Genomic DNA, 124502 nt, shown 5'->3' with positions numbered 1-124502 from the left:
TGGTTGGTGGCAATATAGTACTATACTAGAACTTGGAAGACGTAACTGTTAAGAAAAAATTGTATTCATGTTGTCTTGTATATTGATAAAAATTATGATTGAGTACTTGATTAAATTTGAGGGAAAAGTTCAAGGAAAAGACTAAAGTTTTGTGGCAAAAACCGATAATCCGAAAAGAATCATAGATCAGAGATGGAGGGAGTAAAAACAAAATATATAAAATAGAAACTGATTCATCTATCACAATAGAATGTTGTCTTAATCTTGCTCCGTTTATTGTTAAAAGGAATGGAAGTATTTCTAGAAAACTTACAATTTTATTGATTTCAAATGTCGACTACAAGGAGGAATTTACAAGTGCTAATAGATAACTCTATACACACTTGCAGGAGCTTCCTTAATACACACTTCTAGATACATTCCACACTTTTCTAGAGTAAGTACTTTTAGATTATTCTAACTTTTAAATTATAATTAAGAAGCTCCCAATACTCCTTTGTATTCCTTATGAACCCTAATAGGACTTGGTTGAGGCGGTGGAAAAAGGCTTCAAACATTTTAACCTCTGATAAGAAATGGTTCTCGTTTGCCTCAATAGTCTCAACTCTATTGCCTACGAAATATGAGCCTTCAGTGTAGAGTATGAAGGCTTACCGTCCATGACAAAGAAGGCAGATTTCACTTCCTTTTGTCCCACCACAACATCGGCTATAAGAACTCCATAGGGCATTAGATTTTTCACCCGTGAAGCTAGCCATTTTCATATTGGTTGGGATCAAGTCTTCCATGTTCTTTCCCGGCTTCTTTGAAGTTAGAAACGACATAACATTTACAACTACACCGCCATTAATGGAGACTCGGCTAGACATTTTTCCATTGACAGAAGTTATGATGAACTAAGGCTTAAGATGTTTTACCATGTCTCGGACGGCCTTTTCAAATAACATACCTTCAGTTTCCTTTCTTTCAGCTAAGGCGGCCCATTTAGTGTCTTCAACGAAAACATCACCTTCTAGTTCTCTTAGCTGAATATTGCCTCCTCATATTCCAAAGGGATCAAGTTGATGGTGTCTATTTCTACCATGACGATGTTGGTGTCATTATTGATCATGATATTTAATAATGAATATTTCTTCAATTTTAAGTAATTATCATATTCTTCATCACCCCACTTTAGAAAGTCAATCGGTGCAACTATATTTTCGTACTTGTCTATCTCTAAAGAGGTTGGTAAATGAAGGGTATCCTTGCCTGATTGTTCTAGCTCATGAACGTCTAACTATGGGGGTATTAGAGATACCCTCAATAGGTGATGTCTGGTTTATAAAGGGCCATGTCTTCTTCAGCGGTTGGATCACCAATCTTAGTATGATGAAATGTCATGTTGAGAGCTTCCAATACCTTGGAAGATGATATTTCTTTTGTGTGGTACCTTTACTATTAGATGTAGAGTTTGTGTCATCTTTTGTAAGAATCTTCTTTTGTGCCTCCTCTTCTGAGTTCCAGTGAGATTCATCATGCTTAGTGTTAGTGTTAGTGTTGTCTTTATAGCCTTTCGATTTACCATTCATGGAGAAGGATTTGTTCGATGGACCACCCGTTCTCATAGTCAATATTTGTTAAAGAGAAGTTGTTGGCTGAAAGTTCATAAGTTTCAATTGTAGAAGAGAATGAAAGGAAATGAAGCCTGGAACCCATTTGATCGATTTTTTATTTTATTTTATTTTTATTATTTTTCACTTTTTTCGATTTTTTATTTTTTATTTTCACTCTAGGCTTGCTCATCACCTCTTTCCCGATTACTCTCTTTCTTTCTTATTCCAATATTCTTGGATTAGGGCTTTCTTTTTTACAGGTTATGTTATGTGAAATTGAGTGTCTTTTTATGATCACACTTATTTTGATTTGTTGCTTTTTCAATTATATTGTTATCAAATTTTGGGGGATCAGCCCAAAATTTAAACAGAACCCATGAAGCAATATGGGTGGAGGAAGATCAGCCCTTTTTGTGTTCATAAGGCAAGTTATTCCTGAAACTCAACAAAGTTAATGTGGCCTTTATCATTGCTTTTGATACAAGTTTCACAAATTTATCTTGTGCATATTTCAATTCTTCAATATCAATTTCCAAACCCACAGGAATTGGTTATCAATGGTCATCTGTTGCATCCATATTGCATGCTCTCGCTTGTGCCCAAGAAGAAGGCTTTACAGGTGAATATTGATAAAGACATGGCTACTGATAATGGACCCATGTGCTGATGAAATAAGTGGGAACAAGAATGGGATGGCCTAGGTAGAAGAGAAAGAAGAGCAATAAGAGTAGTTATTAATATAGCAGCAGTTAATCGAGGACTCTCATTTACAGCAGTTAATTGTGTGTTAATGGGTTATTCTTATGTTGTTTGCCTGAGTGTATGTATAATGACTCTACTTCTTTATGCATTTTTGTTACGACTTCTTCTTTATGCATGTTTGTTATCACTAAGTTTCTGTAATATAACTAGATTATAGTTTGCATCCCAATTATTCTAATCTACTTGAACCATATGATTGTCGATTTGCACGACAATCATTTTACACGGGGAGCCTTCATAGTAGTAGTAGATGTTTTCTTTCCTTTATTTGTTTTTTTTCTTCCCAATGCACTCAGCAGGAGAAGCTACTTCTTTATGCATGTTTATTATTAATAATCTTCTGTAATATAAACTAAGATTATGATTTGCATCCCAATCATTCTAATCTTCTTTAACCATATCACTGTTAATAATCTTCTCTAATATAAACTAGATTATGATTTGCATCCCAATCATAAGTTTTGTGTTTGTACCGGATCCTTTTAAGTTTTAGAAATTTTAAGTAGGCACTTTTAGTTTTTAAATGTTTGCAACCTTGCCCTTACGTGTCTGTTAATATAATGATGATGTGGCCGTAAACTTGGTGACTGGGTATGAAACATGGACTGACAGTAAGGGCAAGGTTGCAAACATTCAGAAACTAAAAATATATTTGAAACTTTAAAAACTTAAAACTAATCTGGTACAAACACAAAACTTAAAGACCCTTTTTTTTTAACAAGAAAACTTAAAGACCCTTGAATGTATTTTGCCTAAAATTAACAAATATCAGGTGTTTGATCCATTCGCTATGACCCCTAATGTCAAACAAATGTATTATGTTCTTTATTCATCCACGCTATGTGTTGCAATAAAGATAAAACCAAGGGGTCAAATTGAAAAGGACGAATATGGCTTCAGGAAGAACCCAGACCACCAACTAATAATATGAAGAAGCTGGAATTACGTCGAAACAGGATTACTCGTATTGTTCATAACTCTTTTTTATGCCTACGGAATCATAATAAATTACAAGATTGTTCATAACTCATCTTTTCCTCTCAAGTAATTATGTCCTCAGCTTTTTGTTCTTTGAATAGTTTTTGCTAGATTTGTAAAATTTATTTCTTCTAGTTTTGGTTGAAGGAGAATAATAATGTTAGTATGTTTCAATGCTATGTGGATTTTTTGTGGAACTAATGTTATATTTGTGTATGGCAAAAAGACTAGGGGTGACTTGAAGGTGGACGGGATTGGCGGCAATTCAGGATACCATTTTAGGATGGTCAATGCTATATAGCACGAAAAATGAAGCCACGAAATCCACGATACCACACAAGCATCTGACAATTTTTATTTAATTAAATATTAATTTGGTTTTTGGTGGAAAACATGGGTGGTGGTAAGTGTAATTCTTGGTTTTTGTGGTTCGTGCGAAAAAGCATTTTCCTTTTAGGATACCATTACTATAGTATTTTTTTAACTCGTTTTGATTAATTATATCAAAAAATGTTATTAGAGAACTTTGATTACTATTGGTATCATGATCATCACTATAGTCTATATTATACTATGATTTTCATTTTTAGGTATAACAAATTTCTTTAAAACTTAGAGATTAATTAGAATAGACTGACAATGTAAAATAACTTTACACTATCAACCAATTATAATTATCTCATTAGACACATCATCTTAAGTGTTAAAAATAGAAAAAATCAAATAAAAATTTTTCCAATAAATTTCTTCTACCCATGTTTCTTAATTTGGTCATTTGATTTAACATTTTCAATCTGCATTGTAATAGTGTATCATGTCACACTAAAATCAATAAAACATCATGTAAAAAAAATAAAATTGAGCATGGTATCTCGTGTGTGGATCTCCATTTGTAATTGGAAGGGTCGGTTTTTCTATATTGAGAGGGCCTGAATTTTCTGCACAATTGTTCTTGTTTTATCTTGGTATAAGTCAGAAAGGATCTCACTTGGAGTCATGAGGACTAAGTTTTGCTTCATCTCATTCCTTTTTTATATGGGTGTGTTGTTTTAAGTGTATTTTTTTTAGGGATGGCAATGGGTATCCAATGGGTAGGGTACTATAGTGCCCATCCTCATACCCACATTTGTAAGAAATACTCATACACGTGTCTGTACCCTCATGAGAAACAACTTTAGTGCCCTTTCCCATACCCCTAAACAATTGTACATCAGCAAGATGAAGTTGTTATTGTATTAAGTAGTTTTTTATTTAGGTTTGAGTTTAGGCTTAAATAACTAAATTAATTAATTAATTATACACAAAAAAATAAATAATTATTTAAAATATTGTATAAATATGTATATGCGGGGTTGCGGGAATGGGTAGTATAGTACCCTTACCCGTGTCTAGACCCATAACAATTTGTGGGTATTACGGACCCGTGCCCATACCCATGAAAGCAGAGTTTTACACTATCCATTGTAGATTTTTTTAGCAGGTATCCATTGAATCTGGGTCCAATTGCCATCCCTAATTTTTTTATATGTATAGTGTACTAGTCTTGGATTTATAAAGACCATATCCATAAGGCTTGTAAATTTTCTTCATCGTCTTCAAGAAAAAAGTTTCAAGGACATGCTTTAAACGAGAAAGAGACGCGCCAAAAAAAATTGAAGATCATAACCAAACAAACCTATAATAATGATAAAATAAATTTCGTTTATTAAGCTAAATTGAAACAAAATTGTTCGAGAATATAAAATAAGAAATTGAAGATCATAGAAATTATTACCATTTTGTAATGGATTGTTAATAACTAGACAAAGATAGGAGAAGGTTAGGGAAAGCGAAAGAGATTTATGGCCCGATTGAATTGGCTTATTTTAAGTTTATGTAAGTTTATCTACTGACATAAGCATTTACAAAATTGTTTGGGTAAATCAATTGAAAGAGTTTATCACAATTTCATAAGCTGTTTATTCTATAGTTTAATAAGCTCATATACTGGGCTTAACACGGAGCTTTTCTGAAATTGCTCTATCGATTCTCACTGAACCTTCTTTTTCCAAACTCCCAATTATATTTGTTTTTTAATACACAGAATCGTTTCTTTCTTTCTTTCTTTTTTATTTTTCTATTTTTTAACAAAGTTATCTTATAGTTTTATACGCTTCTTTTTATATTTTATGCCAACCTATATTCTTCTTCTTCTTTTTTTTTTTTTTTTTTGAAAGAGCCAAACCTATATTATTCTATTTATCGATATATTAGTTCTTATTCTATTTATATTATTATACTTGTTAGGATCAAAAATATTATTATACTTGGGAATAATGATATTTTGATTGTTTATTTATCTCATTTTAAAATTGTAATGTTTATATCACTAATTTGATTCTTAAATTACTACTTTCAGATAATAATTTTATTCCTATACAAATATTCATGTTTTTTTGACAGATTTTTAATAATGATTTGATTCTTTAATTTTCTAAATTAAAATCATATTGATATTTTATAAATGCTTATATCATGACACATTCAAACACTTCAATTTGTGTAAGTACTTTTTAATGTACTTATCCAAACGAAAAAAGCTTATTGAGTATAAGAGCTTATGATGTAAGTTCTTGTTCAATAAGCTCTAATGTTATAAGCATGTGTGTAAGCTGTTTATCCAAACATCTTAAAAATTGTCCCCAAAATAGAGTGAAGGATGAAAAGTCATAATAAAAATAATAATAAAAAAAAAACATGTAGGGACAAAAAAGTTGATTTATAATATAGGGGATAAAAACTTAAATTTTTTGAAATCAAAGGACCAAAAATGCATTTAGACCCTTACATTTTATTACTCTAGCCGACAAAACAAATATGACACGAAATTACTCTAGCCGACAAAACAAATATGACACGAAATTAACTCAGTCACTTTAGTTCATTTAGGCCCCGTTAGTTATAGGTTTTTTTTATAGGTAAAAATCATTTTTTTTAAGAAAAGTAGACTTTCCACCCGTGCTGCCGCACGGGTCATATACATTGTAGATGTAGTAGACAAAAACAAATCTCAATGCATATCAAAGAGAATAAAATATGTGGTCCCAAATATATGCAGATGTTGGAATTGGAACCTCAGACACCACACTTATTCACCTTAAAAATATTAATTTTTATCAATCGTATCTTACTTCATTCTTTTGTTAAAATTATATGTCAATGTTATATTATTGGTATGTTACTTCATCTTTTTTTTTTCTTGACAAAATGTTACTTCATTATTTTGTAAAAATTATATGTTAATGTCATATTATGTACCTAAAAATAGCTCATTCTTAACCTCAACATGTAAAATGTTTTATTTAAATAATTTTCCTTTTATCGAATATTTGACATTTAGCGTAAATGATATCCTTTAACTGTTTGTTGAAATGTTTCTTCACCCTGTTTGTAATATTAACAAAAAAAAAATGTTGTTATAATCTTTCAAAACCCTTTTATTCCAAAATGGCGATTTGTTTTGTTGAAGAAATAGAGCGATTTGTTTTGAAGAAATAGGGGAAATAAAGCGATGCCGATTTGCTTTGTTCATGAAAATAGGAGATTAGGTGTGAACAATAGGGTTAAAACAGTAAAATTATGCAATAGAGTTTAGGTTAAAATTAGGGCTTACGGGTTAACTTTAATATATAAGAAGATTAGGTGTGAGCATTAGGGTTGTTCATGAAAATAGGAGATTATGTGTGAGGGTTAAAACAGTAAAATTATCCAATAGGATTTAGGTTAAAATTAGGGCTTACAGGTTAACTTTAATATATAAGAAGATAATCACTTTTAAGAATATTGCATATATTTGCTACAAATTTTAAAAAAAATTCAGAATCTGAAAACAGTTTTAAATGAGATTGAGAGCGGCTTGTCAAAAAATAATTTTTTTTTTGAGGAGAGAGAAATTATGGATCTAAAGATTAAACTAAAATTTTGTAACAAAAAGATCACTTTTATATAGTTGTATTCAAACAAACTAAATTATGTTTTTTTTTTTAAGAAAAACTAAATTATGTTTTTAAAAAGGTGATTTTTATTACCGTAAACAAACACAAAATAGATTCTGATTTTTCATATAATCTCTAAATTATTTTATGAAAATTACTTTTATTTTAATCCGTAAAAAACCGTCCTTAATATCTATCGATAAATCCAAACAAATTCCAGATGAACTATGTCAAAATTTCCCAACTTTATAATTCTACTCCCCGTAAAAAAAAAATAAAAAAAATAAAAAAGGAAAAAAATTAAAAAACTTTTGCGTTTGATCAAAGGTATAAACACATAACACTACTCAGATAACTACTGGAAAAAAGTGAATATAGAATGTGACAGCAATAAAATATTAATAAGAAAAAAAATAACAAGATAATAGAATATCCTTAGATAGATGAAGATTCACAACGTTGTAACTCTAACTACTCCATATATGTACACACCCACCAGTACTGGAATCAAAATTTATGCTTCACATGATGCGCCAAACTGAGTTCTGCTTTCATTGAATTCAACATATCCATCCACATGAATTTGATACCATATCCTTTAACCATCGCCCATAAATTCTCTTGCAAGCTGGACACAACCTTTTAAGAGTAACTTTATTGACCTATAAACAGTACCTTTTTAACGAGAATTGTTGTTCCCACTTTTAGTTTGGCTGTGCCACACAAGTAAATTATTCAAATATCTCTCGGTAGTTAACTGCCGAAGTTTTAGAAATACGGCTGCAGTTAACTGCCGAGGAAAACTTCGGCAGTAAACTACCGAGGAAAACTGAAAACTTCGGCAGTTAACTGCCGAGGAAACCTCAAACCTGTTTTTTTTTTTTTGACAAAATCCATAAATTGTCATTAATAACAAACCTTTTTTTTTTTTGACAAAAACCATAAATTGTCTTTAATTATATTTATTGATTTTGAATGTTTCAATCATTATTTTGGTACGTTTTAAACAATTGCAGTATTATACTTATGTGTATATATCTTAATAAGAATAACATTTAAATCAGTGTAAAAATTAAGCATTTGAATATTGTTTTGCACATTACTTAAATACAACTAACAATAAAAAAAATCGTTAAAATAATTGTGCACAACGATTTTTTTTAAGGTATAATATGTTGTTATATTTTCTACATTAAAATAATTGTGTACAAAGATTTTTTTTTATTTAAGTAATTTGCAAAACAATATTCAAATACTTAATTTTTACACTTATTGAAATGTTTTTTGAGGACTTAAATGTTAAGCCTAAAACAAAGAAAAAGGAAATAAAAGAAGAAAATTTCGTGAAAGTTCTTTGAAAATAAAATAGGCAAAAAAAGAAGAAGATCAAATGAGTAATACAATTAAAATAATTGTGAATATTTCCGTAAAAAGGAAATAAAAGAAGAAAATTCCGTGAAAGTTCTTTGGAAATAAAATATTCACTATTGTATTGTTGAAGATCAAAGGAGTTATAACAAAAAAAAAAGATTTAAAGGAGTAATACAATTAAAATAAATAAGGAAGGCAAATCAATAAAATTAAAAACGAATTATTAAGAAAAATCAATCAAAAATGATAAAGACCGCGGAATATTCTCAAAGAATAAAAAAATAAAAAATAAAACAGATTTGAGGTTTCCTCAGTAGTAACTGCCGAAGTTTTCAGTTTTCCTCGGTAGTTCACTGCCGAAGTTTTCCTCGGCAGTTAACTGCAGCCGGTTTCATAATTCGGCAGTTAACTGCCGATGGGCATTTGAGTAATTTACTCGTGTGGCACAACCAAACTATATGTGGGAACAGTAATTCTCCTTTTTAACTAGCTTTACACTGACTTAATACTCATGGTTAGAAATTTTACATAGTAAAAATCACATATTTTTTCAAATTGACATCTTTCAAAAATAATTTTTAAGAAAAGCTATTTTGGAGATGAAGAAGAAAAAATAGAGGGAGAAGAATGAACAAAATGTACGTTTTTTTTAATTCCATCCCTCTGCAATTTTGTATTTTTGGTTTTGATCCCTCCTTTCTAACCACTCATCATCTCTCTTGACACATAAGCAAGCTTTTGCCAACTCACACTTCGCCGCGTGTGTCTCCGTCTGCCACCACAACATTTTTGTAACGGGAGGGACGAATTGCAAACAGCTAGTAACTTACAAGGATGATTTTGAAATAAAAAAAGATACAGAGACTATTTGCAAAAATATGCGAAATTATAGGGACGTTTGACATATTTAAACCTCTTTTTTTATTCCAATTATACCATAGAGCAAATTTGATCATAAAAATATTTTTTTTTAAAGATCATAAGAATGTTATTTTGTTTTTATCATTTGAAAGATATGAATTTATATTATATTTTTTAAAAGATATTATATTTGTTATATTTTGGTATCAATGGAAAAAGATAAGTATAATTGGTTACAATATAAAAATGCAAAATATATATTCTATGCCTATAATTTTCAAGATGGCAAAATTGATCACTGTGTTGTCAATATTTCTAATTGTATTGATATCCAAATGCAATTCCTTGATGCCATTTTCAACTATACATTGTAAATCAATTATAACTGATATGATGGGGGAGTGTAAACCATATTACATGGACCACAATTCACAACCATATGATTCATGTTGTTCTGCTGTTGAATATATTATAACTACTTCTTACGGTTGCATTTGTGATATTTAATTGAAAATCCACAATTTGCCATTTGATGTCACAAACACAGCCAACTTGCTTACTCTTTGTGGAGTATCCCTCTCCTGTCAAGGTAAATAATTAACTCTAACTCTTTTATCTTTTCTTGTTTTATGTATTGATAATTATGTTTACATTGTTTGATGCTAATAAGGTTATTTCATGTTCATGATGCAGTGCATGTTAGTACCACTGCTCCATCCCTCGGTACGTAAATTATGCTTTTCTTTTATTAGGTATAGGGAGACATCAACCATTTATCTCTTGTCACTTATATGAACATTTTCAATTGTATTTTTATTTGTTGTCACGCCAAAAGTTAAAAGTTAAACTTTTTTGGTAATTAAAAAAAAGTTATTATTTGTACCAAAAAAATAAATAAATTCAAAAATTTATGGGTACCCATGAATTCCTCTAGGGGTGTTCAAATCCAAACCGATCCAAAATAAAACCGCAAACCGATCAAAAAAATCGAAAACTGCAAAAAACCGAATATTTTTGGATGTGTTTGGATGTTGTTTTGGAAAAGCCGCTATGATTGGTTCGGATTTCGGATCACCTTTTCAAAACCGAACCGAACCGCAAAAGTAGATTTTAATTCTTATTTATTATTTTATTAGTATTATATATTGCATTAATTTAATCTATATTATTACTACTTCATCTATTTCAAATATAATCAATCATTTTCATTGTGTAAAGTTAATTTTTTTAATACATTTCTTGTCAAAAAAAACTTTTTTAATACATTTGTGTTATATTTTGTATCAAACTTATTATTTTTCTATGCATGTGTCATATTACTTAAGATAAAATAAGAATTAAATGTTGCACTTTGGATGTCCAAAAACCGATCCAAAATAAACCGCATATATTTGGATCGGATCGGATCGGATTTTTTTAGAATAACCATCCAAACCGAACCGAACCGCGCATGATTTTTATTTTGGATCGGTTCACTTTTTCTCTCAAAACCGATCCAAACCGGACCGTGAACACCCCTATTTTCCTCAATACTCGCGGGTACCCGCATAGTGGGTACCCACAAGGGTACGAGGCGGGCACGTGTATCATATTTATCCAACAAGGCGGGGACGAATATCATACTATCAATATCCATGGGTACCCATTGACATCCCTAAACAAAACTCACTATGATTATATATTTCAACAACACCAACGATATAACAAAAATATATAATCTAAATATTTTTTAATGATACCAAGAACAATCTTTATTATAGAAAAAGTTGTTTAACGGTATAATTGAAATAATGAAACTGTAAGTATAAATATACTCATTTAGTTTGTTACACTCTTTAAATGATAAAGGAAAAAACCATACATATATATTCATATCGTGTTTGTTACATTTTATTAATATTTAAATTTAAATTCTTTGAATTTAAATTTATCTGTATTGAAATTGATAACATTTTTGGAAAGAGAAAAAGTCAATTCAAAAGAGCTGAAAGAGATTATTTTCTTTATATATAAGTATAGATAAAAAAAATAGACTATTTTGAGCTGACATTCTTTCCATTTCAATTATACCCTTAAACAAATTTGATCATAAGAATGTTATTTTGTTGATGTAATTCAAAGAGAAAAGAATTTATATTATATTTGTTTAGAAGATATTATATTTGTTATATTGTTGGTATCATTGAAAAAGATAAGTATAATTTGTTACAATATAAATGTGGAAAATATATATTATATATACCTATAATTTTAATTAAAATCAAATTAATTTTATTTTAATCAAAATTTCATAAAAGTTAATGGTAATAATTTATAAGCGTTGGCGCAATAAGAAGAGTGGAACGGGGCTCTTCTAGCTTAACCAAGTAGGTCCTAGGTTCGAATCCAGTCTTGGGCATGCAGCAGTGTTAAAACTCTTATGGAAAGCCTGCCGCCCATTTGGGTCCCACGATGCTCGAAGAATTAGTCTCCGCGGTTGTGCGTGGAGGATAACCGGATTACACCAAAAAAAAAAGAAAAAAGAGTGGAACACTCCGCACCCGTACGCTAATCTATACACCTTATGTTCTTTTTCCTTTTTAAGTATCGTTTTGCAATATTAACATTGTATTTTTGTACCTTTACTTTCTATTATACTCTTATTTTAATCCACCAATATATTCATATTTTTTTCACACACTTTCTCTTTCCAATAAATTGAGTATATTATCTTTTTTTCGTAAGAAACAATTGTTAATACTATCTTTTTCTCCAACAAATCCTTTTTTTTTTTTTTTTTTGCATAAAAGTCTCTCTCATAACAAACAATTGTCAATTTTGAGATAACAAGAAACAAATTTTGTTTTTTAAAAAAAACTTTAGTTTACCATATATATATATATATATATATATATATATATATATATATATATATATATATATATATATATATATAGTTTTAATTAGTTTGATTGAAAAAGATAAGAGTAATTAACAAATAATGTAATCGACAAATCGTACTTTTAAAATGCCAAAATGATATTTAAATAGAAAAGTTAAATTCGCATTCAAACGACACTTAAAAAAGAACGGACGTAAACATAATTATCAATATTTGAAAGAAGCAAAATTTCATGAAATAGCAAATTTTTTCTATGACGATGCTATATTGATGGTGTTTTAAAATCAATAACAAAAATAAGAATTTTTTGTTATACTTGTTATATTATTATTGTAAAAGATAAATATAATTAGTTGAGTTTGTTACATTTTTTTTTTTTAGCAATTTGTTACATTTTTTTGAAAGTTACAAATATCTATTCTTATAATTTTAATCTATATAAAAAAATTTATTTAAAATGTATTCCATTATTTTCTCCAGCAGCCGATCGAATTGTTTTCTGTTGCAAACATAAATTATTCAGATTGCATAGTTTTCGGAAACTATAACATTTGTTACAAAAACAAATTTACATATAAGAAATTAAAATAGATTTACGGTACCTAAAAAAATCAATTTAGGTTTGCTCTCTTCCCTTCCCATCCCAGTTCGTTTGAGTGTAGCAAGATGGCAAAATTGATCACTGTGTTATCAATATTTCTAATTGTATTGATATCCAAATGCAATTCCTTGATGCCATTTTCAACTATACATTGTAAATCAATTATAACTGATATGATGGGGGAGTGTAAACCATATTACATGGACCACAATTCACCACCATATGATTCATGTTGTTCTGCTGTTGAATATATTATAACTACTTCTTACGGTTGCATTTGTGATATTAAATTGGAAGAAATCGACAATTTACCTTTCGATGCCACAAACACGGCCAACTTGCTTACTCTTTGTGGAGTATCCCTCCCCTGTCAAGGTAAATAATTAACTCTAACTCTTTTATCTTTTCTTGTTTTATGTATTGATAATTATGTTTACATTGTTTGATGCTAATAAGGTTATTTCATGTTCATGATGCAGTGCATGTTAGTACCACTGCTCCATCCCTCGGTACGTAAACTATGCTTTTCTTTTATTAGGTATAGGGAGACACCAACCATTTATCTCTCGTCATTTATATGAACATTTTCAATTGTATTTTTATTTGTTGTCACGCCAACATTAATATTTTGCTTATATTTGAATTAATCACATCAAAAGAAATCAATCAATATAGTATTGAAAAAGTTGACAGCACGACTCTCCATTAAAGGAAAGGAACTTGAGTTTGATTCCTAGAGTCACCTATTTAAGAGATAGTCTACTTGCGAAAAAAGAGTTAGCCAATATTAACTTAGTATTAGATGATCCGTTTGGACCTTAGGAGATGATTGATTGACTGAGATCTGTTGTGAAGAGCGGTTGAGCTTTAGTTCGTTTGATGCGAGTCCTTCTCCCCTGATCTTGGTGTACCTACATGTTCTCCGACGCCCAAATCAATAAGGAGTTCAAGAAAGTATGTGACTATATCATGGGTAAGAAATATCATACTTGACCCAAGGGTTGAGCAAGGATATATATATATATATATATATAGTGGATAATTATGATTTTAACTCATAGTCCTTTATCTATATAGCTGTCCTTAAGGGAATGTGAGTGACAATCAGAGTGGTCTGCTGCATAAGATTCAGAATAGGAGGTGAGGAACTCTCGATTTAGACCATAATCCAATAGGATTTAGGGCATGTCCATCGTATTGTGTCACTTGCTATTGGGGCTCGGGTCGGAACCGATCCCAATCGAATTGAATCTTGGGTCACCCCAAAACATTAGTCTTATAAAGGATCCAAAAGTCTAAGCTCCAAACAAATTTCATCTTTCTTGAAAGCATGTAAATCACTTTAAAACTGATCATGATTTCAACAGAGTCAAAGTTGGAAATAGTTGTTGTATTCAATTAATAGTTTTAATGAATTTATGTTTGTTATGTGATATTGTAGTTGATGCTCCTAAACTATATGCTTTAGAGAGTTTGGTTTCCAGTTTGGCTCCTAAAAGTGCAAGTTCATCACAGCCCCCTCCACAACAGAGTTCAAAGTCACTTTCAAGTTATGCTCCAAATTCTCCATTGTTACTGACAGCACCAGCACCAATGCAAGAGGCAAATGACAATGATGTGCCAGCTCCTCCATCACCAAATCAAGCGCCAATACACGTGCCAGATGACGGTTCAATCCATTTTTTTCTATTGTTAATTTTCTTGGCGTCGGTTTTTGTGATATTTAGCTTGATTAAAGTTAATGCAGATGCTTATGCACAACGAACAAATACGACATAGAGACGGACATGTCGACACCAAATGGTTGTGAAGGCTTTCAATCATGCTGTTGGTATTCCTTGGAGAATGCAAGCTAGATGGCAAAATTGTTTGCAAATTTGCACCCATATCACTTGTAAATGCACTCACATTCTTAGAGAGGGAAACTTAGTAGCTGATTCCTTAGCTAAAAATGCACAAAATCATGCTATGTTCTCCTCTCAGTGGTGGGAGCTTCCTCCCACTTTTGTGCAGTCTTTGCTTTTTAGAGATAGTTTAAGTTTGCCTTTTTCTAGAATTTCTATGGACTAATCTTTGTTATAGGTTCAGGCCTCTCCTGTTTTTTTAATAAATTTTCTTGCTTGATCAAAAGGCATGTGACAGTATAAACATTTAGTAGCACAATGGAAAGTGATGGTGTAAAAATGGAAGAGTATGTTTCAATTGATTTAATTGAACTTATCTACCAGCATAAACACTTGTGAGATTGTCTGAGAGATCTTATGAAAAGAACTTATGACATGTTGATAAGTTGTCTTCAACTTATATTCTTAAGCTCTTCAGGATAACTTATAATTTATATAAAAACAGTTTGACTTTATTTTATCTTTTGTTCCAGAAATAGTTTACACATAAACACTTATTTAATTATCACTTATACTATAAGTGCTTATCTAAATGAATTAAGCAAACCTTAGCAGCTGTTTGGGTATCAAGACCAGAGCTCTGAAGTGCTTCTTGAGCCTTCTTGGAAGCCTCAGAGAAGGCTGGGGAAGCAATTTTCAAAGCCTCTTGTCCAGCCTGCTGCACAATCGGCAACGCCGTATCGAAGCCAGGCTTCAAAGCACTCCCTACAGCTTCAGCAACACGTTGTGCTGAGTCCAAAAAACCAGAACCAACCACCTGAACCTGATCAATAGTCTGCTCCACCTAAATAAAATAAAAAATGCATTTCTAGTTAAAGGGCATGAATGTAAAATTGAAGGAAGTTGGTAAAGTTTGAAACTTTGGAAGAAAAACTTTACTTGGGTGAGAGAAGAAACAATTTGGTCCTTGGAGATGTTAACAGCAGCTCTAGCTTCATTTGGAGGGGTGAAGAGAGTAAGTAGTGAAATGGTGGTTGATGTTGGTAATGATATGCGTCTAAGTTGAGGTTTTGAGAAAGTGGTGATTGTGTGAGGTAAGGTAGAAGGAGATGGAAGAGAAGGTTTTGGTGTTGGTAGTGAAGACATGGCTGTAATCTCCATCGCCATTGTTAGAAGAGTGAAGTGGAGTAGTGTTTGTGTTTGTGTTTGTGTTTGTAGTGTGATTAGAGATGTGTTGTCAATTTTGTTCTTTCACATCAGTTGCGGCCTCTGTTTGAAGTTTGAATTACGAGCGTTTCCAGCAGCAGTTGCATCTAACAAGCAAAAATGGGTAAGTCAATTACCTTTTTTCATCTTGGTTAACATGCACTTAATCCATCTGTTATGATTTACCTTATAAGTTTAAAACCTTGTGAAGATACAATTCTTTTTTTTTCCTTTTTTATGAAAATGCAACCTCTTGATTGAATGTTAATATGCACATAAATCTTGGTATTGCGGCCATACTTTGGAAAGGTTATGCTTATCTTGGTATTGTTTCCATACTTTAGAAATTCAGCTCATTTAATTGCTCCATCCATTCCAATGATAAGTTGTTTCCATACTTTAGAAATTCAGCTCATTTAAATGCAATTAATGTTCTATAGAAAAATGAAAGTATATAGGAAAGAGAAATTTGAAATATTGAAATAAGAGAGAATATTAAAAAGTGAAGGGTATAATAGGAAATGACTTATAATTTGGGACGGGAGGAGCAATTAAATGAAATGATGTCTTCTATTTTGTTTTTGGTTATTATGCCTCATCTTTTTCTTTTTTCAAGTTTCAGCCATATGAAATTATCTCACCCTTACATTTCTTATTTTTTGAAAACATTTAACAGATGGATACCTATTCCTCATACGTGTGAATGTGATTGCTACAAGATGCATCTTAAGGCAAGTTCTTCTGGAAATCTTAACTATGTTTATGAGGCCTTTAGCATTGCTTTTGAAATAAGTTTTAGAAAAATAGTTTCTTTGTGCATACTTGAATTCCATAATATCAATTTCCAAACCAACATTTGGACTCTGTCAATGAAGATTTTTACTCATTTGGATTCGGATGATGAACAGTTTCGTGAGTTGATGAAAGCAGTAAGAGTACTTTCTGCATGTTTGTTGTTATTCTAATTTTGTTGAACTGTATTGCTGTTTGTCTGTTTGAAAGACAAACATCAATTTTAGTGGATGGTCATTGAATTACATGTGATGTGAATGATGTAAACTAGTCTTACACCCGATCGATTTTTTTTTTCCTTCAATTAAATAATTATAAACTGTTTTAAATTTATCATAAGAGTTTAAGAGTAAACAAAATAAAATCACACATAAAAGTACAAATTTTAATAATAATCATAGTTTAAGATGGTCTTAAAATAAGAATAACAGTAAAAAAGAGTACATTGTGGCCAAAACATTCCATCTCAATCATAAATCATAATTGACCTACGTCTCTCGTTTTCTTTTACTGTAGATATTCGTCTCTACTCTAGACATTTTTGATATGCAAAGGACTCGTAATTCTATGATAAACTTACTCCAAAGCCTTGCAATAAACATCATTCATAATGTATTAGGTGTACCAAAATTAATTACTCCAAACCTTGCCTAAAGTTGCACATTACATAAATTTACACCTCACATAAATACCAAATAATACTGGTATTCTTATAGTCATATGATATCTACAAATTTTTCCCACAATCTGTCTATGTCTAAATTTTTATTGATATCATTCATGTCGTCCTGTCTTAAAAGAGAGACCAAATAATTCAAATTTAACACATAATAAAATACAAATAACAATTGATTTGACACATAATTCAAATTGTCACTATTTTCTCATGGCCTTTGGAAAAAAAATACAAATAAAACCACGTCCGCGTGATTTAACTGTCATAAATATACACACTTGTTGTCCAAAAAAAAAAAAAAAACTCATAATATGCCCACTTAAAAACATAAAAGAAATGTATCACTTCAATTTGGTGCTAACAACCCTAACATTACCTTAAATATTTATCTTCTAATTCTTCAAGGAGCTGTCATGAATTCTTCTTGAATCCTCACAATGAGTTCCTTCAAATCCAGATCTATTCTACCTGTTTACACCTCTTTATTCAACCTGTTTTGTCTTGGTTCTAATTCTAAAGAGAAAAGGAACACGTAATTAAATAATCAAAATCATGGTGGATGCATACAAAAAGCACAGATCATAGGATTCTAATACGGATTGTGAGATCCCACCAAATACAAAATTATAAAATAACTAAGAAATAGAACCTTAACATAAATTTTTTATTAATTTTAATCATTGGTCATCTAAAAACATGAATTTGTTTAACATCATCTAAAGAAACAGTTGCATAGATGAATTGCAAAGGTGACAAGAGTTTCTTTGGTTTGAGAATAGTTGCCGAAAATAGAAGAGCTCAAGAGATGAGAAGTTATAGAAGAAATGAAAGAAAGGAATAGTTTGGATCATGGTTGAATGATTACAAAAAATTCCCAAATGATTAATCAATTAACACTCACGGAGTCCCAAGTTCAATGAATCACTATCACTAATTTTCGATGCAAAATGATTCAATTCAGAGTTGAAACGATAAGTTTCTACGTGGTAAAGGTGCGATTTGGATTTCAGTCAAAATAGGTCAAATAGGTCAACTAGGTAAAAGAGGTATGAGACAAAACCACAATCCCACAATTTTGTAATCTTCCTTTGCGCTCTCACCGCTCAAGCCTCTCCGACACAGTGGGTTGAGAAAAAAGATCATGTTGAAAAAAACGCGTAAGATCATGCAAACTCTTACGGTCATAATTTAACATTCGCACTTTACAACCATGAGAATAAGTGGGAGAACTAACAAGATCATGCTTTTTTTTTGCTTTTGCTTTCTCTAATAATTTTTTTTAAGATGAGTCTGAACTGCATTTTTTTATTTTCTCTGATAAGTAAAACATAAGTACTACAAACCGAAGAAAATAAACTTACATACCTTATGTTTTTTCTCTATGATACTTATTAGAGAAAACAAAAGCAAACAGAAGCTCTTTTTGGTTGCTCGAAAAATTGTATATTGTCCTACTTTGTAAATAAATTATTTCTAGAACAACCAAATTTATCTTCATCTAATTATACATAATAATAAAATAAAAAAATTCATATTCAGAGTAACAACAACAAACAGTAAATTGTATATATATTTATATCACTAACATTTTAATTTGCTAATATAACAATATTAGATTTCCTTCGTATAAAAAAAATAATGTTACTAAAAAAATCTTATTTTGTTTTAAAACAATATACAAATGTGATAGATCATTTTGGGCTAGCTTCTTATCCTTACAATTTTACTCTTCCTTTGAATCATTTAATTTATTATTTTATCATTTTTAATAGTTTAAACTTATGGTAAAATTGCATGCATAAAAAAGCTAACCCCCTTTATATATTGTTATTAAAAAAAAAAAAAAAAACTCTCATTTTTATATATTGTTATCAAAAACTAAAGTGTGTTTGGATGGGGGAATGTTTTGAGAGAATTCAAATATTTGAGGTAATTCCATTGTTTGGATAATAATTTAAAGAATTTTCAAAATGATGGAAATTTAAGAAGTATTTTATTCAAGTTAAATTTAGAGAATTTAAAATGACATCTAAAAGCTAATAATTTCAAAATTCTTCATTGTTATATTTTTTCAATTTTTGCATTTTGATCCCTAAATTTTCCAAAATTTTCAATTTGACCCCAACAAATTATCATGAAATTGCAAATCGACCCATCAAATTTTCAAAAATTATAATTTGACCCCTCAATTTTTTTAAAAATACAAATTTGCCCCTAATTTATATTTTCAAATTCGGCCCAAAAAAATTAAAATTTATAAAAGTTCCCAAAATGATGACAATGAAATTTTTTTATTACTCCATCCAAACAAAAATATTGAAAAATGAAAGTAATTTAATTCAATCATTTAAATTGCTTAGAATTATAAATTCTTTAAAATTTCCCAATTACCTCATCCAAACACACTCTAAAACTAATGTGTTTTGATGAGACAATGTTTTGAGGAAATATAATGTTTTGAAGGAATCAAAATACTTTGAGGTGAATTCCATTGTTTGGAGAATAATTTGAAGAATTTTCAAAATGATGGAAATTTATGAAGTATTTTGTTCAAGTTAAATTTATAGAATTTCAAATGACACCTTCAAAATTCTTCATTGTTATAATTTTTCAAATTTTGTATTTTGGTCCTCAAAGTTTCCAAAATTTTCAAAAAATTGTAAATTGACCCTAATTTCAATTTTCAAATTTGTCCCAAAAAACTAAAATTTATACAAGTTGCCCAAAAATGACGACGATGAATTTTTTTATTACTTCATCCAAACAAAAGTATTGAGAAGTGAAAGCAATTTAATTGAATCATTTAAATTATCTAGAATTCTAAATTCTTCAAAATTCCTAATTACTTCATCCAAACACACTTATCCTCACTCAATTTAACCCAAAAGAACGTACGTGCGACAAAAAAAAATGTTATCAACACTCACTTTTTAACACTCTCTAGAACTCACACTTTTATGGGATGAAATCATTGTATGTCCCACCATTTTGTGTAGGTTCAATTTTCAAAATATAGACCCACAATGATTTATTTATTTTTTGACAAAAGACTCACAGATTTAAACCAATATTAGTTAGGGTGTCCAAAAGAAAGTTACTAGCAGTACTAAAAAAATTAACACTGCATGGTTACGACATGGTCACGAATTAATCTCCCATTTCTCTTCAGAAACGCATAACCCCCAATCCCCATGGTTACGAATTCCAGCACTTCTCTCTTACGTACAAGGCACTCCTCTCTCTCTTTCTCCTTCGATTTCTTTCTCCTATTCCTAATTACCTCAATTTTTATTCTTTATTTTTTATGCAAACAAAGTGTTCGACAAAATTCCTCACAGAATTGTTTTTCCTATTACAAAGTATAACTTTCTTGAATACAATTTTGTTGTGTTGATAAATTCCTCAAAATTGTTTTTACTCTTAATATGTATAATTTTATTGAATACGAGTTTGTGTTGATAAATTCATCCTATGATGATTATATCAACATAAACCGGTAGAAAGATGCAGTAAGTTTTGGTATGAAGATTAAAGAGAGATGGATTACATTTGCTTTATTTAAAACCAAATTTAAGTAATTCAGCCTTTAGTCTTTCAAACCACGCTATGCAGAGCCTGTTTGAGCCTATTGAGAGCTTTGTGTAGCGTACAAACAAGTGAATTATTACTTGATTCAAAGCCGTGGCTGAATCATATAAACTTCATTAAGCATTGTTGATGTTTTAGTTGTTGAATTGCCCAATTCTTCGTCACTGTAAGAGTGAGAACAATCCTCACAGTTACTAGTTTCACAACTTTTTATGGAACCTCTTTGCAACCAGACATGCTTTATACTTATTAATACTCCCATAAGGATTCTCCTTGACCCCGAAAACCAACTTGCAATCTATAGCTTGCCTATTAGGAGACTAGAGACCAAGTATTATTTGCTAGTAAGGTATCATATTCAGTATTCATTGCAAGATGCCATTTTGGGTCCTTGAGTATTCATTGCTAGATATAGGAGGACTGGAAATAGGACTCATTCTTCTGGTACCTGTGGAGTGTGAGAATCAGTATTGGTTGTTCACGGTGCTTCGGTGTGGCGTAGGCGGAGTCTTTGCAGCGGTGGAGAAAAGCACCTGCAAGCAAGTTAGATGAATATTGCAATAGAAATTTTTGAGTTTGTTATTGTGAAATCTGAAGTGGTTACAAAAATTTATATAAATGCTAAGAGTTGTGACAGCTGTAAATATCTGACAGTTGTTATCTAATCTAACTATAATTTGCTATACAAGTATCATTAAGGAGTCTAAGATAACTTACAAATATGACAAGATGATGCATATGATATATACGCACCATCATGAGGGGGGAATGTTGCGATATTTAAAAGTTGTGACTGTTAAGTTTCATATTCACTATTTATTATATTGATTAATCTTTCCTATATAAATGTACATTCTCCTCACATAATATGGTATATTAAACATATTTTCAATCTTAAAAATGTTTGAGTTATATTTTTTCATTTCTTTTGATTTTTGGGTTGTTTTGTTGAATATAAGAGATCGGTTGAGATATTTTATGTTTTTATTTTTATTATACTCAATCTTCAATTTGACTAAAAAATTTCTCATGTGATCAATTAGGTGACTGAATCCGTGTTGACAAAAAAAAGGTAGAAATGTCATCGATCGCAAATAATAACAGGTTTACTATATCTCACAATGACTTCTACTTTAGGTATTTTCATTCACTTTCTCTTTGCAAAATTTCTATTATTTTGTTGATTCTCGTGTAACCTTTTCCTTATTCAACGCTAATACACATTTTGTCTCAATCTTTTACAGAATTTGGACAAACTTTTACAGAATATGGACAGTGACTTTGGCCTTTATATCAACTATCAGTATTTTCATCTCTACCATCTATATGGCTTTCTTCAAGGAGTCGTCTGTGCTTTTAGTAATAGATACCACCATGAATGGAATTTTTATGATGGACTGGGTTCTTGGCTTTTTTGTTGCTTACAAATATGATGTGACTCATTCACAAATAGCATGGAATTATCTTGTGAGGAACTATTCGGTCTCGATCTTAGACTTAATTTCTTCAGTTCCGGTACAAGTTTTCAAATTGCTACCATATCAGAACAAGGTGGTATACGCCGTACTCTTGATTCGCTTTTGGCGTCTAAAGAAACTTCTAGCCTGGACTTCAAAGTAAGTGTTGTGACTTATATAATTTTATAATTATTAGCAATTATTGAGTTTAATAATTATGACTAGTATTTCACAAGTGATAGAGGACAACCTAGAAAAACTAATAGAGATTTTATAATTATCTCTAACAATGATGATGGGACTTGGAAGAAAATAAGGAACATGTGGAATATGCATGGCAAGAAACATGCAAGTCTATGAGAACTCAGACATACCGGAGGAGATGACAATACACCAAGCAGATCTCAGCATCACTAACTTCAAAAAGGCTACCAATCAGATCTCGAATCTGCACCAAAACCACAGTAATGCTCGTTTACTTAATAACCCTGGCACAAAAAGGCAGCATAATAGAGATCAGCGGGGTAAATGGAAAAAACCTCAGTCTGGAACTATTAAAATGAATACAGATGCAAGCTTACACGAAGATGGTACCTGGGGTATGGGGGCTGTTGCTCGTTTGATGATGACGGTGAGATCCTGGCATCGGCGACATGGAAGTCTAACGGGCGGAAGCAGTGGCTCTCTATAAGTGAACCTCGCGGTGGAATGACGCTTTCAGAGAGTGGAATTTGAAGGAGATAGTGAAACTTTGATGAAAATCATGAGAGGAACCCTTGATATTCCCAAAACATATGTTGGTAACATCGTGTTTGGCATTAAATGTAGATTATCCTTGTTTGAAATGGCCACTTTTAGTCATACAGGTAGGTTTAGCAACAAACTGGCCCATGTTTTGTCGGGTAAAGATCCTCTCCATTTATAACTTTTTCCATTTGTTGCAATTTGAAGAGAGATAGACACAAAAAAATAAGTGGTGGGTCCTATCACTAAGTGGATCCCACCATCATTATTTTATATGTGTCTATCTCTCTCCAAATTGCAACAAATGGAAAAAGTTATAAATGGAGAGGATCTTGACCCTGTTTTGTCTCAACATGCTTATGTTGAACCTGATAGAATTTGGATAGAGGATTTACCAACGGCTGCCAAGGCCCAATTAGTATCTGACCTTAACAACTAATCCAATTCTTTTCTTTCAAAAAAATAAATAAATAAGTTTCCAAGAGAGAATTAGAGATAAGTAAATAACCTTTTTTTTTACAAAAAGTGTACAGTTATCACAGCTTAGTTATAGTATTTTACAATGATGTTATGTATACAAGTTTACCCAACATCATTGTGTATGAGGGATGTTATGTATTTTACAAAACTGACATGTGTCGGTCACCGTACATAGTTGGGATACACTAATAACTAAGCTAAGCTAACTAGACACTTTTAGTCAAAAAAAAGTTTAAAAAATATTATTTTTCAAAAGAAAAAAACTGACAGGGCACCGGTGAAAGCTGGAGCACCGATGACTCATGGCGGCAGACCGACGGTGGTCTGATATCTAGACAGTGCTGTGATAAATTTATAATTTTAATTAATCATAAAAAAATTTAAAACAATTGCTTTATGTTTTTTTTCTTTCAATAATAATACATAAGTGGGCCTCAAAGCCTTTCACACTAATCCTGCAAATAAGTAGAAAAATAGTGGGTTAGGGCTTAAAATATTATCTCCACAAGGAGGTCTAAAATATAGTGTTCTTGGTGGGGGCTTATAAAGTTGAGCTTTATAATTTGGGGTTTTATTGCTATATAAAGCTACTTGTAAATGTTTCTATTCATTCAGTGAGAATCAGATATTGATAAAAAAAAAGGTGGTTAGAAATCTTCTATGAACTTTATGAATTTTACATTGTGAAATACAAAGTCATTCTAAACTGTTGAACATTGTATCCAGAGCAAGGCTCAAAGTCCTTTTTTTATGGGCAGTTCAGCCGTCGTCAAGTCTTACCCCAGTTAATTTTTCAGTATGTTACTCATACAAAAGAAAGAGAGAGAATTGTATCTTATGTGGTCATCACCAAATGAGATACGCACCACACCATCGTGACCAAACAATGTCGGTCTCCCCTCTTCTGAAACCACGACGATAAATACTCCTTAAAGACTCTTGATTATGATTTGTGTCACAAACATGTTAAGAGTGTATTTTCCAATACTGCCAATAAAAGATCCAAGTCTTAATTTAATACTGTGGACTTTGATATTTAAGGTCTTAGATGTGTATCTACAAATTTAGGATATCAGTACACTATGAGAGTGTTTCCATTTTTTATGAATATTTTATTTTTGTTTATTTTATGATAAAATTTTCTTTTTTGTACAGGATGGAAGAAACCCCAAACCCAATATGTTTCTTTTGGATTCGGTGTGTGAAGCTTATGAGTGTAAGTATTTGGCATATTATGTTTATCAAATTTTAAAATAGAATAAGATTTATTGACAGAAAATAGACTAACAGTATATCTATATTTATATAGCTTGTCCTTCTTCATATACACGCGTGGGCATGCATATTTTACCTACTTGCTTCAGCAGACGTTGACGCGCAGCTGTCGTGGACCAATGGAAGGGAAAAAATTTTTAAGCTAGAGTTATGGAGGAGATATGTCACTTCCGTGTATTTCGTCACAACGATATACACAACTGTTGGCTTCGGCGACTTTCATCCATCGACTGAAGAGGAGATGATTGCTTGTCTAGTCTATATGGCTCTAAACATGAGTTTTGGAGCTGCTTTGTTTGAACAGTTCATCAGTTTGGTAGTCAAAACGACTAGGCCTACAGGCAAAGATGTGAGTAATATTTTCACCAATTTGGTATGTAGGGGCTGTGGGTGAAGTTTTTTTTATCGTTTTCATATCCTCTCTTTCCTATTATCTTTTCTACCACAAATTTATTGTGTTGATTTCACCTTTAATGCAATAAAATCAGTGTACATCAAAGGCAGGAAAAGGAAGGCGGCGCTTTAGGTTGTATGCCAAGAGAAAAGGTACATACTTGTCATGTTTGTTTCTAGTTAAACTATAAGTATCATTATCAAGTAAATTACAATTTAATCAATGAATATTTATTCTATAAAAAAAAGTATATAGATTCAAGTCAATATTTTGACATTTATTCATTTGGTATAGTTTGAATATGGGAGAAATTAAATAAATACAACAACCACCAAGCCTTATCCTACTAAGTGGGGTCGGCTACATGGATCAAAGTACGCCATAGCCCATAGTGTTCTATCATAAACCATATTTGGATCAAATAACTTGGTTTATAATGTTATATTATTCAAAACCAAGTGATTGAACACAAGTAGTTAATGAGCTCGCCCTATAACAAATCTTAAAGAGAACCTGAATTTGAGTTCGATTACTAGGGATTAATAGGGCCTGGCTGAACTCCGGATTACTAGGGCCCGTCGCAACATCTAGAACTAGGGCAAGGTATACTAAAACGTCCTCGGACAAAGACCTGGATAGTTTGGTTTGGGTTAAAGATACAAAGCAATTCAGATAAATTGATAGCCTTGGTATCAAAATAGAAATTTTATGGCTATCAAGGACAGGAAAAGAATAAACAATAAATCAGAAAAAATGAAATTCTTAAGAGAAAGATATGGTCTATTACCTGGTGAGAGAATTTCAATCTACATATTTGACCACTGACTGACATCGGAGTTGAAATGCATCGCCGGCCATTTCAACCACCGGAGCTTTGCGCTTTCATAAACAAAAATGATTTTAGAATGTCAAAATGAAATCTCAAATTGAAAATTCAAAAGAAAACACAAAGGTATGACAATCGAATTGGAAAACATAAAGGGTATGACAATCAAATTGAAAATTCATACGAAAACCCAAAGGAACATCGATGTACTTACTCCAATCCAAAACCCAACTAAGGATATTAACAGATCTGGAAGATGGAGGAAGCGTGCGATCTGGTTTGTTTCAAAGTTTGTTGTGTTTCAACCACGCGTGCGTGTTGTACTCACAGCCAGTTATGTCTTTCTTGTGTTTTTTTAACTTAGTTTGTACGCGTGTGACCAATGGAAAATTAGGATTAGAACAAATTTTATTTTATTTTTGAAAGGAGGATTAGAACAAATTGAAAATTAATTTTAATTTATTTGAATAAAAATGATAAAATTGAATTTGTCCACCTTCACTTCGAAAGACTAAACTACCCTTATTTTTTTATTTTTATGTTTGCTTTTGTGTTTAATTTGCAGTAGAAAGTAAAAATTTTGATCTGTGCGTTTCAATTTGTTGACGAAATTTTTTAGACTAAAACTGAATATCATGGAAATGGGAAATATTTTTTTCTCAACCTTATAACAAACGCTAACCATGCATTTTCGAAAATGTTGTTCTTAACCTTGAAAAAACACTTATGTAAGTGCAGGTGGTTCTCTCTCTACTAGTAACGCAAGTTCATCAAAAAAGAAGAGTTCCCTTGAAAGCCAACCCAAAAAAGATAAGGACTTTGATGTCTTGGTCCCGGTAATCCTTTTATTTCAATACATTCATCTCTTTCAATTTAAGAAAATAAGATTTGATTTTTAAATTCTGTCAAACAAAAAAGGTTTGATTTTTAAATTGTGTTTTTCATTTTACAGTGTGCTGGACTCAGGAATATAAACAATACTTGTTTTATGAATGCAGTTTTACAAGCTTTTACTCACATTTTGCCACTGCATAGGGGTCTTCTACTTCTTGATTTAAAGTTACATAGTAGTTGTCCCCGTAAGTATTTTTATTTATTAATTTTTTACTTTATTTTTTAACATCAAGATTTTGATTTTTGGAAATGGGAATTGTTTGATTTGATTTTCAGGTGCTGATGAAAACAAATTCTGCATTCTTTGTGCCTTGCGAAACCACTTGACCGAAGCTGGACATCCTTCTAGGGACACAGTCAATCCTTCTGAGCTTTATAATGGATTGCAATGTATCCTTTTATTTCTTCTTTCTAGTGTTGTTAATTGTGAAAACTTATTTATCTATTAATTAAATGTATTGTGAATTGTGATTCATGACACATATGCAATAGCTTTCATGCCTGAGTATACAACGGGTAAGCATCAGGATCCACACGAGTTCATGATTAAGGCCTTGACTGCACTGAAAGGATGCTTGCTTGAGTACAATAATCTAATTGATCTAACATTTAGGGGTGCTGTTGTTAAACAGGTATGCACATTAATACTATTCTTTCCCTTGTAGTTTAATTTTAAATTATGTTTCAGAAAAAAATATATGATCAGTATTTACATTGTACAGCATTTAAAGGAATGGATACAACTATAATTACAATTAAGATTCTAAACTATTACCATGACATTGTTGATACTGAAAGTATGTTGATTGTGATAAGTTTGGCTGAGCATGCTACAATTGTAATTGTGATAAGAAAACCATGTTTCTTTGTGCTTTTGTTATTCTCAGATTATTTTAATTATATACTTTTTTTATGTTTATTTTTTTCAGCTTCGATGTTGCTCTTGTAAAGCGTCTGATGAACCAGTACACCTGGAAGTGTTTGATCTGACTTTAAACATAGACAATGCAAGTGACACTCAGACGGCACTTGACATTTACTTCAATATCTCAAAGATTGATGGTGCAGCTTGTAGTTTCTGCAACAAGGTTGGATTCTGTGAGGAAAAGCGTTGGCTTCTAGAAGCTCCTTCTGTCGTCGTAATTCATTTAAATAGGCTTGTGTTTGAGTTTGACCCTCATAGTCGAAAAGGTCATACTCGAAAAGAAAACAAGAATGTTGGCTTCAAGATGGATATAGATTTAGAGCCATATGCCTTAAGCCCGACTGAGAAAGAAGTAAGTTTGGAATTTATTTTACACTTTCATACATTTTTTCAAGTTTTGGGCTTGTAGGTAAATCAATTCTGTTCCAATCATGGTTTTTAATTGTGGTTTTTATGTTGCAGCCGCAATTTAAAACCACTGTTCCGATTTCTCCATTTCAATTCCATATTGTTTGACTCGTTTTTTATTTAACAGGGATATTGGAAATATGATCTGTATGCCATTGTTGAACACGTGGGAGCTTCAGTTAATTCAGGGCATTACATATGCTATGTTCGTTGTGTTGGAGATCAATGGTATTCGATGAGCGACACTGTGGTAATGGAAAATTCTTTCTATAGGCTAGTTTAACCCTTTTTACCTGGTTATATGGTTTTTGTTTGAAATTAAAAAGTAATAGTATTTGATCAATGCCTGCCACTTTTTCAAAATTTTAATTTTGTCAGAGGTTTCTTTTTCAGATAGATGATTGTGCTTATTTAAGTTCAAATGTGAATTATTCTTAGGTGACTAAAGTTTCTGAGGAAGCAGTGATGTCCAAAGAAGCCTACCTTTTGTTTTATTTACGGAAAGGTACACCCTGGTTCTCTAGTCAGGAGGTGCAAGCTACTGCTTCAAAGAAAAGGGTAATAATATTGGTTTATACCACCTAATTTCAATGGTTTTTTTTAAGCAATTACTTCCAATGGATGACATTATATATATTGTGTATGACAATGAAAAAGCAGTTGAACATGTCAATTATTGACATTAACTAGCTGAGTAGATGCTTGGGAATCAGAAAGGAAGAATAACCTAAGGTATGCAGTTTTTAAGGTTTAGTTTTTTTACTATCACTATGGTGTCAATTAAAAGTTCTCTCTTCTTTTTCAAATTCTGTTGAAATAAAATAACCCAAACTTTTATTAGAGAGAAACTTAGGAGAGTGCAAGTAATTTGAAAAAATTGAAATATTTTTATTTTCTTGGTCTTTCTTTTTTATGCAGTTTTCTTTTTCATGATATATAACATTATAAGAATATTGAATTTCCTTTCTAGGGGTTTCTACTACAACAAGAACAAAAGATAAAATTTGTATTTCCTAATTTAGCTCACCACTTTTATGAATCAAATGTTGTACAGTGTTTGGGAGTAAGGTTGTGAAAAAAGGGAAAATCAGAAAAGAAAATTTATGTCTGTATTGTCATGAGTTGAATTTGGTAGAATGGCTGCAAATATTTGAGCTTATTTATAAGTCTAAGTTGCAGGATATTTTACTAGTGGCACGTTGGGATCGGATGAGGAGGCGGTAGCTAACAATGAACAAGGAGGGAATGATCAATGATTTAGGCATATTGAACTTGTGTAGGTTTGGTATATGGAATATTGAACTTTGGTCCCATCTTCATAAGTCGAGATCATAAAGTTGGGTCGTGTACGTATACTTTGTTGGATTTGACATGTTGATTGATCATATGTATTTTAAGTGTACGTAGAGCAATTTTTGAGGATGCACTCTATTATGCAGCTAGGTTATTAGCAAAATTTGATAAGTTGAAGCGTTCCCACCATGATCTACTATAGGTCATTGGTTTACATAAAAAAAATTATGTGTTTTCTCTCATTTCTACTACTTTGACCCTTCTATTCTAACTCCTTCTATTCTTACATATATAAGTTTCACAAATAATCAAAACCAATGTAACACTTTAAGTTGATCGAACCTGAAAATACATTATTCTGACATTTGCTATAAAATAAAAATTACATATTTGAATATCGTAATTTCATGCTGAATTCAAATGATCCCCACAAACCATCTAAAGGAAGCCCCCCTTGGACTCATTAAAGGGTCGTAGTCAGACAAGTTTCATTTTTCCTTTGTTTTGTTGCTATAAAAATCTTATCTTATAATCTTATAATAATATAAATGTAAAGAAATTTTGCATTCAAACCCTAGCAAAACCCTAATGCAGCCCTGCCCATTTTTACAGATTTGCCCTTTGTTTGGAGCCAAAATCATGTCTTTCTAAAATGACAATTTAACCCTTGATCTAAAACCAGGAGCAGCCCATGGTATTATGGTATTAGAAACCACTTTTGCAGCTTTTTTCTCAGCACATGATATTAGAAATCAATTTTGAGCTTTTTTCTCACACCCTCTTCTCTTCCCTCTTCCAATCGATCACTTCTTCTTCATCCCTCCCTCCCTCCCTCGTCCTTCTTCTTCCTTTATTCTCCATCTAAGGCTGATTCTCCTTCCATTTCACTCAACCAACAGGTTTTATTCTTTCTCAATTAATTTATTTTTTCGCTTTACCACCATTATAGCTTCTTCTTCATCTTTGCTTATTCTGTAAATGCATGTATTTGTTATTTCTTCTCAATCGATTTTGTCTGGTTTGAGGGTTAAGTGCTATCGTAACGTATCAACTTGATTGTTCTCCCTCTCTCATTTTGATTTTGATTTACAATTCCATTGTTTTTTTTTTTGTTGAGAGATTGATGATTCCATTGTTAGTTATACTATTTCAATTTGATTTCGGTTGATGATTCCATTGATATTTCTACTTTTGATTCGTTTCTATTTTAGGTTTCAGATCGCATCGCGCATTGCAATGGATGGGAGGATGGATTCTGGAAGTTAATCTTGTGAGTTTTTTTTGTTAATTTGTGCAAAAATTGAATTATTATTATTATTATCTCATTCTTGGTGTTTAATCATCTTCCTTTTGTTTTTTCTCTTTATTGGGGATCTCCAAGTTATCCTATACATAAATTGGCATGCTTTGCTGCATAATGAGAAATAGAATCAATCAAATAGTATTTGCAATGCTCTCTCTGGATTTATGGTTTAAAATGAAATATAAAATTAATCAATATGTTTTTTTTTTTTGTTGATATGATTTAAGTTTGAGGTTTAGTTTGATATCCCTGTTTACAGAGCCTTTGGATTCTTATACACCTCAAGAATCATTTTGGTGATGATTCGGCATCGTTGAGGTAATTCTTAGATGTGCTTATCATATGGTATCAGATCATTCTTTGTGAATTCGAAAGAAAGTAAATAGTATATTTTTCTTTCATTTTGACATTGTGAATTTATATGATATCAAATTTGATTGCTTTATGGTGTTGTTTACCTGCAGTGAAAGTGAGTATGAGAGAGAGAGATTCACCAAGAAATGATGAAAGCTACTTTGCACTCTAAGTGTTTGATAAAAGGATCACTATACCTTACACGAGGCTTTCTTGCTGGTAAGTCCCATTCTTATTTTCTTCTTTATGCATTTCATAAATTTACATCTCTTGAAATTTTGAAATGAATTTATATATTTCTTATAGATTGTTCAAAAGAAGATATTGGCATTTGGTCAATTTATCTTTTAGTATCTGATTATAATTGTGAGTTTTTGGAAAATCGTTATCATAACATTACTTACTGCCCAAGCGCAGGCACAGGTAGAACAAAAACAACTAGGTGGAATGGCTGACCTAGAAAGCTTTATGTAGATTTGGACGATTTTGACGTGGAAAAATGAGAAGGGGTTGTCAAGGCTGCAAGGCACATGCTGAGTAGTTGGAATCAGACCAATTTTCTGCTGGAACTTCACCATATTCAGGTCACAAATCTACAACAATCACTTGAAGAAAGTGTGATGTTGGGTCATAAAATGCAGCGTAGATGCAGGTGCACCTCTATTTTATCAACAAAATATGTATGGAATTGGGATATGCATCAACAATGACAGTGGTGAATTCATCTAAGCAAAAACCAAACACAAGAAACAACTCCTTTCTCCAAAATAGGCAGAAGCTATGAGACTTTCACAATATATTATTCGGTTTGTTCTCTTTCATTTTGATTTAGATTTACAATTCCATTGTTTTTTTTTTTGTTGAGAGATTGATGATTCCATTGTTAGTTATACTATTTCAATTCGATTTCGGTTGATGATTTCATTGACGGTTAAAATATATTTCAACACATTGAATTGAGATTGATGATTCCATTGTTAGTTATACTATTCTAATTTCATTGACGCTTCATTTTTGCTGCTAAGTGATATGCCACATGCTACTACTGTGTGCAGTACTAGGTGCTTAGTTTGTGTTTTCTACCATACCTTTTTGCGATACATGAGGGAAAGAGTGCGGGAGGGGATTGTGTGCAACGTGTGACGAAAAATAGGATACATACAAATGACAATTGGAAAGTGACGTTGACTCCAAATATGCATTTTCCATTATGGCACAAAGAAGCCGAGACAGTTACGCGACCGATTTCAGTCATGTTCACTATTGTTTGTCCATTAGTATCTCCAGACAAGTTTTTTATGCCTCTTCATATAATATGCATAGTTTAGCTTTTTGCTACTTTGATATTTGTCTATGTACTTGGTTTGGATACGAAACACAAGATGATACTTGACTATTAGAAAGATGTAAACAACTATAGAAGTATTTTATTTATATAGGCAGAATATGGATTCTTTTTTGCAGTCATTTTTTGTTGCGGCATTTATATTGGTTTAAATACAAGTTTTATTTTTCTGTTACCAAGCATTCCCGGTCTTGAAATATTGGTTTAAGGAGAATTTTCTACATGGTAATGAAGTCTTCCTCTACAGACGAGGTTACAAATTCTGATGCAACTAATTTTTTAAATAAAGGAACACATCTTTTTCTCTGTAATTGCTTTAATATTGATATATGATGTGGTCTTTAATAATGGAGTCCATGCTGCAGAATTTCATTATGGCAAGGAGTACACAAGAAGTTGCCGAGGGATTACTTAAATTAAAGGGTTGGTTAGTTTGTCTTCGCTTATTCATAACAAATCTGCAAAAAAAAATTCTTTTCTTAAGAAAACTCAATATAAAATTATTTTTTATTGTTATATGCTTCTTGCTGTTTTTTTTTATTGATAAACATGTGATATTACCTTTGCCTTTCTCAGCTTAATAGGTCTGATCGATGGTGATGACGAGTCTGATCTGTTGCTTCGAACTAACCTTTTGAAACTACGCACTTGCCTCATAGAATTCAATACAACCAATGTAAGTCATATTGCCTTATTGTGAAACATCGAAACTTTCTTTTTGATTGGTTATTGATCTCCGTTTTTCTAAGGAAAATTATACATATAAAATAAATTGCAGTTAACAAATTAGCAATGTACTTGGTAAAAATTCATAATCTATAAGAAACATTTTAGCTGAAAAAAAACTAAAAATGCAATCAGGCCTAAAGGTGATATTTCTATTTTGCGAGTTTTGTTTCTGTTGCTACCTGTGATCAGCAGTTTCTTCTCCGTTTTTTTTTTGGTGAACGATGCTCTTCTTTTTTCTGTTAAAAAAAATTGGTGTTGTATAGTTTACTAAAAATTCATAATGCAACAAATACATTTAAATGGTACAAAAAAAATAAATATGAATGCATACTCACATAGACATTGCAACTCAGGCTAACACTGATAGTGTATTTTTCGAGTTTTGTTTCTGTTGCTACCTATCATCAATACTTTTTTTTTTTTTTTCATTTTTAGTGAATGATGCTCTTCTTTTTCCTGTTAAAAAAAACTGGTGTTGTACATGGTTAAGGAAGATTCATAATGCCACAAATCACAAATACATTTAAATGAAAACTGCAAAGTTAGAAATGCAAACTCACATAGCCATTGTAACTCAAGGTAACAGTGATGGTGCTATTTTACAGCAGAAAGGAAAATTGTCAGCGTGATTTGTGAAGAAGGAATTTAAACTCACAAGTGGAATATATGTAATGTTGTGACATCCAAATAACAATGACTATATTGGTTGGATGATGATTATTTAGTAGTGGAAACATTTTGTTTTGCAACTTCCTAAACTTAATCACTGCTTCTAGATTGGACAATGTGTCAGAATCTAATTTTAATTTTGAATGTATATTATAAAGTATTAATATACACTTAACTTGGTGATTATAATTGTGTGAAGGGGGAGTGATCAATGGCTTGATGGGCTGGTTTTTGTTGCTGCAAGGGATGCTAGCTGTTGTTTGCAGCCTGCCTGCAGCAGGTGTTTTTGACCCCCTGCGTGTTTGGTTCTTTGGGACCCTGCTATTATGTGACTTTTCCTGGCTTTGTTTTTTGGAGTTTTTTCCTGGCATTAGTGGAGTGCAGCAGCTGCTGGTGTGTCTGGCATCAGCTGGTATGGCGGGAATGCCGCAGTTTTGCGGTTTTGGGAGTTTTTAGATAGGTCTGTTATGCCTTAGTAACCGTTGGTTTGCCTGAGTTTTGTTTATGTTCCACTTCTCAGTTGGAGTTAGGAATCTTAGGGGTTTTTTTTAATTGAGTTTTCCTTTTGGGGTTGAGGTGCCTACTGTTATATGGCGCCTTATTGCACTCTTTTTCCTCCTTTGCGGGACAATGTACAAAGAAGTGTTCCAGAATGTTCGATAGCCTATTTTATTATTCCATGTTTGTTGTTGTCAGAGTTGTTTGCTTCATCTATATTTTGCTTTAATTTGTTTTATTTTCTTTTAGAACATTTCACGTCATTGGTTTTTCATGTCTATTCATTCACATGTATTATTCCTCCATTGCTAATGAAATGTGTCCATTACTGTCCCGTGCGATAGCACGGGTCGACCGTCTAGTTATTATTAATATCCTCTACTAGGCATGAATTGAAGCTCGCAATGTATCGCATGATTAATTGTGAAGTGTCAACACACAAGTTGGTGGGGCCAATATGGATGAGAAACGTGTTGAGATTGGTTTATAAGTTGATAGTGGGTCCAAGTCCAACATTAGACCCACATAAGTTTCCCACTAGGCACAGTGACTCCAGGTGTTGCAAAAGTTAATTAATTAAGACTTGGCCTTTGCCATTGTCTATGAATCAACTGAGTATAGTGCTCCTTCCAACATAGTTGACTAAACCATTTGTTTCACATTTGTGGCTGAGATCATGATAGGTGTAATTCATGATCTGATGCTCACCCACTCTTACATTAATTTATCATCTATGCAAATAATAATAAATTCAATTATATAGTATGATCGAAATCACATTTTATAGAAGAAGAGATAAAAAGAAAGATAGATTAAAATCACATTTACAAGTACCAATGAAGTGTAAGACCATGTTTTAGTTAAAAGGTCTAAGTTGAACCAACGAAAAAAAAACATTCTACTCAAAGAAAACACATGCATTCTTCCCTCTAATAATTTCTTGCCTACAATTTTATTTTGTCATCCAAACAAAACCTTAGTGTATTTTTCTTTGTTATCATCGGTCATAATAAAGGTTTTTGTTGCTAGTTGCTACTCTTGTACACTACAACAATACCTCATATCGGTTGACGTCACCTTTTCAGGTCTGCTCCATTTTTAGAGTCGAACACGATGACCTTGGAACCCTTTTAAAAATTTCATCTTGAACCTCTTCTGGATGGTATTACTGGTCTGCCTACAATTGTTCCTTCTGAACCTCGCGAGTCTATCCCACTAGATTAACCTACAATTGATCTCTTAATCTCATGCCCACTACAATCCGATAACCATCGTCAACCACCCTATAATATGATTGTTCCTAATTAAATGTATAATATCTTCTATAATAGATCTTTCGTTGTGCTATTCAGTCACATAGTTTTCAGCATGTCTCTTTTTTTTTTTTCTTATACAACAATCAAGTTTTATCCCAATAAGTGAGGTCAACTACATGAATTAAATTTCGTCATAGTATTTTATCATAAACCATATTTATATCTAACTCATTAAGGGTTGTCAACCACATAGCATTCAACATGTCTCTTGTAACACCCCGTTTTCCCAACTTGAATTTTTTTGCATAAACATTAAAGTAAACAACTAAAACAGGATGTCACACTTCCTTAAAAGATAAATAGAGTATAATTACTATTTATTCAAAACATCTCAGGTTATCAATTCAAATCTCATTGCAGCGGAAAACATTAATTAAACAACGTAATTGCACAACGGCCTCAACATAAACAACTTATTAAAATTCCATTATATGTAGTTCATCAACATAATTCATAATAATACGTAACAAATGGAAAACAACACAAATATCCCCCATCTTGTTACGTATCAGAGCGACCCTAAGACGATGCGTGACAGAGTCAACTCACTTCAACAGCTAATCTTGGTTATCTGCACATTACCCACGTAGATGCAACATTCAAACAGAAAGGGTGAGATTTCACATTCAATAACAATAAGAGCATAATTCTTTAAAAGAATTTAACGACACATAACAACACCTATTCATCTTTAGTAAAACTAATAAACAATAATTTAAGTAAGAGAATTTATCAACATAAACAACAACAATTAAACAATATTGATACTTCACATAATTCCAAATATAAATCATTAATTATTTCGACAACTTGACAACACGACGACAACACCGACAATACAACGACAATAACATCAACTTGACAAATGCAATATTCATGTGGTACCAATCAGGGCATCAAGCCCCCAACGTATAGAGCAAATAGGCTCACAGGGCATCAAACCCTCAACTTAATGAGTATGCATGGACTCAGCAACCAACAACTTTAATAACTTAGATAGCTTTGACAACTTCAACAACTTAGAACAACAACTTACAACTTTAACGACATTGACGATAACAGCGGCAACGACAACAACAATGACTTTGCATCATAATTCATCAATCAAGAATATCCATATAATAATTCTTCAATCATGAACAACATCATAAATCATCATATTCATCAACATATACATTCATATAATAATTCATTAATCATTAACAACATCAATTACATCATTAAATAACAAACATATTCAATTTATCTTCTAATTAAATTCATTAATTAAGTAGCCGATGCATACAGGATGAACCTTTCAACAAGTAAATTCCATCAAACAAATAAAGAAATGTTCACAAACTTAAATTAAACAAACAAGTGGAACACTTCCATAATTTTAAGAGAACACCTAAATTTTACAAGCAGAGAACAACTGAACTTCTATAATTTTAAGAACAAAGTCATATATTCAGAGATGCATAATCAAATAACTCACAAATACACATTGTCAAATAATTAATCTTTATACAATCACTTGGAAAAGAAGTATATTATTTTGAGCACGGTTCTTCAATGATCATTATATATACACACACGCATATATACATGGTTCTTTCAAAAGAACACAAATTATGTATATACAACATGCATAAACTTTGATACAAGATAGCTACATCAATGTAGGGGTGAGTCACCGATAGAAACTCTAAACAAATAGCTATAGGATTAATTTATGCATCTCTTAACGTGATCTATAATCTTCGATACCTAATCAACGAATGTCCAATTATAATCATATAAATTAATTCATAGGAACAAGGCAGTACATCGAAGAATGTTTTGTATATATGTATATAAGAGCAGTAACACATTTGGTATCACAGAACCATTCAAAACAAATTCATAGCACATCATCTGAATAAGGTAATTCGGCATAACAATTGACTTTCATAAAATCACAGTTTAATAAAATTAGGTTTTCATTAAAGTCACTTGTGCTAAATAAATTATTTTTCTAATTCAAAATTAATATAACAATCAAGAACACGAAGTTAACAAACAATTATCACAAAAAAACAAGAAAACTACGAAAATTAACAACCCTTCACTACCCACATGAGTAAACAAACCTATAATGAATAAAACTCCCCCTTTTTAGAATCATAATTTTCAAACGTTAATGCAGTAAAAAGAACGGAAAGATGGCTTTTCGCTAGTGTTAATAGTGTTTTTGGAGGAGAATATTGTTTTAATGTTGATTTTATTTTCAAATTTAATTTGTATTTATTGTCATTTCAACCATAAAATAAACACTACTAGTCTAAATACCCGGCGTTTTCTGGATTAATTATTATACACAAAGTTTTGTATTTAGGTACACATATAAGTATATATCCGATTGAAATAATTTAAATTTATAAATAAAATTCATCAAACAACCTAACATATTAATAGTTAAAATCCTTTAATCAATAAATATTGACTTTTGTTTTGCACTTAAATAACGTTTGAATCCACTATCTCATGAAGGTGAACACATTCATTTGGGTTTAGACGACCGACAATTTTATGACCTTTCAACACATCAGTCATGTCATGGTTGTGTCTAACATCACAAACTTTGTGGCTTCAATCACCAGTAGTCAACAAGTAACCTGTCACTCAAAACGGACACTCGCATTTACTAGAACCAGCTATCTCGCCCCGACTCTTTCTCTTGTACTCGGTGTATGAACCCCCTCTTTCACATATCAAAGTAACAAATGTGCTTCTTCCATTGCTACCGTTATCGGATTTACCAATAACAGTGGAAAAACCGAGCTTCCTAACTTTCTCTCGAATCCACTCCAACAAATCATTTTGTGTTGCAATACTCACAACAAAATATATTATCACTCAGTATGCAATTTTTATAAGGAAATCCTCAAATGCTATTGAAAATTTTGTCAACTGCATTATTTATTCACATGAAAAGACTCGTAAACTTTTTCATAACACACAGGTAACCAATCTATCTATACTACATAAAGAAAAACTAAAGTTCTTGTCGTGGGGAAAACTCAACTAATTCTACATATTTATTATAATTTTCTATTTGTTTTTTCTTAACATTACTCGATATGGAACATTGGAACTTATGAATAGCCACTCACACAATAGAGACATATACATAGAGGTATACAAGTGTGCATATTACTGAATAAATTAAGATATCTTCATGAAAATGATTTTTGGTTAGGATAAATAAACAATGGACAAGTAACTTCTTTCTATAATGGAGTGGGGCCATAACTTCTCTCTCCTTGTCTCTCGATGAGCGATGCTACGAGCTCTTGTTAGTTGGGTAATGGGTTTTAAACTAATTTTTTTTAAGTTGTTGATTCTTGTATGTTGCACTCTTTATTTATATTGGGTTAATTTCAGTACCTTAACTTGTACTTTTTTAATACTACTTCTCTTAATATAAAATAAAATAAATAATCTTCAAATCTGTTCTATGTAATTATCATAAAGTTAGCCTCTTATTTTAATAATTTTATAAATATAAAATATGAACTGAATTGATATGTGTCCCGTGACTAACAAAATGCATTATTATATGCAGGAGTTGGAGTTCGAACTCCAGATACCCTATTTATTCACTTTAAAAGTGAATTTCAACCACTAGACAACCTTGACAAAAAAATCAAAGAAATTGTGAAAGATATAAAGTGGTTTGGTGGTTGGGGCAGAGGTAGTTAAGAAGTAGAAGGATAAAAGAGGTTGTAGATTCCTTCAACAAAAAAAAATTGTAGGTTCAACCCCATCACAATAAAATTCTAATATTAACAACCAACATATTAATATTGTCATTTTCCTAAAAAAGATAATATTAATATTGCTATTAAAAAAGTGTATACACACATGTTTCTGTGAGTTTAACTCAATTGATAAGGATATTGTTCTACATATATAAGGATCAAAGTTAGAATTTCAAATTTTCTATTTACTCAATTTAAAAAGGTGAATTTCTAGTAAGAATGTTTGACAAAACTCTCAATAAAATGGTCGTAATATTTAGAGTCAGATATTATTTGGAGTCTGATATTATGATTGTAATAGATGTGAAAATTTTCAATAGATTTAAATCCATCGACAATATTATAAGGCAAATTCTATGGTACACCCAATAAATTTGGGTGTATCGGTACACCAAGTCGTAAAATTAATAATAAATGAGTTGTTTTTTTTTGAAGAAAAACAATTATTTTCTATCATTGACAACTAAGATAATTTAATTTTATATACTAAAAGTTTCGACGAAATAAAATTTAATTTTTAAGAATTTTTATTACTCATAACAATGAATATTTGATTATTTTTATGACAAAATGTAAATTTTGTAATATGATCCTTATAAACAATGAAATGATGGTTTTTCTTATGAAATGATATTTTCTAAAATATAAATATTGACAAATACCTTTTTATTTCATTAAAGTGATCTTTAATTTATATATTTTGTGAAAGAAGAGTACCGGTATACTCAAAATTGTGAGTGTACCATAAAGTTCCCATATTATAATAGTAAAGTTTTAATTTTTCTAGAACGAATAAAAAATTCCTCAATTTTTTTCTTCTTTTCCACAAATGAATAAATTTAATTTTTTCAAAAAAAAAAAGAAAGAATTAATAATAATGACGTCTAATAACAAACTTCCCTAACAAATCGTAAAATTAAAAAAAGAAAGAAAAAGAAAAAAGGATTGAGTCAACAAAATAACCGTGGACTAAATACTCTTCCACCTATATATATTGCCTTCAACTTTTCAAATTTCACAAAGAGAAGACTCAGCCACCAAACGAAACTAACTCATCGCTGAAACAGAGAAATAGAGAAATGGTGAAAATCACTTCGCCGGAGTCGCCAAACCGCCACCACTCCAACGGCGGCTTCTTCGTAACAATATCAGCGATCCTGGCTCTACTCTCACGAAAAGCTAACCGATTAAAAGAAAAAGCAAAATCATCATCGACGACGAAACCGATCAGAGACGAGGAGTGGAGGTTCGATCTTAAGACACCGCCGAAATCACCGATGGCGAAACCGAAGAAGTTGCTGAGCAATATAAGCAACAAAGCACTGTCGCAATTCGGGAAGAAGAAGCAGAGAGAGGAGAGAGAGAAGGAAGGTTGGGGAAACGGCGGCGTTTGGCAGAAGGAGATTTTGATGGGAGGAAAGTGTGAGCCGTTGGATTTCTCCGGTGTGATTTACTACGATATTAACGGGAAACAGACGCGTGAAGTTCCGATCAGGTCTCCACGCGCTAGTCCTTTGCCTGGATATCTCACGCGCGGTTGAATTCAATCGCTAAATTCTAGGTTTGTTAGGGAGTTGATGAAATTACTAGATTGATATGCACGTGATCTGTGATCGATCGCACGTGTATTTTTAGATTTACTTCGTGTTTTTGCTTATAAGAATTGAAAATTTAGAATTAATAGAGTGTGTTTGTTTGTTAGTTGATGATGAAAACTATACAATTTGTATAAAGTTAATGCGATTTAAGTGAAAGATCTTTGAATTTTTCTAATTGGGAAGTTTGAGTGTAATTAAGTGTCATTCATTGAGCATGTTTGGGATTACGCGTTGAGCAATTCACTTGCGTTTACATTCAATTTGGTAAAAGAATATTTGCTTCCTGGTGGCCACTAATTAAACGTGGTAGTAAATTCATAAGTCTTATCACATTTGGTAAAACACTTGAAAACTATACAATTTAACACTATAAATACTAATATTCCTTCAACAAAAAAACTAGTATAAATACTAGAATGAGTTAAGTTTTGATGTAATCTTGATATAGTAAAAAAATCTAGAATAAGTTAAACAAACTTTGAGAATATGAAGAATGTTTATATCACTATTATATGACAATATTGAGACTTATTATTTTCTATGATCGTAAGATCAAATGAACAGTAATTGGACATTAACATGAAGAGATTTTGTTTAATAAAAAATGATTTAATATATTGAAGATAAATATATTTATATGTATATAAGCACTATTCATTTTGGCTGTGTAATCAACTAACCATAGAACTGGCAATAATTCTTACCGTAATTTTTGAATTATTTAATTAATCAACATGGGAATTGACCAGATTAACTAAGCTTTGGCAACCAAGTAATGGCAGTAGTGTCTTAAAAAAATTAATACATTTCTACCGTATTTTTCTACTATTTAATTAAAAAATAAGTGAGAAGGTAAATGCATCTAATATCTTAAAATATTAAAAACAAAAATGATATATGTATCATTTATTAAGAATAAATAATGGGAGAATATTGTCTTCATGAAGCTTAAGTCAATCAATATAGACAATGTATTATAATATGTAGGATGATCACGATTCAAACATCAAATACATCATTTATTCACTTTTAAAAATTATTTTTTTGCTGTTTGATAACAACAAAAATAATTGAAGAATATCTTGCGATTATTCTTTGCATTGAGCCCAATTTTCAATCTAGTGAATCATTATTAAATCAAGCTTTGATAACTTCACTTAATTATGTGTCGTATATGTTGATTGCGTTCTCATCCTAAATTTGTGGTTGTTAATTTGTATGTGTCATTCTGAATGGTTGCTCTGCTGCTTTTGAAGGTATTGTAGTCGTAGCAGTGGGAGATGAAAATGAAATATTTCTCTTTGTTTAAGCTGATAAATTCATTTTTTTTTTTTAGGAGTTGGAAGCGATCAATGGAGTATTTTCGACCCGTTTTTCACCGTGTAAATTAACAACCTTTCAGTCATTGTTTTTTTACCCTTTTTTTCTTTCTTTCTGAGAAGTTTTTTGTTGGAAAAAGAGGGCTACAAGCCCTGGAGGAGTTTTTTTACTAGTGTTGATAATATACATTTTTAAGAAAAGAATTTAGTATACTTTTTTCAATATATTCTCTCTTACAAAAAAAAAAAAAACCATTTAAGTCTTATTTTTTATTTTTTTAACAAACTAAAATGGTATATGATGTTAACAACTGTGATTTACCCTGCACAAGACGTGCAAACAGCAAGCCACCCAAGAGTATGTACAAGAACAAGGTGCAAAACAAAGAAAAGCACCACCAAAACAACAAAACAGAGAAAAAAAAGATTACAAGTGGATGCCCATACAAAGAAGGGGATGATTCCACCACTCATGGTAACTGTAGCTAAATAATCTCGGTTTTGATTTCAACCATAAGAAAGAGTTTAGTTTAACTTTTGCAATTAGAGTTGAAGTATTACAAGTCGTGTTTTGGAAAACACAGTCATTCCTTTCCTTCCAAAGGACCCAAACATAGGCAAACCAAATGATTCTGAAGTACAGATGAGTTGATCTAAGCAGTCCCGCCATATTAGTAAACTGAATGAAATGTTGACGAAGATCACCTGAAGATACCAAATCAATACCCAACCAGAGCTAAACATGGGACCAAAGAGAGCTAAATATGTCACAAGCTAAAAATAAATGTGCTGTTGTTTCCAAATTCCCACATCTTGACACACAAGTTGTGCCATCATGATGGAGAACATGTCGTCTCACCAAATTGTTCTTGGTGGGAAGTCTGTTGCGAAAAAGTCGCCACACGAACAAAGACACCTTTGAGGAAATATGTTGATGCCAAATGTCATCGACTAGAGACCTATCCACCAACTCTCCGGAATTAGTGAGAAAGCGATACGCTCCCCACACTAAATAACCATGAGAAGGATCTAACAACCACTGCCAAACATCATTGACATTTTCCTGCAAAACAATGTTATGTAATAACACAGAACACTCCCTCACATTCTCCTCCTCCCAAGCCAGTAAACGACGACGCCACAAGCTCTCCCACCCACCAACCGCCCCCAACACCCTCACCATCTCCTCCATCGAACGCTCCTTGTTAATAGACAACGCAAAGAGTCGGGGAAATTTAAGATTCAATGGAATTTCCCCCACCCAAATATCATACCAAAATAAAGTACCCTTTCCGTCACCAATCACCCTACGAGTGTTATTTTCAAACCAACTCCTTACACCCTCACCAATCCCTTCTCTAATCCAACTCAGAGACCGCCTCCAGGCCGAACAATACCTGCCACCCTCTTTCAACCACCCCCCAGCTCCCCATAACGAGCTTTCAAGTCTCGGTACCACATGTCCTCCTTATCAACCAACAACCTCCAACACCACTTACCCAACAAAGATAAATTAAAGGCACCTACCCTCCTAACCCCCAACCATTTAAGTCTTATTAAATCACATAAGTTTCGTTGTGTTTGATTAGAGTAATTGATAATCCTACTAATAGTCTATTTTTCTCATGCTTTTCAAGGAATTTTATTAATTAAACAGATTTTTATAACATTGTTTATCTCAAAAAAGTGTTACCTTGTTAAGAAATCACCGTGGCTTAAATGAATGTGCGAATACATTTGTTATTTTTCACCAAGAGTTAATACATTTGGTAAGTATTGTCGCGCAAAAAAAAATACATTTGCTATTAAGTGTTGTTGCTTAAAGGTGATAATTTTGAGCAAAAATCAAACTCAACATATTTTTGGTTTCTCTTCAAACATATACACCATCCGGTCATTATTATAAACGAAACTTTACATTTTAAATTCATTCAATTATTTATAAAAAAAAAATAAAAAATTCATTCAATTAATAATGTATATAGTCGTTATAATAGATCGCATATATCATTTAATGAATAAATCAAAAATATTTATTTTTGTTTATAATTGTTACCGAAATGAGTATTATCGTATCTCAGTTTTAGTAACCAAACAACTGAATTAAGGTGGTTAATGAATGTCACCGAAACAAATTATTCAAGAGAATTAAGTTGGATTGAAAAGTTTGAGTGTACTAATTAAGTGTCATTCCTTGAGCCGTTGAGCGTTAGTGTCCACTAATTAAACAAATTGGGAAGTTTGAGTGTAAATTCATTCATTGAGCGTTAGTGATACTAATGTTTGGGATTACGTGTTCAGCAATTCACTTGCATTTGCATTCGATTTGAGTAAAAGAATATTTCCTTCCTAGTGTCCACTAATTAAACGTGGTAGTAATTCCATATGCCTTATTTGGAGTGGAGGTGAGTATGACAAACTTTTGGATGAAAGTTTTAAATTGTATTTATTAGGTCTCCTCTCAAGTCTTATCATATTTGGTAAACAATTGAAAATTATAAATGCTAATATTGGGATAATAGTCAATTTAGTCTTTGAATACGTAAGGAGTAGTCACATTAATATCTCAATGCATCAAAATTATAAAATAGTCATTGATTGTGTATTTCGTTAGTCAAAATAGTCTTTAACGTCAAAATAATCTCTCAATGCTGACATTAACTCTTTTCATATAAGGACTTATATGACAGTAAGAAAATACTTATGAGAATTGATATGATAATAAATAAATATATTGAGGGACTAATATGACAATACTAACACATCATTTTAGTGTAAAAAGGACTATTTGAATACCAAAGTGCACAATCATGAACTATTTTAAAATTTTGATACATTGAGAGACTATTGTTACTATTCCTTACACATCCACGAACTAAATTTTGATTTAATTTTGATATATCACTAATTTCTATAGTCATAAGATCAAATAAACAACGATTGGACATACACACGAAGATATTTTTTGAATACCCCTAAATAAATTGATGAAAAATGATTTAATATTTTTGAGATAAATATATTTATGTGTATTCTAAACACTATTCATTTGGTATTTAAATACTATTCTATTTTAGCTTGGCGGTTACTTCGGGACATGTTGCCAACAAAAAACAATTTCCTTAGTCGCGACATTATATCTAGCGCAAACTCTTTTTGCTTGGCAGGTTGCGATCAAGTGAAAACTGTGCAGCATTTGTTTCTTCATTGTAATTACCTGTCTAGTTCTCTTTGGCAGCAGGTACGGTACTGGATTGACGTTTCAGGTGTAGATCATCAAAGTATACAGGCTCACTTTGTCCAGTTTACTAATTACTTAGGTGGTTTAAGGGAACGTCAATCTTTTTAACAGTTACTTTGGCTTCTTTGTATTTGGCTAGTATGGAATGACCGTAACAATAGATTGTATAATAATTCTCATAGTTCCACAATGAAACTTACGGAGAAGGTTAAATTTCATTCCTACTGGTGGTTAAGGGCTAATAATGCCACATTTGTTCATGGTAGTTAGCAGTGGTGGTCGAACCCTTTGATTTGTTTGGGTATCGACTAACTGCTTGGTCTGTATTATTTTGACAGTCACTCTGTTTCTTTGAGAGTCCTCTCTGGTACGCCTTGTGCCAAAATGTGTCTCTATTTGTGTGAATATATAGGCAAATTCTATTGTACACCCAAAAATTTGAGTGTATTGGTACACCCAATCAACAAATTAATAATTAAATGTGTTATTTTTTGAAGAGAAAAATTGTTTTCTATCACCTATAATTATAATAATTAAATCTTATTAACCAAAAACGTCGACAAAATAAAATTTAATTTTTCTGAGTTTTTAGTACTCATAATAGAGAATTTTGATTATTTTTTACGATAAAATGTAAAAAAATTAATATGATTTTTATAAACAATGAAATGACGTTTTTTTCCTTATAAAATGACATTTTTTAAAATATAAATATCAACAAATAGCTTTTTATTCCATAAAAATAATAGTTAATTTAAAGATTTTTGAAGTAGGAGTACCGGTACACATTAATTTGCGAGTGTACCGTAGAAGTTCCCGAATATATATACCATTTTTGTTTCTTCAAAAAAAATATCAAATGCCTAACTTATTCACCTTTAAAATATGTATTTTTAGCTACTCAACAACAACAACGAAAAACCAATGGGAGAATCTGTTGATTGCGTTCTCATCTTGAATTTGTGGTTCATAATTTGGATGTGTCGATCTGAATGGTCGTTATTTGCTTTTGGAGGTATTGTAGTCATGGGAGATGAAGATGAAATATTCTCTTTGCTTATGCTGCTAAATTCATTTTTCAGTTTTCTTTGGTGATGAAAGCGAAACAATGGAGTATTTTCGACCCGTTTTCACTGTGTAAACTAACAAACTCATTCATCCATTGTCTTTTCACCAGTTTTTTTAGAGTAGTTTTTGTTACCTGTGTTAATAATAAACTTTTTTAAGAAAAAAACATTGGTAATAGTAGCATACTACTTTTTTCAATTTATTCTCCGTTACATGAAAAGAAAATAAAAATTATCCAAGTCTTATTAAATCACATAGGTTTCGTTTTGTGGTTGATCTAAATATTGATAATCCTGTTAATGTTCTATTTTTCTTATGTTTTTCAAGGAATTTTATCAATCAAACACATTTTTATAACATTGACACATTGTTTTTCTCAAAAAAGTGTTGCCTAGCGAATAAATTATAGTGGCTTAAATGAATGTGTTAATACATTTGTTTTTTTTTTTTTTCCACCCAGAGTTAATACATATGGTAAGTATTGTCGCACAAAAAATTATATTTGCTTTATTAAAAAAAAAAATACTTTTGCAATTAACTTTGGGTGAAAATGACCATAATCTTGTATCACAATTTTAATAACCAAGCAATTGAGTTCAGATGGTTAATAAGTTTCACAAATGATAAGTTGTTCAATAGAATTTGAGTTCAATTTTTGGATGAAGCAATTATTGATCACACATCAATACAAGTGTAGCATATATGAAGGGGATATCAAATTACACACGAAAATGTATACTAACAATTTCATTCATTTAACAACATCCTACCGGATAAATATTTTCAAAATTAATTGTTGAATTGAAAGTATCTTATTATTATTTTTTTGAAAAATGTTGAATTGAAAGTATATTTTTTGAGGGAAAGTCATTATCATATAATAATCTATACCTAGATAATTTTTTTAACATTAAACTATAATGATTTTCATTTCCTATTTGTGTTTAATCTTAATATCAAAATATTAAGCCCTTCAAAACTCTTCCAACCAAAGCTCTTCATCTAAACATATCCTTAGGTGCATTCTTGAAGACTTAAAAAAAGTTCAAATTTCTTCGATGAAGTTATAAAATGAAAATAAAAGAATGAAGGATTTGATCAAGTCCGTACCAAATTTTATTCTCCTCGACCTTGAGTGGCACCCAGTCATTTTTACTTTAAAAAATGGGAAACAAGTTGCAAACGGAAGATTCTAAAATTTATCAAAACTACTCTTTGGTCAAGTACCTAACCATCACTAGAACGAGACAAACTATTTTATTCTTTCCTTACAGTTTTTTAAACATACGTAATGCTATAAATTAAGCATTGAAACTCATTTGACTTTAAATAATAAATACATTTGTACATCACTATTTTGTTTTATTCAAATATTGTATCGCTCTATTTTTAAATTAGTGAATTTGGTCGTCGATTTTTTTTTTTTAAGTGTCTACATTTTTCATAGCTATGCATTTGAAGTTGAGTTTTGTTTTATCTTAACATAATTTAAGTAAATTCAAATTTTTGTTTTGATTGAAGAATAAGGCACTCATTCATTCAAATTTGAAAATTACATTGAAAACAACACAAGTTCCGCGTTGCTAAATTGAAAACAAATTTATACCATCCAAGTTAACAACTTAAAATAACATAATATGTATAAAAGTGACAAATTTAAGGTGATCGAATTTGCAACGTTGATACTTAAATCATCATTAGTTGAATATGTAATCCGTCGAAATTGATATGTCATTTAAACAGAACAAAGATGCAACAAAACATGAAAATTAAATCATGCCGCACTCAGACGATGAAATAAAAAAAAAAAAAAATCTATATGAATAACATTTATTCAGATAAAATAAGAGAAAAACAATGAAAGTGAGTGATTCATGATTAAAAGGAGAATTAGAGAGAATTGAAGTTTATGTCATCAAAAAAAACTAAGGCCAACTAGAAAAAGGAGAGGGTATTGTTACTCGTAAATTGTAATTTGACGACTCATTTCTATGTTATCATAAGAAGTTAAAAACTATAGATAAGAGGTTATAACCCAACTTGAAAATCCTTCATCATGCTCCTTGCGTCCTCGTGGCTTAGGGTTGCACTCACTATAATGTTTAACGTCATATAACATTTTTCCATTTTGATCTCTAATCTTTGGTATTTGCTTATATATAAAACTTGAGGAAGTATGTATGTATGTATAATGAAGACGAAGAATGCCCCAAATCACAATCAACTCACTCTTTATTTTAACATTTGATTGAAGCTTATTTAGTTGTAAAAAGTAAATAACAAAAAAAAAAAAAATCGTTAAATCAATTTCAATGGTAGACTTATGTGTATAGAATATCTTTGTTAGGAGTAGATGTCATTCCTAAATGAGTTGTGTTATTTGAAAATCCATATATGTGAAAACTTTTGTAACAACCAAAATTTTACAAAGGAAATGAGGTAGTTGCACAAAAACCAAAGCAACAGAGAGAAAAAGTAAAAAGATAATGTGAGTACGAGAGAAAAAGTTGTCACAAAAATTATAAAAAATAGTTGTTCAAATATCATTTCTCTTCCTATATATATATATATATATATATATATATTGACAAAACCATTAAAAAAAATATCGTCTCTTCACATTTTTAGATCCATATATTACTCGTTTTCAAATATATCTTTTATTAATACTACAAGAGAAAAGATATTTGTTGTTTCAAAAAAAAGAAGAGAGAAATGATATTTCTACAATTATCTTGACAATTTTTAAATAATTTTTCTATCGTACTTACATCATTTCTTAATCTCTCTCTTTCTTTTGTCTCTCTTTATTATTTTTGACCAATAAAAAAAAGAAAAATAAGGTAGTCATATCCTTACTCAATTTAATAATAATCACAAATTTTTAAAACATGCTTATTTCTTCAATAATACTCCCTCCGTCCCTAAATAAATGACCTAGTTGACTCTGACACACATACCAATGCATATGTTTTATCTTTGATATCTTCAATTCTCTACTAAAAAAAATTATAAAAATTTAATATTTTAAAAATACTCATCGAGACGAATCCAACAACATCTTACATGATATTATTTATCTTTATGAATTAGTATAAAAGTATGGTCAAAGTATGTCAAGTCAATAATGTATATTGTCAACTGAGTCATTTATTAAGGGATGGAGGGAGTAATAATCACAAACCTTATAGGGTTAATAATGATTCGGGTCAAAAGTAAGTCGGTGGTTGACTTCACATATCCCATGTAGTTTGAAACAACTTGTGACTGCTACTCTGACCTATTCAAAACGCAAAAATTGTCCTTCACATCAAGTTGTCTCTACTCTCTCTAGTACATTGATTTTTTTTTTTGTCAAACTCTACTTTTAGGTTGAACAATGAAGGAGTCAAATATCCGAAGTCCAAAAGAGATAACTTTTCCCTCATCTAGTCATGTACGATACAGACATAACCAATCAACCGTTATATTGCTACTTCAGTGGCTAGAGAGGGTATACTTCGTTTTTATGATTTTCATTATTATTACCATCCTTTAATAGGAAATTGCTTCTCCTAGACACAAACCAACCACTTTTGTATCTTCAAGTAATTAGATAGTTTAGAGAGAGAAATGTAAATGTTTTGAGACAACAAAAATTGATGTAGTTGATCTTTATTATGAACCAAATATATTAGTAGCTTTTATTGACTAATTTATCTTTTTGTAAAAAAGATCGAGAGTAATAGTTATGCATTTTATACGAGAGTAAGTAAAGCAATCTTGGTTTATGAATGATAAGACTAAAGCAAAAAATCGACCATTCGATAACTTCATTCTTGATCCCACATATGAATATTTTAGGTTAAAGATTTAGTTTTCTTACGATTTATATAGAAAAATGAGAGTTTTTGAGATATTTGTAAAGGAAACAAATATAAATATAATGTATTGAAAAATGTTGAATTGAACTTTATAAATTTTTTAAATGGATGTTTCTAATGTAAAATTATTACTTTAAGCTTCCTTAACTAGTGTATCAAAAATACTTTTTATCACGACCCTTATTTTTAAAGCAAGTACCAATACTAGTTACATCTGTAAATTAAATTGACTCTATACAAGATTGATAATCAAATCTGGTTGCTATACAAAGAGTCAAAGGGACGTTCTTCCTTTGTGTCACAAGGCAGACCCGTTCATTCTATTATTTTATTTTTTATTTTTTTTGAAGCATCTATTATTTATTTATTGATCATATGTCATTTTACAAAAATAATAATAATAATAATAATATATAGTTGAGTATTTCTTCTTTTCGTTTGCTTTGCATTTTGGGTCAGAAAGTTTTCCTTGTACGTGTATTCTTTTTCTTTGTGAGAACGATACTATAACCTCTATTTTATCAGCGTGACTTTGATAAAATGCTTTCTGTGAAATCTTTATCGTGAAAAAGAAGAACGAGCAGTGAGATATATTTTTTGTCAAGAAAGAGCAGTGACATAATTATGCTATTTGAAGTAATTTTCATATAATTACACAATAATTCATCACGCTCAATTTTTGTTAAGGAAACTCAATTTATTTTATTATCAATAACGGTTCAAATACATGATGGTGCATCATTGTAAAGGTTAGAGCTTGTAAGACATAGGGCCACCTTTGTTGATTAATAAGCGATCTCATTAGCTTGTCTCCGACTAAACTTGATAAGAGAGTTTTGAAGACTATTTTAAAACATATGTTTACATGCATACATTATATAACCAAACTCAATGTTATCATCTATATATGTCCTAAAATAATCGACAACCTTCTTAGAATCTAAAACAAAATCAACATTATCGAAATGAAGGTTTGCTGCCCAAGTGTCGTATACAAACCCATCGCTTCACTTTCATTGACGGCACAAAATGGGGAGAACCAGACAGTTTTTGCAAGCATGAAATTACCTTATCCGTCTCTTAGACACGTTAAGTCATACCTTATTTAGCGACAAGGAAAATGATGCATCTATATTACACTTATACCTGCTAGGAGCAGATTTTACACAATGGTGCTCAGCTGCACTACTCATTCCTCACTTCTCGGTGTTGGATAGGGTTGCACTGCTTGAGCGAATATTTTATGCAAGTCTCCATTCTTCCATCAAGTGCGTTGCACACTCTATGGCCTGCATATTAGTTCCATCACTTTGTTGCCAAAGCTTCAAGTTCCTCCGTTTGCACACAATCCAAAGAATGGCTACAAATTGTTCGCTTTGCACCGGAGTAATTTGGTGCAATATAGTGAAAACAACAGTATCCATACGATACGATAGTCCTGACGAAGCACTCTATCTATTTTATCTGATAAATTTATTGCACAATTCATCTGGGAGTTGTCAATTAAGCAACTTGTAAGAGAAATTTTGCAGAATTAAGCCCAATGTTTGCTAAAGCATTCGGTTTGAGAAATGGTCTTACTGTGGCAAAAGAAGTGAATTTAAACAAGGTCATTGAGGAATCTGATGCAGGTGTACTACATTAATTTAATGACTGAGCTGACATGGCTGCAGTTAAACCAATACTCCAAGATTGTAGCACATCAATATCTCGTGATTTAGTTTCTTTGTAGGGATATGATAATCATTTAGCTCTCAAGTGGTGGCTTCTAGAATTCATGTTCTAATACTAAATTAAACCCCCTCTGTACAAAAGCTGTTTTGCTCTCAAGTGGTAGCGCAAACCAACCAATCACTTGCTTACCATTCTATTGTCTCGATGATTGTCATATTTTTATTTTATTTATGCTTGATGTAAAGTTCTTGTTATATTATGCAGCTCTACCTAACTATGTGATAAAGATATGAATAATATGGCATAAAAGTTTATATGTTTTGATAACAGGTCTTTTTGCAGGATATCGACAGAGAGACAAAGATTTCTCGTGGGTTTTATTGAGTCATAGTGGATAGCATAACAATAGGGGTTGTATAAGTATAAGTTTAATTGTTTTGTGCTTCAAAAGAAGAGTCATTGTTTTGTTTAGTGCTTATGTTGAGTTTGTGTTGATGTTTATTGCAGCAAAGACAACAACAAAACAAGGAAAACAAGCATGGAAGCAAAGTGTGAAGTTAGAAGGCTTCACATAATCTGCTTATTTAGCTACATGGGTGGTTTTGCAGAACATTATCGTCTCATTAGTGTTCTTCGTCTAGCTCAAAACGATGTTTATCTCAGGTGAAACTCATTTATGTTACATGTTTAGTAATTCTAGTTTTTTTTTTTTTTTTTTTGCAGCTCATAATGGTATTCATAAATACATCATGATTATTATCTGTCACACATAGTTCTAAATTTTGATTTTGCAATATAAAAGTTTTAGAGGTCTTTGCAACAACATCACACCAGCAATTGCAGCCTCATTTGCCTGCATTTTTCCATAATATCTAAGACAACAACTGCAATTGGGAACCATGTTGTCACAACATGTTGAGTCTAAAATAACACTGCACTTTTCTTTCTTGAAAAGATGTTAAGAGGTGGCTTGGTGAATTGAAAAGAGTTTCCTGCTGGTCCATTTTCTCCACCTCATTTTCTTTACAAGTTATTGAACAATTGGAAGTACAAGAGTGGACGCATTTCTGATAACAAATGCGTCCTCAAAGGGTTGCAACTTCACACTACCCCTTTCGATTCACGTTAATATTTGGGTATGGCCATCCATAACTTTCTATCTTTACACACTATAACCTTATTGTATAACTTTTCTAAGAATCTTCAAGAAAAATCATTAAGTTGTAAACTTTTTTTGGACTAATGCAGAAACTCATCGACTTCATGAAAAGAAAACAGTTACTGATATAGTTGCTCAGAAGAAATATTTGCAAGCACAGGTTGAATAGGACAAACAAAACATGAACCTCAAATTCAGCAAGAAACTGATTGAAAAAAAGGAGTATTTGCTAAATCATGTGTCATCAGAAGTCAGCCAAGATTCATTGTTTTGCCGCTCAGATGACAGGTTTAAGTAAATATAATACAGTTTTATACCAAATCATCCATGAAAAGCAAGATAAATTATTTTCAGCCATCTTATAATCCAAAAAAGTTGATATTATAAAGTGACACAATAGTAAGATATAATTAAATGAAAGTGAACAACCTTATTTTTTAATTCACTTTTCACTTTCATTACAGATTCATCGCATGGATATTTGAATCTATTTTTATGGAATTCTATTTTTATTTTAATGACTAAATCAAGATAAACATAAAATATTAGTAAGTATCCTTCAAAGATCAGTTGGAAACAAAAAACATATCAAAATACAAAAAATTTAGAAAGCAAAACAAACTATAAATAAGTAAATAAAGAACTGAGTTTGGTTATCAAAACTGGATGTTTAGGGCAAATATGGGTTTGATGATTTTGGAGAGGGTCTGTGGTACTACAATTTATCTCCCAGACAAGGTACGGAATTTAAGAATAAATTTTGCAAAGGGACACCTTAAACTTTATATGCTTATTGATAAGAAAATCACACTTGCATGTCCTATAAATCTGCAAAGAAGTTGTTTGAATCACCTACAGCATGCCCGTTACTTGCATTCTTTCTCTTGTTCCCTGCAAAGGTATCAATAAAAAGTGAGTTAGAGAAAGCACGTAGCCTTCCAATAACCATACCATGTGTTTAGCAACAAGCAAGCTTTAACATTTATATTTGCTATCTTTTTTCTCTAAATAATAAGTCGCTTTTAAAAAAAATTTGCTAAATATTATAAACTCTATTTCAAATTACAAATATATTCATTATTATTATTATTATTATTTTCAAATATACTTCTATTTAATTCTACTAAGTAGTAAGTATCTTCTTTCTTTGTGACCAAATACTACCAAGTAATTTCGGAGATAAAAAGTAAGCTGAACGCATCCATATGCAAAAGGGTATTTTACAAATATCTTGACACAAAATAGACACCTTATATTCAATACTTGTTTTTCTTAACATATAAAAAAATTGTAAAATGAACTTATAATAAGATATAGTATCTGTGCCAATCATATCCAACCTTTAGAAAACTTAGAAGCACTGTTATCTACATCCATCTCATCTCCGTCGTCACTGTCGCCGTCATTGGCAACCACCCCAGTTTCATTTCTCTGTGTGCTTCTCGAACCTTGCAGTATATTATCTAAATCCCATAGCTGCACAAAAAGAAAAATGTTGTTGGATGTTCAGACAACTAAACTTATAGTGTAGAAAATAGTAAAGTACAGACATATACACAAGCAACCAAAGATTTTTTTTCATATTTTTAACAGTGATACACCCTCCATGGTTATGATGAAGGTCCTTATGACGGTCTGATGAACTAATATTACTATCTTACTAATATGACATCCAAACACAGTAAAATACAAAAAGAGATAACTAACGTGATAATATGTGTGTCATCATTATAAGCAAACATTCTGTGTCTTTCGCCCAGCTCGTGTATAATTTGCATTTGTCCGTATTTGCATGCCATTTCAGGATTTAGTAAGTAATTGTATGCCATTATTTGTCCCCATTTCAGTTAGAGAAGAAATTACTTAATTCTACACAAAATTCTAACCCATTAGATTAAGGAACTGGAAAATTTAGTGGGACGCAAATATATAACCTATAGTGTGTTGTATACGCTGGACAGCTAATATATGTTCGTGTGTGTGTAAAATATCAAGAAAGATCGAAATCCTGGTGGGAGGAAATGCCCCCAATGTCTAACACATGAAGATCCATCCTTACTTTTAGCCATCTTTCTGTTAAAGGCAATTGTATTTTAGAACAGTATTTTATTTATTTTTATCAAGTAGCATAGTGGCTAGAAATTCACCTCTTAAGGTGAATAAGTGGGGTGTCCGACTGTCCGGGGTTCGAATCCCGACCCCTGCATATATAATGCAATGTCCCTACCAACTGAGCTAAGCTCACATGGACATATTTTAGAACAATATTATGAAGCCCTAATGTCGTAATTGTATTAATCCTGTTATGCGACTAAAAGGTCACATATTCAAGTCCAAAGATCAGCAATTTGCAAGGTAAGGCTTGAATTTAATCTCTTACTGGCCAACTGTTGCTTGTTCTTACAAACACAAGGAAATTTTGTGTGTGAAAAGGTTCTTAGCAAGAGTCTAGGTGTGGCTCGTGTACTTGCTGACACAGTGACGATCTTACAAAGCCTCTAACCAAACTTTGGTTCTACACTCTTGGAGAGAAACCAAGTCAGACAATGACCGACATTTTTCGAATCACACTCATGTAGCTAGTCGCTTAGGCTGCAAACATAGCTCCATAACTAATATCGGTACATGTCAAAATACTTTTTACTTGGTGGTATTTGTTATCAACAGAATCTGTTGTGCTCTTAAGTGCAAGTTAAAAAAACAGAAACTTGGTGACTATTATTCAGTTGCTTAGACCTAACAGTGTCCACTATAATAAAGCTCATATGTCTACTGAATCTCAGAATATCATATTATATTTTCAGATCACTCCCTGAACTCTATTCTTCTTCTTCTTCTTCTTCAATATCTAGCTTACTTCTCTCATTTTCTGCCCAGCACTTTTCTTACAAGCCACACTAAAATGACCAGATAGTGGCTTACAATATAAAAATTAGTGCCTAGTATAAATGTTGCAAAAGTTAAGACAGCAGCAGAGTCAACTCCTATCATTTTTAGGAAAATTAAGAAAAATACCTTTAGCATTTGATCATGTCCAATACTTCCAAGAAACTTTCTATCATGAGAGAATGCTACAAGACCAAAGAAAAACATAAGTCAAACTTATTGGAAGCCACAAACAAGAAAAAAACTTGAAAACATACAAAAACATATGCTAGCGTGCAACACAATAATGAGGCTAAACACAGTAATATCTTAAATAACCACGTCAAATTCTGAGAAAAGAGCAAGAGAAAGTTACCAAGACGCTCAACAGGATATTCAGAGTGTTCTGCAATTGGCTCAATGATTCTGTTTGGCAATATCCCAACCAAGCTGAACATAAAAGGAAAGTGTGTATAGATGAGACAGAACAAATGAAATGAAGTAAAAGTTCAAAATAAGATTCAAACAAGAGATACAATGCTCTAAAACTGATAAAGACTCACTTGATCATCCCATTCTCTGATCCAGTAATAATCCTATCTTCATCAAGCTAATATAATAAAAAACAAATTAAAATACGGATGTTGGTAAGAAAAACAACAGTTAAACTGAAATAATCAAGTTACGCTATCCACTCACCTTTAACATGGTATCAATAGAGTTTGAAGCAAGATCAACGAATCGATCACTGGAATTTAACCATTTGTAAGAATATATCAGTCAAAGAGGCAGAATAAGTATAATTGAAAGACAACATACAACCAGTGCCTTTACTTCATACAAGTAAAATGACTTTCACCATGCAATAATGACATAATCCACACCATGTACCTGCAATCCTTGAAGCATCCCCATGAATACAATAGCAGGATTCCAGTTTGTGATCCGCAAACAACTTTCCTGCCATTCTGATCTCCCAACCCAAAATTGTGAACATTAGACGACACTTGTCCCAACCACAGTGTACCATTCAATACAAAGGTAACAAATAAAGACATTAACAAATTGCATGCTTGGTGATGAAGTAAAATAATTAAAAGTTGCTTTTTAGTATAAAAAATACCTCTTTAATATTTTGAGGTATTTGGAAAATGTATAAAGTACTTTGAGTGACAGCAGAAATAGAAAATATAATGTTAATAAAAAGTATGAAATTAGGATAACAATAAATATCACCTAGTTTATTATTTTGGCTTTTTTACTTACAAAAATATCACCTAGTTTAACTTTGTTATTTTTTTTCAGTGTTGTACAGAAAACAACAGAAACAATAGTTATATAAAACTTTGATAACAGTAAATAAAATAAAATAAAAAAATGTGTCATTTTTGTAATTGAATATGTAATCAGAAAATGAATATAAAAAATGTTTTCTCAAACTGCTCAAAGTTAGGACTTCTACCATGAAGCAAGAACAGAGCACAAAAAACCTTTTATAAATGTAGTTCCGTAATTGTACTTTTCCGAAGTAACATTTTTTTATAAAATCCCTAAAAAGCATAAAAATTCACAGCAGAATCTATGATACCTTCATTAAAACCACAGACAACAGCTCATCTTCAGAAAATTCAGATTGGGCTTGGACCTGTTAGTAAACCAGGAAAGTGTGGGTCAAAATTCAAATGCCGATAAAGAGCATTTATTGGTTTATGTTTTAAAAGGAAACACAACATAAATATGCAACTTACTTTATTTCGTCGAAGATTGCAAACAGAAAGAGTCCCGTCTCCACTTAATAACAAAAGGAAATCGAGAAAAAAAATTATTTAGACTACAGGGTAAGTCAAAAAAAGTAGAATTTGAAACAACATATTGTTATCATGAAGCACATGCAAGGATTTCTTGACTGTGATACATACTATATAGCAAGTACCACATAAGTAATATTTTTGCAAATTACAGTCCCACATAGTCACACCCTCTGTTGTCAATGTGGAAATGCGGCGCGGCCAACCCAACAATTGGCGCGGGGCGCGGTGCGGGCGCTATTTCGGTGGTGCGGCCACTAATAAATTTAATACTAGATACCATACTATTCAAAAAGAAATACTAAAATAACTTAAACGTTACTCAAAATTACATGAAGTATTCATCATATGAAATAAAAGGGATAGCAAAATCGAAAATGGCTAATACCAATTATATACAACTTGTACAAGTTATTGTTTTACTATTTATAGGTCTGCTTTGGCCTCTTTCCACTTTTGACACGCGCCGACGCGGCCTGGTGCGGTGATCCTGATTTTTCCGCTATAGCGCCGGGCGCAGCCGCTATTGACAACAGATCACACCTTTCCACAAATAAAGTGTACCTGGGATATGCTTTACTTAAATATAACTAAGATAAAAAAGATTGATCACTACCTTTGGACATGCTAATACAAATAACTGGTTTGTTCTAATATACACCAGCTTATGCTAATAGCTTTTTGACTGGACCAGTAGCCAGCTAGTCAGTCACAACCACTAGAACTAGCCAAACATAATCTTAATACAGAAGTTGTTATCAACATTGAGCTGCAACTGCGAGAAGTTTTTCTTTAATTTCTATTTGGCAAAATCAGTTCGAAAATAAGACAATATCTTGCTGGTATTGTTTCTTTTAAATGCAACACTGACTATGTATGGGTACACCAACAAGAAGATTTTGCAATTATGAATCAAATTATCAATAGAGCATCCCCTTCACCAGGTCCAAAATGTTGAAAAACATCTTTACGGTCAGTACCTAGAGCCAACTAGGGTAATTGGTTCTATCCATTCATTTCATGTAGGTGAAGAAGTTACGGAACTGCCTACCTTGTGGCCAATATTTTCATTGCGTCAGATGCAAAAGTAATGTCTGAAATGTAATCCTCGTGGGCTTCAAATGAATTGCAACAAGAACGTTCTCTGGTATCCCAAACCTAACACCAAACGAAAACAAATGAGGAAACAACTATTGCCTGATCTCTTTCATAATTAAATTAAAAGGTTGCTTGTGTGTAGAGGTTGCGAAGGTTGAAAACCATTGAGTAAGTTATTGTCTAAAAGTGGATAAATAACAATGCCAAATGTTATCAATGAACCCCGCAACATAATCTAGACTTCAGAGCAAAAGCTAATGCTACAAATGTGAAATGAAATTAACAAGTTACCTTAATACAACCATCATCGTCTCCTGAAGCAACGGTTGACTCAGTCAAGTTTATCAATCGATTGACTGCAGCCCTAAATAAAATAAAAACAGAAATTACAAAGCTATCTGCACATACGTAATTATTTAAGCCAAATCATGGCAAATGAGTCATAGAAGCAAATCTACTCACTCATGAGCATTATCAAGTCGTGCAATGGTAGATCCAGTTTCCACATCTGTAGCCAGTATCGAGAAATCGGGAGAACCCGTCAACACCGCTAAACCACAGACATTACAATAAGCATTTCAAATTCAAAGCAGTCCAAATGAAATCATCAGTAACAAAAACAGAATAATGATAAAATATAAAACAAAATGAAGACGAGGACCAAGAGCTATAAAGTGCATTACCACGTCCACCGTTGATGAATCGAGCAGCTCTGCAAGACTCGGTGTGAGCATGAACTTCCAACACCCTGGAATTTAGACAAATAAAAAATTATTGCAATGTTGGGTTAAAGGCACTAGCTATTGCATTAATGTAGTGATGACAATAACAGACCGGAAGCAACATGAAGCTGATATTCACGAGCGTTTCAGTATCCAATAAATATTAAAGAAAAGGAAGTTGTAATTTATACCTCACTGGGTCGCTATTAGTGTTATCCGAGCTATAACGATACCTGCAAGACACATGATTCACAAAAACCATTACTATAAATGCAGCAGTAATGTAAACAACTCTTAGAAAGTGTGGTTGGGCTCATATTTGTCCCCACTTATAAACACATGTTCAGGCAATATTTGTCCAAGTGGGACTCTTTAACAACAACAACAACAACAAAAACGATAACAATGTTGCTTCATGGAAGACTACGTGGAAAACAACTTACAAGTGAAGGTCTCCGTCTATGAGTCCTGAAGCAACGAGATTTTCAGACGGATGAAAATCAATGTCAAATGCAAGTTTCCCCAAATTGATTTCCATTTCTGCAAACAACACACGGGAAGAGAAAAATCAGATAAAATATAGTGTATGTACCAAATAAATTTCTTCATTCTGATATCATGTGAACGCAACAAAGAACATGCCTGAAAGACACACACTTCAGGTTCTTAAACACTAACTAAACCCTTGAAAAAAAAAAAACAGTGCAACTGTATAACCCAATTTGACACTTTCACGTTTATTATTATAACATGAACACTTATATGATCGTAAACATATTGATTTTTTTTATCTTTTGTAATAGAGGTGAATTATATGATAAATGTATTTCCTAATGCCAATAATGACTTAGGGCCTGTTTGGATTGGCTAGTTTGAGCTTATCTGGTGACGTGAGACTGATTGGCATAACTTATGACATGTTCATAGGTTGTTTTCAGCTTATTTCTATAGGCTGTAGCTTATAGAAATAAGCTATAGCTTTATACAAAAACAATTGACTTTGTTTATCTTGTGTAGTAGAAATAGCTGCAAATTAAGGTGTTTATCCAAACAGGGCCTTGATTAAGCTATAAGCACTTGTTAATTAAACTTGATTGAATAGATGAATGTAGAATTTTAAATTCCGTATTGAAACTTGATGGAATAGCTATGAAAACACACTAACAGTGAAATCCACTCAATTATTGAACTTGAAGAAGGAAGAAAAAACTGAAATTGAAGGAGTAGCTGTGACTGACCAATGAGAAGAGAGGCGGAGAACAGTGAATGACGGATGCCGGAGAGAGCACGACTGCCGGAGGTTTCTCTGGTATGAAAACGCGGCAGAAAGATACTACGAGAGGAGCATCCCTAATGTTTTTATTATTTTATTTTTCAATTACCAGATTCCTATATTACCCTCGACAACTCAATTTTAAATTTTCTATTTTATTTTCTTCTAATAGAGTGTTTTTTGAGAGGGCTAAATTGCATTTTTGGTCTCTTAACTATTTAGGTAGTAACGCTTTGGTCCCTTAATTAAAATTCAATTTATTTTGGTCTCTTAACTTCTTTTCGTTACGCATTTTGGTTCTTTTCGTTAGTTTTAATTCAAAAGCGTTAGGTTTTCTTCATTTTCTTCTGAAATTTTTTTGGGATTCTTGTTGTTGAAGGTTGATGAAGATGATATGAAGATGAAAAAGAGGAGAAGAAGATGAAAAAAATATAACGTTTTTAAATAAAAAACTAACGGAAAGGACCAAAATGTGTAACAGAGAGAAGTTAAGGGACCAAAATAAATCGAATTTTAATTAAGGGACCAAAATGATACTACCTAAATAGTTAAGGGACCAAAAATGCAATTTAGCCTTTTGAGAGAGTATTGAACGGTTAAGAACCATGAACTTTGATCAACACATCTTGTTCCTCTAGAAGGGGTGATGTATCTACGCATACTTCGGCTATCAGAGTAAGAATGTGAATGTTATGTGAGGTTTTTAGGGTAGAAAAGTGTGTATCTCAGTAAAGGCTATGAGGTAGCCTTTAAAGTATGGCAATTAGGGTTTCAAAACGCTATAGCCCTAGTTGGGACAAATGTCTCCTTGGACACTTGTGATTATATTAGATGAGGACAACATAAGATCTGAAATGGATGGTACATATCCCTTTGGCGGTCCTACTTCGGTGTATTTAGGATGAGTCAATGTGATGATGCGCATATTAGCTAGTGTCTTGGGATAATCTGGTTCATTTAGTCATAGCCAAAACAATTTTTTCTAGAACCTTCGGTTAACATAATCAGTCTTTAGCCCTTATTTTGTATCACAATTTCCTTTCTTCCACCTCTATGGAAGCCTCTCTTGAAGTGAATTTTGTTGTATTAACGAGGTTTTGGAGAATGAGTCGTTATCATAGTATTTATTTTTGTTTTTCGGCCCCCTTCAGTTGGTTTAAACAATGAACGATCTTTGAAATATATCCTCTTGAAAAATATATGCATACTTTTGTTTTTGAGAGAGTCCCTTTCTATAAGTTGAGAAGTTTTATGTGAGAGATTATTCAAATTCTACTGATCATAACAACTAATAAAAAATTGGCAAGTTCAATTTTGTAAATTGATAAAATAAGGGAACTAAAATTGCTCATTTAGAAATAGAATGATCAGAATACAAAAATTGTTAAATTAAAGGGACCAAAATTGCAAATTTATAAATAGGTCGATCAAAATCCATAAATTGTTAAAGTTAAAGGAATCAAAATTGCAATTAAACCAAAAATAATCTAATGGCTAATGGCTTGCATGTTTGCCACGTAACCTAAGCCTAAAAATGTTGTTCTTCAGCACTTGATTTTGATTGGTTGCGCTTTCCTAGCCATATTATTGTCGAGCAAAATTCCTTATTTTGTCAGTCATAATCAAGATCAGGAGTAACCAGCACAAAAATAAACATAAATAACAATGCAAAAGCTTTAAAGAGATTATATTTGGTGTCATCATCTGGCTCTTGTATTGGCGCTGGTGCTGACGCAAGCAATGGAGAATTTGGAGTATAACTTGGTAGTGCCTTTGAACTTTCACTTTTTGGAGCCAGATTGGAAACCGAATTTTCTAAAGCATTTGGTTTAGCAGCATCAACTACCATATCACATAACAAACATGAATTCAGACTAACTACATATAGAATACAACAGTTCATTATTTCGTAAGGTTTTGTTTGGATTGATGGAACATAATAGAGCGGAGCAGAAATGAACATAACAGAATGGAACGGAATGAAATAGTCCATTCCATTATTTGGATATTTTATGATGGAGTGAAAAAAAAAAATTCCGTTCCATTATTTGAATTGTCGACTGAATGGAATGAATTATAACTTTCTACTTTAATTCAACCCTTCTTCAAAAATACCATTACATAAAATTACATAATAGAGCGGAGCAGAAATGAACATAACGGAATGGAACGGAATGAAATAGTTCATTCCATTATTTGGATATTTTATGATGGAGTGAAAAAAAAAATTCCGTTCCATTATTTGAATTGTCGACTGAATGGAATGAATTATAACTTTCTACTTTAATTCAACCCTTCTTCGAAAATACCATTACATAAAATTAAAGCATATATCTTCCATTAAAATGATTACAAAATATATAATTATAATATAATATTTTTTGGTTACTAACATAATATAATATGACATGATGAAACAGAAAAAGCAAATGAACAATGATGATTAATTATTAATAATAGGTGTTAAAATCGAGAGTGACACGATACGATGGACATGCCCTAAACTAAATCCTATTGGATTATGGTCTAAGTCAAGAGTTCCTCACCTCCTAGTCCGGATCTTATGCAGCATAGCAGACCACTCTGATTGTCACTCACGTCCCCTTAAGGACAACTATCTAGCTAAAGGACTATGAGTTAAAATCATAATTATCCACTATATATATATATATATATATATATATCCTTGCTCAACCCTTGGGTCAAGTATGATATTTCTTACCCATGATATAGTCACATACTTTCTTAAACTCCTTATTGATTTGGGCGTCGGAGAACATGTAGGTACACCGAGATCAGGGGAGAAGGACTCGCATCAAACGAACTAAAGCTCAACCGCTCTGCTCTTCACAACAGTTCTCAGTCAATAAATCATCTCCTAAGGTCCAAACGGATCAACTAATACTAAGTTAATATTGGCTAACTCTTTTTTCACAAGTAGACTATCTCTTAAATAGGTGACTCTAGGAATCAAACTCAGGTTCCTCCTCTAATGGAGAGTCGTGCTGTCAACTTTTTCAACACTATATTGATTGATTTCTTTTGATGTGATTAATTCAAATATAAGCTAAATATTAATGTTGGCGTGACAACAAATAAAAATACAATTGAAAATGTTCATATAAGTGACGAGAGATAAATGGTTGGTGTCTCCCTATACCTAATAAAAGAAAAGCATAGTTTACGTACCGAGGGATGGAGCAGTGGTACTAACCTTATTAGCATCAAACAATGTAAACATAATTATCAATACATAAAACAAGAAAAGATAAAAGAGTTAAGAGTTAATTATTTACCTTGACAGGAGAGGGATACTCCACTAAGAGTAAGCAAGTTGGCCGTGTTTGTGGCATCGAAAGGTAAATTGTCGATTTCTTCCAATTTAATATCACAAATGCAACCGTAAGAAATGCAGAACAACATGAATCATATGGTTGTGAATTGTGGTCCATGTAATATGGTTTACACTCCCCCATCATATCAGTTATAATTGATTTACAATGTATAGTTGAAAATGGCATCAAGGAATTGCATTTGAATATCAATACAATTAAAAATATTGACAACACAGTGATCAATTTTGCCATCTTGCTACACTCAAACGAACTGGGATGGGAAGGGAAGAGAGCAAACCTAAATTGATTTTTTAGGTACCGTAAACCTATTTTAATTTCTTATATGTAAATTTGTTTTTGTAACAAATGTTATAGTTTCCGAAAACTATGCAATCTGAATAACTTATGTTTGCAACAGAAATAATGGAATCTGTATATACTGGAGAAAATAATGGAATATATGATATCGTTGGAGAAAATAACGGAATATATTTTAAATAGTTTTTTTATATATAGATTAAAATTATAAGCATTGATATTTTATTTGTGACTTTCAAAAAATGTAACAAACTCAACGAATCATATTTATCTTTTTTTAATGACAATAATAATAATATACAAATATAACAAGAATTCTTATTTTTGTTATTGATTTTAAAACACCAACAATATAACATCGTCTAAGATTTTTTTTTAAGGGTATAATTGTAATAACAAAAAAGTCATGCCAAAATTCCCAAATTTTCCTTTTATATAGTACAACATATGTTCCTTTTTAAGTGTCGTTTGAATGCGATTTAGCGTTTCTATTTAATTGTCGCTTTAGTATTTTAAAAGTATGATTTGTCAATTACACTATTTGTCAATTACTCTTATATTTTTTCAATAAAACTAATTAATGTTATACAGTATTATTTTAATGATATCAACAACAATCTTTATTATAGAATAAGTTGTTTAAAGGCATAATTGGGATAATGAAAAAGTAAGTATAAAATATACTCATCTAGTTTGTTACACGTTTTAAATGATAAAGAAAAAAATTGAACATATATATACTCATATCGGGTTTGTTACACTTTTATTTTAATATTTAAATTTATTCTTATATGTTTGATACTCCATCCCTTTGAAGTGTCTTTTTATAAAATTAACACCAAAATAGCGAGGTGTATTTTTGCATATTTTCTTCCTATTATACCTCTCATAACAAATAATTGTCAATTTTTTAAATATGGTGCATATCTTTCTAAGGTTAAATTACACATTGGGTCCTTTAAGTTTGACGTTTATAACAGATAAGTCATGTAAGTTATTTTTGTCATACATAAGTCCTTTAAGTTTGAGGTTTGTAACAGATTGGACCATTAAGTTATTTTAGGCGCAAATAAGTATTTTAAGTTTGCAAACATTTTCAATTTAGTCCTTCTGTTAACAATTGTTACAAAATTAAAAGGACTTATTTGGGATCCTTGAAAACGTTTACAAATTTAAAGGACTTATTTGAGCTCCAAATATCTTAAAGGACCAATTTGTTACAAACGTCAAACTTAAAGGACTTATTTGTGACCAAAATAACTTAAAGGACATATCTATTACAAACGTGAAACTTAAAAGATCCGATGTGTAATTTAGCCTCTTTTTAATTATTGTAAGTCAATATAAAATTATTTCATCAAAAGTTAAGAAAAAATTAACTTTCTTCCAACTCCTTTAATCTAAGTTAAGACTTCAACTAATGCTAGAGTCACACTTGAAATTTTTAACAATTGTCACTCATATAATTTATAGAATTTTAACTCTTCTTGAAACCATTGTTTGGAACAAAATTTTGTTTAAATTTGAAGATAACAAGAAACAAAATTGGTTTTAAAAAACAAACAAACTTTGTTTAAAAAAACAAACTTTAATTTTTCAAATTGATAACATTAATTAGTTTTACTGAAAAAGATAAAAGTAATTGACAAAGGGTATAATTGACAAATTGTACCCTTCAAAAACCAAAAAGACAGTTAAATAGGAACAAAAAATTCACCCTAAAAAGACACTTGAAAAGGAACAGAGGGAGTACGTGTTATTTGTATTAAAAATTAAGAGTAATTTTGAAAAGATAAAAAGTCAGCCCAAAAGATCCGAAACATGCTATTTTCTCTATAAATTGTATAAATCATTAGGTAATGATGTTCTTTTCGGGATATAGTTTAACGGCGATGTTGTTCTCTTTGTAGGATATACTCCATCCGAAATGAAATATAAACAAAAGTGAAAGTTGAAAAGTCAATTTATGTGGTTAAAAAGTTAGTCCACATGCATCAACTCTTCACCTGTCTTTTTTCCTTATATTTCATTTTGGAGTATGTAATTGATTAAATAATGATTTTTCTTTCTTTCTCGGATATAAATAATTGACTAAATATCACTTTATTTATTATCAAAATTACTTATTTATATATTGTGCATTTAGATATTTAATTTTAAATTTAATATTTTAATAAAGTATCCCAACGGTATCATATATCAAACTAGTTTAGAGTCGGGCGTTGCCCGGGTTAGATATTAAATAAATTTGTGTGTACGAATATATTAAATTGAATTTATTTAAATATATAATTATAATAATATCTTAAAAATAAATATAAATGGTGACATGAATATCCAATGCAAAAATAAAAGATGTAACAAAATCAATAATGAATTAGTCCAAGTAGTAAGAGTTTTGGGTCCCTTTTAACATGTGATCATGAGTTTGTTTCGCGGCTCATGCGTATGAGAAAAAAAAATCGATTGAAAGAGAAGAACTCATCTTTTGTGCCCCACCGATTCTTCACGAAGATTAATCATCTCTAGCTATGGAAAAATTTGTGAACCTATATCATGGTACCAAGAAAGAAAAGTATAATAAATAGACAAAAGAAATATATATTAACTTCTTAAAAAAATTACACGGCTTCACAATAGTTATAGTTTATGAAATATTGGAAGTTGGTTTAAATTTATGGTTGTTATTAAAAATTAAGATACTTTTCATCTCATAATATATTACATCAATCAACGTAGGTTGATATTATTTTTTTATAATAACATAGATTGATATTTCGTAACATTGCCGCTATACACAATGCATTGAATTTTGATCCCCTTCAATATCACCAGCAAAATTAAATAAATATTAGCATAGAAAAAAAATTAAGTTAATGTGAAACCATGTTAGTAAAAGTTCAAGAAGAAAAAAAATTTATGCATGCTCTATCATCCATAAAAATCACATCGATTAAATATTTGTGATCTCTTTAAAATTCAGCATTATTTACATTTTAATGATCCTAATCTTGAGTCTTCATTTTTTATTTGGTAGATAGACGAAATGACAAAGTCATTATAAAACTCACACACAAGTGGAGTTACCGGAGTTCGAACCCTGATCATGACATCCGACCTAACAATTTTGACATTTTGCCAGTTGAGCTAGGACTTTTAGATCTCCATTTTATATTTAGAGTGTGAATAATTTTAATAAAGTTTGTGCAAAAAAAAAAATCAATAATATATGAAAAAGTGTATGATTTTTTTTTTATAGAAGTGATATTTGTCAAACCTGAAGAATGAGAAAGGTTGATTTCAAAAGTTTAATTCTACTTGTGCTAAAATTATGCGAGTAGTTGTTTAGCAAAAATCCCTTAATTTTATAGGCCTAAAAATATGTGAGTAGTTAAAATTTTAAATGGCATATGATGCTAAAAGATAATGAAATAACAATAAATTTAAGCAATTTAAAAAGACTTAATTACACTTTTGGTCCTCGTGTTTTGGCCTACTCACGAAATTGGTCCTGCCCTTTTAAAACAGAACAAAACGGTCCTTCAATTATCATTTTTATTGCATTTTTCGTCCTACCCCCCATTTTATTCTCCAAAAACGTAGAGAATTGACAGTTTTAGACCTACCCCCTATGCTCAACCATGAAATAAACAAGGAATAAAGCATGTGGGTACAAAGAATCCACTTTATTCAACACACTAACAAAAAAAAACCTAATTTCTAAGATATGTTTCAAATTAGGGTTTTCTTGGTTAGTGTGCTGAATAGAATAGATTCCTTGTGCCTACATGTTTTATTCCTTGTTGATTTCATGGTTGAGCATAGGGGTAGATCTAAAACCGTCTAAAACTGTCATTTCTCTGCGTTTCTGGAGTTTGAAAATAGGAGGTAGGACGAAAAATGCAACAAAAATGATAATTGAAGGACCTTTTTGTTCTGTTTTAAAAGGGCAGGACCAATTTCGTGAGTAGGCCAAAACACGAGGACCAAAAGTGTAATTAAGCCATTTTAAAAAATTAGGTTTTAAAGATAAAATATAACAAAAACCTTTAAAAGAAATAAAAAGATATAATATATGTAGTTTGTTGAGATAATACGTAAAATAAAAAATAAAAAATACTAAAAATGTGAAAAATAATAAATTTATTAAAATAAACTACGATAAAGTAAAATAAAACAACATTAAAAAAATGGAAATAAAACAAAAGGAACCTAGATTTATAGTTAAAGTTTGAATTGGAATATGATGCTTAAAGATAAATAAAAAGAAGTAACGAATAATTTAAGCGAGTATAAAAATTAGGTTTTAAAAGATAAGATATAACAAAAAAAAATATGTATAATATATTTAGTTTCTTAAGATATTTATGCTACATAAAAAATAATGAATAAAATATTTAGAAAAAAAAAACATAAAAAAATGCACATTGGTATATTTATATCAAATTAAAATATTATTATTCAAAAATGAAAAAATATTCAAAACAAATGTGAAAGTGACAAAAATATTGAAAATGAAAAGAAAATAAAGAAAAAAAATACACTATTGAAATAAATTATGATTAAATTAAGTTATACTTTTAATAATTGTAGGAAAAAATTATTAGTTAATCAGATAATGAAGTAACACATTTATTGGAAAAAAGAACAAAATCTTTTTGTTGAAAAGAAATTTTTTTGTTGAGATATATATGCCAAATTAAAATTTCACGTAAAAATAGAAGATTAATAAAAAAAATTAGAATAAATGTGGAGTCGAAACGTGACATAACTTTTGGAAAAGAAAAATAAAAAATAGAATGATGAAATTGATGATATGGTTAGTTGGGATCAAAATTGAATCAAGGTATTGTAAGAGGGAAAAAGATAGGTAGACACCCTTTTTTGATACACCTCTTATGTACACCCCATGTACCAGGGGTATTTTAATCATTTCACATCACATTATCACCCCTTTTTATCTCTTCTTTCAATGTTTTTGCCACATGTCACAAATGTGTGTGGGTGTAAAAGGGTGTATGCCACCTAAGGTGATTCATGTATAAGAGCTCTTGTAAGAGAGTGTGTGTATACATCAATAGAAGTGTTTATGATCTTTGAAAAGTTGTCTTCAAAAATCAAAAAATAAAAATAACAAAAAGATGAAAATATGTTATATTAAAAAGTACTCTACTACATTAGAAAATGGATGAAATATATATATATATATATATATATATCAAATTGTAAGAGAAATAATAGAAGGCAAATCTGATGAAGGAAAAAGGTTAGATGCAAAGAAGGTTTGAGGTTTTCGTTTGTGCTCAAAATGCGTGAATATGTAATTTTTTTTAAAAATTGCTTGGGTTCAATGGGATTCTATTTGTTTACCTGTGGATCATGGTGGATTGGGGGTTAAGAGGTTACAGAAATTTAATGTTACTTTAATAGGTAAATGGTGTTGGCGGTTGTTGGTTGAAAAGGAGGGGGGATATGTTTGATGACAATACAAGGCGGGTGGTAGGTAATGGTAACGATACTTTTTATGGACCGATAATTGGTTGGTGGAGTTCCATTAAAGCTCCAGTTGAGCCGTTTCTTTGAGTTATCAATGCATAAGGAGTACTTGGTGGAGGATATGGAGACTATGGGGTGGGCGGAAGGAGGTGGTGCTTGAAGTTGGCGAAGACGATTGTTGGCGTGGGAGGATGAGAGTGTGAGGGAGTGTGCTGCTTTGTTGAATAACGTTATTTTGTAGGTTAATATTCAGGATACTTGGAGGTGGCTTATAGACCCTTCTCATGGTTACGCGGTTCGTGGGACTTATAGATTTCTCACATCAGCTGATGAACCAGTGAATGGAGCAGTATACAACAATGTTTGGCATAAGCCAGTTCCTTCAAAAGTTTCAATCTTTGCTTGGCGTCTTCTTCAAAACAGAGTTCCAACAAGACTTGATTTGGTGCGCATACATGTACTTCAACCTGATAACAACTTATGTGTAAGCGGGTGCGGTATCATTGAGACGACTGATCACTTTTGATTTTCATGATTGGTGAAGACACCCTCTTTTGTGTATGGGTGTCATGTAATTTTGGTTTTATTTTTTGGTGGTGGCATCCTTTGGTTTGGTGCCTTTTTCTTGTAACAGATATTCAGTGAGTCATCATTTTTAGCACACATTGTGCGGGGTGAATCACTTTTCGTTTGAGCAATATATTCCATTTTGATTTGTTAAAAAAAAAAAAATTCAAAAATTCCTTTTATTTAACATTTAAGGTTTGAGGTTTGGAATCATTGACAGTGAAGTCTTTTCGTCGATCAGTAGTAACTGTACCTGGTGAGGAAATAATGGAAGTAGTGGAACAATTGCTTCAAAACACTATTTCAATGCCTAAAGTTGAAATCAAAAGATATAACTATATACATGATATTCTTGCTTGACTCTGAAATATTTTGTCAATCAACTCATTGGTTTTAGGCTTTTTTGGTTATTGTGCTCAATCCTGACTTTTATGGTATGTGTGTATCTTTTGTTTACTGTGACTCATATCACTCTAAAATTTCATTTATTGAATTATAGATTTTTATAATTATTTTTAAATTGGAGTATCTATTTTTTGAGAGGATGTGTATATATCTTTTGTTGAGATTGTTTTTATTTTTCTTCGTAATTTGATTGCAAATGTTAAAAGTGTTGCATATATTGATCAATCGATCAGTTATAAATGGGAAAAATGGTCAGATAGCTACACAAAAGTTCACTATACTGAGGCTACACAAAAGCCAGTATCCTTTGAAGGCCATAAAAGAAAAGGACACATAGTCTATCATCTTCCTACTCAAAATCTCACACCATCTTGATTCTTTTACTGCTTGAAGTAGAATTACGTATCCCCCTAGAAGTCACAGAGTATGGTGCTGAAGCTGATTTAAGAGAAGGAGACTTGTCAATGTATGCATGTCTTTCATCGCCATTCCAATATAAGATGATCCGGTTCGTGCACGAATGCGACCAGCTATCACCTGTTCAGCATTATCAAAAGTATTGGTTTTGCAATGACAAAAATTGATTCTGACTATATTGATTTTGTAAACTTGACTTGTGATAAAAGCGAGTTCATTTGAATAGTAAATTCGGGACTAAAAATCAGCTATAGAGGGAAATACGTAAAATTTAAGCTTCAAGATAGAAACAATTCTAGAGGCAAAATCATGTTAAAATCATTTATACGCCTCTCTGTCTCCTCTAAATATGAAACCGAAGTAAGATGCGAAAGCTAAAATAAAAGTTACCTAGGGCAAGGGTCAATTGAAATGAACCTTCAATATGCTTAGTTGTAACTTGATTCAACATAACAACCTGCAATAAAATTTAACATAACCTTCAAAGTTTAGAATTGTAAACTAAGGGGGCAGAAATGTACACAATACAGAAAAGCAAAGGAAGTGCGATTTGACAGCGATAGAGACTAGAGAGTCCACTTGGCCGAACCTAGTATGCTATACAAAGCAAAGGCAGCTGGACATACAATTTAATTAAGTATTTAGAGCATAAGGACTATTTCTATAACAAAAGATAAAATGAAGTCAATTTGTTTCACATAAACTATAAATTGTGTTCATGAGCTATTGTCTCAAGAAGTATCACAAGTACTTATGTTAAACTAAGTCAATCCAAATAGACTTAAAAGTATTCATTTGGCATGTGGCATTGCTTAGGTGGATGACGGAATCACAGATTCCACAACCACCAGGTCAAGATGTGGAAGTACAGGTCCTCATCCCTCTATATATACACTAGTTACAATTTCATTTTTTATTTTTTAAGTTCTCTTTATTTATATGCTCTGTTTTGACCTATTCACTAACTTAGAGTTAGAGTGGCTATGCAGGTATCCAATTCCTAATATATAGAGTTCTAGTTTAATGCACCCAATAGACGGAATCAGCGGTACGGACAAAAGCTTTCTGATAAAGCAAAAACTTGATAGCGATCAACACAAATTTCAAATTCCTCATGTCACTGCTATCAAAGATCAATTCAATAAAAAAGCACATGTCTTGCAAGCAAAATGAAATGAATCTTACAGCCAAAGATAAGTTCTTTGCAAGCTTCATCAACTTCAATGACATTTCACCAAGTAATCGAGTCCGGAGAGCCATATCATCAAAGTCTTGGCGGAAGTGGAAAGTAACACTATCAATAATGATGATCTTCACCTATAACAATGCATTAAAAGAATATCATGATGGAAAAATTAAGTTTTACTAAAACAATTGCCTGAATGCAGAAGAAAATAAAGCATAATCAGAGTACTTTTAACTAGTTACAGCCCAAGGCATTGTACAGTGAGAAGGATTACGTCAAATTAAAATGAAGAATCAACTTTACAATGTTTCCAAAAGAAATATCAATTGAATAGATGAAAACTATACTCACATCTTTATGCTCCGTTACGAATTTGTCCAAGTAATTTACCAACGCAATTTGTTCAGTATAGCTGCAAACACGAAAATAGAATATATTTTCCAAGATACTATTCGGGTGCATTTTAACTCCAAAAGCTTGATTATCCTTGTGAAAGTGGTGGCTATATTCTGACATGTCTTCTATGCATGCTTCAGCAATTTGAAGAACACGTTCAACCATAAAGCTTCCTTCAGTATCTGAGTATCATGCATGCACACGTGAAATCAAAGACTTGCATCAAATGGTGAATGAGTATTAGAATATCGTATAATTAAGACTCTTACCGATGTATATTGCCTTCCCACCTAGGCCACCATAGTCTAAGGGAATCTGAACATTTACTGCAAGTTGAATCCTGCAGAAGCAAACACTACGCATTACTATAACTAACCAAAATATTTCACAACTCAAGATGAAAAAATAGAAACATGAAATAGAAATCGGAATGACAGCATACATACCCTATTTGTGTTTTACCGATGCCCGGGACTCCACCTAAATAAATAAATAAACTAAGAATTATATTGCAACGCAGAATAGAGAAGAAAACTGTTAAGGCTCAAAAACATATAATTTAATTGGAAGTTATGATTGTGTTCCAACAAACAGTCACTCACCAATTTCAGTCACTTCTTTGCAATTAATCCCTCCACCAAGGATGTTATCTAGATCAAGACAAGAAGTGGTAATGAGAGAAGAAAATCTTTCCTCATTGAGCATATCCCAAGCAGTCTGACCACCTACACAACAAAAAAAAAATGGAGAAAACGCAAAACAGAAAGAATTTTATTTTTTTTGCATACACAAGGGAATATACATATTTCAGTTGAATAAAGAGCTTTCACAAAACTACATATGTATTCCAATGGTAAGAGACCCTGTTTCGATAAACAACTTAACTACCTCTTATCATATTGGTGCTTGTGTATAAGCTATTTCAGTAACAAAACAAAAAAGTGAAAATGTTTTTGTATAAGCTATAAGCTGACTTCACAAAATATCCTGGAAATCGTATGGAGTCAAGCTAAAACAAGGTTATAGACATATCATAAATTGTTTCCATAAACCCTCTTAAACAGTCTCATAAGTGTTTATGCCAGTAGATAAGCTCAAATAAGATCATCCAAACATGTCCACCAAACAGAATGTCTATTAATTTTGTCATTGAGCATACACATAGTGCACTTGATAGTTATTTAACTTTCCTCAATCGGTAATCTTCACATACTTAACAAAGGGAGTATTTCTAGGAATGAAATTCTATATCTACATCCCATCTAAGGTTAAGCACGAGAATCAATTGGCTCAAGATGTTGCTAAACTTTTGAGCAAGATCACCTCCATTAGCATTATTCACATAGGGTATGTTTGGATAATAATTGGATTGAATTTATCTACTGACATTAGAACTATTTATACATGGCATTAAACCTAAAAACTCTGATAACTGCATAAGTGAAAAGCTAACTTTTTACGTAGAAATGGAAATTGAAGTTGATATACATCATTGGAATCAACACATACCATCAATAACATTAGTGTTACTCCCACTTGATTTGTCCAAATCATTACTTCTGGTTGCAAAATTCAGAATCTCCAAAGCTTCACTCTCAGAAACTTCTATATCTGTTCAAATCAAATCATGGGTATGTGTGAAAAAATTGAAGAAAAAACGTAACTTTTTAAGAGCAAATACCCAATTTGATCCTCAAAATTGAAGTACTGTATCAACTTAGTCCTTCATATTATCAATATTGCAAAACAATCCCTAAAATTGCAAAAAGACATATATGACAGTATTCACTTGGTTGTCAAAATTATAAAACGGTATCAATTTAGTCCCTATTATAAACAATATTGCAAAACAAGCCTAAAATTCCAAAAAGGCATATCTGACCATATTCATTTAGTTTCAAATACAACCTCGACATTACTAACTAATATCAGTATGGTCCCTGTAAATTCCAATGAAGAAACGAACCTAATTAACATTTTGATCCAAAATTGTAAGACTGTATATTTAGTCCCTCATATTACTAAAATTGCCTAAAAGTATTCATATAGTTTCAAATATAACCATGACATTGCTATTTTATACAATTTTGGGGATCATTATGAAATATTGTGAATATGAGGGACTAAATTGATAAAATGCTACAATTTGAAAAACAAAATACTTTTTAACATTTAAAAGGGGGGTTTGAAAATGACACCTCGAACAAGATGAGTGGTGGAAGTGCGAAGAATGGAGTGGAGTGTTGTGTAACCAGCTGCTAAGAGCTTTCCTCTCTTTGATGCCGAGATTGGTAGCATTCCGATTTCCATGTCGACCACTCTCTTTCGTTACTTTTCCACACTCTTCTTCATTTTCCTTTTCTTGTGTGCTTTTTTTAAAAAAAACATCAAATTCAATAGACCACTTTGTAGACAAAATGTATTCTGATAAGTTATTTGGCTAAATAAATCAAATATGTTATTTGGCTAGATAAATCAAAACATGTTAATTTCCCTTTTCGCTATTGTGTATATGTTTTGTCAACATAATCAAACATTCATAAATCTATTCAGACTATGGATGTGATACAATCCCTCACCATGAATTCGTGCACAGTACCGGCGATATTGCAATTTGATTTATCTAATATCATGTAAATATTTTTTAAATATATTTCTCAACGTTTAAAACCACAAATTAAATTGTTTAAATATTTTAGATTCATAATAGAAAATGAAGAAGAAATTGATGTAAATAATCAAATTCAGAGTGTGGGACAAAAGATGTAGTATAAATTAGGCGTAAAAGAGAAGATTTTGTAGTGTTAGAATATGATAAAATTATAAATAACAAACATTAAAGAGAGTTGGAGTAACACGTACAGTGGAAAAGATGGTTGAAATCCAACTTAAGTGGTTTGAATATATAGAAAAGACATTTAAATTATGTGGTAAAGATATATTAAATAGAGGGTAATCACATTGCTATTTGCAGAGGATGATCAAGATAAACTATAAACTATAGGATGATCAAGAACCACATGGTACATGTGTTGGGAGTCTGCGAGCATCAGAGACAAGTACAAGAAAAAGACATCACATTCACACCATAAGACATGAATTAAGCATATGATTTATCTCTATTGTGAATCAAATATTTTACCCATTTATAAATAGATGCGAGACGAATCGATCACAATTGAATCCAAGTCCAACACACATAAGCATCTACATTGCCACGTTGGTTCTAGCTATAAATGTGTGTGTAGAAAAAAGACAATTACAATTGAGCGAGTTCGGGTTGAGTTTTAAAGTGGTTTGCCATAGGGATTTAGATGATTATGACTCACCAAAAATGAGGAAAGATCCCAATTTTGGTATTAACATTTGAATTGCTCTATTAATTAATAGCACAGTAAAATCATATTACAAACTCTCTACTAGAGTTTTTCTTTTAATTTCTCATTTCCTTGCAATTTTAATTAACATAACTAATTATAACGAAGACAACTAGGATAGAATAACAAACCGAATATGCTAGACAATATTATAAAAAAAAAAAAAATTATATTCGTGATTCTTCTCGTGCCCATATCAAACAGTAAGACATAGACAGACACGATTGCAAAGCATCACACACCAAAAAAGTAACAAAAGAATATAAAGATGACATAACTTAATTCCACTAACAATTATGATTACGTACACACACCTTAACTTAATATTGAACCATACATATATAAAAATAAACAAAACAAAACAAAACAAAAAAACCCGGTTGAATATAAATATATGATAGTATAAGCTAGTGAACCAACCAACCAACCGAACCGGTTTGGTTCAATCAAGCACCAGGAGCTGCATCCTTAACCTTACTCTGCAAATAACCACCATATTCTCTTGCATAATCTTTAACATGAGAAGCAGTATCATAAAGGCGGTTCCTTGCATAATCAACCCGGTCCGAACCGGGAGGATGAAGACCTCTAAAGTAACGATAGAACCAAGAGGAAGCAGCTACAGCAACAACACCAAATCCACACATGGACAAGAATCCAGCAGCAAGGAGGAAGAGAAAGGTACCAGCTGGGACCCATATTGGGCTTGAAACGATGATCAATGGGGAGAAGAAGATGAGGGAGACGACGGTGGCGGCGACAGTTAGACCGGTAAGGAGGAGGAAAATGGATCCAGTGACGAGTAGGGTTAAGAGACCTGCAAGCTGGGTTGAGTTTGGGGAGTGGAGATTGTCTTGAAGCTTTCTTAGAAATGTGGGTGAGGTTTGGTTATGATCAGCCATTGGAAAGGAAATGTGATTTGTTTGAGAGAGAATGAAATGAAAAAGTGAATAATGAATGAAGAGTGAAATTTAATAATAAAGGGACAGGTGTGGGGTTGTTTTGGTGACATGCAAGTTGTGTACGTGGAAGGAATAGAGGTGGGAAATGGGGTTTTGTTTTGTTTAGGTTCCCTCATATCAGGTGGATCAATGCTATAACACTGACTTTTTCATGTATTGGCATCAATAGGAACCGTGAAAAAAAATAAGGCAAGAGCATTTATTTTTAGTTTTGCAATCAGACATTTCTGGCAGGACCAGTTAGTTTGTCTTATAGCATGTCATTCGGTTCATTGTTTTTTTTCTAAGCGAAATCAAGCTTCGTTTTACTCAAACCAATATTATCTTATTGTGAAAGCAATATATATTCTTATAATACAACAAAACGTCATACCTTAATAATAGCGTGAAACTAGTTTAATTTGCATATGTGCATTAATAAGTTCATCAACGAAGATTAGTCCTCGGTAATCGACGATAAATACTTCGCTTTTATTGAATGAAATTATGAGTGTGTGTTATTTAACATATTGTGGCATGAAATGTTGACAAGTTTACACTCGAGTTTTAACTAATAGATTGTCTTTCAATTCTCTACTTTTGATAACTTTCACTATATATCTCTTGACCTACTCATTTAAACTATTTATTTTAATCATTATCATTTTTCCAAATCACAAAGTTAGAGAACCCATTTCCAAGTTTTGATGGTACAGCTATGTGGGACTGAGTCATCAATTATCCCTTGTTACACAATATTTCGTTTAATTCTCTATTTTTTTTCTACTTATAATTGTCTTTTGAATAGTGAAATATCAAGTTAAGCTTGTTTTAAGCAACCTTGGTGGTTCAAATATCTCAACAAACATCTGCATAATGATGGGATTGTACGACAGTAAATACCTTTTAAACTCAGTATATGTTTGTATTGGTGTTCACACAAATATCATACAGGTGCACAGAGAGTTCCATCATCAAGGAGCATATATTTGATATTTCTCTAGGTTAGTAATTTGCAGAATTCAGAACTGTACAGCATAATGCATTATATTAATATAATACATCAATAAGTTTTTTTTTTTTGTTAAGAAAAAAACAGTTTACTTATCTAAGTTGTGAAAATGAGCCAAAGTCAAGATATAACTAGAAATGACAAGTAATGTTGCATGTTAGTAGTACTGTCACCACCCTTCAGTGCTGACATCTTCTATCATTTATTTTTGCTTCTTCTCAGAACTTGAAGGGCTATTATCTGTTGCAGAAGCAGCTGCTAGTTCCATCAACCTCTCATAGTCTATCTCGGTCGACTTAAACTTGAACTTGATGCCAACCTGAATCCACGACTTGATACAAAGAATGGCTTGTGTGCTATCATGCTGCATACAGAATCGTTGCTTGTCAATTTCATCCCCCTTGCCACAGAAAAGTTCTTCAGGCACAACTGAAGTTGCCTGCACAGCCAAGAAATCTCTAGCCATCACAGACAGTCGACGGTAGCGCGCACTGTTTACTTTCCACCACTCTAGAACATCGGTTGCTATAGGAGCTGGAGCCTCTGATAAGTACTGTGTAAGCTCATCAGTGGCAGAACTCATGTTTGTCCTACGTTTTTTGCGAGCTATTTCCTCGGCAAAGGAAACACTTCCCCCATCTTCAATTTCTTGTGCATTGTAACCAGAACTCATGGAGGAGAAATGGTTAACAGAATAGTTTCTTATAAAATGTGTCCTTGCTTCGTCCAGAAAACTTTGCAAGTTTAAACTATCAGGGATCAGCTCTGCCTTTATTCGAGGATCTAGAATAGCGGTCATATATGTAAATATGTTGCAAACCTGATTGAAATAATTTCTAGCCTTTTTAGCCATTTCTTCTGCAGCACTTTTTAGCCATTCTGGGCTGGGACATGACTCTCTGCAGGTAGCAATTGTTTCTGAAATGTGATCCATGAAGAAAAGGACAAGCCCCACTGTTGGCACATTGCTCGTGCAGAGGTCGTTTGTCGTCTTGTAGAATGGCTCAAGATATTGATGCATGATGTTAACCACACTTTTTTCAGAAGGGCTCAGCAGTATCCTACTGCCTAGTGTCTCCTCATATTTATGAATAACCGAATCCACTGATTTACCAGCCTGCATCACCAAAAATATGCAATGATTTACCGTATTCATTGCTTCTAATTTTGAATTTGAGTGCATGTGAGAGTGTGAAGTGTGATGCATCATAAGATATCTTAATATACAAGACTCCTGTCGCATGCTACATGAATGTAATACATAACACAGTTTAAATCAAGTGCTCCAATCAGACAAACATCAACACACAGGCTGAATCCATTAGAAAACACAAAAAATTACAGTACTTTTCAGACAAGTGTTGATTGAAAAACTTCAGGCATTCAAATCATTACAATTCCAAGCTTTGTCTTGTAAAATATTGGCACTGCAATGCTAACAGTGATTTGAGAAAAATGTTGCTATAGTTAATTTTTCAGATGATTCTTATGTTCAATATAAAGCTAATTAAAGAGATACCTTACGAACAAGATCAAGCATTTGGTAGTTTCCACTCCACCTTGTTGAAACATCAAGAGGAAACTTCCAAGTACCTTCTTGATAAGCTGTAGATATTTGAACAAAATCCTCAGAGATTATTGGTGAGGCATTTAACTCTATTACAAATTCTCGGATCTTTGAAATTACTTGTTTTGCAGATCTCAATCCATCAACTATTATCAGGTTCAAAGTTCGAGCAGCGCAGGGAATGTAACAGAACGGTCCTATTTTCTGACCATCCAAGTCCTCTTTCAGAGTATGGCAGGCATGCATGGCACTTGAACTATTATCATGGGTACATGACAGGACTCTGCTTTCAATATTGTAAAATTTAAGAACTTTCACGAGGCAACGATAGATTTCTGCACCCCCACATGGATAGGGTACGCGGCAGATATCAAGAAGCAACTTCTGGAAGCACCAGTTTTCGTCAATCCACTGACATGATACACTCATATAGAAAATCTGTTCAAAGGAAGTCCAGAAATCAAGTGTGATGGAGAACTTAAAAGAAACCTGTTCTAACAAGGCTCTTACATCTTCCCTCATGCTTCGGAAGACTTCATCAAGTATAGTTTTGTACTTGTCACTAGGCCAAATTTGTATAGTCGGGTTTAGAAACTTGTAGGAATTTACGAGCCACTTCTCTTCTAGAGTTGAAGGAGGTAGAGAAGCTAAAACAAGCCACCTAATGAGTAACCAATTTAAATGATCATAATCCACCTGGTTTACTTTTCCTTGAGTCTGAGATTTCTTGATTACGACATTGGGCCGAGCTGCTGAATTGCTGACAGCTTCCCCTGTCTTATCGTATCCCGGATGGCGATTTGCAAGATGCCTCCCCAAATTGCCTACATAAATAAAGGAACTTTGGTGAATGCATGTACAAAAAGCACAATCGTTAGGTAAACATCTTCATAACCAAGGATGCTACAATGTAACACTGATCTAGCATCAAATGTCTTTGATTGATTTTTAATATCAAGGATTAATTACACATGAATAAATGGCAAACAATCAACTATTGAAAAAAGAAAACCAACCATTAATATAGTATGAAGCACATACTCAAACCCGGACACAGACAATAATTTGAGAAAATAACATAATTCAGTGTAATCATATGTGTTGGACCATTACATATCCGACAAAGGAACACGCCTAGTCTGAGAAATATTTGTGGTTCATGGTATAGTGGATATTATAGACAATTCTGTAGCATCAAGTATAGACACTTGAGTCAGATTATAATCATTAGATTAGAAGTGTCTACGTGTCAGTGTCATGTTGGATGTCTGTGTTGGTGGCCTACGGCGACCGACACAGAATCAATATAACAACAATGAAAAAGATGCATACACTCATACAAACAGCCAATTGGATGAGAAAGGTAATGCACCTGTGGCAGTTGCAATAGAATAGGTCTGTCCACAAAACTTGCATCTCCTAGTCTTTCCATCAGCAGCAGTCTCAAAGAACTTCAAATAAACAGAAGTCATAGTTTTCTTTCTTGGTTTGAGTGGTGAAGTAACAGGAATTGGTTGGTTTTCTGAAGAAGCAAGGCCATGGCCATCCATGTTTGAAATGAGTTCCAAATCCATCATGGATTTATTAATATTACTATGATCTTCTGCTCAAACAAAAAATACACGATTATTGATTCAATAGAATTTACAGATAGATATAATGTTGTAATGAAGAATGAATAGGTAAATTAAGGTATAGTACCTTTGTAAGTTCTGTAGTGATTGTTGTTACTATTAACACCCCAGTCCATGTAAAAATTAAACGCAGTTTTGGTGATGAATGAGAGGGAAAATGGAGGGAGATGAAATTGAGCGATCTGAGCCGAGAGAGCCGCGTCGCTGCAGATCTCGTTTTTTGGTACCACGGCTTCGCTCAAACTTTAGAAAGAGAAGAAGAGAGAGAGAGAGAGAGCAATAAACGTGAGTGAGTGAGTGAGTCGAAGTCGACCCACTTGAGTTTTTAGCCAGCTTTCTTCTACTAAGCCCAACGTTGCTTTGCTTTACTAAGTCGGCTTCATTTTCATTTTTTAAATTTGGGGTTATGTTATATATCACACCCCCATTCCTCCTTTCTCCACTTCCCCAATATTAGGTCCATTTTTTTTTATCTTGTAATATATATGTATATTTTAACTTGCTAATAAGAAGATGTAATAAAGAGAAAATGAAATGTTAGTTTGAGATGATGCATTTTTCGAAATAATGAAATGCTGATTATTAGTGTTTTCATATTTATTTTAAAAAAAAAGCACAATTTGTTTACATCAAGAGTCTAGTCTCCAGTGTCTCATTGAAAACAATTAAAGTTAACGCAATTTAAAAAAGAAATATATAAAATATTTTCACAATATAATCAGAGCCTACTGTTTGTGTTTACTTTAAAGTTTTGTTTTTTCACTTTCTATTTAATCGGAGGGTGGAGAACTACTATCTTCACTGTCGTGTTTTCTTTAAAGTACACTGCAGTGTTGTTATTTTCTTTCTCCAAATGTTGTTATCTCAGTTTTAATTTCAAGAGTTGATGTGCTAATTTGCTTAACGGATGGAAACTTCGGAAGAGTATTTTACAACGTTCAATTTAGTCCTTTTATAAATTTACTAACACAATTTTGAAGGCTTTATAGAAGATATTATTTAAGGCAAATTGTAAATCTTTTATTTATTGTTTTATAGATAAGGCATTGAATTAACACACTAGACAAACAAAAGAAGAGGTATTACAATCACTCTTTAAAAAATATGTCAAATAAAGCACTGGCATAACAATAAATGGATCTTGATGCCCTTCGAGAGTTAAAAGTAATCCACATAACAATTAGATTCATGGAAGCAAAGGAAACTCGAGATAATTCAATTGGTAAATCTTTTAAGTTGAAAGATTAAATTACAAGACATTTTTTTATTAAATAAATCGTTTTGTCAAAAAAAGTAAATAAATTGCTATTATAATTTGAAAAGATTAAATTACTAAACTCATAATTTCGAGAGCCCCGTACACTGATTTACTCTAACTTCATTGGAAGGACATTCTTCTCATTCAGAGAGAATGCAACTCCTGCAAAGAGTAACATCAATTCAACATCATCCGACATACGCAAGATGTTACAAAAATAATTATCTTGCACAAATTGATTGATGGCACAACATTATCAAAGGTAACTTCATCTCAATTCCCAGAAAAGGAAGAGAGAAAAAAAAAAATTATCTCAAAAAATGGAGGTGAGCTTCTATTTTGAACTTCAAAATTTCAAATGTACATGCATTTTAAGGGCAAAAAAGCTAGACAAGATTGTTTGCATGTTATTGTAGACCAACTCTGTCGTGGTATATAGAAAGAATTGTTACAATCCTATTCAGTTCAATTACATAGCAACAGTTTGTTCAGAAAAAAGTTTAAGAAGCTCTTGGGGCAAAGCAGCATCCCATAGCCATAACTTTCAAGACTAGCATCCAGAGTTTTGAACAGAATGAAAGGTTAGTCCCAGAGATAAAGTCCTTTTCGTAAACTGAAATACTTGCACTGACACAAGTTTGCCACCATAACACGCAAGAAAGTTGATTTATATAGTCCTTGTGTTACAAAGCACAAAAGCAAGATCACTTAGATCAAGAGTTTGTAACATGACAAACGTCTCTAACAATTCCAAATTTGTTGTAAAACTCCAGAATATAATTACAGAATAAAAAATTCTCCATTGCCAACTGAATCCATGTTCCTATTTGAAGCATAAAATTAATAATAGCCAACTGCTCTCAGGTCATTTTGTTGTGTCTGTTGCTTAGGATCATCACCCGGACCTAAAAATACAACACGGCCTGCGGAAAACAGGAACTTATATTGTATTAGGTCAAAGGCATCTTATTCTAAAACAATATTTTCTCATATGCCAAAGATTATTTTAAACATAAGCAACAAAAAATCTTCAACCATAGAATACTACAAATACTATGCCGATGAAAAGTACCAACAATACTTACTCTAACATTCTCTTTCTATCTCTCTCTTATTGGATGAAAGTCATGTGGGTTACATTACTTGGGACCCGTTTTCAAAGTGATGAGACTTCCATGAATTTCACTCAATAATAGTGTTGGAAAAAATGTTAAGAGTGAGAGAGAGAGATGCTAGAACTCCTTTTATGCCAACATGAATTTCACTCAATAATAAGAGTGTAGGAAAAAATGTCAAGAGTGAAAGAAATCCATGTTTCAATTTTGGAAAACTAGGAAAAACAGAAATGACAAGTACAGATCGGTAATGGTTACAAAGTTTAACAGGTTTGCTGAATGTGCCAAGCTTGACCTTTCTTAGTTCAACTCATTGGTATGTGAACCAAACAAGCAGTAGAACACACACGACATGCACAAGAGATCATTTTCTATAAGTAAAAATATTCTTACATTTCTAAACTTCATATAAAATGTTATTTGTATTGATTCAGCATTTAAATAGTAACCATATAGCACATTGATTGTTTATGTCAAGCATTTTTATATTTTTTAATTTCAAAGGTACATATCATGTACCTCAACGATATATTGGAAGTCGGGAGTTGTGTATTTTGTGAATAATTGAGTAATAATAGTTTATTTTAAATATAAACCCGATCATAACTCGCTGAATATAAAATATTCAATGAACACAAGGTTCCATATTGACTTATTTAGATAAGTCAATAAGATGAGGTTGATTTCTTTGTGAGTTGAGCATGAGCCACATTACTCACCAAACAATTCTAAACAGTTAGAATGATCAAGATTTGTAACCATAATTATTAAGGAAAATATAGTTTGCAAATCAAGTCATCAGATAAGGCTTTTGGGCCTCTGGCAAATATAAAGGGACTGCTCTGTTAGACATATAAATAGAAGAATTGTGTATTCTATTTTCCTTCCCTTATCAGTTTCTAAGGCTTTGTTTGTGAGTTTGGAGGGAAAGGGAGGGGAGGGTTTTGGAAAAAAAGAAGGAACAAGTGGAAGAAATAGAGTACATTGGGAGGGGAGGGTTTTGGGGGGTTAATTTTTCTTAATAATACAAAACCCTCCTCATTTGGAGGAACTAAAAAGTTGTATTGGAGGAGGGTTTTGGGGGGTTTATATGAATTTTTCAAATTTAATCTATTTGGTTATAATATTTTTAATATTAAAAATATATGAATCATAACCATTAGTTTATCATTCTCTAAAAAAATACTCTTTCAAAAAATGTGAAGATTTCTCCATTTCCCTCTTTATTTTCCACCCCCAAAGTCTTCCCTTCCCCTCCCCTCCAAACAAAGCCCTAAGGCTCTGTTTGAGAGTTTGGAGGGGAGGGTTTTGGAGGGATGAGTTTAGAGGAAAAAATAGAGAAATCTTTCAAAAATTGAGAGAATAGTTTTGTAGAGAATGATAAATAAGTACTTATGATTAATGTATTTTTAACTTTGAAAGTATTATAACAATATAGATTAGATTTGAAAAACTCACCCAAATCCCCCAAAACCCTCCAAACTCCTCCTCCAATACAATTTTTTCGTTCCTCCAAATTAAGGGGATTTTGTATTATGAAGAAAACTAAACCTCCAGAAACCCTCCACTCTCATATCTCTCCATTCTTTCCACTTCTTCCTTCTTTTTTTGAAAACCCTCCCCTCGTAACTCCCAAACAGAGCCTAAGGAGGATATTTTTTTATGGATTTTTCAATATTAAATATCCAGTATATAATAGCATACAATTGAGCTGTAGATGTGTGTAGGGAGAGGAGCTAAATATCTTAATTCCTCTCTTACTATATAAGTGCTTATACATAAGCTATTTCTATAACAAGATAAGATATAGTCAAACTATGTTTAATAGCATACGATTGAGCAGTAGGTGTGTGTAGGGAGGGGGACTAAACAGCTTAAGTCATCTCTTACTCTATAAGTGCTTATACATAAGTTATTTCTATAACAAAAGATAAAGGGCCCATTTGGATTAGCTTATTTTAGAGCTTATATAAAACAGCTTATGCAAATAAATAAGTTTTTATGTATTATTTATAAATTTTTAAGGTAGTTTATGAAAAAATAGTTTATGAAGATACAATTTTCGCTAGTAAGAGCTTATAAATTAAAATAAATGCTTATTTATTTACATAAGTTATTTTTCATAAGCTCAATCCAAACGGAGCCAAAATATAGTCAAACTGTTTTTATATAAGCTAAAAGTTGTTTCCATAGTGGTTGTTTGTTTCTACGTCAAAATGGAAGCAAGGAAATGTAGCTTCCTAAAATCACAGCCAAACGTGCATTGGGATGCAATTTTGGTTTTAGAGAAGCTAAACCAAACATAGGCAGCTATTACAGAAAACTTATGAAAATTAACTAAAAACGGCTTATGGAGATGTCATAAGTTGTTTCCATAAGCTAGCTCTCTAGAATAGTCTAACACGTTTTCATGCTAATAGATATACTCAAATAAGTCAATCCAAACATACCCTAAATGAAATACCATAGCAAAAACTATATAGTGGAAGATTGAGCTCTCATGAACTAGTTCAACACATTAAAAGAAACCCTATTAGGCATTTGAAGAGTTAGCTAAGTTACCATTTCGACGAACAGCAACTTCTCGAACTCGACGAACAAGACCAGTAACAGGATCAGAAAACACCTTAGTTTCAAGATTTCCCTCAACATACAAAGTTGAACCAGGAAGAACAGTTTTCATCAAAAGATTCCCCAATCTCTCTGGATAAACAGTAACCCTATGCCACTGAACAGCACATCGATTAGCATATTCCCTAGGGTTTTCATGATCCAATGGTCTTCGATTGTTGCGAATTCCACCTGTTCCGATTGAAAGCAGAGTAACCACAGTTCCACTTTTCAGTTTCTTCTGCAACGGTTTTTGTCCAGCTTTACCTACCAAAATCGCCTACACAAACACAAAACACAATTTCAATCTCAATAATAATCACAAATCAAAATGAAATCATGTTTGGAAATTGGATTACCCTGTAAACGCCGGGATCGAGGCCGTTTTCGAGGGGTCGATCGAAGAAGGTTCTTTCGGTTTGTTCGGGTGAGGGAGAAGGAGCTGCTGAGTCAGCATCGTCGTAATCGGAAAGGGAGGTGGTGGTGGTGCAGAAGCGGAGAGGAATGTGACGGTGGTGGTGAAGAGGTGGAGGGGGTGTGGAAAGCAAAGAGCGATAGAGGGTGGATGTTCTTGAGATTGAGAATTTTGCCATTCCAATTGATTTCTGCATTCTGCGCTTAAACCCTACACAACTGTTTTCACTTGACAAAACCCTTGTGTTGTACATGAAAATGAAAAAGTCTTGAGGAGAAAATCATAAATAATTACAGTTTTTACTATTTTTATGTTAATTCATCTGTTGACGTCATTCAAATGGAATACATTTTTCTTTTGAGAAATAAAAAACAACAAAAATTATCAACAATAGATTAATTCAAATAATAAGGAATTTAAAGTTGGATTCAATGTCTGATTCTTATGCATGAAGAAATTAACTCAATGTCTGATGCTTATGATGTATGAAGAAATTAACACAACTAAACAAATGTGAAGACTTCACATTTGTAATTTGAGCGAATTCTGATTTAACCCACTTGGGTTGGTCCGGTGATATTGATTTGGGATTTTGGATTGTGTTTTTCCGCGAGGTCTCAGGTTCGATTTTCTCCGGTGTTAATTTGGATGGACTAATTTACCTTCTTCAAAAGAGAAAAAAAAAAAGGTTAGTTGCTTTTAAACCTTTCGTGTATCTAATTGTATGATATTTGATACTAAGTATCCAAATAGAAGGCGTAAGATCATATAAGATGATTGAACCGTAGAGGCAAATATGTCTTTTAATTGATTTAAGGGCAGGCAAATATGCCCCGACTTTGCCTTCAGATATAATGATGAGGGACAACATTTTGTATTGTGCATGTTATAACGATTGGGGGCAACATCCTTTATTGTGCATGAGTGTAGCTTTTTGTCTATTTTCTTCTGTTATTCGTTTTAGCTTTTGAATTTAGATGGTAATAAACTTTGTTAGTGTTGGATGTTTTCTTTTGCACATCTTGTGTGAGATGAACCACCTATAATAATTTAATATATTTCATTTTGTCTTCTTAAAAGAAAAGAAAAAAACCGTGGAGACAAAGTGGCTCTTGAAATGGATACATTTACCAACCCAACACCTAGTTTGTAGAACGAGGTAGCTGACTTCACAAAGTTTGGGGAGGGTCGATCAACCATCACACGTCACTCCCCACTCGCAACATAGTATCGTCCACACTAGTACTACACCACACCAAATCATTGTTAGTTAATGACAAAACATTTATTGGAAGAGTAATGATATTTGAATAACCATTTGATACAACTTTTGTGACAATTTCTTTTTTTTCTCTTTTCATTGGTAAAAAACAATGGAGAGAGAAAAAGGAAGAGAGAATAAGAGAATAATGTGAGTACGAGAGAGAAAGTTGTCACAAAGTGGTTGTACAAATATCATTTCTCTTATTGGAACCTACGTCTCATATAAATTGGGGCGTGACAATAGTTGTAGGTTAGTGTAAGAAAAAATGACTCCTAATAACTCAAATAAAAATAAAAACACTTAATGAAAGTGTTCAAATCAAGCTCAAACTCACCAAGAGTATTTTTACGGTTCCTTAATCTTAATAACCATGTTATTGTTATTGGGTGTGTTATTGTGTGATAAAAAAGTGTTTAAGTACTTTGAAGATACCAGTTTACATGCGCTAAAGGTAAGCATATAAGTAGGGGTGGACAAAAAGAACCATGAACCGAACCGAATCAAAAATAACCAAATCATTATAATGGTTCACGAACCGACCGTTAATTTATTAACAGTTCTTGAACCATAACCGAACCATCTTGAACCGAACCGTTTGAACCGAATCAAACCACTTGAACTGTTTTTATTTTTTTTTTATTTTTTATGGAAACCACTTGAACTCTTTGTTGGATCTTTCCAAAAAAAAACAACATATTTAAAATAGCTTATTTTAAAAAGCCTTTTTATGCAAAACACCTTATTTTAAAAACAACTTATTTTATGAAAACAACTTATTATAAAAAAACAACTTATTTGAAAAACAACTTATTTTATGCAAAAACAACTTATTCAAAACAGCTTATTTTATGAAAACAGCTTATTTTAAAAAAAAAAAACAGCTAATTTTATGCAAAATAGCTTATTTGAAAAACAACTTATTTTAAAAAAATAACTTATTTTATGAAAAACACCTTATTTTAAAAACAGCTTATTCAAAACAACTTATTTTCAAAAAACAACTTATTCAAAACATGTTTTAAAATAAGTTGTTTTCTTAAACTAAGCTGCTTGAATAAGCTGTTTTTAAAAATAAGGTGTTTTGCATAAAATAAGCTATTTTAAATAAGCTATTTTTTAAAATAAGTTGTTTTGCATAAAATAAGCTATTTTAAATAAGCTATTTTTTAAAATAAGTTGTTTTGCATAAAATAAGCTGTTTTGAATAAGTTGTTTTGCATAAAGTAAGTTGTTTTGATTAAGTTGTTTTTAAAAAGAGATTGTAACAAACTATTTTTAATAAAATAAGCTTTTTTGAATAAGCTGTTTTTCATAAAAGAAGCTGTTTTGAATAAGCTGTTTTAAAAAATAAGTTAATTTTTCATAAAATAAGTTGTTTTAAAATAAGGTGTTTTGCATAAAATAAGTTGTTTTGAATAAGTTGCTTTTAAAATAAGTTGTTTTTCAGAAAATAAGTTGTTTATCAAATAAGTTGTTTTGAATAAGCTGTTTTATTTTTAAAATAAGGTATTTTCATAAAATAAGCTGTTTTGAATAAACTATTTTTTAAAATAAGGTGTTTTGCATAAAATAAGCGGTTATGAGTAAGCTATTTTTAAAAAGAGATCGTAGTAAATTGTTTCAAATCCGAAGCAAACTGACCGCGAAAGTAATTATTAATACATATTTTTTTACCGTGTTTAATCTTATATATTACATTAATTTAATCTATATTATTATTACTTCATATATTTCAAAAAATAATCGATAATAATTTTCATACTATCATTTTTATTTCTTAATATATTTTGCATTAAACTTATTATTTTACTGTGTTTGTGTAATAATAATATTAATAAAAAATATATATATATTCTTAAAAAAAAAAAGTTAATAAAAAAATATTTTGCCTTTTGGAAAAAAAATAGGATAAAAAAACACAATGAAATTCACAAAAGGATAAAAAAAAAATGCATTTTGGTTCAAAATATTGGTTTTGGTTCGGTTCGGTTCGATTCACAGGTAAGAAAACGGTTAACCGAAACATAACTTTGGTTCAGTTCGGTTAGCTCCATACCTAAAACGGTTCGGTTCGGTTTTCCCAAACCATTTCAAAATTTCGGTTCGGTTCGATTTTTTAGGTTAACCGAACCATGCCCACCCCTACGTACAAGGACTTGAAACCTTTGTCTTTAAGTGGGAAATATAGTGATTTTAGCCCAAAAAAAAAAAAAAGGTTAAATCCATTTTTTACTTCTTAAGTTTGTAAAAGTTGCAATTTTGGCCCCTATTAAAAAAATGGCAAAAACGACCCTCGTGTTTAGCCCCTTTTGCAAAACACTAATTTTGACCTGGTCAATCCTATGCGTCACGCCAACTGTGTATTTTCTGAATTAAAAAAAAGGAAAAGCCACGCGTGTATTTATAAAATTAAAATATAATAATGATGAAATAAAATAAATGGAAAAGGAAAAGGAAAAAATGGGAGGACATGTGTTTTCTCCTTTCCTCTCTCGCAACCATTTCCCTAACCTCCATCAATATTGTAGCAATCATAAACTGCCACAACCCATTCCTCAACCACCAACTCCTTTTCCTTCATTCTCTCCACCAACTCAACACCCAGTACCTTAGCTAACCTCAGTTCTACATCTTCCTTGTCAACAATCTTTTCTTTAATGTTGAATTTTATGAGTTGAAGCTCATTTTGGTTTTTCTAAATTATGTATTAGGGTTTTCAAGTTCGAGATTGGACCATTTCTTTTTTGGGTTTCTGATTTTCACTTCAAGCAAGAGTGAAATTGATGAGTAAGTGAATGTTGTGAATGAGTTCAAGTTTCTTTTGCAAGAGTGAAATTGATGAATGTTGGAGATGAATTCGTGTTTATGGATTTTGATTCAAGTAGGAGATGAATTGATAAATGTTGAAGATGATTTAATGAAGGCTGGAGCCATGTGAATAAGAAACTCACCACAAATTCATGTGAAGGGATTAATGAATGACGGTTGAGAATGAAAAACGAGCATGTTACCGCCATCTCTGTGGGTCTCGAATTCGTGTGTTTTGTTGGGGAGGGAAGTGGCGGACTGGCAGCACGATGGTGGCAAGGTGAGGAGGGGTTGATGGTTTCTGACTTGTTTGGGAGAGAGTGGGGTGGTGCGTGTTTCACTCATGTGCCCTTCCTTCTTTCTTTTATTTTTGATTTACTTAATTCCATTAATAAATATGTTTCACTCACTTTTTTTTTTTTGTTATTTTTGGTTTTTTTTAATTAATTATACGCGTGGAATTAAAAAAAATACAAAATAAAAATAAATACACAAGTGACATGCCACATACGGTTGACTGAGTCAAAATTGACGTTTTGCAAAAGAGGGTAGACATGGGGTCACTTTTGCCATTTTTTTTAATAGGGACCAAAATTGCAACTTCCGCAAACTTAGGAGGTAAAAAGTGGGTTTAAGCAAAAAAAAAGAAAAAAAAGATAAAATAGAAGAGACAATGATATTTAAAATGGAGGAATAAAGATACTAGAGAAAACAAACCAATAAAGAACTAGAGAAGGGTAGACAAATGAGAGTTACAGGACCCAAGTCCATGCTAAAAATTTGGAGCATCTACCTTTTAGGCAAAGAAATATAGTGATCGTAGACAAAATTTGGATAAAATAAAAGAGAATTAATGTTTGAAATGGAGGGGAAACATGGGATAAAGCAAAAATGAGAGAGATGAATTATAGTTACAGTATCCTTGTCCATGTTCAAAATTTGATCATCTACCTTTTAGGTATGAATTATAGAGTGACTTTAGACAAAATTTGGTTAAAATAAGAGAGATGATGATGTTTAAAATGTAGAGAAAAAAAATGTGAGAGAAGACAAATCAAGAAAAACAGAGAGAAAGGAAGATATGTAAAACTTGGAGAAAAAATATTGTAGTGATTTAAATAATAAACACTCAATGTTCTGTTATTAGCAATCAACATCAGCTCAAATAGATCATAGCCACAACTCACAATCAAGGCCAACATTAAAATTTAGATTTTGAAAGATCATGAAGGGGTGTTGTTTTTTCTGTTAAAATGGTCTTTAAGAAACATATCAACATGTCATTTGGTCATTCTCAATAGCCATGCCAGTGTTTTAGGACTGAATTAACTTCTTCTCTTTTATTAACGTAAACAATAAATTGATGCCAATGCTGGCTTGTGAGCAGAAAAAATCAATGAATATGAATTTGGAACCTAATAATGAGGTGTTAAATGTTAATGGAAGCTAATGGTATAAACTGTATAGCCCAAAAAGAAGATTTAGACAGCCAATCGGCCTAACAGTAGGTTTTGAAAAGTGAATATGATGAAGAAAAAAAACCAAATACTGTAAAAGAGTTAAATATGTAAAATTACCCCTTGGTTCATAAAAGTTAATGAGAATCGTTGTTGACACATATGCATTGGCTCTGTCACACTAGTAATTTACCGAAATGCTCCTCGTCAGTTAACTGCCGAATTATGGAACCGGCTGCAGTTAACTGCCGAGGAAAACTTCGGCAGTAAACTACCGAGGAAAATTGAAAACTTCGGCAGTTAACTGCCGAGGACACCTCAAACCTGGTTTTTTTTTTTGACAAAAACCATAAATTGTCATTAATAATATTTATTGATTTTGAATATTTCAATTATTATTTTGTAAGTTTCAAACAATTGCAATATTATATATATATATATATGAGTTAGGATCCGTTGACACCAAATCCCAACCGTCAATCTTAATTAATCCAATGGTTGTGTTTTATTCATTTAAGTTGTTTACGTGTTCCATACCTGCTCACCTCTACTCGGCTATTAACTCTATCAATGTTAATGAATATGATACTCATAAATCTGTTTGATCTTTTGCCTCTCACATCCTATGTTTCATGTAAATCTGTGTTTGAAAAATCCACTCTTGTATGACTCTCTCCCTCTCTCATCTTGTGTTTCATTTTTAACTATGGTGCTTTCTCTATCTAATTCTTTAGAGATGTCATCGTGAAACTGGATCAATTATGGTGGTGATAATGCATGAATTTAATTTCACAACAATGATGCAGTTCGATTAATTCATAAATTTTTTATTCCAATTTTATGAATTTTATTTAGGTGTTAAATCTCCTCTTTTTTTTTTTTTGGAAATTGTGAAACTTTTCGGTTAGAATTAGAAAGAGACGGTGAATTAGTGAATTATGAATTTGGAAGGGGATGATCCCAAACCATTTGGATCAAATAAAATTAAACTAATCGTACTGAGAGAGGAACAAAGAGGAGAACGGAGATGATTTCATTCAAATTGAGTTTCAAGCCAATTACTTTACGGGCTGTGAATAATTGGTGGTGTATAGTTAGATAATTTGAGATCGGCCAAAAGAAACTCTTGAATAAACGGTGGCTGTACATACAAGTGGTGGCTGATTTCATTCCAGGTTTTTTAGGCACTAAATTGAAACAAAGCGTGATCGGGTGCAGCAAGAAAGTTGGAAATTTATGGAGACCATTTAATGAAAATTATGAGCTTTGATCAAACTTAAATGAATGGTTAGGATTTAGTGTCAACAATTCCGTTGACACCTGATGTCAACGGATCCTAACTATATATATATATATAGGGAGTGTATCAAATGAGAGGAGTGCTTAATGTGAGAGTGAGAGGAGCAAATAATGACCTTTGGATTGAAATAAACATTGAGATCTTAAATCTGTTTTTCATGTATTTTTCCCTTGCCACACGCGCGTGAAGTTCACTCATCATCATCAGTTCCCATTGCCTTTCTCTCTCTTCATTCTAAAATTTTCAACTCAACTAAAACCCAGATTTTTAGTTAAAATAAAAAGCCTCATATTGTACTCCAATTTCATATCCAGGGGTAAAAATTCCAACAACATCATTCACTGTTCATTTTACTTTTAGATTTTCTTCCTCTTCAATCTCACGCACACCTCTTTCTCCTTATTCATTTTTTTCTTTCTTTAACCTGCCAAACTTTCAAGTGATGAGGGACATATGATGTTGCACAATTTTTTTGTAAGCCTCTGTGAAACAATTGATAAAAAAATAAAAATTGATGCACAATCAAAACCATTGTTATTTCTAGTACCCTTTTCTTTCTTCTTTTTCAGCCACCAAAAACGTAAAGCTAAACAAACTAACCTAAAAATAACAAGGGTGAAAACCAATTATGTGATGTAAAGTCCACTGTTTGTTTCAAATTGATTAAAACGTTCATGCCTTTCAAGTTATTAAGCTATATTAGTGAATACCAATATTGATGTTATTGATTGTAACCCTCAAATTTAACTTTTTTGAAGAAGTGATTATCTGAATCAGATCTCATAAGCTGAACCATTATTGATGTTGTGTGCAAATTAGTCAGAAGTTACTAATGATTCAAAAATCTTATGAAGGAGAGATAAAAAACTTGAAATCAAATTTGGGTCGTTTGTGTGTGCAAATTATTTCAGAGAAAGATCGGATGAATTGAGAATTGTGGGTGTTAATATCATATGCTCGCTGAGTTAAGAGGAAGAATAGAACATAAATGATGCGCGTGGAAGAGAAAATAGAAGAGTCACGTGATGTTTAAATGGTCAAAACAATCATAACCGTCAGTTTTAATCTCACGGTTCACATTAAATCCTCTCACCTCTCATTATAAGCATCCCTCTCATTTGAAACATCCCCATATATAGGGAATATCAAGTGAGAGGAGTAACTTAAATGAGAGATGAGAGGAGCTAATATCATCTATTGGATCAAAATAAACGGTCATGATCAAATTCCACTAAACAAGGATTGGCACACTTGAATAAAAAAAACATGTATCCTCTGCTCAAGAAACGTGCTGCTTCCTCTTCTATATTTTTCCTGGTTTTCCATACGTTTTTCTCTTCAATTTTTTAAATCTGCAATTAGACTTGAGAGTTATGCACACCATGATTCAACTTCCTATGTATTATTAAGTTCTACGTATCAACTTCTCACCCACCCAATTTCTTTGTTGTCTGGAATTCTTCAATTTCATCTTTTTTGAAATTACTTCTTCAAACTATACATGATGCGCATCAACTTCCTGTGTATTTTTAAGTTCTAATTGAATATTTGAACTTTATCATGATTACTCAGACAGAAAAATTAAATTCTAATTGGTTCTTCAAACATTTTTATAATTACTCTGGTAGAAAAAAATCAATTTTTCTATTTTGAAAAACACATGTAGATGTAGTGGCTGAGCTGAGATCGTTGGTAGTGAAGGTTATAATGATTTAGATTTAAGGTGGATGGCAGATTTGGATTTTGTAATTGGAAGAAGAGAAGGGAGATCCAAAGAAGACAATCAAAAGAGATTAGGTGTGCCAATCCTTGTTTAGTGGAATTTGATCATGACCGTTTATTTTGATCCAACAGATAATATTAGCTCCTCTCATCTCTCATTTAAGTTACTCTTCTCACTTGATATGCCCTCTATATAATATATATATATATATATCTTAATAAGAATATCATTTAAATATTGACCAAAAAATAAAGAGCATTCCTCAAAAAAACATTTCAATAAGTGTAAAAATTAAGCATTTGAATATTGTTTTGCAAATTACTTAAATAAAAAAAAATCTATGTGCACAATTATTTTAATGTAGAAAATATAACTACATATTATACCTTAAAAAAAATCGTTGCACAATTATTTTAACGATTTTTTTATTATTATTATTTGTATTTAAGTAATGTGCAAAACAATATTCAAATGCTTAATTTTTACACTGATTTAAATGCTATTCTTATTAAGATATATACGCATAAGTATAATACTGCAATTGTTTGAAACATTCAAAATCAATAAATATTATTAATGACAATTAATGGTTTTTGTAAAAAAAAAAAAAAAAAAAACAGGTTTGAGGTTTCCTCGGTAGTTAACTGCCGAAATTTTTAGTTTTCCTCGGTAGTTAACTGCAGCCGGTTCCATAATTCGACAGTTAACTGCCGAAGGACATTTCGGTAAATTACTAGTGTGACACAGCCTTATACAATGTGTCAACAACAATTCTCAAAGTTAATTTCACCTAACAATTTTTTCATTTATATCTTTTTCATGTCCCTTTTGTTGTTACGATCAATTTGTGTATGACTTTAAAATTTAAATCTATAATTGTACCCTAAAAAAAAATTTATAATTTTATTTTGATGTGAACTCTTCTATGATCTTTTCTCATGTTTTCATATAAATTCATATGCAAACCTATAAAAAATGACTTAAAAAATAAAGGATGGAATCGCGGTTGAAAATTAGATAAATGTTAAAAACATTTCTTTCTAACACTCATTTTATTTTTCCTTAGAAGAAATAACACTCGTTTTATTATTAGATGAAATCCATGAGTTTTACTAGTGGAATCTATTTTGATAGTGTGAAAACCACAGGAGTTTCATTCGATTTAAGAGTAAGTGTTAGAAATAGAATGATCATATCACTCATCCATAAATTAAGTTAAGAGGCGACAACAAATGTAAATTTATCTTCCTAAAAAAAAACAAATGTAAATTTATCACTTTTTTTAAAATTAATATGCACTATCAACGTACAATTATTTTTTATATTATTTTAACTAAGAAATCGAGCTCAAATTGTTAATAAAATTACTTTAGGATAAATCGTTCGAGAGAATTTAATATTGATTTTTCGTAGGCGAAACTTTACTTATCTTCGAGTCGAACACTTTATGTTTAGATATAAAATAACTTTTATGTATTGGTTTATGATATAATTAAACTTTATTTTTTTTTAGGAAATGTGTTGGTGTATAATAATTAAATAAAATAGTGGTGAATTTGGAATGTGGATTATTTTTAGCCGTTGGATTAAATCATATTTAAGAGTGGAATCACTAGCGATTCTCCCTTTTCATACCCGACTCGACTAGTTGTTGTGATCAGTGGCGGAACTGGGTGGTGGCAAGGGGGAGCCACCGCCACTCCATCTCTTAAAAAAAAATAAAAATTATACACTCGAAATTACTATAATGCCCTTAACTAATATGAATATTACCAATTCAATTTCATTTCCTCTTCCCCTTTCTCTTTCATCTGATGCGCGTTCCTCTTTTTTCTTCTCCCAGCCAAAGCAAAACTACCGAACAACATCCACCACCACACCACTGCCGGCGAGCCGCGACCACTCTTCTCCTTCTCCATCCATCACCGCCGCACCCCCCTCTATCTTCTATATTGATTCTTTAGTTTAGAGAGCTATCTCCATCCATCTCTCTCCACAAACCCTAATTGTTGTAACTTGTAAGGTAATGTGAAATTGAATGTAATTTCCTTCAATTCTGATTCTGATTTGATGATTACATGTTCTTTAGTAATGTGAAATTGAATTTTTTTAGTTTTCGATTGCTACTGATTACTACAGAACTCAGAATGTTTTACTAAGACATGAATGTTCTGCTTATTATTATGGTTTACAACATGAACTCTGATTGCTACTGAACTGTTACTTGTGTTTAAATAATTGTATTGAGTGTGAGAGACGAATTCCAATTGAAAGCCTCGGTTTTAAATAATTGTCTTAAACAATAGTAGAATATGAAAGCCTGATAACTAGTCAAATTGTTTTAGAGTTACTATAGGTAATTAAGAAAAGTTAACTTACTTCCTTTGCCAATTTTAATCATGTATGGCAATGACTTTGAGAGGAGGACGTAATCAATAATCCTAAATAGTAGCGGTGGAAAAGATGGAAAATGTAAGCTTATTTAATTCAAAAAAATGTAAGCATATCTTCAACTTCTAGCATGCCTAGATGAGCTAATCTTCCTCTATTTTTGATAGTGTTCGGTTTTTCTATATATGACTAGCATGTTCTAGCAACTTGTCATGAAAAGTAGCAACATTCATGGCATTTTCCATCAGAAAGATCTATCAAACCTGGCTCAACTTTTGAATTTAGCTATCATCGTCTTCTGTTTATGAAAATCAAGTGAAATTGGTTCATTTTGAAATCATTTATGTTATTTCAATGAAATTGAAACCGGCTATTGTTATGAAATTTGAATGTTATTAGAATTGATGTAACATTGAAACCATGTATTGTTAGTTGATTTTGAAACTGTTTCAACAGGAAAAGTTAAGATGAAAAGTCGGGATGCGTAAAGCATCACTTTGAATATGATGATCGGTTTTTAGTATTATTTTGTTGAAATTTTTTATGAACGACACCGAAATGGGTCGTATTGTATATTATATGATTTATATATTTTAGTTTATTTTTAAAGCTGCCACCCCAAAATTTTAGGTCTGGCTCCGCCACTGGTTGTGATACAATACAACTTACACCTCCTCATTAGAATTCTAATTACCGAAACTCTTGACAGGTCTTCCTTTTCTTTTCAGTATCATATCATTCATGTTAATTGGGCTATGCGCTTCAAATAAAAAATTAGCTAGATTCTTCAGCTTTACAATCAAGTAAACCTATATTCTTTATATTAAATCTCACTTTGGTTGCCTCCGATTTCAAAGCGCACATTTTCGCATCTAATTCCAGGTAACTAACATATTTCAAATTCTTTAAACAAGTTCGTATATTTCTGTAGTCTTGTAGATTCATTTAAATGCTCTCGGCAGTCTAAATCTTTTGTGTATGCAATCTTCTCGTATTTTTTGGTTAACTGAGCTTGCTTTTGTTGCTGTTCAATTATTTGGTTCGGTGTTTATGGCGAATAATATGCAGGTAGATTTTGATGGATACTGAAAACAGAACGGAAACCCTTGAAGCACAAGTCAAAGCCTTTTTTGATTCTGCTCCTCCTTTGCACAACAGTCATGAAATAACTCAAAAATTGAATCAATTCATTCAACGCAATTCTTCATCATCAGGTGATTTAGCTTCTGATACATCTTTCAAATCTGCATATTTCTTTTTGTGTTGCTTCCATTCTAAATTATTTGTGTGGTTTTTGGACCTCAGAAAATGGGGAAGCTAGGAGAATTGTTTGTGTAACTTCTGGTGGTACCACTGCTCCATTGGAGCAACGGTGCGTTCGCTATGTCGACAACTTTAGTTCAGGTCATAGAGGGGCCACATCCACTGAGTATGATCAACTTGCCTTGTTCTTTTTGAAATAAACTTAGTAAATTTTCAATTCTATTATCTTGAGAGTAACAGGTCGGTGGTTACTTTGCAGGTACTTTCTGAAGGCTGGATATGCTGTTATCTTTCTGTACCGGAGGTAAATTTCTGGTCCTGCAATTAGCCTTTTCTTTAGTTTGATTTGTTAATTTTTTTTTTTTAAGAAGTGCTTGATGTGTTAATTACCAATGAATATTTATGCAGGGGAAGTTTCCAGCCATTTTGCAGATCCCTTCCCGAGGATCCCTTACTTGAATGCTTCGAGCCCACCAACGACTTAAACATTCAAGGTTTTCAGTTTCTGCATTCTCCTGTTTCACGCAATAAAAAGATAAAGAGGCTAATACCGTAAATCATACAAACAATTGTACCATATTAGGACACTATATTTTTTTTTTTTTTTAAAAGACCAAAAGAACTTGTATTGATTAAACTATTCAAAGAACAAGGTGTGCCAAGAATAAAAAGGGAAGCATTTACATTAACATTGCACTTGATATCTTGATAGATAATATTTGTCAATGCATGTTATTCATGTTGTATGGTATGATGATATTAAGTGTCTCATTAGCAAATATTTCTTCTAGACGAGTCTTACACTTTATGGTGGTTCCTCAAAGGCTAACCAATGTGTGTCTATATACTTTCTTCATACAGTATTATTTTTTTCCTAATCTGATGAAGACTGGTCAAAGATTTATATTTCATTGGCTATTTTGTGACTTAAGTAATATGTCTACTTGATTTTTTTTCCCTTTTTATTTCTATTTATATTTTACAAAATCAACCAGGGTTATCTTGAATTTGCTGAATTATGTTTTTTTTTTTTTAAATTTCAGTTCGGAAGGATTATTCTAAAGCAGTGAAGAGTGCTATCGTGGATCATCATATTGTATGATTTGTAGATTGAATTTTGTGCTTTACACATTTATCTTCTTTTTTGTTTATCTAATTTTATTTTGTCTCCTTTTTATAATTGTACATTAGCTTTAGCTTATTCAAATGTTATTATAGCCTCATTGTGGTTTTCATTCCACTGCAGGCAGTAGCAGGCGGTCACTTGTTAAAACTTCCTTTCAGCACTATATTTGAATATCTTCAGGTTAGCTTAGCCTATGTTTGTAAATTGTAAGCATTGTTTGATGCAACAGATAATGACATTTGAATCTCCTATATGGTATTTAATATTTTTTCTTTAGTTTATCCGAGTGATTACTGCAATCAACCATGGGGGTGGATTAAATTATTGTGCTTTTTATTTCATGTCTTTGTCATATTACAAAATAGAGCTACTTGTTTTATGTAAATTATAAGTATAGGTATTTAAAATAGTAGATTTTCCTGCACTAATTAGTCAGTGCTAATTGCCTTCTATTTTGCAGATGTTGCAGATAATTGGAACCTCAACGAGGTGTATTGGCCCACGTGCAATGTTTTATCTCGCTGCTGCAGTATCTGACTACTATGTTCCTTGGAAAGATATGGTATATATATGATATGTTGGTTCTTAATTCCATGAAAGTTTTGATGCCATATGACTTTAATCTCGGCTAAAATGAATATTTATCGGTTAAGGATAAGAGCTATGAAACACGGACACTCCTAGGATTAGATGTATCCCATTGCTGGACACGCACCGACACGACACCGACACATATAATAACACTGAATTATGTTATTTTCTCATATTTTTAACGGCGTCGGCGTGTCTGTGTCGTGTCCGTGTCCGTATCCATGCTTCATAGGATAAGAGTATTTGAAGAAATTTTCAGTATTATTTATGTCAAAGATGGAATTTGTGTTTAGACAATTTGGCCTTAGTTTCTTGTGTAAATACAGATAATGTCACATAAGTTTATAAGTCTTGCTTCTATATCAGTAAACATGAAATGAAATGTAAGAAGGTGACTCGTGTTCTGTCTAGTTGTAATACTTGTAATGCAATAGCTTTTAAGACTTTCCTCTATTTTCTTGTGGCATGTTAATCTTGCAGGTGGAGCACAAAATTCAGTCAGGATCTCACCTCTTGGACGTGAAACTTGTTCAAGTGCCAAAAATGTTGTCAGTGCTTAGGAAAGATTGGGCTCCTCTGGCATTCTGCGTATCTTTCAAGGTATTGATGGTATTTGTTAGACACTGAATTCTATATGGATCTTTACCAATTTGATAGACACTGAATTGCACTTATTAACATAGCAATACTATCTTGTATGGAAATTTGAGAGTTTTGATCAAAGAACATGGCTGAAAATTATTTCAGTCTGAATCTACATGTGGTGACACCTTACATATCATCAAGTACCCTTTCCACACTTGCAGAATAATAAACTAAAATACATAGTACTAATTTTCTAAAAGAACTGCATTATCTATGTTTTCCACCGAGGATATTTAGAAATTAACATGAACTATGTGAGATCTAAAATAGCATTCCACACAAGAGGATCAAAATACCTCTCGGTGGTGATCTCTGATCAGGTATTCAATTAACGAGACAAGTTTTTGTTTTGTTTCAATAGCAATCGTTTGAAAATAGAAAGTCCTGACTAATATATCCTGACACATAGATAAGAATTGCTTTCCTCATTTGCTGACAGTTGGAGACAGATTCAAGCATTCTTCTAAATAAGGCTAATGCAGCTCTTGAAAGGTACAAGATGCATGCAGTTGTTGCAAATGAACTCTCAACTCGGAAGGAGCAAGTGCTGGTTACAACTGGTGTTGAGAAGATTACTGTTCGGCGAGACAATAGTGAGTCTGCTAATGATGTCGAAAAACCCTTGATTAAACTTCTTTCAGAGAGACATGCCACTTATATTGAGGATTCCAGTAGGTGACTCTATCGACTGACTTTGGCTCCGACCTTTGGTTTCTTGTCCTTGTTGCAATTTTCAAGGCACTACAATTTTGGTTGTATGCCCTCTTGCCATTCATTTTTAAGTGGCATTTAAAGTTATAGAATAAGAAATACAATAATCTCTTCATTTGTGTTAAAGCCATGGTTTCATTTCTTAGTACTATCATTTGTTATATCTTTACAATTGTGTCAAAATAAGGGCATTATTGTTAAAATAATAATGATGTTTGATTATTTCTTTTAAATGGTTGAAACATGAATAAAAAAAATTCTTTTCTTAATGACATTCGGAAATAGAACTGAATCAGTAATAAAAAGAAGAATTAGATAATACACATACAAGGTCGAAAGAGAAAAGAAATGTAGTAACACCATACCTTAACAATTTTGGGGTATTATATTTTTGTGATTCTTCTTTGTCGATTAGGGTCTCACTTATTGTCAATTGATATATAAAAAAAATCCTTTTTTTTTTATTTAACAGATGTTTACAAATTATATCATTCTTTTCTTTAACAGATGTTTACAAGTTTATTTTTAACTTCATATATTATAGAAGGAAAATATGAGAGGTAATATCTAATTAGTTTACAAACTCATGGTTAGTCCAAGTAATAAGAAACTTGACACCAAACAAACATTAATGACTTCAATATGTGATTATTATGTACACGGAGAAAATTCTAAGATAATTAATCAATCTTAAACGGAATACCTTGTACTATGTTTATAGAAAAGTTTTGCAATTTTTCACTTTCACTTGTGAAACAAGTAAAGATATATTTTCTTCCTTTTCACCCTTTTTTAATAAATCAGGATATCTAATTAAAATATCTTCCTCTTCCTCTATTAATTTGTACACCTTTTTCTCTTAATTTCCAACCAAACGTTTCTAGCACAGTGAAGGTTTAATAGGTCTATCTAAGTCCAAATGCCACATTGGTGCAAATTTTGTTCTCAATATATAAAGGGACCCACATATAGAGTACATAAAATTCTGATATGTACCAAACAATTGTCTGCCATAGAACATAGCTATTACCATCTTTCTTATCCACGAAATCCCTCACGTATCCTTTACTCTATCTATTGTTATTCTGTTTTACATTTCTTTTCTATATCCCATAATAAGCTACCTAAAAAAGGAACAGCTTAATCAGAAAAATTGCAGGAGAAACACTAACATAAACCAATTCCTAAGCAGTGCCAACAATAAGTAGAGAAATGCTACAACACCCAAGAGTACTGCGAAGTTCCCCTCAACCATTCAACCCTTCATCCCATACATCAACACCATCACATTCATCATTCCAACAATTACCAACTACACCACATTTTCCAAACCTCAAACAGCAATGCAGATTGTCACGTAGAGAGCTCGCAATCTACAGCAACACTTGCTTGCTGCTTCTTTTGGGCAGTGGATCCAGAGCAAGAGCAGCAGAAGATGTTACCAACAGTGACAAACTAGGAGAGGATTTGACTAAAACTCCCAGCTGCACTGAAAGAAAACCAACAAAACAAGTTTTCTTTGACGTATCCATTGATCGGGAACCAGTTGGTCGCGTTACTATAGAGCTTTATGGAGATGATGTCCCTGCAGGAGTTGAGAGGTTTAGCAAGATTGTCAGTGGAGCTGCTGGTATAAGCTACAGAAGGAAAGAGTTCGTCAAAATCATGCCAAATTACGTCCAACATGGCGGACTTAGATCCTACGGGGTGGATGCAGAGCTTGCTAACAAAACAGGGAGTAATTTGGCTACTGAAAAACTTGTTGAGGAATGGGAGAGTGTGTACGAGAAATGCCCTGGGACTAAAAATGTGGCTGGTAGTGTAGGAATCATTGTGAGAGATCCATCAAAGCCACCTCCTAAGTTTAAACTGGTTGCAAGACTAGGGAAGCTAGAGATTGATCAAGAAGAAGTTGGAACCGATCCTAATGGGACAGAATTTGTCATTGCAACAAAGGATTCGCCAGAACTAGATGCTTCAACTCTGGTAATTGGAAGGGTGGTAGGAGGAATGGAGTTTGTACAGAAGATTAGTCAGGTAAAAACTGTACAAGAGAACACGAGCTCTCCATATTTTAGGTGAGTATAACACAAGAATTTGCTGCCATTTTAGTCAAAGAAGATATTTTTATGCCCAACATGATAAGTTTGAAACAATTATTGAGATCTTTCTCTGTTTTCTGCTTCTGCTGCTATCTGCAGTTGAACCATGTTCATTAATCATTTGTATTTAAATTATTATTATAACAGGGTGGCGAAGCTTATAGGAGACAAGAGGGCTGTTGTTGCAGAAAGAGGATTCAACCGCCCATATTCCAAAGTTGTCATTACAAACTGCGGTGTAATACAGTAGTACAAAATTGTATTTCACTCTCTTCTCTAGTTGAATTTGAGTGTAAGAGAACACATCAAGCACATAATATGACAATCAATATCTATCGTTATCCAACTCTATTTGCCGTCTGCCACTTGATTGTAAATGGGGAAAAACATATTACAGCTCAGTACCCAAAAGCAAAGTAATCATGAATAACATCTAGGTGCGACAAATTACTTTCTTTTTGTTAGGAAGGGAACCCGTCCAACATCATCTTAAAAAATACCTATTGAACTATAAGTACAAAAATTACAGCTTACATGGTTTTCAAATGGAATAATGCCAAGAAAAAATGACAGTATACAATGGTTTAGGGTTCTTCAATTAAAATTTGTCTTACAACTGGGTCTAAGCTACCTATGCTCTGCATTTTGACTCGAAATGTGAGTGAGCTTCCTTCTGCTTGTAGGTGGAGACATGAAAAGCTTTCTGATTGAACCGACAGGGTCATCTACCTGCATACACATGGTATATAGTAAGATGGTGAAACTTCTAAGACAACGTGAAATATTAACATAACCAGATTATCATTCTCTTCTGTGGTGTTATGACTCGTATATAATTTAAATCCCCTTTGTATGAAACACAATGTGTTTAGTTCACGTAACATGTTGGGGAAAGCAAACCTGATGAGCCCCCAAACCAACCCGAATGTTGTGAGGAATTAAAACTTTTATTATGAGATTAACGGAAATCATGATTGTACAAGAGCCTACTAAAGCAAAGGGTTAACCATTGCAGCAAAAAAGATAAGCAAAGGGTTAACCTTGACTTGTTAAACAATTTAAACCTAATATATTTAGCTTTAAGATATTTCTTCAAGTATCAAATTGTCAAAGAATAGACTCCAGCACTCTCGTCCATGTTGTTACTATCCACCATCAATTAACTGCATTGTATAATAGCACATCCAATGATAAAACTTAAAAGTAACAAGGCATGCAAAAAATACCTTCATAATGGACATAGATGATGGAGATGTATTTGAAGAATGTCGCAAATGTTCTTTTGGACGATACAGAGCAGATAATGTTTGTTTCCAACCAGGCTCTACACCGTCTTCTGATGCAATCCAGGGGCAGAAGTGTCTGTGCTGTCTGATTGGATCAAATTCCATTGCTTTACCGGGCAGGGATGGATTCTTAAACTTACCTGGAATGCAAAGAGAAGATGATTCTTAAATTTTCCACTCATCATATAAATTCTCACAACGAGAAGCAAACTACATACGATCATTCATGCTAAACATGCAACAATGCAACTGCCAATCAGAATGCATGCACATTCTAATTTCACGTTCAAATATTCCATGACAATTATTTACCAAGGAACTATCAAATATAGTACTTACCTATACTATTATGTACATCTTCGCGGTTAATGGGATTCTCTGCTCTTTCTTTGACCCCAGAAGTTTCAACATGACTGCCTTCTTTGGTCTTATGTGAAAGTGCTTCATCTTCTGCCATGTCTGTCTGCAAAGCAGTATTATAGTTAAAAATGGACTTCCAAACAATAACTCCTAGCAAGACTACTTATGATCAAGCAAAGGAACATCTGTATTATAACACACTAGTGTAAATGCCCATGCTATGCATGGGAATAATGTTTTCTTTCTATATCTTTTAAATCAAAGGTTGAATGATATTAAAAAAACAAAGGTTGTAACATACTAGTTTTACATTTTGTTCAGAGTTATTGCAATAACTACTGGGCAATAATGTTTTTCTACTAACATCATAATCTAGTGACCCTTTGACAAGCAAAAAAACACCAACCTGAGAGCTACTAGGATCTTCTGCAGACGAATTCTTCAATCCACCAGTTTCTGCTTGTACTGGCATCTTCTCCTTAAAACCAGAAGGTTGTCCTGCAGAACTGGTGCCCTCTAAATCATTGTCTAACACCGAGTCACAAATGCTTGCTTGTTGAGAACCAGTTTCACAATTTGAAATTTCTCTTATCTCAGATGACACGGGAACAAGTTGTCCAATAGAAGCATCAACCGTGTTATCAGTTTTCTCCTGAATCTTGATCTCCTGTGAATCTGACTGACTACCACCCCGATCAACAAAAAAATGATCTCTAATATCATAATCATAAGAAAGACGAGCTCTTAAGTTCTGACCAATAATAGGCAGAGATATTATTGCTTTGAAGTTTTGCTTTGTTGGGGGAGGACCCCCTGCAATTGTCATATTTAAACCCAAAGACGTGTCCTTTGATGAATTAGCAATGTCAGACAAGGCATTATTTACCCCCTGCCTACTTTCAAGATCATTATCAACATTCACTTCTGCATATCCCACTAATCTGATTGATTCCACAGGTCGGGGAACTGTACAGAATGCCCACAATCCAACAGTGGCTCCACATAGGGAACAATCCAAAACTGCAGAATTGGGATCCATTTGCTCCCCAATAGAATGCTTGGAATTTTCATCCATTTTCGAACTTTCATTGTTGTCAGCAGAATAGACAGTGAGATTGTTATTCCTCGCATCAGAAACTACTCGAGGAGAGTATACAATAGTTGAATTTTTATGAGACTGATCTGATACATCCCTGCAATCGACTGCATAAGGTAAATAACGAAGTTCCCAACCGCATAAACTTATTAGCCTTTGAGCCTGCATAGTTAAACATACACTAACCATCATTCAAAATAGGAGGAAACAAAGAAATGCTAAGATATATTAAGAGGGCTTGATGAGAATAAATGAAATGATGGAAATTTGTAATTATTAAAAAAAAAAAAGCAAATGCTAACCAACCAGTGACCAACATTATTTAAACAATCAACATCATAATATTTTATTGGAAATTGCAGTTTCTGAAAATCACTGATGCATTCAATGTTGTGACTTCCACTATAAAACTTCTATACATAGATTGATCGATCATTGCTCTTAGTAACATTATTTAAAGAAGCCAAATCATAAAGATTTTATTGGAACTTACAGTTTTTGAAAATCACTGATGCATTCAATGTTGCGACTTCCAATATAAAACTTCTATACATAGACTGATTAACCAGTGCTCTTAGCAAGACCCATATATGTAAAAAACATTCATCAAATGCATTAAGCAATTTTATAGAAAAACCCAATGCAAACCATTATTTAACCAATTTTAACATCAGCCAAGTATCCACTTCTTTTATGATCATGTAAGGCACCTATGATTTATTTGCAAAAGAGTAGCGGTCCAAGCCAGGTTTGTTTTGGAAAGCATCTTCCTAAGCCAAAAAGACATGTAATGTCTCCTAAGAATGTCAATGGAATACAATAATCTGGCAGCCAACATAGAAAGGTAAAATGGAAAAATTCTATATGGTAAGAAGTTCCGTGTTCAATCCAACAACAACAACAACCAAGCCTTATCCCACTAAGTGGGGTCGGCTACATGGATCAGAAAGAAAAAAAACACCAGTAGTTGAATTCACAGAAAAAAAAAACGCTAAACAAAATCAACGTACAAATCCCAGACCAAAATACCAGTAGTAGAAGAAATTTTCTCCATTGGAAAACCTGTTATTACCTGGTAATACAACTTCAGCTCCTCTTGACTACTGACATCTTCTATTCCAAAATTTTCGGCAGAACCATTTCCACACTCCTGCATCAATGATTGTCCAAGAAAGTCATCCATATACGGGCTTTGCATGTGGTCTAGTGCAGAAGATGCAATACGTGGAAGAGTTGACAATTCCAACAGAGCAGAGCAACGTTCTCTGAAATTATCAACTAATACTGGAGGAGATGTGGGAGGAAATCGTGCCAGTGTTTCACTGCAGGCATTGTCAATCCATGGACAAAGTAATTTATGTCCATTATCCAATTTTAAGCTGAAGACCAAGGCTGCCTTCTCCACTGTGTAAAACCATTCTGGTTAGAAAAATCATACAATTGAGCATTTTTGTGAATTATTTTGAAAAGAACAATGCCATACCCTGGTGGTGATTCCAAGAAGCCGGTGTAGAGAACAAAAGGCGTGCTCCACATTCTTCACAGGCTATGGTGTCAACATCCACATTGATCCAACCTCTTCTAGCACAATTGACAGCGCTTACTTTCTGTAAATATAAAAAGTAAAAAATAAACCTTCAAATTTGAGGGAAACAGAATGAAGGAGGGTAACACAACGAGGTTTTTGTATGCAAACTCTTAATAGCTATACTGCCGATCCAAGTCCACAAAAAGAATAAAGTAGTAAGAGTTTTCTTTAATGAAGGAGATGATATGGTATGATTAAAGTGACATAAAAAATGTTAATTTCCACCAAATATAGTCAAAGAAGGATAATTTTTTGCTACAACAGAACCCTCTCCATTAAAATCCCATCACTCTTCGTGAACCAAACAAAAAAAAAGGGTTATACCCCCACCTTTTCACTCTTCTCATCAAATAAAATATCTACCCCTCCTGTTTGAATTGGATTATTCAAGGTTATCTACTGTCATAAGCAATCGTGAGAATGTTTGGGAGAGCTTATGGAATTTGGAACAACTTATTACATGCCCACAAGTTGTTATCAGCTTATTTCCATAAACCCTCTATCTCTATGATAGCTTATGAAAACAGCTTACAAGTTACAACTTGATTTCATCTTTTGTAATTCAAATAATTTATACACAAACAGTTATATGCAAAGCGATTACGCAATAAGTGCTTAATTAAGCTGCTTTTTGAACCACACAGAAATGCAGGAACAAAGTATAACAAACAAAAGATGGAGAGTGAGGAATAACCTTAGGTTTAGCAAACCATGATATAGATTTAAATGTAGCTAATCTCCTCATAAAATCAGCACGATCCCACGGTCTACACAAATGTCCTTGGGATTCTGATACTGCTGTAGCTGATAAGTACTGTTCATCCCCTCTCCTATCCACAATTGACTGAAAACCACGTTTCTTACCCCTTGAACTTGATAATTGAACCCCCGATGAACTGCAAAAACAACACACATTATTATTTAACTAATATACACATATATAAAGATGAATATGAATGTGAGGATGATTGATGAACCTCTTATCAGGATTGTTTGATGAAGATTTGGAAGAATGAAAGAGCTTATCCATGATGGAACGAAACCTCTTCTCAGAATCTTGGCTCATCTTTGTTTCTTCAATTCAGATTGGTTTTGAGATACACAAAAGAGAGAAAAACAGAAACAACACCTTCAGTTTCAGTTTCAGTTTCAGTTTCAGTTTCGATTCCTTCCCCGAAGAGAAGGGAAGAGAAGAGAAGTAGTGACTGAGTGGCCCACTTTGGATTCAGTTTATACTGGGTTGGGCTTACCTTATTTTTAAATTAGGGCAACATTATTTACACCACCACTATTTACACTCGGATTCCGTGTTATAGAGATTTACACAGTTGTTGATTTTAGATTAATCGGTTCAAATTTTAAACTTAGTTTTACCTAATAAAATGATTTAAGATTAGATGACCTAGATTTGTTACGATGTTTTTCTATAACAGCCGAAACAACGATGGGTTCTCTGCCCCTGCAGGGATGGAGCAAAAGAAGTTTTGAGAATTCAAGAGAAGGTCGCGGCGAGACAAGCCAATTTTCATTAACGATAGATGTCAAGTGGAAGTGCAGTAATGCATGCAGCTGATGCATCCTAACAGACTGGTAGACTTGAACCTTTTTCTTACATGACCTGATCAATTCAATCAGGCAATCACCATCTATTTTGATTGTTCAACTCTTTGACAACATAAAAAACCAAAACATTTGTCCCCCATCCCTTGAATAGCTAGGGATGGAAGGGAAAATGCCTTTGGTGTCCTCTCCAGTCAAGAATTAGGACCTGACATCGACTAATCAATATGCTTGTATCTCATATATTTACTTCGTTCATGGTTTGATATTCTGGTGTCCTAGGCGTAGAGGAACCACACCAATCCATCTCGAACTTGGTGGTTAAACTCTACTGCGGTGACGATACTATAGGGGAAATAAGAAATTCAATTCAATATATTTCTACTATCTCGATTCATTTCTTTTCCCAAGTCATATATATACTTATGCAAACATATGCATACACATCTATTTACTACTAATAAAGAGAATACATAATTTTTTTTGGTATAACATATTTGCAATGTATCCATAATTAATGGGTTGGTTGCGAAAAATAAACCTCGATAACTCTTCTTTGGCTAATGGTCATATATTTTTTTTGTCAAATTGTCTATTAGTTGAAATCACACACTTTATGTGTGAAGAAATGAAGAATTCAGAGTTTGAACTTCACCCACAATATATTATTGTCATTGAAACTAGCAACTAAGGTGTACTTACATCTTTTAAAAATAAGTTGTACTTACATGATTGACTAATGGTCGTTTATCATCAACTAGTCTCACACACCAGATTGGATAAGAATCTTACTCCGCACCGGAACTTTTGCTTCTTGGCCAAGAGAGGCTTCTCGTTGCAATCGATTCATAACATCTCATCGGCAATTGTTAAAAAAGAATTGGATTCCTTTAACCTTCAGTCAATAGGAGTAAGTATTCCCTATAGTAGGAGTAATTTTTATTTATTACTCTTTTTGTGTTTGTTACCTCTAAAAACAAACTCCAAATCTTTTAGAGGAAAAAAGACAACTTCAACTCAAAATCATCTTAACGGCAGGTAGCCAATCTATTTGTTTGGATGGAACTTTCTCTCTTAATGTATGTAAATTGTGTGTATATATGATATATGTACGATTTCACAAGAATTCATGGGGGAGTATGAGTCAGTGAGAGGTGTTCATGTACAATTCAAATGATTGCATAACATCTACATGCGTGAGTGTGCACATGAAAATGGACAATGAGAATTTGTTGCAAAACCACATTTTTCTTTGGCACCGCCGTAAATGCAAACAAGAATGCCACACATGTTGACTTGGTCTACTTGAAGCACTCCAACGATCTTGAGACATGCGTAAATAAGGGGAAATTTTGGAGTTTGAATACCGACCCTTATATAATACAATATCTTTGTCAATTAAGCTAAGTTTATTAAACAAATTATTGTTGCTTTTACACAAATGTTCATAAACAAGGTATCTATATATCAGGATAATTATAATAATTCAGAAAATTTAGAAATGTCTTCCCCATATTCACCCGAATTCCCTCCAATCTTCTCTTTTTCTTTTTACCTTTTACTTTAATTTCAACTCCAACCAATAAATCAGTTCATATAAATTGATACTTTTTCGGTGTTTTATCGTTTCCGTATTTTGTAGTTTTAAACATTACCAAGTATTTGTCTTTTATTTTGTTTGACAAGAAGTACTATTTGTCTTTAAATTCCTATATTTCGTGTTTATTTTCTATTCAAGTTCAAGTGTGGTATCTCATAACATATATTTTTTTATCTCAAATTTATCTATAACATCTCTCTTCTTTTTCTTATCCCTTTTTAGTTTGCAAATTGTTTTTTTTGAAAGGTGATCCAACTAAACTTATTCCAATCAAAATTTCAATTCTACTCGTAATAGCAATTTTCTGTTGTTAAATTATGTGCATGTAACATATTTTTCCTTAATATTTTAGGCGCTAAAAATTTTGATTGAAACTTTATAATTTGAAGGGACCGGTATCATTTGATAATGGAGTCCACTTTTCCTTTTCTTTCTTTTAGATCTGAATGAAAACTATATATGTAGTGTTATGTTATGTTCCATTCACTAGTTGTACTAATCTTTTAGTGAATAATCCATGAAAGTTTGGTTTAAGTTGGTATATATCTCATGTAACTTGAATGTTTCAAGAGTGTCTCGCGAGTGTTACTTGTGTTTTGTTGGGGGTGGACTGGAGATTACCATGTTTAGATTCGTTAATTTTGTCAAAAAAATGTTTAGATGCATTAATTATATTCAGCGGCCAAATCAAAGTACCGCATGTTGATTAATGCAAACACAATAAAGTATAGTTGCGTCAAAAAATCCCAATGAAAAGAAATAAAAATTACATAAACTTTAAACTGAGAAGAGAATAAATATTCAACCATGCTTCGGTCAGATTTTCTTCTCTCTTTTCACTAGCAAAATTAAAACCAAATATATATATCTATGGTTTTGATGTGAGAATTTTGTTGTAAGCTCAAGCTTACTAACTTATTTAACAAAAAATATAAACAAATTGAGATTATGATATTAGCTCGTAGGAATTAATAACTTGTCAAGTAATCACTCAAATCACTATTATAAAATGAGTCCTAGTCACTGGTGCCCTCGAGACACTGGTTAAACATACCATAAAAGAGAATTATTACCATAAAAAGAAATTGTTTTTGACTTTATTATAAATTAATTACACAATTTCAATGTATTAATTATTATATAATTTCCTTTTTCATATTCTTATCAAATGCCCGGGGCACCGGTTAGCATTTCCCTTATAAAATAAATCATATTTTTTAGATTAATTAGTGTATCTGGTTTATATATAAATCAGATACATCAGTTAATTAATGAATTTAAAGAGTAGTTTTTAGCTTATAATAGTGATTAATTAGTGTAATTGAAATATCATGACACGTCATAAATTTCTACTGCAAAATGGCTCGTGCAAGAAACTCAAACTTAACAAACGTGGGTTGTTTACCGTAATTTTAATAAGCTAATATTCCTAGCTTCACTGCAAACGTGGGTTGTTGCCGCAATTTTGGTTGAACTGGAATTCCACGGCCAAAGCAAACACTTACTTGGTGACCATGTTTCCTTAATCTCAACATAATCTCATGATGGTAAGATGTGATCTTTGCCCTTTTATCTTCTCTAGAAGGATCACAAATCCAAATCCTTTTTTTCGGTGAACGGGTCACAAATCCCTTTAATTACTCTTTTGAACTGTTATTTTGAAACAAATTTTATCATTTGATGAAACCCTAATTTTGTAGAGACAATGCACTGAACTGCGATGGCATCGAAGAAAGGAAAGAATATCATACTAGAAGTTGGCAGCAGCAGTGGCACAAAGAGAAGAACTGTAGAATTTAAAAAGCACATATATAGAGTTGCGAAGAAGGTGCATCCTGATTTAGATATCACGGTTGAAAGCATAGAGATGATGAACGATATTATGAACGACATGTTGCATAAGATTGTTGAAGAAGTTGCGAAGAATGTTGCTGCTTTAAATCAAAAATTGTTGGTCGAAAGGGATTTATGGGTAGGGGTTAAAGAACTCTATCCCAAATATTTGGCCAGGTGTGCTAATTTGCATGCTTATTTTCGTCGTAACTTTTATGAAACCCACCGAGTGGGTGATTTAATGGCTAGACATGCTATACCTGATTCAGAAGCTATTGACGAGCGTGAGTCTCAACGATTGGCTAAATACTAGGGTGATGTATTGTAATTGATGGATGCTACACGGCCTCAGATCCATCCGCATGTTCTTCTCTTTGATATCACAAATTGTTGTTGTTGAAATGTGTCTCAAAATTGATGTTGAAGTTTGGAAAAATCATGGCACGTTTCGATTGAATGGTTCAGGTTTGGGTTTGTCACTGGAAAAATCGTGGCACGATCCAGGAGGAACGTGGCACGATGCAGACGAATAAGGTATAGTACTGTACTATCACCTGCTCCAACGTGGCACGATGGGCTCAAAACGTGGCACGATGCTGCGTATTCCTGAACACTATTTAAGGTTTCATTCTTCAATTTTTGGTAAGAGCTTCAAGAGAGAAAAACTTGGGAAATCAAAGGAGGTAACTTTAGGGTTGAGGGTCTTTGATTAGGGTTTTCTTGAGAGGTTGATTGTCTTGTTCATCGGTGAGATTGGAAAAATGGGTAGAAATTAGGGTTGTTCATTGTGAGCTTGTTGAAGCTAATTTCTTGTAACTCATTTGTATCTCTTTGTAAGAACTCTTTGATAGTGGATTGGAGACATCAATCTCTCCCCCAAATTAGGTCAAGTTGGACCGAACTGGGTCAACAATCTTTGGTGTGTTTGTTTCTCTTCTCTCTTTATCTTTTGCTTGTGGTTTTGAGCTTTTCACTTTGATTACTAGATTAGATCTAGGTATTGTTATTATTGTTGTTGCTTGTGTTCACTTTGATATTGGTTACTACTTTCCTTTGCTCCACACATCATAGTTTGCATTGGTGTGAGTTTTGAGGCGGAATTCACAACAATTGGCGCCCACCGTGGGGAATAAGAGTGAATTGGTTAAGTGAGTATCATGGGTTCAAAGTGAGATATTGAGAAGTTCACTGGAAGCAATGATTTTGGGTTATGGAAGGTGAAGATGCAAACGGTGTTGATACAACAAAGTGTCAGAAAGCTTTGAAGGGTGAAGATGCATTGCCGGTCACCATGACACAAGCGGAGAAGACCGAGATGGTGGACAATGCTAGGAGTGTCATTGTCTTGTGCCTCGGTGATATGAGAGAAAATCACCCTAGGCCGGTCTTGAGACCTTTTGTGCCCTAAGCCAACTGATATTAGGCCCCGACCCTCTCATAATATTATTATGAAAAAAAAATCCGCATGTACATAATAGTGGAGGTTGGAAATGAGGTGTTAAAGTAAAGATAAAAAATTTTAGTTGCAAACTAAAAAAACGACATATTCATTCATATATAAAATAATTAATATGGCCACATATACAACAAGTCAAAATAAAGATAGATATCTCAATGCGAACATACAAATAAATTTAAGAAACATCACAACAAACAACACTGAATAACATACCAACTATTTTATCAAAACTGAAAAAGCCTTACTCAATATAAGCTACTATTTTTATTTTTTTTTGATATGGAATGACTTAAAAATAAAACAACTGAAATCCTACTAAGAAAACATCCATTACAACATTTAATATTGTTTTATAATTTTTTAATTAGTGATGTGAGTTAATACAAATCTGCTTGAGGAAGGAAGTGAGGATAAAAGAAAAATATCGTGGATTAGTTGGAATTCTTTATGTTTGAGGAAGGAGTACGGAGGGATGGGTGTTAGGAGATTGAGGGGGTTTAACATTGCTTTGTTAGGAAAATGGTGTTGAAGGTTGTTAGTAGAGAGAGATGGGTTGTGGCGTAGGGTGTTGGTGGCTAGATATGGTGCAGCGGATGGTGGTTTGGAGAATGGGGGCCGGAGTTGTTCATCTTGGTGGCGGGAGATAGTGAGGATTATAGATGGGATAGGAGAGGGCGGAGATGGTTGGTTTGCATCGGGTGTTAGGAGACAGGTGGGAGACGGTGCTGAGACTGACTTTTGGCGTGATTTGTTGGTGTGGAAATGTTCCGTTTTGTGTGCGATTTAGACGGCTTTTTGATTTAACAGTCAACAAAGTTGTCACGGTTAGGAACATGTTCCAGGTGGGATTGGAGGTTGGTGGGGGGGGGGGGGGGGGGGGGTGTCGCCGCTTGTGGGTTTGGGAGGAAGAGTTGGCAGAGGAGTGTAGGGAACTATTACTTACAGTTACTTTGCAGGATTCCTCTTCTGACAGGTGGCTTTGGTTACTAGATCAGACCGGTGGGTATACGGTTCGTGGTGTGTATGATATGTTGACTTCGCAGGAACAACCCATGTTACATCAAAATATGGAGTTGATTTGGCACAAATAGGTGCCTTTGAAAGTGTCTATTTTTGCTTGGCGCTTGCTGAGGGACCGATTACCTACTAAACAAAATTTGGCAAGTCGTGGGGTCTTATCTTTGGAGGCGTGGTCATGCATAAATGGGTGTGGGCATGTCGAGGACTTGAATCATCTATTTTTGTCTTGTCCGTACTTTGATGTGTTGTGGCCGATGGTGCGAGCTTGGCTTGGTGTTGTTGGGGTCGAAACTCAGTTCATAACAGACCATTTTTTGCAATTTATTAATTATGCAGGTGGTATGAGAGCACGGCGTTCTTTTTTCCATCTAATTTGGCTTATGTGTGTTTGGATATTGTGGAATGAGCGGAATGATAGAGTTTTCTGAAATAAACACAGCTCTTTACCGCATTTGTTAGATAAAGTAAAATCATGTTCCTTATGATGGATGAAAGTTAGTAATGTAGTTTTTAGTTTTGGTATTCATAATTGGTGGTCGAACCCGCTCATTTGTATGGGTATCGACTAACTGTCTTGTATCATTGACTAGTTTGTGTTTCTCTCCGTGATTGTTATGGCACATCTTGTGCTGCAACAATTACGATTTGATGTTAATATATTCCATTTTTGTTTGTTCAAAAAAAACAAATCTGCTTGAATCAATTTTCAAAGTGAATGATTTTAGAAATCTAACGAATCTTGGAGATTGCTTGCTTTGTTAATTAAATAAAAAATTAATATATAATTAACTGTAAATTAAAAAAATTAATACATAATTAACTTTAAATTTAAAAAATTAATTTTGAATATTAGATAAATCATACACAATTGATTTTCTCTCATGCTCACGAACTAAACATGACTTTGGAGTAATGTATTTCAATCATAAATTGCATGCACAATTCATTAACATATCTTGTAAAAAATACATATTTGTCTCGTTCCCATGTATTATTCATGAGCAATTAATTTTATATGAAGCTTTTAATCTGATCCATACAATTTGATCTAATAGTTATTAATGAGTCCTCTCATTTAAAAAGTGTTCTCACTTGAAATGTCCTTTATATATATATATATATATATATATATATATATATATATATATCTTCTATTTTCAACAAAAATTATATATTTTTTTTTAGGATTATACATCTAAATTAACATTTCCCTCAAAAAAAAAATATTATACATCTAAAATATATAAAATGTACATTCAAAATGAATTAATTCCTCGTAAATATTCCATTTTTTCATAGAAGTATACGAGTTAGATTTCTTTATTAAATGCTTATCTATATAGTTAGATTTTTTTTATGGATACCTAGTTTGGTAATTTTGTTTTTGAAGGAACCTACACTACAAGAAAATAGTTTTGCCATTAAAAAAAAAAAGTTTTGGGAGGGTCAAAAATAATTCTAGTGGCTACTTATTTAATAAGAAAATGAAGCTACGATTATGTCTCACGTCATCTCTAAAAGGGGATTTATAAAGGCTTACTTATAGGGGATTATATTTGCTTAACTTTTGAAGCCATTAACTTGTTGCACAAGAATTTTTTTGGAGATAATCTTGCTTTCAAAATTGTTGTAGCTAACGGCTATGATACTCCTGATTTTGGCCATTTCTTTTAAAAATGTTATAGGTCAATGCAAAAAAATTCTCATTGGATTCAAATAATCTTAGAGTATGCATTGTCACCTCCCCTCTTCTACATTATTCATAATGATTTGAGTAGATGAATCACAAAATTTGTTCAAGATGGTAAATTATAACTCATCATAGGATCCTAAAACCGTCTAGTTCTTTCTTACACTCTTTATGCATATGATGTTATGATAAGGGCAAGCTTTCCTGCACTCATTCTCTAAGACAATTATACTTTCAATATGCAGCTTGTTCATGTCAATCTATAAACCCCTCAAAATTAACTACACCCTTTGTCCCAAATTATAAGGAAAAACAAAAAAATTGAATCACACACTTATTAAAAAAAAATTAAAATATAATAATTTGTGGTACGACTTTTTGTATTCTCCTTGAAATTTCATGATCACGTGTAAAAATAATTTTTATTGGTGGAGAAAATGGAAGGAATAGTGATGATTTTTTAAGAAAATAAGTAAAAACAAGTAAAAACAAATCTTGAAAAATATGATTTTTTTTTAGGCAAAATTACACAATTAGTGCCTTAACTTTATTTTAGGTAACACTTTCGTCCTTTATTTTTTTTTTGTCACGATTTAGTCCTTTATATTATAAAATGATAATATTTTATCATTTTTTATGAGATTTTTTTCAAAGAAATTTGATTTTCTAGGCTTTATGATGAAGATTTACGTTTGCCTATGAATTTGATGATTTTTTTTTGGAGTTTTTGATTATTTTTTTCATAAAAAAGGATAACTATGTTGTTATTTTATAACATAAAGGACTAAATTGTGACAAAAAAAAGATAAAGGACGAAAATGTTACCTAAAATAAAATTAAGGGACTAATTGTGTAATTTTGCATTTTTTTTAAATAACATGAAATAATAGGATTTTTTTTTTTTTTTGACGTTTCTCTTCGACGTCCAAAAAAAATCGCCAACATAATGATCACTTCTGCGTTAGACAAGAAACCAGCTAATGTCACGTCCTAAGGAGAAAATAATAAATGTAAGCATGATACATTTATTCAAAAGAAAAAAAGCATTATAACTTGTTTTTTATATGTATTTAAAACTTAGGTTTTATTTAAATAATTAATAATTTTCATTATATTTTTAGGATTTAGTTACAACTGATTTTCCCATTAGGGTTTCTAATATCTTGTGATTCAAGTAATTATGCCGTAGCGTGTTCTTCTTCCTTATTGGCTAGCAAGCTTGACTCTAACTCATTGATGTCTTGTTTCAATATCCTCCCACAAGTTGGAGCATGATAAATGTTGATCATGCCAAGCTTGGAAATGAAAGCAGTTATGTTTGGAATGATGGAATACTACGGAGCGGAATGGAATGGAACAAAGCGGAATGGAATGGAACGGAGTGGAATGAAATGGAGTGGAGCGGAATGGAAGAGAGATTCCATTCCATTGTTTGGATATTTCACGACGGAGCGGAATAAAATTTTCATTCCATTGTTTGGAAAGAGAACGAAATGGAATGAATTATAACTTTTTTATTCCATTTTTACCCCTATTAATAAAAATATATTTTACATGAAAGAAATGTATTTCAAAAATATATTTATCTCATAAAAATGATTTGTTCATATAAATATATATTGTTTACTATTTTATATGTATATGAAACTTTATTTAAAATATTTATTTGCATTTTATAAAATGCATTATTGTTTAACATGTTTTTTTATTAAAAAAAAAAATATATTGAAACAAACATCTGTAAAATTGAAGAAAAAAGAGCAGGATTAGAAGATGATTAATGCATTAGTTTTCAAAGATTAAACAATGTTATTCAAAATAAATTAAAACGAGATTAAAAGATCAAATGAAAATTGAGGCATGAGGTACTGTGCAAAACTGAAAGCATGGAGACAATTTAAAATATAAATACGAAACAAACATCACAAAAAAATGCATTCGGCTGGGATTTTTCTTTCTTTGAAGAAGCTGGGAATCATACAGGCCAAATAAATATCACGAAAAGGGAAATAGCATTCACGTGGTCAATAAAAAATCATACAAGGATAAAATAGTAAATAACTTATTTATTAAATGAAGTTAATGGGTCATTCCATCCCATACCCTCCAAATTGGAGGGGAAGCAAAATGAGAGTAAGTGATGGAATACGGTGGAATGAATACCATCAAGTTCCATCCCTTCCATTCTTTTGTTTAATATCCAAACAATGGAATATAATGTCATTCCATCACATACCATTCCATTCTATCCAATACTACCAATCCAAACAAAGGCTAAATTTTGGAGGTGGTAAAGGTTTGGTCAAGAAATCTGCTAGTTGTTCATCAATGGAGATAGGAAGCAATTTCAAAATATCCTTATGCACCTTTTCTCTAACCAAATGAAAGTCTATTTCAAGGTGTTTTGTCCTCTCATGAAACACCGGATTGGAGGCTATGTGTATAGCACTTTGACTATCACAGTATAAGACTGGTTGTTTGCTGCATGTGATGTGAAAATCCTTCGAAAGATATAAAAGCATTCTGAATCATTTTAGTGCTAATAATTTTTGGTTTTGGGCAATTCATATGTGATATAGAGCTTCAAACTGCCTACAGTTGGACCGCATGTTAGTGGACAACGACTTTGGTTCCTCGGATTAGATGATTTTTGGGTCGGATGCCAAAATTTCAAAAAATAAATCAAGTTCAACTAACAAGATAAAAAATGAAAGCTACACAAAATTTAATGGCCCGTCTATATTAAATCATAAAAGGAGGTGAAGTACTAAAAAAAGAAAATTAAATTTTCTTTGTCTCGTAAATAACAACCTATAAAAGGTGAGACATACCAATCTTTAATATGATAATTTTCCGGTGCAGGTAACGTTAAGATGTTTATTCTTTTCCAATTTTTATACGACGTGCCATTATTATAAAAAATGGCCTACCAATATTAAGAAAGTTCATATCATATTCAAGTCAGTTGGGAAAACACAATGAGAAAAATATAGAAGCAGATAAATTGAAAAATCATAGAAACAAATCTAATATTTACATAGGGATTCTAAGCGTATGAATTTTGAGATTTATAGTTTTGAATGGGAAAAAACTAAATGTAGCCTAAATTTGTGACAGACATCTCTATACTTGAGTTCGAGAGAAAGGAATTTTGAATTGAAACCAATATTAGTAAAATAGTGCAAAAGCAGATGCAATTTATATCAATTTGTTTTCTAAGATCATAAAAAATATGGTAACGTACGTAGGCCTAATAATAAACTCTGATGAGGTAAAATTAATTCTGTTTATTTTTTCTTTCTAATCTATCTATCTATCTATCTATATCTATCTATCTATCTATCTATCTATCTATATCTATCTATCTATCTATCTATCTATCTATCTATCTATCTATCTATATATATATATATATTATTATTATTATTATTATTATACATGTATTCTAACCTACATTTTACCTATGTGTAACCTCACAAACATCCCCCTTTCTAACTATTTCCTTACATGCATTCTCTCATTATAAGCAAGACTTTGCTTATGTGTCACCTCACCAATAATTCTTATTTCTTATATGAATTTTAGTATATTATATGAATGAATGCATTCTCCTATGAAAGGGTTATAATATTTAGTGTGACATAAATATTTTTAAACATGTAACTGCCACAATCCTTCAAAACTATGCAATTTCTCAACAAAAAAAAACATATATGCAACTGCTAAATGCAGCCACGAGTTATTGGCCAAATGAATTGTAAATGAATTGTGATTCACTGATTTGTGACTCCCATGAATTTATTGTGGCAATCTATGTGCAAATCCCATTTACCAAAAATCATTTGCTAATTTTTTAATTAATAATTACCAAAACTTGAATGATTATGGTGTAGTAATGGTCAGTTACACATCTTACTTATTACCTTTATTATAAGCGGCTGACAATTATATGGGTAACTCCTTTTTACCAAAATTATGTACCTTTATTTCTTATTGTAACTCCTTATAGGTTACGGTTTTAATATATCATGCCACACAAAAGCAATGGTCACAGTAAACAAGGTTCACAATTTTTTTATTTGTATCACCAAGAATGCAATATAAATATAAATAAATAAATAAACAAATTAGAATTTAATAGAAGTAATGAATAATTTCGGCCAAAATATGTTCATCCTTGGTTACAATTTCAATTTGTGCCTCTTCGCATTCCTTCACATAAAGCCTAAAAATTTGTTACACTTTAAACCATTTCAATGACAGTATTTCCCACACACCTATATAACCAGCATTGGTGTCATTCCTTTTCCACTCATTCTGTCACATCTATCTGTGTAATTTCATTTCTTCCCACATACTCTCTTTGCTTCCCTACCATGTCTGCCATTGATGTCATTGGAACCAAGTAAACCACTTTCTTGCACTTTTCCTCTACCATGTTAAATAAAACCTTTAATCTAATCTTTTTTCATGTTCTTTACTTTTACAGGGTCGGAGAAGTCAACAACAATGGTGTGCATACCTTTCTCAACAAACTCTCCAATGCTGCCCCTGATACCAAGATCAAAGTTAGGGTAGCACGCATGTGGGACACGCTGAATATAACAAAAAAAAAGGAAATAATTAGTACAGATATGGTGCTAATTGATGAGAAGGTGTTTATCAATGAAATTGCTATATTGTTGTTCCTTCGCAAATAATCTTTCTTTACTTACTATTTACAAATGCTTTCTAGGCAAATTGCATTCATGCTACAATACCAAGGAGGTTCTCACCTTCATTGAAGAAAGTCTTGCAAGAAGGCAAGATATATGTAATTTCACACTTTGAGGTCTCAAAAAACAAGGAGAAATATGCTGTGGTTGAAAACAATCCCTCCATGCTTAGTTTCTATGGTGACGCAATTGTGACTGAGGAGGGCTCGGATGACAACACAATCCCTCGCTATATCTTTGAATTTGTTAATTTCAATGATCTTATCAAACGTTGCGGGAAAGAGGTGTTGGCAGGTTGGTTTAGCAAAATATTAAATTATATGTAATACAAATCTATTACATTGTGTAAAGAATGTAACACTTTTGTTTCTCGACAGATGTAATTGGATTTATAATTGATGTGGATCCAATTGAGGAGAAAACAACCGTCAATGGGAAAGTCGACATGTTGTCACTTCATTTGGGGGATGGCAGGTGCAACATAATTTGTTCCCCATGATTTAATTCTCATTTAGTAGCGTATAACACATTTACCACAAAAATCAATTAACAAACTTTTTAATCCTACGCAACTTTTGGCAGTGGGAATGTCTTGAAGGTAACGCTATGGGATGACTATGCTCCGATGTTTAATCAAAAACTGATAGATCAAATGCATGCTACTCCTAAGCCAAATGTGGCAATTTTTACCTCCACTTTGGTAAAACAATACCAAGGTAACTGCTCATACCATGACATTTAATATTCAACTTAATTACCCTCTCCTCAACCACTCCATATGTGATATATTTTTGTAGGTGAGCTTTATGTTTCGTCTTCAAGATCCACAACAATTTATATCAACATAGACACCCCTGAAGTTGCTGATCTAATTTTGTCGTCCAAGTGCGTCATTTAACTCATGTTTAAATACTTATGTTTATATTATGTTGCCTATTTTCTAATTGTGTGTTGTTGCATCGTTGTAGGGGGAAAAACAGTGTTCTGAAAACAACTGAAACTTTGTCTTTAACTAATGTTGATGTGAAGACCATATCTGAGCTTTTATCCATGGCAGTTTCGGGAGTTTATCAGGTCAACACTTGGTTAATTATTCTCTAGACCTATTTTTTATTTCATTATCACAGTGTGTCATACACTCATACTTTCAACTTTACTTGCAGGGTGATGTTGTCTACAATTGTGTTGCAACAGTTGATGACATCCTGCTAAAAAATGGGTTGTATTATGTTTCTTGCCCTCATTGTAGGAAAACTGTGAGTTCCACTGAGACAGACTTCAATTGTGAGCATTGTACTAAAAAGGTCGACTATCCAAAGATTAGGTGAGTTCATTTGAAGTATTTTTTTTCCTTAT

The 124502-nt window shown here is 32.2% G+C and overlaps 13 protein-coding genes and 2 long non-coding RNA genes across 24 annotated transcripts in view; 7 read left to right on the top strand and 8 right to left on the bottom strand.

Moving 5' to 3' along the window:
* The first annotated feature begins 13032 nt into the window (after positions 1 to 13032).
* LOC11440597 (uncharacterized) lies at positions 13033 to 15195 on the top strand. The gene is made up of 3 exons (XM_003609045.4): positions 13033 to 13398; positions 13503 to 13532; positions 14465 to 15195. The coding sequence occupies exons 1-3, from the start codon at positions 13089 to 13091 to the stop codon at positions 14800 to 14802; spliced, it is 678 nt and encodes a 225-aa protein (XP_003609093.3). The 5' UTR covers positions 13033 to 13088; the 3' UTR covers positions 14803 to 15195.
* Positions 15196 to 15366: 171 nt separating this feature from the next.
* LOC11437677 (calcium sensing receptor, chloroplastic) lies at positions 15367 to 16059 on the bottom strand. Its single transcript, XM_003609044.4, has 2 exons — positions 15807 to 16059; positions 15367 to 15711 (listed from the first exon to the last, which is right to left on the bottom strand). Exons 1-2 carry the CDS (start codon positions 16032 to 16034, stop codon positions 15442 to 15444), a joined length of 498 nt encoding a protein of 165 aa, XP_003609092.1. The 5' UTR covers positions 16035 to 16059; the 3' UTR covers positions 15367 to 15441.
* A 5004-nt stretch (positions 16060 to 21063) lies between these two features.
* Positions 21064 to 26681, bottom strand: LOC11439164 (uncharacterized). 2 transcript variants are annotated; one of them, XR_003011652.1, is made up of 5 exons: positions 26520 to 26681; positions 26267 to 26358; positions 23181 to 26110; positions 22961 to 23074; positions 21064 to 21662 (listed from the first exon to the last, which is right to left on the bottom strand). It is a non-coding gene; the product is annotated as an uncharacterized lncRNA (long non-coding RNA). The 2 variants fall into 2 exon arrangements; XR_003011651.2 differs by having other exon boundaries at positions 23181 to 24265.
* A 252-nt stretch (positions 26682 to 26933) lies between these two features.
* On the top strand, positions 26934 to 34922 carry LOC11439163 (ubiquitin carboxyl-terminal hydrolase 20). Its single transcript, XM_024781400.2, has 16 exons — positions 26934 to 27141; positions 27258 to 27384; positions 27476 to 27589; positions 27692 to 27831; positions 28129 to 28476; positions 28660 to 28782; positions 28971 to 29090; positions 29193 to 29264; positions 29712 to 30724; positions 31037 to 31095; positions 31388 to 31446; positions 31593 to 31701; positions 31900 to 32288; positions 32538 to 33250; positions 33404 to 33503; positions 34425 to 34922. Exons 2-8 carry the CDS (start codon positions 27294 to 27296, stop codon positions 29220 to 29222), a joined length of 966 nt encoding a protein of 321 aa, XP_024637168.1. The 5' UTR covers positions 26934 to 27141; positions 27258 to 27293; the 3' UTR covers positions 29223 to 29264; positions 29712 to 30724; positions 31037 to 31095; positions 31388 to 31446; positions 31593 to 31701; positions 31900 to 32288; positions 32538 to 33250; positions 33404 to 33503; positions 34425 to 34922.
* A 5902-nt stretch (positions 34923 to 40824) lies between these two features.
* Positions 40825 to 41601, top strand: LOC11439663 (uncharacterized). Its single transcript, XM_003609040.4, has one exon. It carries the CDS (start codon positions 40901 to 40903, stop codon positions 41360 to 41362), a length of 462 nt encoding a protein of 153 aa, XP_003609088.1. The 5' UTR covers positions 40825 to 40900; the 3' UTR covers positions 41363 to 41601.
* A 10195-nt stretch (positions 41602 to 51796) lies between these two features.
* LOC120580196 (uncharacterized) lies at positions 51797 to 54293 on the top strand. Its single transcript, XR_005645888.1, has 3 exons — positions 51797 to 53247; positions 53387 to 53720; positions 53833 to 54293. It is a non-coding gene; the product is annotated as an uncharacterized lncRNA (long non-coding RNA).
* Positions 54294 to 54346: 53 nt separating this feature from the next.
* Positions 54347 to 61630, bottom strand: LOC11438101 (WD repeat-containing protein 55). The gene is made up of 16 exons (XM_024780683.2): positions 61475 to 61630; positions 60680 to 60776; positions 60428 to 60469; positions 60198 to 60262; positions 59977 to 60064; positions 59806 to 59878; positions 59468 to 59574; positions 58357 to 58399; positions 58197 to 58253; positions 57500 to 57576; positions 57308 to 57356; positions 57172 to 57218; positions 56985 to 57058; positions 56759 to 56814; positions 55084 to 55219; positions 54347 to 54634 (listed from the first exon to the last, which is right to left on the bottom strand). Exons 2-16 carry the CDS (start codon positions 60772 to 60774, stop codon positions 54564 to 54566), a joined length of 1080 nt encoding a protein of 359 aa, XP_024636451.1. The 5' UTR covers positions 60775 to 60776; positions 61475 to 61630; the 3' UTR covers positions 54347 to 54563.
* A 10185-nt stretch (positions 61631 to 71815) lies between these two features.
* Positions 71816 to 76264, bottom strand: LOC11446586 (DNA repair protein RAD51 homolog 3). The gene is made up of 9 exons (XM_003609036.3): positions 75828 to 76264; positions 75139 to 75240; positions 74232 to 74354; positions 74076 to 74109; positions 73899 to 73969; positions 73585 to 73811; positions 73233 to 73364; positions 72438 to 72504; positions 71816 to 72167 (listed from the first exon to the last, which is right to left on the bottom strand). The coding sequence occupies exons 1-9, from the start codon at positions 75937 to 75939 to the stop codon at positions 71992 to 71994; spliced, it is 1044 nt and encodes a 347-aa protein (XP_003609084.1). The 5' UTR covers positions 75940 to 76264; the 3' UTR covers positions 71816 to 71991.
* Positions 76265 to 77256: 992 nt separating this feature from the next.
* Positions 77257 to 78010, bottom strand: LOC11446585 (oleosin). Its single transcript, XM_003609035.4, has one exon. It carries the CDS (start codon positions 77906 to 77908, stop codon positions 77453 to 77455), a length of 456 nt encoding a protein of 151 aa, XP_003609083.1. The 5' UTR covers positions 77909 to 78010; the 3' UTR covers positions 77257 to 77452.
* Positions 78011 to 78913: 903 nt separating this feature from the next.
* LOC112421319 (putative AC transposase) lies at positions 78914 to 82474 on the bottom strand. Of its 2 annotated transcripts, XR_005645735.1 has the most exons (5): positions 82228 to 82474; positions 81899 to 82129; positions 80479 to 81350; positions 79111 to 80076; positions 78914 to 79062 (listed from the first exon to the last, which is right to left on the bottom strand). XR_005645735.1 is itself a non-coding variant. In XM_024782644.2 (4 exons), exons 1-4 carry the CDS (start codon positions 82274 to 82276, stop codon positions 79162 to 79164), a joined length of 2067 nt encoding a protein of 688 aa, XP_024638412.1. In that variant the 5' UTR covers positions 82277 to 82474; the 3' UTR covers positions 78914 to 79161. The 2 variants fall into 2 exon arrangements, 1 of the variants encoding a protein (XP_024638412.1); XM_024782644.2 differs by having other exon boundaries at positions 78914 to 80076.
* A 1547-nt stretch (positions 82475 to 84021) lies between these two features.
* Positions 84022 to 87828, bottom strand: LOC11446584 (single-stranded DNA-binding protein, mitochondrial). Its single transcript, XM_003609034.4, has 3 exons — positions 87503 to 87828; positions 87096 to 87423; positions 84022 to 84341 (listed from the first exon to the last, which is right to left on the bottom strand). The coding sequence occupies exons 1-3, from the start codon at positions 87809 to 87811 to the stop codon at positions 84259 to 84261; spliced, it is 720 nt and encodes a 239-aa protein (XP_003609082.1). The 5' UTR covers positions 87812 to 87828; the 3' UTR covers positions 84022 to 84258.
* A 10032-nt stretch (positions 87829 to 97860) lies between these two features.
* Positions 97861 to 103043, top strand: LOC11440221 (phosphopantothenate--cysteine ligase 2). 6 transcript variants are annotated; one of them, XM_039833347.1, is made up of 11 exons: positions 97861 to 98133; positions 99132 to 99210; positions 99570 to 99715; positions 99807 to 99930; positions 100024 to 100068; positions 100173 to 100258; positions 100808 to 100860; positions 101011 to 101070; positions 101351 to 101452; positions 101962 to 102081; positions 102566 to 103043. In XM_039833347.1, exons 3-11 carry the CDS (start codon positions 99580 to 99582, stop codon positions 102803 to 102805), a joined length of 966 nt encoding a protein of 321 aa, XP_039689281.1. In that variant the 5' UTR covers positions 97861 to 98133; positions 99132 to 99210; positions 99570 to 99579; the 3' UTR covers positions 102806 to 103043. The 6 variants fall into 6 exon arrangements, with proteins under 6 accessions (XP_039689281.1, XP_024638098.1, XP_003609113.1 ...); XM_024782330.2 differs by lacking the exon at positions 99132 to 99210 and adding an exon at positions 99359 to 99383 and having other exon boundaries at positions 97862 to 98133; XM_003609065.4 differs by lacking the exon at positions 99132 to 99210 and adding an exon at positions 99230 to 99383 and having other exon boundaries at positions 97862 to 98133.
* Positions 103044 to 103840: 797 nt separating this feature from the next.
* On the top strand, positions 103841 to 105340 carry LOC11438100 (peptidyl-prolyl cis-trans isomerase CYP26-2, chloroplastic). Its single transcript, XM_003609031.4, has 2 exons — positions 103841 to 104915; positions 105087 to 105340. The coding sequence occupies exons 1-2, from the start codon at positions 104050 to 104052 to the stop codon at positions 105187 to 105189; spliced, it is 969 nt and encodes a 322-aa protein (XP_003609079.1). The 5' UTR covers positions 103841 to 104049; the 3' UTR covers positions 105190 to 105340.
* Positions 105341 to 105359: 19 nt separating this feature from the next.
* LOC11440215 (uncharacterized) lies at positions 105360 to 110499 on the bottom strand. Of its 2 annotated transcripts, XM_003609030.4 has the most exons (8): positions 110247 to 110494; positions 109964 to 110165; positions 109165 to 109288; positions 108754 to 109085; positions 106992 to 107843; positions 106565 to 106688; positions 106166 to 106365; positions 105360 to 105668 (listed from the first exon to the last, which is right to left on the bottom strand). In XM_003609030.4, the coding sequence occupies exons 1-8, from the start codon at positions 110333 to 110335 to the stop codon at positions 105567 to 105569; spliced, it is 2025 nt and encodes a 674-aa protein (XP_003609078.2). In that variant the 5' UTR covers positions 110336 to 110494; the 3' UTR covers positions 105360 to 105566. The 2 variants fall into 2 exon arrangements, with proteins under 2 accessions (XP_003609078.2, XP_024638602.1); XM_024782834.2 differs by lacking the exon at positions 105360 to 105668 and having other exon boundaries at positions 106224 to 106365; positions 106565 to 106684; positions 110247 to 110499.
* An 11374-nt stretch (positions 110500 to 121873) lies between these two features.
* LOC120580096 (replication protein A 70 kDa DNA-binding subunit C) overlaps positions 121874 to 124502 on the top strand; it is a 3547-nt gene continuing 918 nt past the window's right edge. For both annotated transcript variants that reach the window (XM_039833074.1, XM_039833073.1), the window contains exons 1-8: positions 121874 to 122836; positions 122921 to 123086; positions 123167 to 123440; positions 123524 to 123620; positions 123729 to 123862; positions 123944 to 124031; positions 124115 to 124220; positions 124310 to 124470. In XM_039833074.1, the coding sequence (XP_039689008.1) occupies positions 122688 to 122836; positions 122921 to 123086; positions 123167 to 123440; positions 123524 to 123620; positions 123729 to 123862; positions 123944 to 124031; positions 124115 to 124220; positions 124310 to 124470 (1175 nt within the window). In that variant the 5' untranslated portion in view covers positions 121874 to 122687. The remainder of the gene's footprint in view (positions 122837 to 122920; positions 123087 to 123166; positions 123441 to 123523; positions 123621 to 123728; positions 123863 to 123943; positions 124032 to 124114; positions 124221 to 124309; positions 124471 to 124502) is intronic.

The sequence above is a fragment of the Medicago truncatula genome, chromosome 4 (genome assembly GCF_003473485.1).
Source record: "Medicago truncatula cultivar Jemalong A17 chromosome 4, MtrunA17r5.0-ANR, whole genome shotgun sequence".
In the NCBI taxonomy this organism is placed as follows: Eukaryota; Viridiplantae; Streptophyta; class Magnoliopsida; order Fabales; family Fabaceae; genus Medicago; species Medicago truncatula.
This window is presented reverse-complemented; position numbering and strand designations above follow the sequence as displayed.

What these genes read in the sequence shown, in the direction of transcription:
- LOC11440597 (XM_003609045.4), top strand. Translation starts at nt 13,089, where the DNA reads ATGGCAAAATTGATCACTGTGTTATCAATATTTCTAATTGTATTGATA. An exon ending in AGTATCCCTCCCCTGTCAAG is followed by an intron (nt 13,399 to 13,502) that starts GTAAATAATTAA and finishes TTCATGATGCAG; the next exon opens with TGCATGTTAGTACCACTGCT. An exon ending in TACCACTGCTCCATCCCTCG is followed by an intron (nt 13,533 to 14,464) that starts GTACGTAAACTA and finishes GTGATATTGTAG; the next exon opens with TTGATGCTCCTAAACTATAT.
- LOC11437677 (XM_003609044.4), bottom strand. Translation starts at nt 16,034, where the DNA reads ATGGCGATGGAGATTACAGCCATGTCTTCACTACCAACACCAAAACCT. An exon ending in TTGTTTCTTCTCTCACCCAA is followed by an intron (nt 15,712 to 15,806) that starts GTAAAGTTTTTC and finishes TATTTTATTTAG; the next exon opens with GTGGAGCAGACTATTGATCA.
- LOC11439163 (XM_024781400.2), top strand. Translation starts at nt 27,294, where the DNA reads ATGAATGCAGTTTTACAAGCTTTTACTCACATTTTGCCACTGCATAGG. An exon ending in GTTACATAGTAGTTGTCCCC is followed by an intron (nt 27,385 to 27,475) that starts GTAAGTATTTTT and finishes TTTGATTTTCAG; the next exon opens with GTGCTGATGAAAACAAATTC. An exon ending in GGGGTGCTGTTGTTAAACAG is followed by an intron (nt 27,832 to 28,128) that starts GTATGCACATTA and finishes TATTTTTTTCAG; the next exon opens with CTTCGATGTTGCTCTTGTAA.
- LOC11439663 (XM_003609040.4), top strand. Translation starts at nt 40,901, where the DNA reads ATGGTGAAAATCACTTCGCCGGAGTCGCCAAACCGCCACCACTCCAAC.
- LOC11438101 (XM_024780683.2), bottom strand. Translation starts at nt 60,774, where the DNA reads ATGGAAATCAATTTGGGGAAACTTGCATTTGACATTGATTTTCATCCG. An exon ending in CGACTTGATAATGCTCATGA is followed by an intron (nt 59,879 to 59,976) that starts GTGAGTAGATTT and finishes TATTTTATTTAG; the next exon opens with GGCTGCAGTCAATCGATTGA. An exon ending in TGTCTGTGGTTTTAATGAAG is followed by an intron (nt 57,577 to 58,196) that starts GTATCATAGATT and finishes TTGGGAGATCAG; the next exon opens with AATGGCAGGAAAGTTGTTTG.
- LOC11446586 (XM_003609036.3), bottom strand. Translation starts at nt 75,939, where the DNA reads ATGGAAATCGGAATGCTACCAATCTCGGCATCAAAGAGAGGAAAGCTC. An exon ending in CAAAGAAGTGACTGAAATTG is followed by an intron (nt 74,110 to 74,231) that starts GTGAGTGACTGT and finishes TTATTTATTTAG; the next exon opens with GTGGAGTCCCGGGCATCGGT. An exon ending in CAAAGAACTTATCTTTGGCT is followed by an intron (nt 72,505 to 73,232) that starts GTAAGATTCATT and finishes ATTTTATTGCAG; the next exon opens with GTTGTTATGTTGAATCAAGT.
- LOC11446585 (XM_003609035.4), bottom strand. Translation starts at nt 77,908, where the DNA reads ATGGCTGATCATAACCAAACCTCACCCACATTTCTAAGAAAGCTTCAA.
- LOC112421319 (XM_024782644.2), bottom strand. Translation starts at nt 82,276, where the DNA reads ATGGACTGGGGTGTTAATAGTAACAACAATCACTACAGAACTTACAAA. An exon ending in TCACTACAGAACTTACAAAG is followed by an intron (nt 82,130 to 82,227) that starts GTACTATACCTT and finishes TTGTTTGAGCAG; the next exon opens with AAGATCATAGTAATATTAAT. An exon ending in TTCTATTGCAACTGCCACAG is followed by an intron (nt 81,351 to 81,898) that starts GTGCATTACCTT and finishes TTATTTATGTAG; the next exon opens with GCAATTTGGGGAGGCATCTT.
- LOC11446584 (XM_003609034.4), bottom strand. Translation starts at nt 87,811, where the DNA reads ATGTACAACACAAGGGTTTTGTCAAGTGAAAACAGTTGTGTAGGGTTT. An exon ending in TCGATCCCGGCGTTTACAGG is followed by an intron (nt 87,424 to 87,502) that starts GTAATCCAATTT and finishes GTGTTTGTGTAG; the next exon opens with GCGATTTTGGTAGGTAAAGC. An exon ending in AGTTGCTGTTCGTCGAAATG is followed by an intron (nt 84,342 to 87,095) that starts GTAACTTAGCTA and finishes TGTTTTCCGCAG; the next exon opens with GCCGTGTTGTATTTTTAGGT.
- LOC11440221 (XM_039833347.1), top strand. Translation starts at nt 99,580, where the DNA reads ATGGATACTGAAAACAGAACGGAAACCCTTGAAGCACAAGTCAAAGCC. An exon ending in ACGCAATTCTTCATCATCAG is followed by an intron (nt 99,716 to 99,806) that starts GTGATTTAGCTT and finishes TTTGGACCTCAG; the next exon opens with AAAATGGGGAAGCTAGGAGA. An exon ending in CTATCGTGGATCATCATATT is followed by an intron (nt 100,861 to 101,010) that starts GTATGATTTGTA and finishes ATTCCACTGCAG; the next exon opens with GCAGTAGCAGGCGGTCACTT.
- LOC11438100 (XM_003609031.4), top strand. Translation starts at nt 104,050, where the DNA reads ATGCTACAACACCCAAGAGTACTGCGAAGTTCCCCTCAACCATTCAAC. An exon ending in ACGAGCTCTCCATATTTTAG is followed by an intron (nt 104,916 to 105,086) that starts GTGAGTATAACA and finishes TTATTATAACAG; the next exon opens with GGTGGCGAAGCTTATAGGAG.
- LOC11440215 (XM_003609030.4), bottom strand. Translation starts at nt 110,335, where the DNA reads ATGAGCCAAGATTCTGAGAAGAGGTTTCGTTCCATCATGGATAAGCTC. An exon ending in AGCTGAAGTTGTATTACCAG is followed by an intron (nt 107,844 to 108,753) that starts GTAATAACAGGT and finishes TTAACTATGCAG; the next exon opens with GCTCAAAGGCTAATAAGTTT. An exon ending in AAGATCCTAGTAGCTCTCAG is followed by an intron (nt 106,689 to 106,991) that starts GTTGGTGTTTTT and finishes ACTGCTTTGCAG; the next exon opens with ACAGACATGGCAGAAGATGA.